This window comes from Bos mutus, chromosome 18 (genome assembly GCF_027580195.1).
Source record: "Bos mutus isolate GX-2022 chromosome 18, NWIPB_WYAK_1.1, whole genome shotgun sequence".
Taxonomy (NCBI): Eukaryota; Metazoa; Chordata; class Mammalia; order Artiodactyla; family Bovidae; genus Bos; species Bos mutus.
Genome location: NC_091634.1, coordinates 51,933,648 through 52,061,301, shown reverse-complemented (window position 1 = coordinate 52,061,301; position 127,654 = coordinate 51,933,648). Strand labels below are relative to the sequence as shown.

The 127,654-nt window shown below is 50.9% G+C and overlaps 2 protein-coding genes and 2 long non-coding RNA genes across 11 annotated transcripts; 1 reads left to right on the top strand and 3 right to left on the bottom strand.

The window, feature by feature from the left end:
• Positions 1-10,121: 10,121 nt before the first annotated feature.
• ATP2C2 (ATPase secretory pathway Ca2+ transporting 2) lies at positions 10,122-99,446 on the top strand. Of its 6 annotated transcripts, XM_070388622.1 has the most exons (29): positions 10,122-11,211; positions 11,957-12,104; positions 21,115-21,360; positions 44,715-44,825; positions 46,960-47,076; positions 50,666-50,755; positions 52,044-52,079; positions 52,198-52,259; positions 55,640-55,748; positions 66,089-66,238; positions 66,316-66,384; positions 67,121-67,196; positions 71,258-71,324; positions 80,858-80,982; positions 81,130-81,227; positions 81,832-81,933; positions 82,732-82,821; positions 84,908-85,009; positions 86,796-86,952; positions 89,159-89,329; positions 90,319-90,416; positions 90,510-90,560; positions 91,872-92,038; positions 92,457-92,525; positions 92,600-92,716; positions 93,824-93,971; positions 97,152-97,250; positions 97,339-97,480; positions 99,068-99,446. In XM_070388622.1, the coding sequence occupies exons 3-29, from the start codon at positions 21,334-21,336 to the stop codon at positions 99,184-99,186; spliced, it is 2,769 nt and encodes a 922-aa protein (XP_070244723.1). In that variant the 5' UTR covers positions 10,122-11,211; positions 11,957-12,104; positions 21,115-21,333; the 3' UTR covers positions 99,187-99,446. The 6 variants fall into 6 exon arrangements, with proteins under 6 accessions (XP_070244723.1, XP_070244721.1, XP_070244722.1 ...); XM_070388620.1 differs by having other exon boundaries at positions 10,122-12,104; XM_070388621.1 differs by lacking the exons at positions 10,122-11,211; positions 11,957-12,104 and adding an exon at positions 12,969-13,214.
• Positions 94,611-97,359, bottom strand: LOC138991847 (uncharacterized). Its single transcript, XR_011467740.1, has 3 exons — positions 97,132-97,359; positions 96,743-96,863; positions 94,611-95,192 (listed from the first exon to the last, which is right to left on the bottom strand). It is a non-coding gene; the product is annotated as an uncharacterized lncRNA (long non-coding RNA).
• Positions 97,656-101,393, bottom strand: LOC138991846 (uncharacterized). The gene is made up of 3 exons (XR_011467739.1): positions 100,204-101,393; positions 99,304-99,419; positions 97,656-98,488 (listed from the first exon to the last, which is right to left on the bottom strand). It is a non-coding gene; the product is annotated as an uncharacterized lncRNA (long non-coding RNA).
• A 3,156-nt stretch (positions 101,394-104,549) lies between these two features.
• On the bottom strand, positions 104,550-126,439 carry MEAK7 (MTOR associated protein, eak-7 homolog). Of its 3 annotated transcripts, none has more exons than XM_070388625.1 (8): positions 126,315-126,439; positions 116,895-117,076; positions 115,187-115,417; positions 114,690-114,834; positions 110,807-111,235; positions 107,860-107,978; positions 106,202-106,381; positions 104,550-105,718 (listed from the first exon to the last, which is right to left on the bottom strand). In XM_070388625.1, the coding sequence occupies exons 2-8, from the start codon at positions 117,051-117,053 to the stop codon at positions 105,605-105,607; spliced, it is 1,377 nt and encodes a 458-aa protein (XP_070244726.1). In that variant the 5' UTR covers positions 117,054-117,076; positions 126,315-126,439; the 3' UTR covers positions 104,550-105,604. The 3 variants fall into 3 exon arrangements, with proteins under 3 accessions (XP_070244726.1, XP_070244727.1, XP_070244728.1); XM_070388626.1 differs by having other exon boundaries at positions 116,901-117,076; XM_070388627.1 differs by lacking the exon at positions 107,860-107,978.
• Positions 126,440-127,654: the final 1,215 nt, after the last annotated feature.

The window sequence follows — 127,654 nt, the reverse complement described above, 5'->3', positions numbered from 1 at the left end:
TGAGCCCTGCTCAGTGGTGGGGTAAGGGCTGCTCCTTGGAGGAGGGGTTGTCAATTCCAGGGGCAGCCTGGAAAGGGACCCCCAGAGAATGCAAGCAGAGCCCTGGGGGGCATCTGTTACAGAATCCAGGTCTCAACCATGACTGCACAGAAGCGGACACATATCCAGAGGCTTTGGGGGAGTGATTCAGTTCACCCAGTAACACCCACCCCCACCTCAGTAAGACAGCTCATGGTGACTGGTGATCAATGGTCAGTCGTTTGGCAGGACTTGACCTTTTGAATTCCAAGAGGGGCTTGTGTGCAGACTCCTGAGTATCCGTATTTTATTTTATTGATTGATTTTTTCAGTTGGAGGATAATTGCTTTACAATGTGGTGGTGGTCTCTGCTGTACATCAACTAAAAACAACTAGGGATAAAACTACCACAGGACCCAGCCATCCCACTGCCACGCACCTCCCCTGAGGAAATCACGGTTCTAAAAGACGCATGCACTCCAAGGGCCACCGCAGCACTGTTACTCTGGTTTTAATATTTACTTATTTATTGGCCACGCTGGGTCTCAGCTGCATCAGGCAGGACCTTCCATCTTTGTTATGGCACATGGGCTCTTTAGTTGTGGCTTGCGAACTCTCACTTGCAGCTTGTGGGATCCAGTTCCCTGACCAGCAGTGGAACCCGGGCCCCTGCCTTGGGAGCGTGGAGTCTTAGCCATTGGACCACCAGGGAAGCCCCCCGTATTTTAAAAACAAGCATCTCTCCTCACCTCTATCCCTCCTCCCCTGACCTTCCCTCACCCAGGCCACACTCTTTCTCCAACTAAAAGCCATATGCTCTTGGAAAACACCTGAAGTCCAGTTTAAAGCGGAGATTGATGACTGATGGGCCTTTTTTTTTTTTTTTTTGGTCATTTCTGAGCATCAGTGTGTTCGTATTGCTCAAGAATTATTTTGATGGTTTCTTTGTTTCTGTGTGTGGAACATGAGGGAAAAGCAGTCAAGCGATTCACGTCAAAGTTGTGTGAAGTGTGCCTTTGTCACACTGGCTAGGGGAGGTTTGGACCTTCCTGTTGATGGAGAAGGAAGACGCCTTCATCCAAGAATGGCAAACCCTGCCAGAGACAGATCTGCTCTGCTTCTTGGAGACTGCAGTTTATGTCCATCCATTGCAAGCATGAGCCAAGTTGTGGGGTTTATAACATGTGGTTTCAGGCATCACAGCGTGGGTCACCCACGAAATCCCCAGCACCTCACCTGTCTGTGCTGGAGGGTCCATCTCGCTGGTCTGGACAGCCTATGGTTACCTGAAGCTCCTTTGGGGAGTGGGTAGGGATGAGCAGCCAGACCATCAGGGCTGAGGTCCAGCAGTCTAAGGGACTGTCCCCTTCTTCTCTGGCTATAAGTTGTGGGCACCAGCAGTTACAACCAGCAGAGACTCTAGTGTCAGAAATCTGAAAGGATCCACCTAAAATCATACAACCCGTGGTGCCAGAGTCAGGATTCCAAACTGGGCTGTCCTGCTCACAGCTCAGGCTCCAGAGACCCAGCAGCTCCATCCATGCATATTCCCTCCAGCCATGGAAGCCCAGAAGGGGACACTGCCGCTGTGCCAACCAGCAGAGGGGCCTGAGGACAGGGCTGAGCTCATCTCCCCTAGAGGACTGCCCGCGAGACGGGGTGGGGAGAGTAGAGGCTGGTCAGCCCGTCCTGATCCTGGGCAAGGTACTTCCCCTCTCTTGGAGCCTCAGTTTCTCCCTCTGTGAAATGGGTGGGATGAGATGGCTGCCTTTCAGAGTTGCCGGGGAGGATTATGAGAGAGGGTGTACAGAGAGTGGTCAGCAGCTATAGTGAGCATTCTTTGGTATTATTACCTTGACCCTAGACTCCCGTGTAGGCACATCGGCCCCCAGTTGAGCCCCTCTGGTGAAGCCCAGATGCTGAGACTTCAGTTTGTCTCGCTTCATCCATCAGTAAGTTTCGCTGGTTCATTGCCCTTAGGTTCTGGGTAATTAACTTCCTATTCACTCATCAGGTACTCATTCACTCATTCATACATTCCTTCTATCAAGAAATATTTACCAAGCGCGAACCACCTTTTCTTGGTAAATCCAAGATGCACCTTCCCCCTACCCCCACCTTTCCGTGTCCCCTGGAGCTGGGAAGTGTCCTGGTCGTGACCGCCAGGCGTCACAGCCTGCACGTGGGCACAGTGAAACGTGCGGGCTGGGTGTCAGCAGCTCAGTGGGAACTCTCAGGAAAAACCGAGGAACTGTCTTCTGGGAATTTCTGCATCATCAAAACCTCGGGGATTGAGAAGCCACGTTGGCAGGAAAACTCAGATGCTGGCAACGCTGAGTGGAAAAGTGGTTGAAAAGGGTTGGAGCCTAGCGAGATGACCTTCTAGGAAAAATCTTACCCCGTTTATTTCACGTATGTTTTCTTTTATGTATGCGTAAGACTGAGACATGATCAAAATCTATGTCCACATAAATCTGAAAGAAGCTTCTACCAAGTTTGCAACAGAAAGGTGAAAGTGTCATAGCAGCTTAGTTGGTGGTACTTTTTTTTCTTTTAATTACACATACACTTATGCTTGGATTATTATATGTGCTGCCTGTCTTGGTTTCAGTCTGAGATACGGAGGGGAACAGCCCAGAAACTGCCCCTACCTCCTGACTCAAGGTTCTGCCCCTCCATCACACAGCCCCAGGAATGGGCTTGCGAGCCCCCTGCCCTTCTCAGCTTTACCTTGCATTCCTGCCCTGGGTCCTCAGTCTGGAGGGAGATACACAGATGCATGGGTAATTGTAGTCTCTGGGGGACATACCCGGAGCCCAGCTATATTTCTTGGCTTTGAGCCCAGAGCATGGTCCCCTTTGGGAGCTGGCATCACCCTTCTGTGGACCTGATTGATTTGGATAGGTGATGGGGCTGCTCACCTGAGCTAAAGTGTGAACAGAGGTCCCGCCATCCAGGGCATGAGAGAGCTCCGGCCTAGGAGCTGGGTTCCAGAGGTGGCCCTGCTGGTCAAAGCTGTGTGTCCCTGGACACAGAGCTTAGCCTTTCTGAGCCTCAGTTTTTACTGTGATGGAGCAGGATGATGCCTGCCATACCTTCCATGGGATAAAAGAGATAAGAATTGTGAAAACTACTGGGAAACCTGGAAAGGCCTGTCCCCGGTCCTTGGGGCTAAGAGAGGGAGGGAGGAGGCACAGCACTGGAGCAGAGTTGAAGGAACCTCAGGGGCTGGAGGTCCAAGGTGCCGCTGGCAGTGACAAGACCCCGGCTCTGAGCAGCTGGGACAAAGAGGGCCGCCGGGAGGGATAGGAGAGGGGTGGCCTCTTTGGTGCTAGGCCAACGGGGCTCATGTCCCAGCCCTGCCACTCGCTAGTGTGCGATCTTGCACAAGTTAGTCACTGTGCCTCGGTTTCCCCATCTGCAAAAGGGGGTGATGATACTCCAGGCTATAATGAGGAGTAAAGGTGTTGAAATATGTGCGGGTGTCAGAACGGTGTCTGGCTCATAGCACGGGTTCTATAAGCGGTCACTGCTACTATTGTTATGGTTGTTATTGTCTCTTAAGGTAGAAGTGAGCAGTCACAGCTTGGGAGGACAGGACCACATCTGGGCTTCAGGGACAGTGGGAGCCAGAGATGGAGTCCCCCCATGGATGTCTGAGTGCTCTGGGCAGAGCCACTGTCTCCTTGGGATGAGACACTGGCCCCCTGCCGCCCTAGAGCTCCATCCTGCCTGTGCTCCCTGTGTATGGGACACCTCCCTGATGACACCCAGGGGAAGGCACCCCACTTCTGGGACCATCAGCTGAGGCTGTGGGAAGCAGGAAGGAAGAACCGGCAGCTTCCCAGTCAGCAGTGGCAGTGGGGGCGAGGGTGGGGGCAGATCCCAGGAAAACCTGCAGGTGGGGCTGGGCAGACGGTCTCCTGGATTCCACATCCATTCCACAGGGTGGGCAGCAAAGGTCCCCCAGTGCCTCGTGACATGCCCAGGGCCACACACAGCAGGCAGCAACAGGGGCTGGCCCATCCTTACGGGAACTGCCTCTGCTCGGCACTTGCCCTGTATTATGTCCTTGTTCTTAGGGCGACTGTAATGTGGTCAGCACCTTCTGAGCGCTGGCCGCATGCCGGGGCCCTCTGGAAACCCTCCAGAAACTAACCACTTGACTGTGCTCTCCCAACCCATGAGGAAGAGACTCTGGACACCCATTTTACAGATGACAGAAGCTGAGGCATGAGAAATAATCATTTAGCAAGGATCACAGAGCCAGTAAACCAATTCCAGTTCTGACTCCTCTGGAGGCACAAACTTTCTCTCTCTCTCTACTTTTTAATCAGGGAGAAAGTCTTTAATCTGCGTGGTTTATGAACACATCTAGCTGTTGAGTTTTGGATGAAATAGTTGATTATGACATTCTCATATCTGCAGCCATTCAGAGGAGCAGAGAGAGATTACGTAGCTACCTTTGGTCTCCCAGGAAGTGCACATTATAGGAGGACTTTCTGAGAAAGTGTAGAAAGGAAAGAACACAGCTTCTCTCTCTCTTTCTTTTTACATTAATTGGTGAAGTCATTGTATTTCATACTAAGGTCCCCTACCTGTTTTTTTTTAATATTTTTTAAAATTTTAATTTGAAATAATAGTAAACTCATAGGACATGCGAGGACAAATCCAGAGAGGCCACCTCCCATGTGGTCACCCCTTGCATAACCACAGCACAGTCCCACCACCAGGAAGCTGGCACCCTCCACAGAGCCTGGGGGTTTTCTCTGGCTCCACAGAGGAAGCTCAGGGGGTAGAGCTCTTCACCCGGGGTCACCCCGCTGGAACTGGCCATGTTCCCAGTCTCCAGGAAGTATGAGAGGCCAGCCCCACTCCCCCGAACCCCCAGTCTGGGGTTTTCTCTCTTGCCATACACAGAGGGGCTGGGGACCCTCCCACAACTGCAGAGGCGCCAGGGTTGGGGGTGTCCAGCCTCTGAGAGAGCTGCGGGGGCCCCAGGAAGCCAGCAAACAGCAGGCAAGTCAGCCTGGCCTCCTCCAAGGCACCTGAAAAACTGCTGGACCCCAGGGGCATGTGGCTGAGGACAGGGACTATAGGAGCCTCGCCCTCAGGGTCAGCTTTTCAGTAAGAATAAACAATGAAATGGTGTTGCTGTTTGTCCAGCTGGCTGACTTGGTCACAGGCCTCCCTGCGGCCAGTTTCCATCAGAGCTGCCAGGATCTTCCCAACCCCAGACCTTTTTTCTAGAACATCTCACAGAGATCAGCCAGGTAATGCAAAGGGAAAGCGGTGGGGGTGGAGTGGGGGTGGGGTTCTTGGGGACACAGTGCAGGACAGACTTACTCATGACCCCAGGCAAGGCCTCTGCATGCCTCCACCTGGGAATAGCTGAGCAGGCCCTTGTGTGAGACAGTGGTGGCACCCAGCTTCAGACAGATTTCTCCCTCTGGGTGTCTAGAGTCTGCTGCCTGAAATTCCACCATCAGGGTGTCATCCGTTGTTAACAGCTTGGTGCTCTGTGGAGTATGGATTCCCCTGCAAAGGTTGGAGGAGGAGACACAGGTGTGTGGATGATCACAGGCTCGGTGGAAAGGCTAGCATAACGCTTCTATAGGCTCTGAACGTTTGTGCAGGATGAGAAGTCAGGGAGGGCTTCCCCGAGGAGGTGATTCTGAGCTAAGTTCCTGAGCAGGAGTTTTCTGTAACTACCACACAGATTCCCATAAACCACAGAAATGTAGCCTCTCCCAGCTCTGGAGACCAGAGATCCATGTCAGGGTGTCAGCAGGCTTGGCCCCTCCAGAGGTGGCTCCATGTCCCTCTCCAGCTTCCAGGGGTGGCCAGTGGCCTGTGCCACTCCTCAGCTTCTAGATGGGTCACTGCCTTCTCTGCCTCCATCATCCCATGGCCTTCCCACTGTGTCTTTGTGTCCCAGATTTCACTCTCCCTTGGTTTGTAAGGACACGTGGTTGAACTTAGGACCTGCGCTAAACCCAAGGTCATCTCATCTCAAGATCCTTAACGGAAGTACATGAGCAAAGACTGTTTCCTACTAAGGTCACATACGCAGGTCATGGAGTCAGAATGCAGATACACTTTTAGGGGGACACAGTTCAGCCCACTTGGGGTCATGTCTGCTAACGTCGATTGGGAAGAAGAGGGAAGGCATTCAGGCAGAGGCACCGCTGAATTAGGCGTACTCTGGCACTGGGAAGATACAGGGTAGGTTGTTAAGCAGGTGCCAGCCAGTTTACACCCTGAGTTTCAACTTGAACATGAAAACAATGGGAAGCCACTGGAGGGTTTACGTGGGTTATGGTCTCATTTGCTTCTCCCATGTCTCTGAGAAGGGCTTCCCAGGTAGCTCAGTGTAAAAGAATCTGCCTGTCAACACAGGACACACAGGAGACACAGGTTCAACTACTGGGTTGGGAAGATGCCTTTGAAGAGGAAATGGCAACCCACTCCAGTATTCTTGCCTAAAAAACCCCATGGACAGAGGAGCCTGGCGAGCTATAGTCCTTTGGGTTCGCAAAGAGTTGAACACGCCTGAAGTGACTGTGCACACACGTGTCTCTGAGAAGCCAGTCTTATGAACCCCATTTACAGATGACAACACTGAGGCTCAGGCAGGTTAAGTCATTTGCGCAAGAGTAGACCATCAGGAAAATGGCAGAGGCAGGATTTGAACTCCAGCCTCATCTGACTTCAGAAGACAAATGTTGCAGGGATCTGTGTCCATGGGAGGCTACTCAGGAAGGAGGAAAGGAACAGAGTGGGATCAGGTGCCAGGCTCACCACCCCATCTGAGAAGAGTTCTCTAATGCTGGGCCTGGAGGTTGCCACGTTGATGCTCTGAGACCCGCCTCCTTCACCACAGCTGATTGGTGGAGAAACAGGTCACCTGACTCAAGCTGAGCCAATCAAATTCCTCCCCCCAAGAAGATGCTCTTGAATATACAACATAGTCTCAGGTAACTTCTTGAGTTTCTCAGTACTTCAGTTTCATCTCTGGAAGTTGGAAGGATGAAAGCAGTATCTTCTTCTATGGCTGCTGTGTGATTACGTGAAACCCAGGTGGTGAAGTCTTTTGCCCAAGACCTGGCACACAGAAAATGCTGGGCAAACTTCAGCCAGCCTTAGTGGTACAGACAGAGGGGTAGGACTTGTGCTTTGTGGAGGCCGTTTCCTATCCTGTCCATGAGGAAGAGGGACGGGAGGGAGACCCAGAGAGAGAGGAGGAGCAGGAAGAGGAGAGGGAAGGAGAGAGTGAAGCCAATACGTTCTTGACAGGTTTTTAGTTTGTGCCAACCGATATGAGACTTGGCCGCCCTCCCTGCATTGAGGTTCAAGGAAACAGCTCCAGGTTTCCCAGTCACTGGCCGCCCCAACTTTGCCCTGGGCTAGCACAAACGGGGTTTTATTTTTTGTAATCAAAGCCAAAACAATACAGAACACCAACCACAGCACTGCTTGACTGGAGATGGGTTGGCAAGCTGAAGGCCCCATGGAATCCACTGGAACCACCTCTGAACTGGAAACCAGGGATCTCCTGCGACCGACCTGGTGGCTCCATAAAGAACCCCCCTGCCCACGCCCTCCGCCACGGCAAGTCAGAGCTGTATTGTGGGGTCAATAGCAAGGCGTCCAAGCGGCCAACATGCCTGTGACTGCCCAGAAGCCTCACATCCTGAGAACACACCCATGGCCTCCCCACCCCACATTCCACACCCACGCTGCCTGCTCGCAGATGGACAGCTTCTGGAAAGTTTCACACTCATCCCAGGAACTTGTTGAACAGGTGTCTTGAGATGGGTGAGTCCCCTGCCCATTAGGTGCTGCCCTGGGCAAATCGGGCTGGAGAATGTGTGAGAGTACATTGGGGGAATTAAAGTCTCATGGGTCACGTGCCAAGGTGAATGCTAACAGCTCTTATCCATGATGTCCTCGATAACCCAGTTGGAAAGATGCCATCAGCTGCATTGACAGCAAAAAGAATTGAGGCTCAGATACTGCAAGTTTCTAGCTCAAGGTCAGTTGTAAGTGGGGAGCCAGAGCTTTTCCTCTACCTGAAATCAACAAGGCTTATGAATAACACTTTCACATATAAACAAGGTATAGAAAGTGGTAGAATGAACCTCTCTGGACTCATCAGCCATCAGCCAGCTACCGTTGCTTCATTTAGACCTTCAACCTTTTGCAGAGGTAGAGTCTGGAGTATTTTAAAGTGAATCCCAGAGATATACAATACCTATGAATCCCTCAGAATGCATCTCTAACAGATGAAGGGTTGTGTTGTTTTTTTTTTTAGCATAATCATAAGGTTATTATTGGGGCTTCCCAGATGGCTCTCTGGTAAAGAATCTGCCTGCCAATGCAGGAGATGCGAGTCTGATCCCTGGATTGGAAAGATCCCCTGGAGAAGGAAATGGCAACCCACTCTAGTATGCTTGCCTGAGAAATCCCATGGACAGAGGAGCCTGGTGGGCTACAGTCCATGGGATCACAAAGAGTGAGACATGACTGAGCAACTGCGAACATGCACACGCACACGTTATCACAGGATCACCTAGATGGGAAAGTTTGTCTTGGAACTACCACGCCATGTGCCCCAGGAGGGAGCCTGGCCCCTATTCTTCCACAGCAGGCAGGCAAGTTCACTAAAGCAGCTGATTCCAAAAGGGGATCCTCAGACCTGCAGCATCAGCATCCCTGGAGGAGAACTCATTAGAAATGCAGGTTCTCAGCCCTCCCCAGCCCTACTGAGTGAGGGACTCTGGGGTCGACCTGGTGGTCTGTGCTTTATCACACTCTCCTGTGACTCTGATGCTGGCCGGAGCTCCAGAACTACTGCTCCCAAGGCAGTGAGTCCCTTCTTGCATTGTTGACTCCTTATGCAGGTTCTGGCTCCTTCCCCAAAGGATGCTGAGGGATTGGTCTTAGTTGCGCTGTTTTCTGGCCAACTCAGGAGCCCAGCGGTCAGTGGGTGGGTCCTGGCTCTTCCTCCCACTCCCAAGGTGGCCCTGAGCCAAAGTCTCATCTTCTAGAAAATGCGTGATGACAGCGCCAGCCTCCTAGTCTAGCTGTGTGGTGAGACTAGTTAAGTGCCTAGGATGGTACCTGGTGCACAGCAGTGTTCTGGAAGGACTAGCTGTTCTTATCCAACAGAGGTGGCAGGGCTGGGGTAGGTGGCCAGACCTACACAGCATCACTCATAGATGCTTGGGAAGCCACCCAAAACAGGTCACCAGGAGCCTGCTTCCCCTGAGCAGACTGGGGCAGGGGCAGAGACTCCTGGAATCTCGGAAAGGAGATAGGGGGCTTCTGCACAGAGAAGGGAGTCCCCCTGAGGCGGGGAGGCTACATGGCACTGACGTGGCCAGAGACGGTAAGGAGGAGCTCATGGTTGCCCAGAGCGACGGGCTCTCTGGAGTCTCAGGGAGAAGATGGGAGGGGGCCTCTGAGCTGCAAGAGCAGCGGTGCCTTTGGGAGCCTCATGAAGGTTCCTCTCCCCTGGGGATTGGCGGGGAGACAGGAGGCAGGAACAGTCAAGGAGCTTGGGGGTTCCTGAAGCCTGGGGGGGCAGGGGCAGCTGTAGAGGGAGCAGGAGGTCAGGGTTTACTGGCCAGGTGTGGTTGTCCCTGCAGGCTCTGAAACTTCAGTTAATTGTTAATTTAGGGGCTTTCCTGGTGGCCCAGGGACTTCCAGGAAGTCCTAGTGGTAAAGAACCCACCTGCCAATGCAGGAGACATAAGAGAGGTGGATTCGATCCCTGTTTCAGGAAGATCCCCTAGAGAAGTGCACAGCAACCCACTCCAGTATTCTTGCCTGGAGAACCCCCATGGACAGAGGAGCCTGGCAGGCTACAGTCCACGGGGTCACAAAGAGTCGGACACGACTGAAGTGACAGCATACACGCACACTGGTGGTCCAGTGACTAAGACTCTGAGCTCCCAATGCAGAGGGCCTGGGTTCAATCCCTGGTCAGGGAACTAGATCCCACATGCTGCAACTCAAGATCCTGCACGCCACAGCAAAGACTGAAGATCTCATGTGCTGCAACTAAGACCAAGTACAGCCAAATAAATATAAACATTCATTTACAAAATAGTTCATTTAAATAGGACATGGGCTCTCAAACCCTTTGTTTAAAATGAAAACATCTAAGAGAGAGATAGGACATGTGTTTTAAAAACTAGTGGATCTCCTTCAGGGGATGATATAAACTGGGTTCTTAGTCTGAAAAGTGGTAAAGGGAAGGAGTCGGGCTGTCATTCTGCCTCCCTGCTCCACTGGTGACACACCATACGCAACAGAAAGCATCTCTTGAGGAAAGTATTCCAACTAATAGAGTCAGCTGCAGGAGACAGGACTGGAGCGTCACGTGCTGCAGTGCGATGGTGAGTGAGTGGATCTGGGCACTGAACGCCAGTGATACTGACAGCACAAAGAGAGACCACCGGCCGCGAAGGGGTCTGTGGTCCTGATGCAAGCCCACGAGACCAAGGGGATAGGGCCTGAGCCCAATCCAGCCCCTGGATCCCACTGCCAGTTTGCAGGAAATTCCCAGCACAGACGGCCATGCAGCAGCACTGGGTCTGGAGTGCACAGCCAGCAAAGTCCAGCCTGTAGGGACTGCTACAGGTCAGACAGCCTGGGTGTCTCAACAGATAAAATGTTAAGGGGTGCAGGGAAAAAGATGGGTGGAACAGTGGACTGAATAGCGGCCCCTCAAAGGTTGTTGTTGTTCAGTCACCTAATTGTATCCGACTCTTTACTACCCCATGGACTGCAGCATGCCAGGCTTCCCTGTCCTTCGCTATCTCCTGGAGTTTGCTCTAACTCATGTCCGTTGAGTCAACAATGCCATCCAACTGTCTCATCCTCTGTCATCCCCTTCTCCTCCTGCCTTCAATCTGTCACAGCATGAGGGTCTTTTCCAATAAGTCGGCTCTTCACATCAAGTGGCCAAAGTATTGGAGCTTCAGCTTCCGCATCAGTCCTTCCAATGTATGTTCAGAGTTGATTTCCTTTGGGATTGACTGGTTTGATCTTGCTTCCAGGGGACTCTTCAGAGTCTTCTCCAGCACCACAGTTCAAAAGCATCAGTTCTTCAGCACTCAACCTTCCTTATGGTCCAGCTCTCACATCTGTACATGACTACTGGAAAAACCATAGCTTTGACTACAGGTATCCACCTCCTAGTCCTGAGAACCTGTAAATATGTGAACCTGACCTGGCAAAAGGGCCTTTGCAGGTGTGACCGGGTTAAAGACCTGGGGATGGGAGATGATCCCGGATGGGCCAGGTGAGTCCAGTGTCATGACACAGTCCTTATAGGAAGCCGGGGGTTGACGACAGGGTGAAGCAGTGTGATAAAGACCCAGCCAGCACCGCAGTTTGTGAAGATGGAGGAAGGGGTCATGAGCAAGGAATGCCGTGGCTTCTAGAAGCTGGAAAAGATAAGGGAATGTCGTCTCCCCTGGTGCCTCCAGAAGGAATGCTGTCCTGCAGATTTTAGTCAATTTTAGCTCAGTGGGGCTGTTTCAGACATTTGACCTGTAAGAGAACCAAGCCGCTTAAGTTTGTGACTATCTATTACAGCAGCCCCAGGAAACAGATATGCTATGGGAAATGTGTCGGTTAAAGAAATATACAGGACACAGGAAGTGATGATGACCAAATGAGAATCAGTGCATCTCATATGAGGTGAATATGAGTCTCATATGAGACGAATCTCGAGTCAGGAGAGTCGGTCCATCTGTGGGGAGTGGGGGTTGTCACTGGAGGAGACACATGGCAGAGCCCAGGGAGGGTGGCAAGTTCTACTTCTTGTCCCAGCTGGTGGTTCCAAGGGATGCATCTGGTAAATCATTCATTAAGCGGTGCCTTTGTTTTATGTGGTTCTCTAAGACTTTGATTTCCATTCAACCAGGTAAAAATTCTAACAACTTCAAGAATGGTTTCCTGGGGTAGAATAGAATCTCATTCTCTGAAGCTGTTGAGGACAAAAGCATTTCCTCCTCCTGATCTTGCTGATGTTCTTTCCACCAGCAGCACAGTGATTGGCACAAAGAGGAAAGGTTTGTGGAGCTCATAACTTGTATTATGCAACAGAGCAAGACAGAGCAGACTTATCAATACATGGAATATGGAGAGGGGGTGAAAACGTTTGCCTGTGTACACCTCAAGCCTGGTGTAGCAGACGTGGCACCTGACCTCTATAGAAAGTTGCTTCCAGCGAACAGCTGACTCCCCATTGAGGGCTCACTCAGCCTCCATCAGGGTAGACCAGATGCCTCCCTCTATTGGTTCCTTCCCAGTCCTGCCTCATCCCCTTCTGCCAGTGTTTCCTGGGGGTCACCTCTCAGATAAACCACCTGTATTCAACTCTTTGGGTTTGGGAGAACCCAAAGCAAGACACTGAGAAAAACTCCAGCGAAGTGGGAGGTGGTGGTTACCCTAAAATACCCGCATATAGAGAACACCTGTGGTCTTTGCCCATCAATGTCTCCCATCACCACTGCTCTGCCCCCAGCTCCTCCCACTCAGCAACTCTCTGCTGGATGGATAGGTGGGTGAGCTGGGGGCAGCACCCCACTCCCACTGGGGAGGTTGAGAAGGATGGTCTCTCTGTATCCCCTTGCATGGTCTTGGCAGATCTTGTATCCTTCCACCAAATTCCCTTTTTTGCTTAAAATACCCAGTTTCTGCTGCTTGTAGCCAGGAGGTTGGTAACTGATACAGCTGGGTGAAGCTTAGCATTAACTGAGTGCTAACCAGAGCACCGAGGTTCCTGACAGCTAAGACCAAAAGTTCCATGCTGAGAAAGAAGTGGACAGTTCGTCGAGAAAGAAAAGCCTTTTTTTTTTCTTCTAAGTTATCATATCCCATGATGCTCACCAGACTCTGAAGAGTCAACAGAATTTTTTCTGAATTAAACACAGGAACCGTAGGATGCCCTCCGGCAGGTCTTGGCATGGGCTCTACCCACGATAACAGCCCCCGAGGACAGTACCCCTGCTAGTCCATCCAGTCCCCTGCTTTGTAGGGGTTCAGAGAGGACGCCTGTTCTCTGCCTCGAGCCTCTGTGAACCTACAGCGGTGCGACTGGTCCCCCCGGGACCTCTGCCCAACCTGCCTGAGCCCACCTGGCAGCCCCATGGACCCCAGCTGGGCTCACTCAGCACCAGGTAATTCTGACCTCCAGGACCACCCACGAGCTGTGCAGTGTCCCTCTTAGTGATGAGAGAGGGCAACAAACGTGGCCCGAGGTCCCAGTGCAGTGAAGCCCGCAGCCCACACTAAGGGCTTCCCATAGAGGGTGCGATGGGGGCCACCTCTGTGGGCATGACCCCCACCCGGCTAGCGGCACACTGCCTGCGATGATGCCCAAACCAGGAGCCGTGGGCATTGTGCAGCTGCCCCTGTCCAAACTGTCCATCTCCGTCCTCCTCCCCTGCCTGCTCCTCTGTTTCCCCAGCCCCGGCTCCACGTCACCTGCCTGGGAGTCTCCCCTGAGTCACCAGGTAGACTGACGCATGCCCCCTCACGTCCTCACTGGGTCCTGCATGACATTGTGACACATACCGTGTGGGCTTCTCCTTGGGACCCGGGGCTCATGGAGGGCAGGACCACGGCTAGCTCATCTCCCTCCCAACGTGCAGCCCGGTGCAGGCGCACAGTGGGTGCTCCGTGCTGGATTGCTGAACCGGTGACTGATCACATGGGTGAGGTTGGGTCTGCCTTCCTAAGTCGGCTGACAGTGTCTGACAAGGGACTTAAGGATCCCATTAGCCCTCCATAATCTCAGCCTGGCAGAAGGAGACAGTCTGAGCGGGCTCCTGAAGGGAGAGTGAGCCCCTTTTCAGAGGCTGGCAGCCTGATGGTCAGATGTGCAGGTGCTGGCATCACACTCGGTGGGTAGAACTTCTGGCCCACGCTCTTAGCTGTGTGGCTGCAGCCAAGTCACTCAACCACTCTGAGCCTCTGCTTGGGTCCCAGTCAGGTTCCCCAGAAGCAGAGCCTGAGACTAGACCTGGTTGGTTAAGGATGTCATTCCAGCAGAAGCAGGTAAGGGAATTGCAGAGGCAAGGTTTCAGGCCAAGTCCCAGGCTCAGCCCGGCCCCCGGCGGGGAGCTCTAGGGTTGTCCCTCCCCGGGGGAAGGAGCGGGCTTTCTGCCCGTGCTGGTCGGGGGGAACCTGGGGAAGCACATTTTCAGGCACCATGGTCTCGCACTGGCAGGTGCTGGAGGTCAGAGAGGGGAGCCCACAAACAGGAAAGGGGGTCCCAGGGCATATGGGTGGAGGATCCCATCATTCACGACAGCCCCTCTTTTGGGAGAAGGGTGCTGACCGCAAACCAGGCAGGTGTCTTGAGGATGAAGTGAGGGCAGAGCCTGGCACCATGGGAGCAATGCCGACACCCGGCCCGAGCAGCCTCTCAGATGTTTGTGTAATGAGTGAACCAGCTTGCCTACTGGTTAAACCAGGTCCCCTGTGGCTGCCCAGGCCGGTTATCAGAAGTCTCACTGTATCCCGGCTGGCTGCTAAAGATGACCCAAAGCAAGGGGGGGACAGTGACAGAAGTAGGATGCTATCTCTCTTACTTTTAAACTGTTTATTCTGAGATAATTATGGCTTGATAGGAAGCTATAAAAATTATAAAGGCCAGGGGCCCCCTTCACTCAGATTCTCCTAGTGTCACGTCTTCAGTTCAGTTCAGTCGCTCAGTTGTGTCCGACTCTTTGCGACCCCATGAACCACAGCACACCAGGCCTCCCTGTCCATCACCAACTCCCGGAGTCCACTCAGACTCACATCCATCGAGTCAGTGATGCCATCCAGCCATCTCATCCTCTGTCATCCCCTTCTCCTCCTGCCCACAATCCCTCCCAGCATCAGAACCTTTTTCAATGAGTCAACTCTTCACATGAGGTGGCCAAAGTACTGGAGTTTCAGCTTTAGCATCAGTTCTTCCAAAGAAATCCCAAGGCTGATCTCCTTCAGAATGGACTGGTTGGATCTCCTTGCAGTCCAAGGACTCTCAAGAGTCTTCTCCAACACCACAGTTCAAAAGCATCAATTCTTCGGCACTCAGCTTTCTTCACAGTCCAACTCTCACATCCATACATGACCACTGGAAAAACCATAGCCTTGACTAGACCCACCTTTGTTGGCAAAGTAATGTCTCTGCTTTTGAATATGCTATCTAGGTTGGTCATAACTTTTCTTCCAAGGAGTAAGCATCTTTTAATTTCATGGCTGCAATCACCATCTGCAGTGATTTTGGAGCCCAAAAATATAAAGTCTGACACTGTTTCCACTGTTTCCCCATCTATTTCCCATGAAGTGATGGGACCATATGCCATGATCTTCGTTTTCTGAATGTTGAGCTTTAAGCAACTTTTTCACTCTCCACTTTCACTTTCATCAAGAGGCGAAAGTTCCTCTTCACTTTCTGCCATAAGGGTGATGTCATCTGCATATCTGAGGTTATCGATATTTCTCCCGGCAATCTTGATTCCAGCTTGTGTTTCTTCCAGACCCGCGTTTCTCATGATGTACTCTGCATATAAGTTAAATAAGCAGGGTGACAATATACAGCCTTGACGTACTCCTTTTCCTATTTGGAACCAGTCTGTTGTTCCATGTCCAGTTCTCACTGTTGCTTCCTGACCTGCATACAGATTTCTCAAGAGGCAGGTCAGGTGGTCTGTTATTCCCATCTCTTTCAGAATTTTCCACAATTTATTGTGATCCACACAGTCAAAGGCTTTGGCATAGTCAATAAAGCAGAAATAGATGTTTTTCTGGAACTCTCTTGCTTTTTCGATGATCCAGCGGATGTTGGCAATTTGATCTCTGGTTCCTCTGCCTTTTCTAAAACCAGCTTGAACATCTGGAAGTTCATGGTCCACGTATTGTTGAAGCCTGGCTTAGAGAATTGCATAACCACAAAGCCGGGAAACTGACACGCCGCGGTGTGAGGGCGTGGTCTCCGCTGCGCCAGATCTTGGGTACACATTCGTGGAGGTACCAGCTCCAGAGGTGCTCCATCACTACATCGGTCTCCTTCTCGCTGCCTTTGTCATCACACTGTCCCTAACCCCCGCCAGCCACTAACCCACTCTCCATCTCTCTGACTTCATCTTGTCGAGAATGTTCTATAGGTGGAACCATACACTATGGGACCTTTTCAGATTTGTGTATATTCTTCCCAGATTATCCAAGACTGTGGGTGAGCTCCCCTCCCCACTTTCTTGCTCCCCCTCCCTCCTCTACCCCTAAGAACTCCAGGATGCCCTTTCAAAGGGGACATTCTCTTCCCTGACTAGAGAACAGTGGTTGACATCAGAAGCTCACGTCGGTGCGATACTGTCGTCTCCAGAGCTTCCCCAGATTCACCGGTTGTCCCACTAATGTCCTGTGTGTTGTTTTAGTCGCTCAGTCGTGTCCAACTCCTTGTGACCCCCATGGTCTGTAGCCCTCCAGGCTCTTCTGTCCATGGTTCTCCAGGCAAGAATACTGGAGCGGGTAGCCATTTCCTTCTCCAGGGGCTCTTCCAGACCCAGGAATCACACCCACGTCTCCAGCATTGGTAGGTGGATTCTTTACCGATGAGCTGCCGGGGAAGCCCTAATATCTTTTATAGCCAATGATAAAGACATTTCCCCAACTCTGAGATCTGATCCAGGATTTCATTTGCATTTGATTGTTATGAGTCTTTAGTCCCTCTGGAACTTTCCATGGCCTTTCCAGACATTTCTGAAGAGAGGAGCCAGTTACTCCCTGGATGCCCTCCAATGGGAAACTGCTTCCTCGTGATGGGACTTGGGTTCAGCACTCTGCCAGGAGTCCCCCAGAGTGAAGCTGTGCTCCCTCAGTGCATCGCATCCGAGGCGCACGGTGTCATGCATCCCAGCGGTGGTCCTGGCGATGCTGATCCCTTCATCAGTGTGGAGTTGGCCAGATTTCTCCAATCTAGAGAAATCCAATCTGTTTCCCTTTGTGATTCATAACTGTCTTGTGGAAACACACTTAAGACGGTGTACATATCTTGTTTCTCATTCAGCTTTCATCTGCTTCCTTTCTTAAAATGTTAACAGAGTGTTTTAACTGAAGTATAGTTGATTTACAATGTTGTGCCAATCTCTGCAGCGAAGCAACTCAGGGACACAGACTCTGTTTTTGTATCCTTTCCCGTTGTAGTTCATCATCATAGCATGTTGTGTAGAGTTCCCTGTGCTGTACATTAGGGCCTTGTTTTTTATCCATCCTGTGTGTAATCGTTTGCTTCTGTCTGTCTCTCAGTCACTCAGTTGTGTCTGACTCTGCAATCCCATGGACTGTAGCCCGCCAGGCCCCTCTGTCCATGGAGTTCTCCTGGCAAGAATACTGGAGTAGGAGCCATTCCCTTCTCCAGGGGGTCTTCCCAGCCCAGGGATCATGCCCGGGGCTCCTGCACTGCAGGCAGATTCTTCTCCATCTGAGCACCAGGGAAGCCCAATAGTTTGCAGCTCCAACCTCAGACTCCCAGTCCATCCCTCTCCCACCTCCTCCTCCTTGGCAACCACAAGTCTGCTCTCTATTTAACAGAATATTTTATTGAAGCAAAATTTACCTGCAGAAAAGTACACAAAATGGGAGTTCTGCTCCATGAGTCATTACAAAGTAGACTCTGAAGTCTAGGCCTGAGAGGGAAGGAGTTTTGGGTCCTGTGAGTAGCTGGGGGAGAACGCAGCTGGCAGAGGCACCTTTGAAGTTCAAAGACGGGGGATGCTGGACTGAACTCAGCTTGTTTGACAAACAGCCAGGAGTCTGAGAGGTGGTAGGGGAGGAGGCTCGGGTAGGGGAGGGGCCATTCAAACAGCCACTTGGCTGAGAACTAACCACACCCCTTCAGCACCACCTAAGCCGGGAGCCCTGGGGCTCTCTGAACTTTCAGAGGGAGTCACTGAGAATTTTGAACTCTCTATTACACTCAGTGGACATGAGTTTGAGTAAACTCCAGAAGCTGGTGGTGGACAGGAAGGCCTGGCGTGCTGCAGTCCAGGGGGTCGCAAAGAGTCGGACACGACTGAGTGGCTGAACTAAACTGATTACATTCAAAAGCCAACAGAAATTGTACATTTTCAAATTTCTGACTATGATATTCTGGAAAAGCAAAACTATAGAGACAGCAAAAAGATCAACCCTGGTTGCAGGGGGTCGGGGCGAGGGAGGAATGAATAGGGGGTTTTTAGGCAGTGAGACCCTTTGGATGACTCTGTAATGATAGCTCTATGACATCTACATTGGTCAAAACCCACAGAATACAGAACACCAAGAGTAAACCCTCATGTGAAGGGATACATGTATATGTACGGCTGAGCCCCTTCACTGCCCACCTGAAGCTATCGCAGCATTGTTAGTTGGCTGTATCCCAAAACAAAATAAAAAGTTTTTAAAAAAAGTAAATCCTCATGTAAATGATGGACTTATGTGGGGGTCTTCAGCCATACCACCGCCTTCTAGAAGGTTCTATATCTGCCCCCACCCAAGGTCATCCCATCCTCTTCTGAAGATCTTTCAGTAAACAAGTTTATTCAGGTGCCAGGCCTAAACAATTTGTTGGTAGCTATTTAAACTGTAATAAGTAGAAGGGTTCCCAGGCCTGTCCCAGCCAGTGGGGAAATGTCACCCCAAGATGGGCTGGTGATACCTACCAGGGGTGTAGGAGGAGGGAAGGGTGACATCTGTATGAGGCATTTACCTCTCGGTGTTTAGCAAGACCCAAGGCATATTCACTTGGCACCTGGCATCAGGTTCCACAGGGCTTGTCCCACCTGGTGCAGTTAAGCCCCTGGGAACCCCAGCAATGCCCACAGCTGTAGGAAGTTCTCAGCCAGTGTTTCCCCATCACTCAGCAAACAATGACAGTGGAAGGTGGCAGAAACAACATGAGGAGTGCCTGGGCGTGGGCGTGGGGAGGGTGGCCAGAGCTTGGGTGCAAATGGGAGAGTCATCCACATAAGCAGGTCTCACTCGATCCCGTCTCTCCTCCCTGCTTGGAATGCTGTCCGCCCACCCCTCCAGATATCCACAGGCGCCACTTCTCTGCACGTCACCTCTCCTGGCCGCTCAAGTGACAGGAGCCCCACTCACTCTCCAGTCCTCACTCCGTTTGCTTGTCTTCATCGCCTTGCTTGCTCGCTCTCCTAGTTTCCTGGGGCAGCCACAACCAATGACCACAAACCAGCAGAGATTCTCCCACAGTCTGGAAGCCAGTTGTTGGCAGGACCATGCTTCCTCTGAAGGCTCTGGTGGAGAGTGGGGACCCAGCCTTATCTCCTGTGGCTCCAGGTGGTCCTTGGCTTGTGGCCACATCCCTCCCATCTCTGCCTCGGTCTTCATGAGGTCTCTCCTCTGTGTCGTGTCTCTCCTCTTCTGTCTTTTATAAGGACACCAGTCCTCGGATTTAGGGCTCACCCAGTTAACCTGGCATGATCTCATCTTGAGATCCTTATCTTAATTATATCTTCAAAGATAATTTTCCTAAATCAGGTTACATTGCCCAGCTTCTAGGGATTGGGACATGGGTGAATACTTTTAGGGGGCCCTTTACTCAACCCACTACATCCACTGCCTGCAACTGCATGACAGTCTGGTTGGTTTGTAGCCTGTCACACCCTCTAGGAGATGAGATGCAAGAGAGCAGGGACAGAGGTCACATGTATCAGTGGTTGGTCTCCATGGTGCTTAAAAATATTTGCTTAATGAATGAAAGTGGCTTTCCTTCTCTAAATTCTAATTTCTCCATCCGTGACATGATTATATTACTGCTTGTGTGCTCAGCCATTAAAAAAACAAACAGAACTGAGGGTCTATGTAAAAAGCATCAACTTCAAACGAAGTTCTAAAACTAATATATGTATATATACACACACACATATATATATATATATGGTGGCCAAATGGTAAAGTGTCTGCCTGCAACACAGGAGACCTGGGTTCGATCCCTGGGTCAGGAAGATCCCCTGGAGAAGGAAATGGCAACCCACTCCAGTACTCATGTATCCCTTGTATTCTGTACCTCTTGTTAATAGGATGCCTTCAAATTCCAACCTTAGAATTTCCCAGTGAGGTTTATTACCAAATATATTTCAGGTGCCTTGGGATTGCATTGAGGTCACCCAACAGGGTGTGTTGTTGGGAGGTAATTTATGGGTCATGAAATGACAGCACTTTCACACCGAGAGTGAATGGGACTTGAAGAGTGTGAGGTTCATTGTTCAAGGTGCCCAGGGCCAATATTTCAAGAAAGGCTGGATGCTTTGGGCTGAGTTGTACCCTTGTCTCTCCAGGCTGGCCAGAGCATCAGGACCCATCACTCTCAGAGCTGCCAACCTCAGAAAGTCTCCCAGAAACTGTCTTGTCTGAATTCTTTTTCCTTTAATTTTCAGCTCTGCTTCTCCTACCACAGATTCTTTTATTATTTTTATTATTATTATTATTATTGGCCGTGCCACTCAGCCTGTGGGATCTTAGTTCCCAACCAGGGATCAAACCCAGGCCCTCAGTAGTGAAAGTGCCAAGTCCTAACCACTGGACTGCCAGGGAATTCCCTGTCTTGTCTGAATTAATTCCTTGAGAGTGGACTCTAGAATCCAATAGGCTGCAGGCAAAAATGGACAGGAAAGCAACTCAACTGGGAAATTTGAAACTCTCTCTTACCCTCCTTTGTCAGGTCAAGTGGTCAAAAATAAAGACATGAGCAATGGAGCCAGAAAGTCAGAGTGAATAAATACAGAACAAATTTACAAAGAAAAGTACAGCTTACCAAGACCCTTCCAAGGAATATATCAACTTGTCTAGTGAGACTGAAATATTTACAAAAATTGCATACACACCAGGCACAAAGTCCCAGTAAATTAAGAAAGGTTCATAGACCCGTGTACAGATACATTTTCTGATCACAAGGCAACAAAAAGAAAAGTTAAGCAAGCTTAAGCCTAACAGTGTCCATTCAGCCATTCCAGGCACAAAGCTGGTCTCTTAAACTACTTTCTCTGTAATCCATTCCATCTTTTTCTTTTTTTTTAATCCCCACAGGTCTGAATGTTGCACAATATCCACTGCCCAGAATCTGCTTCCTGAATGCCCTGGACATACTCGTGCCTGACCCACAAATTCTTGACAATCTGAGCTGGAGCTGAGGTGGAGCTTTCAAGGCAAAGATATTTGCCCAACACATCACCCCCTGCTCACAAATAATCTGTTTATCAAACTTTCGCCAAAGCACTCAGTTGGAGGTGCCAAACCCTGACTTAGATGGGTGGTGTCACTCCCATTTTGTGGGTGAGTAAGCTGAGGTGCAAAAAGGTGATAAGAATCGCCCAAGGTCACCCATCAGCTAGGAACAGGCCTGGGATTAAAATCTGACTCACACCAGAGTCTTGCGTTTCCCGTCACTTCCGGGCCTTTGCTGAAATTGATGGAAGTGGGCAGCGTTGTTTCTGCGAAGAGGGGAAGAGGCGGGAGAAACAAGAAGGGCTTCTAGAACCCACTGGGTTGAGTGGGGCCCACGTGGCCACCCTTGGGGAGCAGCTGGGATAAGTGGCAAACACATACACGTGTCCTGCCCTACAGTCCTTAAGTAACCCCACTCGACAGATAAGAAAACTGAGGCGCAGAATAGTGGCACAGCCTCCTCTGAAGCCCCCTCCCCACTAAGCAGTGGGTCTTGTTCTGGATTCCCGTGCTGTGTGAAGCCAAAACACTTACACATCTCAGTATATCCACTTGGAGGCTGGAACCCGTCTACACTGCACATTCACCCACAGGCTTTGGGAGCCATGTGAGCCCAGTGATGATGAGAGTGACTATGCCATCCCCATACCCCATACACTATGCCAAGCCCTGCCCTGAGCTCTTCCCATATAAGACGGCCCAGCAAATTTCCTCTCAATTTCACTATGAAGGAGGTGCCATCACGGTGGCCATTTTACAGATGAGTAAACTGAGCCTGTGAACATTTAAGAAACCTGCTCCAGGTCCCAAGATTAGCAAGCACAGGAGCCAGCTCTGCAAATGAGAATAAAGAGCTCATAGACCATGCAGCACCAGGTATAGCCCAAAGGCAGAGGCTCCTCAAACTGTCCAGCTCGTGGGGTTCCCTCCCAGGGCCCTTCCTGGGGGTAAGGTCTTAAGCTGTCTTCTCCTTCAATAACAAACTGGCAATCGCCTTCAGAGAGGCCACGTAGCCGCTCCCGAGCCTCCCAGCAGCTCTAGGAGCCTCAGCTCACATTAAACGTGCTCCCAGCATCTTAGCTGACCTCACGTGGCTCCCCAGGAGAATCATCTGGGTGCTCAGGAAAGTTCAGCTTCCCGGCCCGCTCAGTGACTCAGGGTAGGGAGGGGTCTGGTTTATCGCCCATCTCCACCCCATCTCCCCGGCTCCAGCTGCATCTCACGATTGGGCAAGTTTGGGAAACAGCCCAAGCTTTGAGGCCCCTCCGCAGCCCCCGGGCCTTCCCAGGCCGCCGCGGCCCCTCAAGGGCGGGAAAGTCCGGGAGGGGCGGGGCCAGGTGCTCCGAGGGCCTCCCTGTGCGCAGCTCCGCCCCGGGGGTGGGGCCTCACCTGCGGCAGGCAGGTAGGCGGCTACCTGGTAACCTGGGCCTGGCCCGGGAGGCTTGGGCGCGCGCAGCCAGCCCCGGCCACGCCAGGGACCGAGGGACGCAGGCACAGGCGGCCGCCGGCGGGACGGGAGGCTGGGCGAGGGGCCTGCACCCGCTCACTATGGTCGAAGGACGCTTCTCCAGGTTGCTGCAGAAGCTCGCCTTCTGGGGCTCGAGCCACAAGTACGAGCTGCTGGCGAAGGGCGAGTTGGAAACCTTGGTGAGTCCGGGCGCCCGGACGCGGGGCGTGCGACCTGACCCCCACCCCGTCCCACCCCACGACCCCGTCTGCGCACCGCAGGCTGCGCTCCCCCAGCTCGCCCGCCTCCCTCTGGTTCTAGAAAGAAGGTGTCTTCCTAACAACGCTCTGGGCCCAGCGTTCGTCTTTTAAGCTTTTTATCTCTCCCATGCCAACCCATTTTGCAGATGCGAGACTGAGGCCGAAACAGGGTAAATATGTCCGATAAGGGGCACAGGACTAGCAATGACCGAGCAGGGGACCTAACCTAGGTTTATCTGACTCCACAGAATTTAAATTCCCAGGTCTCCCCATCTAGACTGCTATCGGAATTTTTAAAGTTACTTAAATGGGGTCGGGGGGCATTGGTGACAAAGTGTTGCGCAAATGTTTGAGCATAAACAGTAGCAGTAATGGTGGAAATCAGAGTAAGAGTGGCCATGCTTTTCAGTTCTGCTTCCGGCATCTCCAGAGCCACTTTCGCAAAAACCACTCAGATTTGTGTGCTAGCTTTGCAGCCTCCAGAGGACCCTCTAGGATAAACCAACAGGATTCTAGGGCCAGGAGAGTTTTTCCAGTGGACAGGCTGACACTCCTGTCCCCAAAAGCCCATCCACGTGGAGGACCCAGAGAGGCAGCGGGGTCAAGGGGTCACCAACTTTCTCCTTAGCTTGTAAGCGGAACTCACCGCATACCAAGAGCAGAGAACGTGGTGTTTCTGCAGAAGCATCTCTGGGTCTCTGCACTTTTTAAAGTGTAAATGAGTCGTTCAAAAACAAAATTCCTGAAGCGGTCCTCTGCAGGTGCTCATGGCCTTTTGACGGCTGAAGGGAAACCTCAAAGTTAAATTGACTTTTTAATGAATGAGAGCTGTTGGAAAATCTTGACAACGGTCAAAACATTTTGGTTGTATGGGTCTTAAATATTTGTGTGTGTGTGTTTGAAATAGTGTTTTATAGATGAACACTAGCATGAGAATTCTGGTGCTAGGATGGCAGACCACAGGGTTGTGTCTGGCAGTTCTCAAATAATCTCTGTTTTTCATATGTGAGGTGTATGTTAACCATGGGTTGGATACAAAGTCCAATTATTTCGCTGAAATCCATTTCTCTCCCTCTGTGTACGCCGTGTAACTCATTCTGTTGAAGGAATTTGAGGTTAATTTGCCAGCCTGTTCTATGTTACTTTTTCTATTTTTCTTTTTCTTTTCATCTTTGACTTTTGCATCAAGCTGGGTATTTTTCAAGCACTCCTGATGTCGTTGGTTACAGCCAGATTCTATGGGATGCCTTGGTTTGCCAAGTACCTGGGGCTTCTCTGGTGGCTCCAATGATAAAGAATATGCCTGCAATGCAGGAGACCTGCGTTAGATCCCTGGGTCAGTAAGATCCCCTAGAGAAGGGAATGGCTACCCACTCCAGGATTCTTGCCTGGAGAATTCCATGGGCAGAGGGAAACTGGTGGGCTACAGTCAATGAGGTCGCAAAGAGTCAGACACGACTGAGCAATTAACACTAACACTTAGGTGTGCCAGCTATGGGGATAATGTATCCTGAATAGAGATGCTAGGGAGAATTTGATCTCTGAACCAAGGTGGGCTTCATGCCCCCAGAGCTTTTCAGAGGGTCCCTTAAAAGTGGGACGGGTCTTCAACCTGTCTGTAGGTATTCGGGGGTGGAGGGGCACTCACCTACCTGGCATGTTCTCAACAGCACCCTGAGGCACGTATGACGACTTGGCAGTGCGGGGGCAGTGAGATGGGAAACCCAGGCAGCCAGCTGCGCAGGCTGGCTGAGAAACCAAGTATTCTGTCTCTAAAGGCAGCTCAGCAAACCCAGGGAATTATAAAAAAGTAAATGAGGAGTGTGATGAGGGAGGCGGCCGGCCGGCCAGCCAGGTCACCTGTTTCCTGCCAGCTCAGCTCACAGTCTTTGCTCTTACACTTACGTCCTCCACTTTGAAAAAGAAGCAAATTTGCTTACCGTGATCATTTCCTCAATAGTTGTAACTCTCCTTCATGAGTACTTGTTGTAGGTGGTGTCCTGGGCAGGCTCTGAACCTCCCCTCCACTTTGCCGAGTCACCCCAGTTATAATACTAATTATTATTGAGACCTTGTTGTGTCTCTTCACCCCTAAGTTGTGTTAATTGTATGCACGTGATAGATGAGGCTTTGGAGGCTCTCAGATTGGCCAGGTGGTAAGGTTACAGCTGTGCCCAAAACAAAGTTCATGGCAGAGACTGACCGTCAACAGAGAAATCCACCAGTTTCCAGTAGGAAGGAGAATAAAAAAAAGTGGAGTGACTGGGCAGGGGACAGGTGGTTGAGACAGGGGTCAAGGGAGCAGGACCCAGAGTCAGGAGCATCCAAGGCTGAGTCAGCACAGCCCTTATGGCTCTGGAGATGGTTTATTCTTGCTGCATTTCCAATGAAAAGGAAAGCACCTGGGAGACCTGCTTTCGTTACTGGGAAAGATCTTTCTCTGCCCATCAGAACCTTGGCTAAGGAAAATGTTGGACCAGAAATTCCTGCTTCCTGGATGACTCGGTGCCAACTCAAAGTTATCTTTGACCCTCAGGGCCCCCATCTCTTAACTGAGACTGGCATGGCTCCATCCCACACTGCCTTCCTGGTTGGTGAACTGATTCATCTCCCTGGGGCTCTGCAGAGCGAAGACTAGGTCCCAGCCGACCCGTGTCTTGGTCATTCATTCAGCCCAGATTCACCGAGCACCTGCCCTGTGTCAGGCTGGTGCTGCACGCCAGGGATGGAGTGGAGGGAAGGATGCACACACTCCCTGCCCTCGTGGTGCCCTGTCCTGAGACGGGCCCCAAACCACAGACCACAGCTGACTGTTTAATGAGAAGGGATGTTTAACAGATTCATTGGAATGGCAACGACTAGGAGATGTGGGAAGGGCAGAGTTGATGGAGAGTTCTAGGCAGAAGGGAGTGAGGTGCAAGGCTTAGTGGGAGAGGATGAGGCTGCAGAAGCGGACCCCACAGAGGTTCTGGGCCTTGTGAAGAATTTGGGCTCCCTCCATAGAGTGACAGGGAATCATGGAAAGGTTTTAGGCTGGGGCAGGACAGTCATTCATTTATTTGCAAATGTGCCAGACATGACGCATGCAGTGAACAGAACAGACACAGTCACATTTGAGTTTTTAAGAAATCACACTTGGATTGCAGGAAGAGGAGTTCTGAGACTTACACACACACACAGAGACACCCACAGAGATCCTTGGTGTTTCTCAAAATTTAGCAATATATGTCATCTTAAAGAAACGTATTGGAAGCCCCCAGGGTTGTCTTTTAAGTATTTATTATTTATCTGGCTGGTCTCAGTTGTGGCATATGGGATCTTTAGTTGTGGCATGAGAACTCTTAGCTGTAGCATGTGGGATCTAGTCCCCTGACCAGGGATCGAACCCAGGCCTCTCACTTGGGGAGCACGGAGTCTTAGCCACTGGACCACCAGGGAAGCTCCCCCGTTGTCTTATGTTAGTCATGTCCAGCTATTTGTGACCCCCGTGGACTGTAGCCCACCAGGCTGCTCTGTCCATCAGAATTCCCAGGCAAGAATACTAGAGCGGGTTGCCATTTTCCTCCTCCTGGGCATCTTACCAACCCAGAGACTGAACCCATGTCTCCTGCACCAGCAGGCAGGTTCTTTACCTCTGAGTCCTGGGAAGCCCTTCATATACCAAAATGTGCCTTGAATAAGTATAAACCTAAAATTGGCAATAAACATAGTCACATGCTTATTATGAAAACTACGTTTATAATAAGATTATGAAGTACACATGGAGCAACTGTGTTTTGACGTGGCTGGTGACGTCGTATCAGAAGTCGACCAGTGATGTGGAATGCTTGTGTGCGTTGTCGACTGCTGTGTGACATGTTACTCCCAAACGTGGCAGCTGAAAAGGACTTTCTCTCCCAGTTTCTTTGAGTCTCAGGTCTAGGGGTGGTTTTCCTGGGTACTGCCGGCTCCAGGTCTCTCATGTGGTTGCTGTCCAGCTCTCCCCAGGGCTGTGGTCTCGTCTGAAGACTCTCAGGGAAGAAGGGGGGAGGGATTCCCGCCTGGGGCTGCTGGTGGGCCTCTGGCTCTGATTGCACGGGCATCTCCTCGCTTCTGGCATGTTCTGTTGACTGGAAGGAGTCTAGGTCGAGCTGGTTCTCAAAGGGGAGGGATAACACCAGGGTGTGAATAAAGGGAGACAGAGTGATAGAGGTATCTAGAGGCTGCCTGCCACACTGGTGGAAAGAAATCATCCCCTAAATGAGATCACTTGCTAAATAGAACCACACCTGGTATGAGGTTTGCTCCGCAGCTGTCTGTTTTTGTTGGTGTTTTTATTAGTCTTGAGTCCGGTCTTTTTTTTTTTTTTTTTTTCCTGGCTGTGTTAGGTCTTGGTTGCTCCATACAGGCTTTTCTCTAGTTGTGGCAAGTGGGGGCTCCTCTCTAGTTGTGGTGTGCAGGCTTCCTGCCACGGGGGCTCCTCCCGTTGCAGAGCACAGGCTCTAGGCACATGGGCCCGGAAGCTGTAGCCCATGTGCTTAGTTCTTCCGTGGCATGTGGGGTCTTCCTGGACCGGGGATCAAACCGATGTCCCCCGAGTTGCAAGGTGGATTCTTAACCACCAGGGAAGGCCTTGAGGTCCAATCTTCAGACTCTTTTTGAATTTTGATTTTGATAAAGCTTATGCTGGAAATGTTTAATTCCCCATATGTGTATAAAATGGCGTTCACACAGACCGAGACTGTGTCTGCTAGATCAGGACAACCTGCCCGTCACATAATCATCGTAGAACTGGCTGGGTCACTTGAAGATAAGGCCTTGTGGAAGGGTTGTTTCTTCACCGTGTGTGGACGAGCGTGCTCACTGCTCATCACCCGTGCCAGGTAGCCACGGGCAGAGACTGGGCTTGCAGACGGCCTCCCTGGCAGCACGGTTGCCCGCTTCGCAGGTCAGACTTCCTGAAGTTGATGCACTGACGTCACTGCATGCTGTGCGCTGGCTCCGTGCTCCCGCCAAGCTCTCTCCGGGCTTCCGAGAAGCCTGCATCCCTTCAGCGCGCCGTGGGATTGTTGTCCTGGATGCAGGTGTGACACCAGGGTCCTGTGACAGCTCTTTGTTATAAACCAGCCACCCAGAAGGTCTTTATGCTGTGTCATATTAGGCTAGTTATTAAAACATATTCAACGTCTGTAAGATCTTCGAAAACTTGCAGGCTTTTGAGAGCATGTCTGAAGATGCTGTGTTGGAAACCCTGCCCCAGACCTAGTGTCATGAGCCTTATTAAGGGTAAAAGACCCCGGATTCCTCGAGCTCCTGCGGGTGAGGTGGCTAGCAGGCTCACAGCTGGCCATCTTCTGCCGTGTCTCACATGGTCGTCCCTCCATGTCCTAATCTTTCCTTCCGACAAGGACACCAGACCCATCCTAATGACCTCATTTTAACTTAATCACCTCTTGGAAATCCCTGTCTCCAAACAGTCACAGCCTGAGGTGCTGGGATTAGGACATCAGCCTGTGGGTTTGAGGGGAAGACAATTCTGCCTGGAATATGAGTTCCTTGTAGAAAGTATCTGGGAGAGTGTTGGGGGAGGGGCTTCTGTGGGCCGTGGTGGGGGGATAGGTAACCTTCGTGGAGGTCTCAATCACTCTTTTTTTTTTTTTAATTAAACTTTTTGTTTTGTATTGGGGTACAGCCAGTTAACAGTGTTGTGATGTTACAGGTGAACAGCAAAGGAACTCCGCTATACATATGGGGCTTCCCTGGTGGCTCAGAGGCTAAAGCGTCTGCCTGCAATGCAGGAGACCTGGGTTTGATCCCTGGATCAGGAAGATCCCCTGGAGAAGGAAATGGCAACCCACTCCAGTACTCTTGCCTGGAAAATCCCATGGACAGAGAAGCCTGCCATACATATACATGTATCCATTTCCCCCCAAACTCCCCTCTCTCCCAGGCTGCCACATAACACTGAGCAGAGTTCCGTGTGCTATACAGTAGGTCCTTGTTGATTACCCATTTTGAATATAGCAGTGTGTATATGTCCATCCCAAACTCCCTCACTGTCCCTTCCCCCATACATCTCCCCTGGCAACTGTAAGTTCACCCTCAAAGTACAGACACTCTTAAAACCGTGTTTGTCAGCCCTACCTGTGTGCCCCAAAGCCCTGGAGATGACCTGTGTCCTTCCGGCTGGGCCGTCTTCACTGTGACCTTCTTGTGGGTGGGTAGCGGAGCCCAGCAGAGCATGTGTCTGACGCAACTTGAAACTCAAGTACTTACCAAGGAAGATGTGCTCCAAACTCATGATTCTGGAGTCCCTGGGGTGAGAGCAACTTGAAACCTCTGGAATGAAGTCAAGCCCTACCCATAATTATTCTTTATAGTTCAAACCATTGAACCCAGACTACCGTGCTAACTGGGCCTGGTAGGTTTACAGCTAACACCCAGGATCACCCCAGGTACATCTCAGAATCCTTTGGTCTGTGCCTCTCCAGTGAGACTGAGTCTGGTGGAACTTGTGGGTCGGGGGAAAGAGTATTGGCCTGAAAGACCGCACCTAACCAGGAGATCTTGGTTTAGGCAGGGGTCAGGGCCAGGAGCCCAGAGCCGGAACCCACCCTGGGTTCCATCCCCCTGGCTGTGTGAGTTTGGGCACATTCTTTGTCTCTGCACATCTGAATGTCTGTCTCTGAAAGCGGGTGTGTGCCCTTAGTGGTTTCGAGGTTCCTCGTGGCTCTTTGTGAAGATTAGATCAGGTGACGTGTGTAGGTGCTGACGCAAGTGTGCTTTCCCTAGGTGAATATAGTCATAAGACAAGAATAAACGAGAGGATGTGAGGAAAACTCGGCATGATGCCTAGCTCAAACAGCGGCGATGGTTTTTATTAGGAATCATCCCTGTCCCGTTGCTCTCTGAGCTCGGGTCGAGTGTGCAGCGAGATGCTCAGGAGCCAAACTGGCTACATAAATTGCAAGATGAAAATGTGGGGCCCCTTCTTGAAAAACGGTTTAAGAATTTCAGGTCGGTGCCAGCAGGGCATTGCAGGCAGCACAGCCGGCCTGGCGGGGCGTCCTTGTGTGAGGTCCGTGGTCGGAGATGCCAGACGTTCTTGCCATTTGCTTTCCTCCTTTTCAGGCTCCGCACAGCCTTCTTCTGCCCTTCACATACTTCTGTGGCTGCTTTAGAATAGCTCTTCCCCAAACGCGGTCTGGGGCCCAGGAACGTGAAGTCTGAGTTGCAACCGAGAACCACTCTTTCTCCATCCCTGTGACATCCATCCTCCTGAGGCCAGATCCTTTTAGTGAGTTAAACACTTGTACTACCCAGGGGAGCTTATAGTCTGGTGGGTAAGACAGAAATTATACTAGTGAGTATATAATTACAAGCTGAGATAAGCCCCATGAAGGAAAGCAGCACATGTAAGAAAGGAGTTAAACACAGCCTGTGTGTGCCTGTAGCCTGTGGGGATGCTGCTGCCATCAGGGTGCAATCTGGGGAGACTTCCTGGAGGAGGTGGCAGGGACTTGGAGAACTGAGATTTGAAGGCAAGCTACCCATTCTCATTTTATTTTTTTACATAAGCCACATTTCACATACGCCCTGGAGGATGGCCTCCCTCCTCTGACCTTGGGAATTCTGTAGGTTGCTAGTCTCATTCAGCGGCACTGCATCTCCAGTGTTAGAAATCCCCCCACTGGGCTGCCCCTTCCTCCCTTCCCTAAGTGCCAGCATATTGAAATTTGAGTGAGTTTTGCCTTCACTGACCATTGAATTAGGCTAATGTTAGTGTTCTACTGTCTTTTATGAACCAGGAACACTACATTATTTTTTCTTTATCCTCCCCCGCCGCCCCACTTCTTTGTCCTTTTTCCTTTTCCCTTTCGAAACTTGTCTTAGTTTTTTGGTTTGATGTTTTGTTTTTTTCCCTCATAAACCAGAGTAAGTTTGCAGAGTCTGAAATTCCTCCTTCACTCCCTCACTTCTTTTCTCTCCTCCTTGATGGGGAGGTGGAGGGATTACTTGCCCTTTGCAACTCATCGGTGTGCAGTAATCAGATCGCCGTTGGTTTGGGCACTCCCGGCCTCCTTTCTCTGCAGTTCTAGAGAAGCTGTGATTAGGAACACTGGCATCCGAGCACCAGCCACCTGAGGCAAAGTCCAGTTTCGCCACCTGCCAACGGAAGGTTCTAAGCCAGTTTCTTAATTCTCTCTTGCCTCTGGGTTTTCTTCTGTCCAGTGGGGTCAAGTGTACCTGCCTCAGAGCTCTGCTGTGGAGTGGAATGATTCCCTGTGTGTGAAGTATTCAGGCAGCATCTGATCACACCATAATTACCGTTGTTTATATACAACAACGTAAGTGTCTTTTTGTTTATTTTTTGTACATACATAGGGTCCTATTGCACACACAACAGGAAGCTCCTCCGCCCTTCACACTTCCCTACAGTGCATCCTGATCAAACACGTTCTTTTCTTATTTTTTTAAATTTTTGGCTGTGCTGGGTCTTCGTTGCTGCGCACAGGTTTTCTCTGGTTGCAGCGAGTGGGGCCTACTCTTCGTCGCGGTGCACAGACTTCTCATTGCGGTGTCTTCTCTTCTTGCAGAGCACGGGCTCTAGAGCACACGGGCTCAGTGGTTGCAGCTCTGGGCTTAATTGCTCCATGGTATGTGGAATCTTCCTGGACCAGGGATCGAACCTGTGTCCCCTACATCGGCAGGCAGATTCTCAGCCACTGAACCACCAGGGAAGTCCTCTTTTCCTGTTTCTTAAATTTTACTGAAGTACAGTTGATTTATAGTGTTGTGTGAGTTTCTTCTGTACAGCAAAGCAACTCCGTTATACATATATATATTCTCTTTCATCCCATTATGGTTTATTACAGAATATTGAATACAGTTCCCTGTGCTCTGCAGTAGGACCTTGTTCTTAATCCATTTTATATATCAATATAATAGATTGCCTCTGCTAATCCCAAACTCCCAGTCCATCCCTCCCCCAGCCTCTTCCCCCTTGACAACCACAAGTCTGCTCTCTATGTCTGTGAGTCTATTTTGTAGATAAGTTCGTTTGTGCCGTGTTTTAATTTCCACATGTAAGTGATATCATATGGTGATGGTCTTTCTCTAACTTCCTTCACTTAGTATGATCCTCTCTAGGCTCATCTGTGTTGCTGCAAATGGCATTACTTCCTTTTTATGGCTGAGTAGTATCCCACTGTATGCATGTACCACATCTTCTTTATCCATTCCTCTGTTGACGGACATTTAGGTTGCTTCCATGTCTTGGCTGTTGTGAATAGAAGCACATTCTTTCCTAGCGGCTGTGTAGGCATTTTAAGTTAACCCATATCCCCAGCTGATGGGCTTTTGGGTAGTTTCCCTCCTTTCATTTTCAGAACAACCTTCTGCTGAACACCTATGGATGCCGTATATTATTTTGAATCCTTACAGAAATCCCTGTAGGAATCTGAGCCTTGGAAAGTGAAGTAACTTGCCCAGGCCCACGCAACTCCCCAAGGAGTTCAGACCCAGGTCAGCCTGGATTCTGTGCATGAATTCTCCACTCCCACTGGCCAGGTTTCTCTTCTCTGAAGTTCCTGTTTTCCCTGTTGTAATCAATTAGTATTGGGCTGGACAAAAGGTGCCTTTGGATTTTTCAGGAAGAGCCTCTGGAAAACCCAAATGAACTTTTGGCCAACCTGGTATTTTATGACAAGTAGTGCTGAGGCTATGTCGATAGCCTGTTTCTCATTTTTGCTCAGTTTTAGCATCTGTTGGTGATTCTTGCCTGAACCCATTACTGTTTAAAAAATATTTATTTTTAATTGAAGGATAATCACTTTACAGTATTATGTTGGTTTCTCCATACATCAACATGAATCAGCCATAGGTATACATATGTCCCTTCCCTCCTGAACCTCCCTCCCACCTCCCACTCCATCCCACCCCTCTAGGTTGTCACAGAGCCCCAGTTTGAGTTCCCTGAGTGATACAGCAAATTCCCTCCGGCTGTTTTACCTGCGGTAGTGTGTATATTTCCATGTGTATATTTCCTATCTCCATTTGTCCCACCCACTCCTCCCCCTCCCGTCACATCTCCATTGCTGTCCTGCAAATAGGCCCATCAGTGCCGCCTTTCTAGATTCCAGGGGTAAGTGTTAATATATAATATTTATTTTTCTGACTTACTTCACTCTATATAATAGGCTCTAGGTTCATCCACCTCATCAGAACTGACTTAAAATGCATTCCTTTTTATGGCTGAGTGATATTCCATTGTATATATGTACCACAGCTTCTTTACCCATTCATCTGTCAATGGACATCTAGGTTACTTCCATGTCCTAGCTATTGTAAATAGTGCTGCAATGAACACAGAGATACATGTGTCTTTTTCAATTATGATTTCCTCAGGGTATATGCCCAGTAGTGGGATTGCTGGGTTATATGGTATTTTTATTCCCAGTTTTTTAAGGAATCTCCATACTGTCTTCCATAGTGGCTGTATCAATTTATGTTCCCACCAACAGTGCAGAAGCGTTCCCTTTTCTCTACACCCTCTCCAGCATTTATTGTTCATAGATTTTTGATGATGGCCATTTTGACCAGTGTGAAGTGATGTCTCGTTGTAGTTTTGATTTGCATTTCTCTAATAATGAGTAATGTTGAGCATGTTTTCATGTGTTTATTAGCCATCTGTGTGTCTTCTTTGGAGAAATGTCTGTTTAAGTCTTCTGCCCATTTTTTGATTGGTAAACTCATTACTTTTAGAATGTTTACTGAACAGCAATTTTCCAAGTTTATCATTCCTGCCTCATTTACTGCCTGGGTGCTTGGTATCAGAAAGAGCTGCCCTAACTCGCAGACCTAGAGAACAAAGCTACGGTTACCGGGGCACAAGGACAGGGGAAAGGGACAGTTAGGGAATTTGGGATGGACGTGTACACACTGCTGTATTAAAAATGGGTAGGGACTTCCCTGATGGTCCAGTGGCTAAGACTCCATGCTCCTAATGCAGGAGGCCCATGTTCCATCCCTGGTCTGGGAACTAGCTCCCAAATGCCGCAACTAAGACCCAACACAGCCAAATAAATAATTTGTTTTTTTTTAATGGATAACCAACAAGGACCTACTGAATAGCACATGGAACTCTGCTGGGTGTTATGTGGCAGCCTGGATGGGAGGGGAATTTGTGGGGAGAATGGATACATGTATATGTATGACTGAGTCCCTTCCCTGTTCACCTGAAACTATGGCAACATTGTTAATCAGTTATGCCCCAACACAGATAAAAAGTTTAAAAGGAAAAAAGAGCTGCCCCTTTCTCCTCTTTATCTAGTTGTTTGTGTATTCGTTCATACATCATTCATACATAATTCATGCACTCACAAATTCCTATTCTTTTAGGTGGGTTAAAATTTGTTACCCTCTTTTTTTTTTATCCTCATGCCCAGATTTGGCCATTAGAAGCCTTTTCTCATGGTGACTTTTCTGTCCTCTGGACATCTTTCCGTCATTCTCTGAGCATGTGCCTGCTCTCTGGCATAACAAGACATTCCAAGTTCATTGTGAACCTTCCCTGAGCCAGCCGTGGAGCCAGCCATTTCTTCTAGGAGTCTTGGCTCTTTTCGCCAGAAGGATACGTATTTATTTTTAAAATTTCTTTTGCTGCACCAGGTCTTAGTTGCGGCACATGGGCTCTGTAGCTGTGGCATGCGAGCTCTTAGTTGGGGCCTGTGGGGTCTAGTTCCCCGACCAGGGATCAAACACGGGCACCCTGCATTGGAGTGATGAGTCTTAGCCGCTGGACCACCAGGGAAGTCCCAGAAGAAGGGTATTTAGAAATCAAGATCTGGTGTGCTGTGTGCCCATGGTCCTGGGGTGTTACGGCCTCTGGGCCCTCTCAGGTGTGTGTACGTGTACACTGTTAGAGCCATATTCAGTTTTATACTTGTGTGTGCATTTATACATGTATATTTTATGTATTTGATCATAGCTTTCAATCCAGGGCTGGTTCCAGCTCTATGTATATTTGTAACTCCCTTCCCCGACAGCAAGAGTGCCAGCTCACATTATGTTTGGTATATATTTGCTTATTACCTAATCTCCCTGTGCGTAACCAGGCTCCTCACCTTGCCACCCACCTGTTGGTCCCCAGTCCCAGCGGCCTCCTCCTAACCCAACTCTCGTGTTGACTGCTCTGTGCCACCTGCTTCCCCCACAAGACCTGCACTCTGAGCACCTCACGTCATATTGGCAGTTCTTTGCTGTCTGGGTTCACACCACCATCATTCACACACAGAGAACACCAACTAGGTGTGATTTCAGGGCCTGGAAAACACCTCTCTGAAACCCATCTTGACCTGAGGCTGGACCTTAAGAACCTCTGCCTCAGCAATGCTCCATGTGTGGTATCGTTATTCCTATTGTACAGAAGAGAAAGCGGAGGCTCAGAGAAGTCAAAGGGCTTGTTGAGGGTTGCTCGGCTGGTAGCTGGGAACCTGGATCAGGGCCCAGATCAGTGAGACAGTGCCTGGTGATGCTCCTTCCACCAGTTTCTGCAGTTAGGGTACCCCCCGCAGCATTAAAAAGCAGTGGGCCGGCCCTTTGAGTTCATTTGCATCCCTCTTGCCTCCTGTTGCTCTGCGCTCTCAGCCCTGCCGCCGTCCTCGTGGGTCCCTCCCGTTGCAGCCTCTGCCCTCCCTTCCCAAGCTGACATTGGCCCAGTCTTTGATCCTGAGCATCCCAGCCTAGGAAGGCCCTCCCCTTCTGCTCCAGCTCTGCCCCAGGCTTAGTCAAGACTGGTTTTTCCTCCTTGGAATCAGAAGATCTTACTCAGGGTTCAAGATCCGACAGGACGCAAAAGGGGGCTCAACAGAAGTCTCTTGCTGCCTGTTTCACACCACCCAGTTTCGAGCTCCGAAGGCAACCAGCCCCTGGTCTCTGTGCCCTGATTATGCTAGCAAACCCATCCTCTTCTCCGCTTGGTTATAGACAGGCTAACCTATTGCTCATGATATGCTTTGTCCCCCCTTTTTTTTTCCCTTCTCAGTCTATTGCTAAAGGTACCACCACTTGGGAATACTGCTGGGCAGTGTCTGTTGCTCAGTCCCTCAGTCGCATCTGAATTTGTGACCCCGTGGACTGTAGCCCGCCGGGCTCCTCTGTCCGTGGAATTCTCCAGGCAAGAAGACTGGAGGGGATTGCCGTTTCCTACTCCAGGATCCTTCCCAACCTCAGGATCGAACCGGTGTCTCTTTTGTCTCCTGCATTGCAGGCGGATTCTTTACCACTAGCGCCACCTAGGAAGCGTGCCAAAATCTCTTGTATTCGTCTCCACCTCGCGGGTGAAGAAGGCGCCTCAGTGATAATGCCGTGTAAGAACTTGTATTTGCCCTTCACAGCTTTGTTGGTGATGACTTCGCCATTTGCCCAAAACTCAGCTCACCTTTCTTCCTCAGTCAGGTTTCACATGCGTTCAGTTTCTGCCTTCTCCTTCTCAAGTGCTTCTCTGTCTTCACTGTCCCTGTTGATCCTCTTTAGCTCCTGAACTTTCCAGGCCTCCTCTTCTCCTCATTTTCATCATCAGTACTGAATGGATCCAGGGCAGCCAGGGACTGCTTGTTCTCCGCCACGGTCAGTCAGTCAGTCAGTTCAGTCACTCAGGCGTGTCCGACTCTTTGCGACCCCATGAATCGCAGCACGCCAGGCCTCCCTGTCCATCACCAACTCCTGGAGTTCACTCAGACTCACGTCCATCGAGTCAGTGATGCCATCCAGCCATCTCATCCTCTGTCGTCCCCTTCTCCTCCTGCCCCCAATCCCTCCCAGCATCAGAGTCTTTTCCAATGAATCAACTCTTCGCATGAGGTGGCCAAAGTACTGGAGTTTCAGCATTAGCATCATTCCTTCCAAAGAAATCCCAGGGCTGATCTCCTTCAGAATGGACCGGTTGGACCGCCTTACAGTCCAAGGGACTCTCAAGAGTCTTCTCCAACACCACAGTTCAAAAGCATCAATTCTTCGGCGCTCAGCCTTCTTCACAGTCCAACTCTCACATCCATACATGATCACAGGAAAAACCATAGCCTTGACTAGACGAACCTTTGTTGGCAAAGTAATGTCTCTGCTTTTGAATATGCTATCTAGGTTGGTCAGAACTTTCCTTCCAAGGAGTAAGCGTCTTTTCATTTCATGGCTGCAGTCACCATCTGCAGTGATTTTGGAGCCCCAAAAAATAAAGTCTGACATTGTTTCCTCCACAGTACCCATCCTTATTAGTGGCATGGGGGTTGTTTCCAGTGCTTAGTTGATACAGGCACTGTGGCAGTGGCTGACTTTGAACAGAAATCATTCTGCAGTAAATGAGTCTGCAAAAGAAATGACTAGAACAGGTCCATTTTCAGCTTTTAGAAAATATTTATTTGTTTTAGGCTGTGGTGGGTCTTTGTTGCCACGTGGGCTCTTGTTGTGACAAGAAGGGTGTTTTTCTCTAGTTGTGACGAGCGGGGGCTCTTCTATAGTTGCGACGTGGGCTCTTCTCTCATTGTGACAATCAGGGGCTCTTCTCTCGTTGTGACAAGCGGGGGCTCTTCTCTCATTGTGACGAGCGAGGGCTCTTCTCTAGTTGCGACATGCAGGCTTCTCACTGCAGGGGCTTCTCTCTCTGTGGAGCACAGGCTCCAGGGCTTCGGTATTTGCAGCGTGTGGGCTCAGTAGTTGTGGCTCCCGGGCTCCAGAGCACAGGCTCTGTAGCTGTGGCACACAGGCTTAGTTGCTGCACGGCATGTGGGATCTCCCCGGATCAGGTATCGAACCTGGGTCTCCTGCACTGGCAGGCGGATTCTTTGCTACTGAGCCACCAGGGAATCTCGGTCTTTATGGAAATCACCTATTCTGGATGTTTCATAAAAACCAAGTCAAGTGATAACGTGGCCTTTTGTGTCTGTCTTCATCAGCATGAGGTTTTTGAGGTCTGTCTGTGTTGGAGAATGTTGTTTCCTAGGGTTAATGAGCAGAGCACCCCAGACTATGACGGCTTCAAGCAACAGAAATTTACTCTCTCACAGTTCCGGGGCCAGATGTCCAGGATCGCAGTATGGGCAGGGCCTGGCTCTAACGGCCGTAGTGGAGAACCTGTCCCGTACCTTTCTCTTAGCTTCCAGTGCTGCTGGCGAGGCAGTGGCCTGGGCTTCTAGTGGGATCACTCTGTGCGGGTCTGTCTCCATGTCCAGGACTCTCCTTACAAGGTCATCAGTCGTATCCAACTGGATCTGGCCCTGATGACCTCATTGTCAACTCGTTACCTCTGTAAAGACCCTGTTTCTAAATTCAGTCACATTTGAGGTTCAGGGGGTTAGGACTTCAAGATAACTTCTTTTTTCTTCCAGTTTTATCAAGATATAAATGGACGTACAGCGTTGTGTAAGTTTAAGGTGTACAGCATCATGATTTGACTTACATCATGAAATGATTATCACAGTAAGTTCAGCAAACATCCAACATCTCATATTTTTCCCTTGTGATGAGAACTTTTAGGATTCACCCTCTTAACAACTTTTGTATATAACATACAGCAGGGTTGATTATATTTATCAATTTGTACATCACACGCCTGGTACTAATTTATCTTATAACTAGAAATTTCTGTCTTTTGACTGCCTTCATCCAACTCACCGTCCCCACCTCTGGTAACCGTGAATCTGATCTCTTTTTCTATGAGATCAGATTTTGTTTGTTTCTGAAGTTTAATTGACCTACAACAATATGTTAGTTCCTGGTATACGTCATTTCGATATGATGATCATGTCAAACTGATCACCAGGATAAGCCTCGTTAGTCTGTCACCATACAAAGACATCACTGAATCAGTCTACATAGTCCTCACACTGTGTGTTTATACCGTGGCACGCTTATTGTGCAAATGGAAGTCTGCGCCTCTTCATCTCCTCCATCCATTTCTCTCCTCCCCACCCCTCCCCTCTCACAACCCCGTGTTTGTTCTCAGTGTCTATGGCTCTTTCTGTGTTGTTACGTCTGTTCACAGGTTTGCTTTTTAGAGCCCACATATAAGCGATATCATACGGTGTTTGTCTCTCTGTCTGACTTCACTGAGCATAACGCCCTCCCTGTCCATCCATGTTGTTGCAAATGGTGAGGTTTCATTCTTTTTTTTATGGTTGAGTAGTAGGAATATTGTGTGTGTGTGTGTGTGTGTGTGTGTGTACATATGTAGACACCACATCTGCCTCACCCACTCATGTATTAATAGGCACTTTGGTTGCTTCCATATCAAGATACCTTTTTTTGAAGACACAATTCAACATATAGTGTAGCATGCATCAGTACTTCATTCCTTCTTTAAAAATCTGTTTTTTATTTATGTATTTGGCTGTGCCAGGTCTTAGTTGCGACATATGGGCTCGTTAGTTGCGGCCTGTGGGGTTTTTAGTTGCTTGCCGCATGTGGGATCTAGTTCCCTGACCAGGGATCGAACCCAGGCACCCTGCATTGGGAGCGCAGTCTTAGCCACTGGACCACCAGGGAAGCCCCAGCACTTCATTCCTCTTTGAGGCTGAATGATGCTCCTTTGTGTGAGAGGGCACACCTTGTTACTGCATCATCTGCGGATGGACTCTGAGCTGTTCCGAATTGTGCTGCTATGAACAGCAAAGAGCTCGTCTTTATTCGCATCCCTTTTTTTCAGTTCTCTTGTTCACAGACCCGGAAGTATGTCCGTGGCTTTCACTTACAGAGCACAGTTGGAGGCTAGACAGCCTCCCACTTTGGGCTCAGACTCCGTCCCCACGGTCATGGTCATGGTCATGGTCACGGAACACAGCTGGGGTTAGGATCCTCCCGCTGGACCCTCCCCCTCCAGGCCGCCTTCCCAGCCCCTCCCCTTATCCACACAAGCCTCTTTCAGCCATCTGGCTGGCTCCCAGGGACACACAGAGTTCCCAAGAAAGGGTGGGAATTCTTGCTAGTCTTGGCCGCAAAGGCAGAGGGATTGGATGCCTTTGATCCTGTTTTGTTTTGTTCTTGTTCTGGATTTTGTGTGTATGTGGTAAAATGTGCAAAACATTTACCATCTTAACTGTTTCCAAGCACACGGTTCAGTGGCATTGAGTACATTCACGTGGTTGTCCAGTCATCACAGCCATCGTCTCCAGAACTTTTTCAGCTTCTCCAACCGAGTCTGTCCCCAGTAGACACTAACTCCTGGGAGTTCCCTGGCGGTCCAGTGGTTGGGACTCAGAGCTTTCACTGACGTGGCCTGGGTTCAGTCACTGGTTGGGAAACAAAGATCCTGCAAGCCAAGTGGCACAGCAAAAACAAAAACAATTACCCAGCTTCTGGTAAGCACCCTTCTACTTCCTGTCTCTATGAGTCTGTCTGTTCTGGGTACCGCACGTAAGTGGTGTCATTACAGTATTTGTCCTTTTGTAATTGGTGTGTTTCACTGAGCGTAACATCCTCAAGCTCCATTCCTGTTGTGGCAGGTGTCAGAATTCCTCCCTTTTTAAGGTTAAATGATATTCCATTGTTTGGGCTTGATCACATTTTGTTTACCCACTGATCTGTTGATGGACCCTTTAAAAAAAAATTGAAATATATAGAGAAATTATTTAAGCCTAGCATCAAAAGGCAGAGAAGGCAATGGCACCAGTACTCCAGTACTCTTGCCTGGAAAATCCCATGGACGGAGGAGCCTGGTAGGCTGCAGTCCATGGGGTCGCTACGAGTCGGACATGACTGAGCGATTTGACTTTCACTTTTCACTTTCATGCATTGGAGAAGGAAATGGCAACCCACTCCAGTGTTCTTGCCTGGAGAATCCCAGGGATGGGGGAGCCTGGTGGGCTGCCGTCTATGGGGTCGCACAGAGTTGGACACTACTGAAGTGACTTAGCAGCAGCAGCAGTAGCAGCAGCAGCATCAAAAGGAAATCAAAGATTTTAAAAAAATAGAACTCACAGGTTTCTTATCTGTACCTTCAGATTCAAAAAAAATTAATAAGTAAAAATTTAAAAATAAAACCACACAGATTCAAGCATTTATGTATCTTCTACAGCCACTTGTAGAAACTTCATTGAGAATGTCAGGAAACATCTCCCCGGCAAGACAAAGTCAGAGAGAGAGGCTGTGAAGTGTTGGGGTCACCACACCTCTTAAATCCCTCTGGGTCTTTAGGCTACTGATCTTCTATGGAATATTTACTGAATGCACCTGCCCCATGCAAAGTGCAACTACAGAGCTGGGTTGTTTTTATTTTGCTTTTTGTTTGTTTTGGCTGCGCTGGGTCTTTGTTGTTGCTCTCGGGCTTTCTCTACTTGCGGTGAGTGGGGACTCCTCTTCATGGCGGTGCGCGAGCTTCTAATCGCGGTGGCTTCTCTTGTCGTGGAGCACAGGCTTAGCAGTCATGACGCACAGGCTCAGTTGCCCCACAGCACACGGGGTCTTCCCAGAGTAGAGGTCGAACTCCCGTCCCCTGCATTGGCAAGTGGATGTTTAACCACTGGACCACCAGGGAAGTCCCCAGCGTTGGGTGTTTTTAAATCTTCAAAACAACCTGAGACAGATTATTATCCCTGGTTATAGGGCTGGTCAGTGACCGAGGAGGATTTGAACCCAGGTCTGTGCAATTCCAACCTCCATGCCCCTTCTGTTGCTCTGTGCATCTTCCCGCTCTTGAGTTACCTAAATGTGGCTAAACAACCCAAGTGACATCACCATCATTGTTATTCCAGCCATGTGCCAGAGGCCTGGTCCCTGGGGCAGGTATGGACCTGCATTTCCTAGGGGTTTATGGGAGGTCTGGACCATGTCACATCCTGTCTAGGCACACATATGTTTGATTCCAAAAAAAAAAGGCAGGATGAGGGTAGCTAGCCAGCATCACCCCTGTTTTGCAGATGAGCAAACTCTGATCAGTCAGGGAGATTGTCATCTGCCCGAGGAGATGTGCTGGCAAGCGGAGCTGGAGCATCTCCTGGGCAGCACTGATGGTGAGGGTAAGCAGAGCCTTGCGGCCGAGAGCGGGTGTCTAGTCATCCATCCTGTGGGGCTAAGTACATGTGCACAGGCACTGATGTCATGGGCTCCAGCTCATGAGTGTCCATGGAGCAGCCTCTGGGCACCAGGTGCTGGACCCGCCTTCTGGAGGGGCTGAGTTGTGAGCAGAGGGAGGCATTTAAGTGATAGTCACTTGCTGGTCATTATGCATGTGACCGTGGTGTAGGCGCCATCAAGGGGACGTCCAGGGTGCTGAGAGGGTAGAGCAGGTGGCTGTCTGGTCTGAGATGTCAGGACAAGACAGTCCTTGACCTCTGAAGTGAGACTTCTTGCCCTCAGCAGTATAGACCTTTCTGTTCCAAGTCATTCCTTGTAAGGTACTTGACCGCATACCTGGCCTCTACCCACTAGATGCCAGTACCACCCCTGCTTCAGTTATGAGGACTAAACACATCTCCAAGCACTAACAAAGTCCCCCAGGGGGAAAACTGCCCTTGGTCGAGATCCCTTGATTTTATGTTTGGTTTGGCAGCCGGGAAAATGTGCCATCTTCAGCAGGGGCACTGGAGTAGCACACTCCTGGGGGTCACGGGACTCCTCCAGTGGGCAGGGGATTTTTAGCTAGGTATACTGCTGCCCCTCCCAGACCAGGAACACAGGGAGGGTGGGTGCGAGGTGGGGGTCTGCTGCAGCCATTTTGGAGACAGTAGGGTTCTGTCCTGAGAGCAACTGGAATCTATCCAAATGTTTCCAACATGGGATATGTGTATGTTTGTGAGAGAGAGAAAGAGAGAGACAGAAAGACAGAGAGGAGAAGGTGGAGGAGAGGGCTGGATTTATACATTCAGGGTTGCTTGAGCTGCTGCCTAAAAAGTGAATTGGGTGTGGTTGGTCGTGGCCAGACAGAAATGGTAAGCTAGGGAACAGCCAGGCAGGAAGTTCCTGTAACCCCAGGACTGCCTCCATCTGTGGTGTGAGCAAGAATTAAGCCCTCGATTTGGTACACTTGAACCAGGTCTTGAGAGCAGACAAAACATCCTGTCTCGGGCTGTGATGTACATTTCTCCAGGAGGTGGATCTCGCACAGTGAAGATGGTGAGGTCGACTTATGGAGAGAGTCGGGGGAGTGGTACGTGTAATAATCCTTGGTTGCTTCCTGGTCGTTGGCACAGTGAGAAGCAACCCCAGGAAGTGGGTGTGGTCAGCAGCCCATTTCTGAGCAAATGGGGCCTTTGGGACATGAGGGGCAGGGAGCAGTTTGGCATGAAGTAAAAGGGGGACTTGCTGTCTCTATTTCAGATGAAGGAAGAGGCTGTTAGGCAGAGCCTCTCCCCTTCCTCCTTCCCTGTGCCAACTACCTGGTGAAAAGGAAAAGATGATTATCTAGTCCTGGGTGTCAGAATACTAGGAATAAGTTTGCAAAAATACTCACCATTCTCCTATCTGAGGTTACCATGTCCTCCCGTGCCCTTCAGGTCTTTCACGTGGCTTCTTCCCAGACCTGCTGGGCACCCAGACCTCAACTGGGTTTCCCCCTTTTCTTCAGTTCAGTTCAGTCGCTCAGTCGTGTCCGACTCTTTGCAACCCCATGAACCACAGCACGCCAGGCCTCCCTGTCCATCACCATCTCCCGGAGTTCACTCAAACTCATGTGCATCGAGTCTCGGTGATGCCATCCAGCCATCTCATCCTCTGTCGTCCCCTTCTCCTCCTGCCCCCAATCCCTCCCAGCATCAAGGTCTTTTCCAATGAGTCAACTCTTCACATGAGGTGGCCAAAGTACTGGAGTTTCAGCCTCAGCATCAGTCCTTCCAATGAACACTCAGAACTAATCTCCTTTAGGGTGGACTGGTTGGATCTCCTTGCAGTCCAAGGGACTCTCAAGAGTCTTCTCCAACACCACACTTCAAAAGCATCAATTCTTCGGCGCTCAGCCTTCTTCACAATCCAACTCTCACATCCATACATGACCACTGGAAAAACCATAGCCTTGACTAGATGGACCTTTGTTGGCAAACTAATGTCTCTGCTTTTGAATATGCTATCTAGGTTGGTCATAACTTTCCTTCCAAGGAGTAAGCATCTTTTAATTTCATGGCTGCGATCACCATCTGCAGTGATTTTGGAGCCCCAAAAGATAAAGTCTTAGGTTATTGCAAATGTCTCCCAAAACAGGCCATGATACCACCAGTCACCATCAGGAACCATTCTCTGTGGTTCAGTGCCTTCTTAACTGAGAATCCCAGAAGTTCAAGGTCCAGGGTTCTAAATCTGTAAATTGTTGCCCTGCTCTGTCAGCTTTGTGATTTTCCATTCAGTAAAATAAATTTGTTTGAAAACAGATGTGTCAATAACAGCCAACAGTTGGAAACAATCCATCAGCAGTAAAACAGAAAAATAAATTGTGCCATGCTTATTTGGTGGAATACTGTGCAGCCATGAAAAATTAGCGAACCATCACCACACACACCATCATGCATGAATCTAACTAATAACCTTGAGTCAAAGAACCCAAACACAAAAGCATATATATTGCATGTTACCATTTGCACAGAGTTCAAACCCCAGCAAAATACATCTCCTGGGGGCTGTTTATGTTAATGTGTGTTTCTCAATTTGGAGGCTGGTTATATGGGTCAGTGTGTAAAAATCTGAACTATACACTTCAGATCTGCACCCTTTCTCTTTGTATGTTATATTTTAAAAAGACATATCCATATAAGACCAGTGCACCTAAGAGCAATCCTACTTCTTTTTTTTCCTCACAGATTGATGGACAAAATGACTTGAAAGCTATCGAGAAAGAGAAGACAGTGGTGGCTCTGGAACCCAAGGAAGCAAGCAAATGCCACAGAGAGGACCTAGCCAAAGCATTTTACGTAAGAACTGAGTTTGTCTCTGAGGCCTGGGGCTGTGGGGTTTTCAGATTAAGAGGAAAGCGGCTCAAGGTCCTGAAAATGGCTTCACAGTCCTGAGCTATGACACATTGTTATCATCACTGTTAGAAAATACTCCTGCTGTTGAATGGTTCTGCTTCCCCACCAGGAAGGGCGCCCACACTGATGGCCATGAGCCCTGGAAGCCCTTCCTGGTGGCCACGGTCCTCCCAGTGTTCTGTGCCTGTCTTTCTCTCTCTCTTTTCTCTTCAGTTTTAGTTAGAAGATAGTTACTTGACAATGCTGTGTTGGTTTCTGCCATATAACACCCTGAATCAGCTATAAGTATAAATATCTCCCCTCCCTCTTGAGGAGAGACAGAGAGTGTCTCAGGGGACCCCCAAGTTTCCATAGCAGCTCAGTCAGAGTTGAATCCGGGTGTTTTGACATTCAAGCTTAAACTCTTCACCACCTGCCATTCCCACCTCTCATGTTTTATAATTCATGGTGTTGCCAGTGACCGAAACCAGCTTCTCGCCAGTTTCTTCTGGTGCATTTGGGTTCCTGGCCAGGGCAAGACAAAAGCCAAACTGAAGACCACTTCCGTTCCATGAGGGTCCCCTGTGAGGCTGAAGGAGTTAGCTTGCTTTATGATTTCGGTTATCTTGACTTAGCTGAGCAAACATGGGGGTGTGTGTGTGTGTGTTGACTCATAACCCACCACACTTTGGGAAAGCCAATAGAAGTCCACGAACGAAAGCTCACATACCACAGTTTCCAAGAAGCTGGAGGTCACTGTTTCAGGCCAGCCTTTCCTTGAGAATACTCAGAAGCCCATCTAAATTCAAGTCCCACTTGTTAGCATTTGGAGAGGGGAAGGAAATATGTTTTCCTTGCCAAGACATTTCCCCCTACCTAGGAAAAAAGCGTGATTTTCTTGCTCTATTCAAAAGAATCTAGAAATCAGTCCAGCCTTCCCATCACCTCAACCATCTGGTGGAACTTTTTTGCTTTGTTTCTGTACTATTTATTTATTTTTGGCTGCACTGGGTCTTCATTGCAACACACAGGCTTAGCTGCCCGCAGCGTGTGGAATCTTAGCTTCCCGACCAAAGATCAAACTAGTGTCCTCTGCATTGGTAGGCGGATTCTCAACCACTGGACCGGGGAAGTCCCTCGTAGAGCTTTCTTATCCACTTTTTAAAGACAGTGAAGCTTTTGTTGCCACCAGGACAACAAAGTTTCCTTACATGGTTATTGACTCTTAAATTCACTATATTTAATGTCAGTTTGTATAAACAGCTTGAAATTGTATCTGGCACAAGGCATGCATGATGGAATCATGTAGCTTTTTTTGTTCTAAGGGCAGGCCTTTTTTCTTTGTTTCAAGGCAAAATACACAACCTAAAAATTACCATCTAACTACTTTTAAGTGTACAGTTCCAAAGTGTTAAGTACCTTCACGTTGTCGTACAACCCATTTCCACAGCTCTTTCCCTCTTGCAAAGCTGAAACTTCCATGTTGGTGGTGAATAATATTCCTGTGTGTGTGTATGTCTGTGTGTCTGTACCACACTTTCCTTATCCATTCACCCATTGATGGACACTCGGGTCACGTCCACCTTTGGCTGTTGTGAATAATGCTGCTACAAACATGGATAGACAGATACCTCACTGAGACTGGTTTCCAATTCTCTTGATACGTACCAGTATCAAGAAAGTAGTGGAACCAGTAGTGGAATTGCCAGATTGTATGGTGGTTCTATTTTTAATTTTTGGAGGTACTTCCACATGGCAGCTGCACCATTTGACCGTCCCAGACTCATCTTCCTTAAGATGAAAATGTAAGTGTTCCTGCATCTCCAGGTGTCCATGCTATAATCGCAGACCCTGAAATGTAGACCCAAGGCTGTCTTCTCTGTAGTATCTGTAGGGCGGAAGTGCGGGTTCATTGAAAAAGAATGAGATTGTAGGTCTCCTACTGTCTCTGCCCATTTGCTTGGGGTTTCTGAGCTGGTCCCCTCTCCTCTGTGGGCAGCCCATTTTCCTTAATCATCGTGGAAGTGGCTGGCTTCTAGAGTGGGAATCCTGTGACGTGGGCTCCTTGATCTTTACCTGCCCGTCCTTCTCCCTCCAGGTAGATTTACAGAATGGGCTGTCAGAGTTCTCAGTGACGCAGCGCAGGCTGGTCCATGGCTGGAATGAGTTTGTTGCTGATAACACGGAACCTGTGTGGAAGAAATATCTCGATCAGGTGGGATGATGGCCATCATTCTGTGCATTAACCAGTGTAACCCTGGGGGTGAGGAAGGGAGCCGCCGTTCATTGTGTAACTGTGGATTGAGGGTGTCCGTCGACGAGTCTCAGCACATAGAACAGCTATACTACAAGGTCAAAGAAGGCTTGCCCCTTTCAGGCTGCTCCTAGCTGAGAGATGGACTCACTAACTACCATGGCGGCCACAGTCACGAATAATAGTCTTTCCATTCATAGAGGTAACCATGTGCCAGGCACCATGCTGAGTAAATAAGTAAACATCAACTTACTCTTCCTCTAGATCCCTGCTTTGAGATGTGGTGGTTTAGTCGCTAAGTCATATCCAACTCTTGCGACCCCATGGACTGTAGCCCACCAGGCTCCTCTGTCCATGGGATTTTCCAGGCAAGAATACTGGAGCAGGCTCCCATTTCCTCTTCCAGGGCATCTTCCCAACCCAGGGACCAAACCCAGGTCTCCTGCATTATAGGCAGATTCTTTACCTACTGAGGACAGTGCAATACAGAGAAGCTGAAACATTCCCAGGTTGTGTAGGGCTGCCAGATTTAGCCAATAAATTTACAGATGTCTGTTACATTTGAAATTCAGATAGATAAGCAAAGGAGAGTTTTTTAGTGTATGTTCCAAATGTCGCATGGGACCTACTTGTACTTAAATTTTTTAAAAGTTCCTTGTTTCTCTGAAGTTCACATTTAACTGAGTGTCCTGTAGTCTACCTGGCAGCCAGGGTCCAGAGTCCTGCAGTGTTAAGTGTTGCTGCTGGGAAGTGAAGCCAGGCAGCTGGCTCCAGAGCCCCTGGCCCTCTTAGCCTTTGCCACTGGTGCTGAATACATGTTGTATCAGTCAAATGCCTGGAAGCCACGGGAAAGAAGGGGAAAAAAATTGAAATAGATCCTGCTGCAAGTTCCAGTATAGAAATCAACACCCCCTCCCACCCAGGACCAGCTCAGAAAGCTCCAGTTAACAGGCAGAATTTCCCAGATACCTGAAGCCACGGTTACCTCAGTTTCCCCTCCCTGGCTTTTACACCCTCTCCCATTCCTGACACCTCCCTCTCAGTCAAGCTCAGGAATACCCCAGGCTTCTGCTGCCCTCCCATGGCTCATGTTTAAGGCTTCCTTGATTGGTCAGATCAGGGACCAATCACAGCCCTCCTTGTAGCATCCTCACTCTCCTTTCTCCTCTGGTCCCCACCCTGCTCATTGGTTAGTTCTTAGTGCCCTAGAGATGTCATTCATTGACACATTCTGGCACCAGAAGAGGCTTCTAGGTATGCAGGTGACTCTGGCCAACCCAGAAATTTCCTGGAATGCCAGTGTTGGGAAGAGACAGCAGAGGCTCCTGGAAGTTGAAGTTCAGGGAAGGAGGCTGACACATGGGCTGTGGGGGACCTTCTCCCTTCTGAAGCCCGGCCTTGGTCACTTCTGCCCCGGCTGCCCCTTCCACTAGGCCCTGCTCACCTAGCCTCTGCCGGCTAACACCTCACACCCAGGGCTGTCATCCAGCCTCCAGCCAGGACCTTTCCAGGAATGAAATCTCTTCAGTTTGTAAGAGCAGGAAACATGCTTATTCATCTTAACCTCATCGGTTCAAGGATCCATCTCAGGGTATCCCTGTGGGATTGGAAGGCAGCTTCTGATGGCCGTGTTTTCTAGCCCTCGACAAGCACAGGAAGTCCATGTGCCCTCACTTATTAATTCTTTGTGTTCATTGAGCACTTGCTCCATGCCAGATGCTGTGGTTCTCCTGTCTGTCTCCTCCAGTGACAGGGATCTCACCACTTAACAAGGCAGTCCTGCTTCTCTGTCTCAAGATTCACCACTAGGAATTCTACCTTAGCATGGCCCCAAATCCCTGCCCCAGAGTCACGAAGCAGAGGTAGATTAGAGTCAGACTGCTGGGTTTAATCCTACTTTCCAGCCTTGCGACTTTGAGTCTGCAACCAATCTGCCTTGAGCCTCAATTGTCCCCATCTAGGAAATGGGACTAGTAAGTCCCTCCTGTTCTGAATTTTACTTAAGAGGAAGCCGAGCCTGTATTACATGCTTAATAAAGGTTGCCCCCAGCCCCAGTGTCTGCCAGCTATCCTTGGTTCGAGCATAACTGTTAAGAGCACAGGTTTTGGAGTTGCCTGATCTAAATGAATCCTCGGCAGTTCAGTTTCTTTCAGAAACCTGGGTTGGTCATTTATCATTAAGCAGGACTACTTAACAGTACCTGTGTCATGGGGTTGTGAAAGTGAAAGTCACTCAGTCGGTTCCAACTCTTTGCAACCCCATGGTCTATACAGTCTGTGGAATTCTCCAGGCCAGAATACTGGAGTGGGTAGCCTCTCCCTTCTCCAGGAGATCTTCCCAACCCAGGGATCGAACCCAGGTCTCCCGCATTGCGGGCAGATTCTTTACCAGCTGAGCCACAAGTGTCATGGGGTTGGGAGGAGCCTATAAAATGATGCAGTAAAGTGCTGAGCACAGGGCGTGGCTTGGAAGAGGTGCTCGGAAAACGCTGGTTTGGGGGCGGTTACTGTTTATTGTAATGAACGTCTCTGGTGACCATCCCTTCCCCACATAGTAAGGTTTCAGCAGACCGCTTTCTGCCTGTCCTGCTTTACATGTGGGCTTAAAAGGGCCCCATCAGAACTGGGAGGGTCTCATTATCTATAGCCAGGGCGGTACTACTGGCCCGTGGTGGGGTCTCCACACTGGGCCTGATACCTGTGTGCGGTGTCTCATGGTGACTCACCTATGTGAGATGGAGCAAGGCAGATGTTTGGCATGGTCTCCAGGAGGGGCGGAGGGAGGCTGGTGATGTCTGTGCTGGTCTGGAGGGCTGCTTGGGTCCAGCCACCAGGGAGGGGGCGAGGTTCTGGGCTTGGGATTAGAGTTCAAGGTGAGGCCAGTGCCTGGTCCCAGCTGTTCAGAGTAGCCCCAGCCAGGACTGAGGACCTCGGAGCTAACCCTGAACCCGTGGCTGGAGGGGTCCCTTGTGCAGACACATGCCTGCACCCTTGGGGAAGTTTCCCATCAATCTTTATTAGGGCTGGGCTGGGACACGGGGGTCATCACACTTTCAGAAAGCTGGCTTGCCTGGGGGCCCCAGTGCTCCAGTCTGAGACCCTTTAGTGGGAGTCAACCCCCAAAGACCTACTAGAGAGCTTCCCACAAAATCCTGAAACCTGCATCAGAGTTTCTGAGATGGACCTGTTGTGAATGGAGCAAACAGGATGCTGGCCCTGAGGGGCAGGTTTTGACCCGGAGCAGCGAGGAGACGTGACAAGGCAAGACCAAGAACTGGAAGGCAGGGCCAGGGCTGGTGTCTTGGTGACAGGGACACAGTCAAGATGACCCCAGGATGCCAGTGTTGGGTGGACCGCAGTGGTGGGTCTTCAGGCGGAGGAGAACCATTGGGTGGTGACAGTCCTCCCCTCCTGGCCCTCAGGTCACTGCAGGGCCGGCCTGGAAGCCAGGCTCTGGGTGCAGAGCTGACGCTGCTCCACTAGAGCAGGCCTGGTCTCTGATGTCCATGAGCCTAGACAAGATCCCACTGCCCTGTTTTTCCTTTTTCAGTTCAAGAATCCCCTGATCCTGCTGCTCCTGGCCTCTGCCTTGGTGAGCGTCCTCACAAAGAAGTATGAGGATGCCATCAGCATCGCCGTGGTGAGTGCACCCCATGGGAGTCGGGGGACAGTGCCCCCCCATCCCAGACCTGGCTGCCGAGGTCCTGCTGAGTCTCAGTTTACCTTTGTTATGCAAGGAGAAAAAAAACTAGGCTGTAAGAAGAAGAAAAAAAGTAGAAAACACAGCATAAAGAAAGGACAAGAAGTGTCCATGTTCTTCTACCTCACGAAGAGCTGACTCACTGGAAAAGACCCTGATTCTGGGAAAGACTGAGGGCAGGAGGAGCAGGGGCAGCTGCTAGCCTGTGAGGCTGTTTGAATTCAAGTTAAATAAAATGAAGAATTCGATTTCTCGGGTGAAGTCAGCACCACAGTTTGAAAGCATCAATTTGTCAGTGCTCAGCCTTCTTTATGCTCCCCAACTCTCACATCCGTACATGATTACTGGAAAAACCATAGCTGTATCTGGTTCCAAAATGTTTTCGTTGCCCTGAAAGGAACCCCGTGCTCATTCAACAGTCATCCCCCACCCCCACCAGCCCCTGGAAAGCACTGTCTGCTGTCTGTCTGTCCAGATTTGCCTGTCCTGGGTCGTTCTTATAAACAGAACCCTGCGCTGTGTGACCTTTTACACGTGGCTCTTATATGTGACCTTTTGGTTAATGACTTTCTTTCCGCTTCCTTCAATCTGTCAAGTGCTGTCTTTTGAAAAACAAAAAGAGATTCCTTCCGTGCGGTGGAATTCAGGGTTGCTGTTCAAAAGCCTGAGGCTAGATCCACATCTTCTGATGTGAAATCATGTTTATTAGCAGCTTTGTTGTTATTTGTTCAGTCACTAATTTGTGCCTGGCTCTTTGTGATCTGTGGACGGCAGCACGCCAGGCTCTTCTGTCCTTCACTGTCTCCTGGAATTTGCTCAGATTCATGCCCATTGAGTCAGGGATGCTATCTAACCATCTCATCCTCTGTCAGCCCCTTCTCCTGCCCTCAATCTTTTCCAACATCAGGGTCTTTTCCAATGAGCTGGCTCTTTGTGTCAGGTGGCCAGTTATTAAATGCTGGTGAGATACAAATGATCGTATCTATAGTGTATCATCCTGTGTTACAAGCGTATCTATGCCAAAAACTCTAAGAAGATAATCCCCAAATGTGAACCTGTGGAGGCAGAATTGAGAGTGCTTTTCCGGCTCCTCTGTTTTCTAAATCTCTGCACAGTGCTCTAGTTTGCAAGGAAAAAGGAAATACATTTTGGAAGACAGAGTCCTCCCCTGGATCACTTACCTGCTCATTGGCAATGGGTGTTAACGTGCGCTCCTTTTGCCCCCTAGGCTGTGCTGATCGTGGTCACCGTCGCCTTCATCCAGGTGTGTATATGTGCCCTGAGTTCCCGGGCGGGGTCACCCGGGCTGATGAGAGCTCTGTGGGGAGCCCCCCACACCCCTGACCCCACTTAAACACACTGTTTCATGTGCTTCCGGCCAGGAGTACAGATCAGAGAAATCTCTGGAAGAGCTGACAAAGCTGGTTCCCCCCGAATGCAACTGGTAAGTCGGAGACCTCCGGCCCACCTAACCCCAGGACTTTGTGGTTCATCAGAGGAGTCAGTGGGCTGGCAAGTTTGGCAAAACTTTAGCCACATTTATGTCCTCTGTTGTGTGATATGGGAGAACTGTGGCTCACCAGGGTTAGCAAACCTGACCTCTGCCCCACCAGCGGATTGCTGTGCATTCTTAGGCATGCCATTCGGTCTCTCTGGGCCTCCACTCTGTCACTGGGGTCTAATCTGAGTGCCCAGCCTGGGGGCCATGGATGACAGGGCTTTGGGAAGAGGGTGGCCCACGAAACCTGTGATGAAGTGTGCAAAATTGTGTGCATTTTTCCTAGAAGGCATTTGACATTTTTCCTGAGGCTCAGAAGCTGAGGGGGAGGGCTTTAATAATAAGCTGAGGCCTCAGAACTCTAATCGAAGCGGGTGGACAGCTCAGTGATGAACCCTGGCCATTTGCTCAGCTGCCCGCCAGCCTCTTTCCTACCCGAACATTCCTGCTTTGCCTTTTGTTATCACATCACCCTCCCAAAAGATGTTTAAAAAGGAAAGACAAGAATGTCTCCCCTTACCTCCTGGGCCTGTCTGCTTAGCTCAGTGCTGTGCAAAGGGACTTTCTGGAAGATTCCATCATACGCGCTGCCCGGGACAGCGTCACTAATCACATATGGCTGTTGAGGACTTCACCCAAGGGACTGAATTCTTCATTTTATTTAAGTTGAACTCAAGCAGCCTCACAGGCTAGTGGCTCACAGATGGCTCAGCTTAGAGGGTTTGCAGGGGCCACTGCCCTTGGTAAAGGAAATGGCAGAAGCAGAAGTGAGAATGTTGCAGGCCTGCTGTTGTGTGTGTTTCAATTTAATTTTTTAGTATATCAGCAATCCCCAACCAGTTATTCTCCTTGTAAACATGAAACCACTTTGGAAAAGGCCCAGGTCTTCTCCCTCACCCTTCCTGGCATCAGCTGAGGTTGTCTTAAGTCCTATGTCTTTCCCAAATACACACTGCCACTCATAAGAAAGTCACTGCAGATATCTTGTGATCCAAGGTACTTTGGAAGGATCTCAACAGATAGTAACTCTCTTTTATCCCAAGGATAAGCTGGGAGAAAGAACCTTAACATATATTTGCATACAGATGGCATAATTGAGCATAGAGCTGGAGGATAGAAAGATCTAGTGCGAGGTCCCTCCTCTCAAGGAGTCAGCAAGTGAAAAGTGTGTGTGTGTGTGTGTGTGTGAGAGAGAGAGAGAGATACAAGGCAGAGAATAATGAGTAACAAAGTAGAGACCAAAAGAGCATGCTGTGAAAGCATGAGAGGCATGAGTCAATTCTAGAAGATTCTTTTGGGGGGCAGTAAAAATGTCTGGGCTTAATAATGGGATGAACAAGGTGTCAGAAATCCAGACGTGTGATGTATGACGTAATCCTATAAGAAGACAGAAGCATCCATGATTTATGGGGTTTGATGAGCTGATCTTAAGTTTAAATATCAAGTCTTGGCCTTTCAGGCGAATAGTATGCATTATTGATGTCCCTGGGAGTTGCTTCTGAAAGACAATTTTATTTTCAAGAGCCGCAGAGGCAGGCAACCTGGGAGAGTTGAAAGAGCAGTGAAGGGACACAGCCTGCCTCCCCAAGCCCCCGAGCCCCATGTCAGGAGAGGCATCTGCCCTGCAGACCTTTCCTGCTTACCTCCATCTTTTGTGCATTCATTAAATATTTATAAAGCACCCACTGTGTGCATGGCGATGTCCCAGGTGAGAGATAGGAAAGCCCTGGCCTTTGGACCTCTCACACTCCTAACAGGTGAGGCAGATAATGAAGTGAAGGAATGAAATGATTTTGGAATGAGGCAGGTGCATTAAAGCCAAAAAGACTGAAAGCCAAAGCCACACAAAAATGAGAGAGAACCTCATGGAGATGCAGTGACTGGTGGAGGTGTGGGAACAATCTTGAATATCTGGCTGGCAGGTTACTCTGCTCTGACATTTAAGGTGGAGCTGACCTTTAAGTTGAGGCCTGATAAATGGCAGGGGCCAGCCATGGGAAGAGTCGAGAGAAGAGCAGACGTCTATCTGATAGGTGCTCTTGGCTATAAACCCCAGAAAATTCAGCTGCACAAACCACAAGGAAATGGTGTTGTCTTATGGCAAGGGATCTGAGGTGAGGGGCCAGTGGGGCTAGTTAATTCAAGATGGGATCAAGGACCTGGTCCTTTTATTTCTTTACTCTGCCATCCTCAGCTTGCTGGCTTCGTTCTTATTCTGGATTCCCTCATGGCCCCAGGATGGCTGCCACAGCTCTAGACATCACAACCAGACATGATAAAGATGAAAAAGTCCAACAGAAGAGGCCATGTGTGTCTGTAAAGAATGAGAAAACCTTTCTCTTGAGCCCCTGCCAAATACCACTCCTGTCTCTTAGGCCAGTGTTGTAGACCACGCCTGTGTCTACATCAGTCACGGGCAGGGGATGGGGTCACCCTGATCGTCTCAGCCTGTCAGGACCCACCCCCGGAGCACTCTGCTGCGGGGAGAAAGGCAGGTACCTGGATAACTGCATTCTGTTAACAAGGAAGAGGGGAGTGTCTGCTCCACCATTCAAGATCCACAAAGACCTTGAGACTGGAAAGAGCTGGGTGTATTCAAGGGGGTGCGTGGCAGGAGGTAGGGTGTCTGGGTCTAACTCCCAGGTTCTTGGAGAGGGTTTGGAGCAGGAGGAAGTTGTGATCTGATTTTGTGCTTTAAGAACTCTCTGGCTGCTACAGGAAGGAGGCCCAGGGAGGGGCACAGGTCCCACCGGGGGGCTTCTGCCATGTTGGGTAAGGAGCAGCATGTCGTGGGTTCCAGTGGGAGCCTGTACACAGAAGCATGCCTATGTCTAACAGCAAACAGCCATGAAGTGCGGTCCCAGGCCTGGGGGTGGGTTGCTCCCTGGTTTCTCGGGCACTTAAGGTGCTCCTCCTGGCTTTAACAAGGTTCTGCTGTCCCTGAGGTCAGAGCTGGGCTCTGTACACCAGAGCGCTGTGTTCTCCGAGGACAGAAGCACTGCCAGCTGCCAGCTTTGTTAAGGAACCACTTCTCTAGACCTGCAGAGGCTTCTGGAGGCCGTGTGGCCCCGCCTTGTTTCCAAGCAGGGTGAACAGTAGTCACCTCACTTTTCAAATGAAGCCCAAGTTCTCCCAGGAGATAAGCTCTTTCCCAAGAGTCTTTTAGGACATGTGAATTTAAAAAATAATAAAACCATCAAAGCACAAGCATTTGTCCACATCGGAAAGAGAAAATGTATTTCTGTAACCTTTGCTCAAGTTTATCAAAGTGCCTAAAATTGAGATGTCAACATGGATGCATTTGCTTTTTCCTGTTTAAAATGCAGCATAAGAGAAGGAAAGCTCCAGCACCTGCTAGCTCGAGACCTGGTACCTGGAGACATCGTGTCTCTCTCCATTGGAGACCGCGTCCCTGCTGACATCCGTCTCACAGAGGTGAGGGGCCCAGACCCCGGTCCAGGGGCCGTGCAGACACTTGGCTTCTCAGAGGCAGGCATTCTCTCCTTCTTGCACACACATATACACAGACATAGGCATGTATGCACACAAGCAGAAAGTTAGCAAGCACAATTTTAAGCACAAAGCTCCTCCGATGGCATTTCATAAATTATGTATTCTTATGCAAGTATAAGCCTAACACGTTTTGGTTATATGATTTTCTAGCTTGTAGCCTACTGCAGTAGAGAGGAATTTTATAGCTGAGGAATGGTTTTATAGCTGAGGAATGAGGGATAAGTTGCTTCTAGAAACAACCATACTGATGGCAGACAGAAGCACTGTCAGACTGCTTAATCTCAAGGATAACAACTAGTCTAGCCGTAGAAAGTAGCACAAGCCTTTGTTAAGAGTGCAGTTTGGGACGTCGGGTGTGGGGCTCCATCCCCAACCTTTGCGGGTCTCAGGGTGTCACAACCTCACAGAACATTCCCTGAGGCTGTCGAAGATGATCCTGAATCCTCAAGAAAAGGAAGAAAAAAAAAAAAGAAAAGGTGAAGTCAGGTTCAGAGAGATCCGTTGATGGGAGTAACCTATTTTATGATCCCTGCCAAGAAGGTTTAAGGATTGTTCAAAGCTTTTAGTGATAAAGGATTAAGCCCTGGTTATCAGCCTGATTTATTTATTTAAGGAGGACATGTTCTCTGGGTCAATAGCAGGCTGTTGAAAGGGTGGCCTGGAGAGAGGTGGGGAGTGGAGGGAGACAAAAGAGACTGGGAGCCAACCTCCGGGGTGTTCTCTGGGTCAATAGCAAGCTGTTGGAAGGGTGGCCTGGAGAGAGGTAGGGAGTGGAGGGAGACAAAAGAGACTGGGAGCCAACCTCCGGGACCTGCGTTTACAGCACCCTGAGCCTGGCTTTGAAGGTGAGGCGGGGGCCAGAGGGCACCCAGGCTTTCCAGCTCCTCTGCCCCTGTTTTCAGATCCCCAGGCAGGGCACAGCAAGTGTACCCCACACCAGGGTGAATTCCTCTCCGTCTGCTTCTCCCTACACGAGCATCCAGCCTTCGAGTCCAGGGCATGTGGTTCCCAGTAGAGGAGCCGCTATCCAGTGGCCAAGCCCCACCTGCAGAGAAAGCTGGGGAAACCAGTCTGACACTGTCCATGCCTCCCTAGGGATGGGCTCTGCCCTGCAACGTGGAGGAGTCCCCAGGTACAGGGGCGGGCTGTCCACATACTGGGCAGCTGATAGACAGGACGCATGTATACTATGGACGCTACAGGGAGGCAGAGCGGTGAAGTGATTAGTGCCCTGGGGCTGGCCATTAGCCAAGTCCTATCCTTCAGAAGCTGTGTGACCTTGAGCAAGTAGCTTAACCTCTCTGTGCCTCAGCTTCCTCATCTGTCAGAGGGGTTAATGTTCATTCCCAACTCGAGGGGTTCTGATGATGCCGAACTGAGCTAAGACCATCAGCCTGCTTGCACAGCGCCCCGAGGTGGGGACAGAGTCCCGAATATCAGCCATTGGTTTAACTGTTTATCATTACCAAGCTTGACAACAGTTCCTTGAAAGAATTTTTTAAACCCCAAATAACTCCCCTCCTACTTCAACTGGTTTTCTTCCTGCCCTGCTTCTATCAGATTAAATGGTATCTGGTCGTTGCCAGCACAAGGACTTTTTCAAGGCTACCGGCCGCCAACACTCTGCAGATTTTCTCTCTGGTCCTTTTGCAGATCAGTAGCTTTGTTTACTCATAGTAGAGTTTTTTTTAAAATAATTTTATTTATTTGGCTGTGCTGGGTCTTCCTTGCTGCGTGTGGGCTTTCTCTGGTTGTGGCGAGCAGGGATTGCTCTCCAGTTTCGGTGCAAAGGGCTTCTCATTGCAGCGGCTTCTCTTGTTGCGGAAGCTCTCTTGAGCTCTAGAGCGTCCGGACTTCAGGAATTGCCGCACGTGGGCTCAGGAGTTGCAGCTCCCGGGCTCGAGAGCACAGGCTCAGTAGTTGCGGCTCAGGGGCTTCGTTGCTCCGAGGCATCAAAGCAGCCCCCTGCATTGTCCAAGGGTCAACCGTGTGTAACAATCAGATCGGCGCTAGCCACTGTGTGAAAACCGCCTTGCTTCATCTGCAGTGACCTTAAGAGGACAGTGCTCTCCTTTTACAGTGAGGACACAGAAGCCTGGAGGGCTGAGCCCACACAGTCAGTGGGGCAGAGGGGACTTGAACCTGGGCCATCTGGCTCCGGAGCCCAGACTCCAGGCCCTGTGTCGATGCAAACAATCGCTAGTAAGAACGGAGCACGTGGGCCAAACCGAGGACTGTAGCCCGGGAGACAGGCTCGCCATAGCCCAGACAGACTGCTCCTGAGAAGCACGGTTTTCAGTGCTGTTTGTACCCTGTCACAACAAAGAAAAAGAAATTCCATCAGACATGGCAGGGGTACATTCCTTCAAGGTCACCAAAAGGACAGATTAGGACATACGCAGTGAGAGGCATGACCTTGACATCTGGGAAGAGAGCCTTATCTCGGAAGGAGTCCTGGCTTAGAGGCGTTCACCCCTATCTTCGGGGTGAGCGCTCTTTGCCTCTGGGTAATGTGTCCTTTTCTTTGATGATGAAAGCAGGTGTCCCGTGTACGGTGCACACAGGCTGTGCTGCTGATCATAAAATCCACGCCAAGTCATAAACACCAGACTGGCTTCCCCAGCCTCCACCACCTCTTTCCCGACAGCCAGCTCTCCGGACTTTCTTCCTGGCTCTCTGGCTCTCCCTCCAGGTTTCCTCAGTGTATCGAGTGTCTAGAGCTGCTGAACAAAGTATTACATACTTAGGGGCGTAAACTACACAAGTGTATTATCTTGCAGTCTGGAGGTCAGACTCAAACTCAGTTTCACTGGGTGGAAATCAAGGCGTTGGCAGGACTGTATTCCCCATTCCCAAGCTTCAGGGGAAAATTGGTTCCCTTGCATTTTTTAGCTTCCAGGGTCGCCCACATTTCTTGCCTCGTACCCCTGAATCACTCCAACCACTGCTTCTGTCTTTGTATTTCCTTCTCTCAGACACCGCTCTGATTCCCCTCTCATAAGGACCCTTTTTAAAATCAGTTGATCTCTTTTTTCTTTTTTTAATTAATTTATTTGGCTGCCCCAGGTCTTCGTTGTGGCATGAGGAATCTTTTAGCTGTGCCATGTGGGATCTAGTTCACTAACCAGGGATCGGCCCTGGGGCCCCTGCATTGGGATCGTGGAGCCCTGACCTCTGGACCAGCAGGGAAGTCCCTGTAATGACATTTAGGGGCCCCCAGGATCATCCAAGCTAATCTCCCCATGGCAAACCCATCCGTTTAATCACACCCGCACAGTCTCTTTTGCTGCTAAGACAACACTTTCACAAATCCCAAGGATTAGGACTTGGGTGTCTTCAGGGATTGGATGGTAGGGGGCTACTATTCAACCCAGCACCCTCAAAGCCCTCCTCTAAGCCTCTCCTCCTTCCCTGCTTGCCTGAGGGCACCCCTCCCAAATCCCCGTCAGTCAGTCAACAGATATTTCCTGGGTACTGCTGTGAGCCAGGACCTGTGCTGTGCTGAGGAGGCAGTGAGAACAGACGAGACCTCTGCTTTTATAGCCTGGAGTGATAGGCGACATCCACCACAGGGAAGCTTGTGGGAAAAGCCCAGGGGATTCTGGACTTCCCAAACAGGACAGACTTGACTGGCCCACTGCAGTCACAGAGGGCTTCCTGGAAGCAGTGCCTTTTGAGCCGTTCTGGAATGGGGATCAGCTGTTCTAGGCAGAGGAGACCCAAGCTGGGTGCTCAGCCCTGACTTGGAAGCCAGATGCACTGCACCTTTCAGCTGCCCGCAGCGCATCTTCACACAGGAGGGCCGTTCCTGCCATCTGGAACCTACTTCCCACCAGCAGGACTTAGCTGTTCTCATTCCTGAGGCCTCAGCCCCAACCCGTCCCCTCCCCACCGGCCTCCCTGATCCCTCTCCTGAGGCGTCACCTCCCCTCCCTCCCCCCACCCTGGATTCCTGCTGTTCATTCCAGTGTCACTTTGCTTTCCTGTTTATTGCTCAGTTCAGTTCAGTCGCTCAGTCGTGTCCGACTCTTTGCGACCCCATGGACTGCAGCACACCAGGCCTCCGTGTCCATCGCCAACTCCCAGAGTACACTCAAACTCATGTCCATTGAGTCAGTGATGCCCTCCAACCATCTCATCCTCTGTCATCCCCTTCTCCTGCCTTCAATCTTTCCCAGCATCAGGGTCTTTTCAAATGAGTCAGCTCTTCGCATCAGGTGGCCAAACTTTTGGACTTTCAGCTTCAACATCAGTCCTTCCAATGAACATTCAGGACTGATTTCCTTCAGGATGGACTGATTGGATCTCCTTGCAGTCCAAGGGACTCTCAAGAATCTTCTCCAACACCATAGTTCAAAAGCATCAATTCTTCAGCACTCAGCTTTCTTTATAGTCCAAATCTCACATCCATACATGACTACTGGAAAAACCATAGCCTTGACTAGACAGACTTTTTGTTGGCAAAGGTCCCTTCACAAAGGCAGGGAGTTTGTCTGTCTTGGTCACTACTGGATTCCCAGGGCCCAGAAGAAGGCCTGGCCTTTGGCAGGAGACAGATGGACAGATAGCCACCTCCATTCCAGCATATCCAAACCCACACCCACCTCCCTGCCTGCATCCTCACCCCTTCCCAGTCCCCTAACACCCATTGTTCCTGTTTTTCTGGCCAGCTGTCTTCAAGGGAGGCATCTTTGTCTCATCTCTCTCTCCTTTCCTCTTTTTAAGAAAAAAACAGGCTCTATTTCTTAAAGTCTTTTCCTTTTTTTGACCATGCCATGCAGCTTATGGGATCTTAGTTCCCCGACCATCACCATGACCCATCCCTGCTGATACTGACCTTGATCAGCTGGCTGAAGTCTGTTTTCTTACATTTTAATGTATCACCAATTAATAGGGTGCAGATGACACTACCCTTATGGCAGAAAGCGAAGAAGAACTGAAGAGCATCTTGATGAAAGTGAAAGAGGAGAGTGAAAAAGTTGGCTTAAAACTCAGCATTCAGAAAACTAAGATCATGGCATCTGGTCTCATTGCTTTATGGCAAATAGATGGGGAAACAGTGAGAGACTTCATTTTTTGGGTCTCCAAGATCACTGAAGATGATGACTGCAGCCATGAAATTAAAAGACCCTTACTCCTTGGAAGGGAAGTTATGACCAACCTAGACAGCATATTAAAAAGCAGAGACATGAATTTGCCAACAAAGGTCCATCTAGTCAAAGCTATGGTTTTTCCAGTAGTCATGTATGGATGTGAGAGTTGGACTATAAAGAAAGCTGAGTACTGAAGAATTGATGCTTTTGAACTGTGGTGCTGGAGAAGACTCTTGAAAGTCCCTTGGATTGCAAGGAGATCCAACCAGTCAATCCTGAAGGAAATCAGCCCTGAATATTCATTGGAGGGACTGATGCTGAAGCTCAAACTCCAATACTTGGGCCATCTGATACAAAGAACTGACTCATTTGAAAAGACCCTGATGCTGGGAAAGATTGAAGGCAGGAGGAGAAGGGGACAACAGAGGATGAGATGGTTGGATGACATCACTGACTCAATGGACATGAGTTTGAGTAAACTCCGGGAGTTGGTGATGGACAGGGAAGCCTGGCATGCTGCAGTCCATGGGGTAGCAAAGAGTCGGATACAACTGAACAACTGAACTGAACTAATTAGTAGGGGTTCTTTCTGTGAAAGATCCTCATGTTTGGGCAACCACTGCTGTCACTCCAGCTGGAAAGTGCCCCCATTTTATCAATCCAACAGGCCCACAGAGGGTCCTCCTCTGAGGCTCTGTGTTCATGGGGCTCATCCTGCCATAGGAGGAAGCTGCAGTGACCCCACACCATGTGGATCAAGATTAAACTCTACCCTCTGACTGTTCACAGTCTAGCCTGCCCATCGCCCCGCCCCAGACCCTATGAGAGAATGGATGCCTGTGCTAAGAGAATGCAGCAGAATCCATCTCTGACATGACCTAGGCTGTGGGGCCTCGGGCAAGTTTCCAAAGCTCTCAGAGCCTCAGTTTTCTCATCTATAGAGTGGGGATCAGAGCAGCATCTTTTCCATGGCATAGTCGTGAATGTTTCATGAGAAAAATACACTCAGCAACTGTGTGTTAGCATACTATCAATGATAGTAATTATTCTCTTAGTTTCTCTTGCACTCTAATTTAGCATCATCCCATTTAGCACTGAATCACCCTCCATTTGTTTCAAGAATTTGATTTCCAAAGTTCTTGAAAAAAGAACCTGAATTAAAAGTCTTGTTGACTCGGCCAGTTGAAAAACTGGGTGGGCAGGTTATATTCTAATTGGTCTTTCTTTAAACAGCAAAAACCAAACTTAAAATAAGCAAATTATGTGAGCCTCAGTGTGTTTGAAGGGGTTAGTGTTGGGACAAGAGGAGATGTAGTGACCTTCTAGCCCAGTGTCTCCCAACACTTGGCCCACAGGGTGGTCCACACACTGCAGCCCCCATGTGGAGAGTGTCAGCACCCCTTTGCATAGTAAAGCCCCTGGGAAGTCCTTCAGTAAAGAGGACCATTCACTGGGTTTACCCCCATATTCCTCAAACTGGTTTTCACCATGGAACCCACTTTCCACAGAGCAGCAATTAACTTCCTGTGAAGGAGGGTTCCCCAAGACACAAGTGGGAAAATGATGTTCTAACTCGTGACTCATCCATCTTATACCTGGAAAAACTAAAGCTCCCAAATCACAAATATGTGGATGTGATTTTTGTTAACATAAGAAGTCTCTAATCGTCGTGGGTCCATTAGGGAAGCAGAATGGAAGCACAGGGGGCTCTTGGACCTGCAGTCAGCCTTCACATAGTCTGGTACAAGTGTAAAGACTAGAATTAAAAACAGAAAAGAGCGACTTCCCCGGCAGTCCAGCGGTTAAGACTCTGCCTTCCAATGCAGGGAATGCAGGTTCAGTCCCGGGACAGAGAACAGAGATCCCACATGCTGCCGGGTATGGCCAAAGACTAAAAAACAGAACAAAACACCCAGGACAAATTAACCTGCAGCTTAGCTCCACTTGCTGCCAGTTTGCTCCGTCTTCTTGCTGTCTGGCGCTCCCATCCATGTGTACTCCCCACTGAGAGCCTTACTGTGCCTCACTTGGCCTGTATTTCTTGGATTGTAGGCTTCCCCTCCTGATGGAACTGGCCTGTCTTCTAATGTCTAATATCGTTTTGCACATTTCCCCATGTGGGTCCTTCTCTGCTCCAGACTTTTCATGGCTCCTCATTCTTTACAAGGTTACATCCCAATCTCTTAACCGATGCCAGACACAACGAGGTTCCAGCCACACCTCCCACACGTCCTCTGCTCCAGTCACGCTGGCCCCACACGCGTCCCCATGTGGACCAAACCTTCTGTCTCTCTGCTCGTGCCCTCTCGTGGTGATGGCTTCCCTGGTGGCTCAGCTGGTAAAGAATCCACGTGCAATGCGGGAGACCTGGGTTCAATCCCTGGGTTGGGAAGATCTCCTGGAGAAGGGAAAGGCTACCCACTCCAGTATTCTGGCCTGGAGAATACAGTCCACGCGGTCGCAAAGAGTCGGACACAACTGAGCGACTTTCACTGTCTCATGTTGATGGAGTTGAGGCCCCGTGAGAGCAGGGCCAACTCTTCCCCCTCCAGCAAACCCCTGCACTGGCTTCAGCACCTGGGATAGTGCCCACCTCTGTCCACGCCTGAGAACCCTTCCCCAGAGAGGATGGCCCGGGCCCACTGCTTGGCGTGCTGGGCTCCTTCTGTCCTTGCAGTCTGTGGCTGGGCTGCTGGGGGAGAGGGGTCTCTATTTACCTCCCCATCTCTTCCGTTGCTTTGATCAAACTCATTATCACCAAGTCCACCCACCAGCAATTCTCTAACTCGCCTTCTTTTCCCTCCTGAAAGACCGGCCTGATTCTCTTACCAGTGTTTGCTCATCCCTCAAGGCCTGTTTCATGTCCTAGACCCTCCAAGAAACTCTGCAGCTCATCCTCCCCCACCACCACTCCACACTCCTGTTTCCTGAACCTTCTGAGGCAGAATAGATCCGATTAGGGTGTCAGGTTGTTCTAACTATGCCTCTCAAACTCAGGCAATGGCAGGATTCTCTTTCACTGCTGACTTACCATCTTATTACAGTGTAACTTCAATGGAACAAACATAAAGTTAGATACAAAATCTATGTGCTTCAAATTAAGTAAGTTACAACTTATTCTAACTATTATCATGTCCAGTTAGACCACATTTACTAGAAACAGAATCTCTGTTTGCCATGGTTACTGTTGTTCAGTTGCTAAGTCGTGTCTGACTCTTTGCAGTCCCACGGACTCAGCATGCCAGGTAGGGTGACAATATACAGCCTTGACATACTCCTTCCCCAATTTTGAACCACGGAGGTGTGGTAGTTTCTGCTGCCTGGGACCTGTGGGGTCAACATCTGGTGGTTCTGGATGACTCATTTCCGCATTTCTTCTTTCATTGTGGGTTAGGAGCTGCCCGTGAGCTCATATGACTGCTCCGATGTCCTGGAGATAAAGCATGAAGATCAGTTAGTAGTTGTGTTTGTGGTGGTAGGTTGAGGTAGGTACATGGGCTTGAAGAGGCAGGGGTTTATTCCCATTTCACGTGATGAGAGCCTGGAAGTGGAGCCAACGGGGTGGCTTCCCCATGGAAGAAAGGCCCTGGGTTTCTCCAGCCCTCCTTTCTGCCCTCTTGGGCTGTGGCATCCTGTTAGTGCCTGTAAAATGGCTTGTGGAGCTCCAGCCATGAGCACAATGACCCAAGCAGAGAAAGAGAAAGGTGAAGGGGGCCAGGAGGAGCTGTCAGCTCAGCCGCCTTCAAAGATCTTCACAAAGACCATTGTCCAGAGGGTGGAGACACTGTGAGCTGCCAGGGAAGCTGGGAAACAGGGCTAAGGGGGTGGGATGGGGGCCATCATCAGGCCCAATGCCACGGGGTTCTGTTAGGAACTTGGAGGGTTAGATGGATATTACTTGGCAAGTGGTGGCTCCTGTCATCCTTGCGGACTGGGGTTCCCTGGAAGTGTGCACATTTTTATAGATTGGTATTGAATGGTAAAACTTGGGAGTGTAGAGAACTCACAGACTTCTGTTTGAGAAAGGCCGATCTAACTGTTCTTTTGGGAGTTTGCAGGAAGATAACTTCTTTTAGTTGCTCTTTTTTTGCTTCAGTGAGAAGTCCCTTAGGGGTAGAGTATACCCTAGATACCTTGCACGTCCTTGGTGGTACCTGGCATGGTTCTGGCCATGGAAGACTCACCTCCTGAGTGATACCTGCTGGGCCTGTGGTCACTTCTGCAAGACCTTGATAGTTAAGAATGCGGTCTCTGAAGCCACCGTTTGGTTCAAACCTCTGCTCTGCCGCTAATGAGCTGATTAGAGCAGATTTCTTAATCAGCCCATGCCTCAGTTTCCCCAAATGGAAAGTGGATAAGGGACTTCCCTCGTGGTCCAGTGGCTAAGACTCTGTGCTCCCAATGCAGGGTTCGATCCCTGGTCAGGGAACTAGATGCCACATGCCACAGCTAGAAGTTCACGTGCTGTGGCTAAAAGGTCCTCCCCACCACAAAGAAGATCGAAAATCCCCCATGCGGCAACTAAGCCGGGTGCGGCCTAATTAATTAACTAATTAATTAAATATTTTTTTAAATATTATAAAGTGGATAAAATAATAGTGTCTTTCATGGAGGGTGTGAGGATTAAGCAATAAGCCTTGTGAAGTGCTCTGTGCTGGACCTGGTGCATAGTAGGTGTTCTGGAAATGTTACCCTGGAAACATCAGGAAGTATGTGTATCTGTGACTGCATGTGTGTTTCAGGTGTTGACATGACCTTAGGCTATCATCAAGTAACCCGGCTCAGTGCTACTCAAATCACACGGATTGTGTGGGAACCCCAGGGTGGGCAGGATGTGGGAGTTAGGGGAAAGATAGGATGATCCGAAAGGGATATTCTAATTTAACCATTGCCTACGTTTTTTTAAAAAGTTTTATTAAAATTGAAAAGGGTGTTAAAACAGGATTTGAGATTGCTATGTTTTCTGAAAGGGGTCCCATATGCAAAGCTTTTCTGATTCCTGGAGGCACCAGAGGCCGTGTTGTGGTATTTGTTTCCTGATTTCAGCGCGCTCTTGTTTGCTGTCTGTTGACCAGTGACGTTAAGGTGTCAGACACTATCCTGGGCTTTGAAAACCAGCTCACAGGTTGGGGGGCTGGTGCTACACCTTGTCTCTTTGCTTCCCCCCAGGTCACAGACCTTCTGGTGGACGAGTCCAGTTTCACGGGAGAAGCCGAGCCAAGCAGTAAGACAGATACCCCACTGACAGGCGAGGGTGACCTCACGACCCTGAGCAACATCGTCTTCATGGGGACCCTGGTGCAGTGCGGGAAGGGCCAGGTGAGCCCTGGGGCCTTGGCGTCCCTCACCTGTGGGCCTTCAGCCTCAGACCTCACACCCCTCTCTCCTGGATGCAGGGCGTCGTGATCGGAACAGGAGAAAAGTCCCAGTTCGGAGAGGTGTTCAAGATGATGCAGGCTGAAGAGGTAAGGGACTGGGGGCTTTGGGTTTCTTTCTTTTTTAGATTATTTGTTTATTCATGGCTGCACTGGGTGTTCATTGCTGTGTGTAGGCTTTCTCTAGTTGCGGCGAGCAGCAGCTACTCTCGTGGTGCTCAGGCTTCTCATTGCGGTTGGTGTTGTGGAGCACGGGCTCTAGGACCCCCGTTGCCTCGCTGCATGTGGGATCCTCCTGGATCAGGGATCGAACCCGTGTCCCCCATATTGGCAGGCGGATTCTCAACCATTGGACCAGCAGGGAAGCCCTGGGTTTCTTGTAAGGTGGGGTTTGAGATGATTCTCAGCTGGTGACACCTGCCCCACCTACTCCTTAGGAACAAGGATGATATGGTTAATGTGAGTACACTTTTAAAAACTTTTTACTTTGAAATGCTCATTAGGATTTTTGTCAAGATATGACTTACGGTGATACGCACAGATCTGAAATGTAGCAGTCTGTGGATTTCTATATATGTGTCCCTGTATAATCATCACTCAGCTTAAGATATAAAAAAATCCAAGCAGGGTCTTCCCTGGCGGTCCAGTGGTTGGGATTCTGTGCTTCTACTGCAGAGGGCATGCGTTCCATCCCTGGTCAGGGAACTAAGATTCCACAAGCTCACAGTGCAGCCAAAAAAAAAAAAAAAAGAGAGAGAGAGAGAATAGAAGCAGGAGGGACACTCCCAGATCTCATCTAACAAACTCATTGTTCTCATCCTTTTAGACGCCTAAAACTCCTCTACAGAAAAGCATGGACAAGCTGGGGAAGCAACTGACACTCTTCTCATTCGGCATAATTGGTGGGTGAAGCAGTTTCTGCATGGGGTCCTGGCAGGGGTGGAAGAGGGGGTGGGGGGTGTGGAAGGGAGCCATCCTGTGCACCCATAGCTGTCTCTCAAATACCTTACTACTCACCTGGGTGAGGACTGGGGTTTGGGATCAGAGGTTCTTGGTCAGCAGCAAGAGGTTTCTGTATCAATCGGACAAGCTAGCAGCAGTAACAGGTAGCTCCTACATTTTAATGGCTTAACATGATCATAACTTATTTCTCGCTTACACTGCAGTCCGTGGGCACATTCCTGGTGAAATGGCTTTCCCGGGTAGCTCACTTCCAAACACTGACTTGCAGTCCCAGGCTCCTGCTGTATTGTTGTTCTGCCTTCCTCCAGTTCCTGGGAGGAGTGGGCCATAATTCTGTTAAACCAGCAGATGGGGAAAGAAAGAACATAAGAGACTTGTGGGGAGTGGGGGTGGGAGGGGGAGCATTTTTTAAAGGCAGGGACCAGGAAGTGAAGTCATCACTTTTGCCCATTCTTGATTGGCCAGAATGAAGTCACATGGCCTACCTAACTGCAAAGGAGACTGGGAAATGTAGTCTGGTGGTGCACCGGCAGGTTTCTATGCTGTGCCTGGGCTTGTTCCTCCTGACCTTTGGCAGCATACCAAACAGTATCCCCATGGTGCTGTAGCCCAAAATTCAGGTCTTATTCCTGAATTATACCCTGTCCCTGCACCTGTCCCTTCCTGCTGCCTCCAGCTCTGGCTTTGAGTCTGTGTCCTTCGTTCTCAGCTTCCAGGGTCAACCAGTGCCTGGGCCATTATAGATTCTCAATAAATGTTGGTTTAGTGAATAAAGGAACAAAGCAGCCAACCACTGCCCATAGCACAAGCAGTGATGAGAGGAGCTCTAGTGAGTCTGGTTAAAACTGCAAAGAGGAGAAAGTTCTTGGGAGAAGAGGCAGCTGTCCCTCCTAGCAGCAGTTTTGTTGTGCTTCTGGTCATCCGGATGCATTGGTTCATTTAACGAGTATCTTATGACACACTTGACCCTGCGATAGGTTCTGGGGCCACTGAGATGAGTAAGACACAGCTTCTTCCCTTTGGAGGACTCCAGAGAAGTAGGAGAGAGACACGTGAACAAATATGAAATGTGAAGGTAGCTGTTAATTTTGCATGGGAGAGTTGAGAAGGCTTCAAAGAGGAGGTGACGTCAAGTTGGGTCTTGTAGGATGGGTAGGAGTTTGCCAAGTGAAAAAAAAGAGAAGATTGGGAATTTCAGACCAAGGAAAACATATATCCAAAGGCATGAAAAAAAAAACAAACAACAAAGGCATGGAAGGTATCTCCCATTCCTTTACAACTTTAGGAGGTTGTAAAATTAGCAAAGTGTTAAGAGGATATGATCTGAATTCGGATCTCTCAATTCTATCGTGCTAGAGATAGACCTGCCTGCCCTTTCCTCCCTGGCCACCCCTTCCCCATTCTCTAGTTTCTAGGCTCCTTTCCAAATGTCAATTTTGGATGTTGTACTCAGAGTTTGCTCAGTCAGTAGGTTTCCTGTTTTCGAATAGCTCTGTGTCCTCTTCCCTCCTTTCCGCCCTAGTTTTCCCTGGAGCAGTTTCATGGGAAGTGGGTTTTATCACAGCCAGGGAGGGCTCTGTGCTTGTGAGAGGATTTGGAGGCCGTGCTCAGGCATGGTGGAGGAGGACTGTGATAGATTAGTGATGTCTGTCATGGAGAGAGAGTGGCTCTATGCCATCATTCACCTGCCCTCCTTGGGGTTACACTGATCAGGCATCTGGGACAGGGTGGATGGATGCCCACATGCCCCTGGCTACCCAGAGGGCCCTTTTACTCTCTAGAGCAGGGGATGGAAACTCTGACTCCCAGGCCAAATCGGGTTCACCACCTGTTTTGTGTGGCTCACAAGCCAAGACTTTTACAAAAATCAGAAGAAGACTATCTTCTGACATTAACCTTATATGAAAATCAAATTTCAGTGTTCACAAATAACTTTTATTGGCACACAGCCAAACCCATTCATATATTATCTATGGCCATTTGCACACTGCAATAGCCAAGTTGAGCTGCAACAGACCATAAGGCTCATAAAGCAAGTACTGTTTTCTGCCCAACCTGTTGGAGGAAAAGCTGTCTGCCACCTGCTCTAGACCCTGGGGTTGCCAGAAGGAGAACGGGCTGTAGCAATAGCCCCCAGAGAAAATACCAAGTAGGTGTGCTTCAAGACAGATTGTCAAATAGATGCTCGTAGCAGGCCTTTCCACAGGATGAAATCTATCAAAGGTCAGAGGTGCTGCAGGGTCACTGCCTCGTATAAGCCGTTATTCCTCACGTTAACTTAGAACTTAAATTGGCATGTCTGTGGCCAGGCCCGTGATAACCGCTCAGATGTTTTCTCTTTTTAGTAAATATTTCAAGAACTGCTCTGGCAGAGTGGGAGTTGTGAACCCTTAGAAAGGCCTAGGGATGCTGGGAAAGAGTGGTGTGCTGGTAAAGGCTTAACAGCCGGTTTCAGGGGAAAGTGGTGTTTGTCACCTCTGTGGTCTCAATACTCACAGTGTCCTATTTCTAGACACCGATGGAAAATTACTGAACCTGAATTTGGGAAGAAATAAGCACATTTGGCTTTTGTGAGGCCCCCACCCTCCTACTGTGGCAGGACCCAGGATGGGGGCAGGTCCTGTGGGTTGGCTCTGCCCCTATTTTTAGTAAAACTTCCCCCTAATCTTTCTAGGTTCATTTGGGTTCCTGCTAAGATTTTGACTACTGAGTTCTGTTGCTAGTCAAAGTATGAAAAAAAAAAAATGAAACCCCAATAAATCAGATCTTATGACCTCTCTACCCCCAACACACACATACCCAAACACATGCAGACACACACACGCCACTACTGCCCAGCAGAAAGCTCACCCTGGCTCTGCTTTCCCTACAAGACACAGCTGATGCTCTTCGGCAAGTCCCCCAGGATGTGTCAACAGGCAACCCCTCTCACCTCCTACTTCCCCCTCGCCTGTCTTGTAACTGTGGCCACAGCAGTTCATGACTTGGTGTTACTGTGGGCCAGGAGCCATGCTGAGATCTCCAAGGGCATTGTTACATCTTAAATCCTAAAACAAGTCATTGAGGAAGATGTAGTCATTTCCTCCACTTTACAGATGAGCAAACCGAGGCCGTGCCTGGTGGACCCTGAACTTTGCCCCGTTGTCAGAACATCTCGGGCCTTTCATGGGCCCCAGCATGAGTCATGCACTTCTTTACCTGAAGGCTCCATCTCTGACTGTCCACATACCCCGTGTCTAACACAGTGTCTGGTGGTTAAATACTGGGCCAACAATTGATGAAAGAGAAAAATGGGATAAGGAATGTCTTTAATCACAAAAATGCAGAATAAAATCAGCTAAGAGAGACCAGCTCCTGAACCCATCAGGGGAGCGGCTGTCGTTGGTCATGTCAGAAACCTTGGGGCAAGTCCTGTAAACATACAGCCTGTGGGAAACTTCTGGAATAGCTCAGAAATGTTGCAAACAGCCCCAAATAAACCGGGTGGCTGTTTCTTTCTTTTACTTGAACTGACTTGATCCTTTCCTGAAAAAGGAAAACCATCCTCTTTTGTAAGCAGGAGAGTTCCTTCCTTAAAAATGGGAGCGGTGACAAGTGTTTGAAGTTATTCATAACTGCTCTGTGTCTGTATTTCCGTAAACACTAAGGAAATGAGTTTGGAATGCCTTCAGACGTTGAAGAACATACTTGTGTGTGTGTGGATGGGTGTGTGCGTGTGTTCATAAACATTCTGTTGCTGTTCATTCTGCGTGTTGTTCATAAACATTCAGTCACTAAGTCACATATGACTCTTTGCAACCCCTTGGGCTACAGCACACCAGGCTTCCCTGTCCACTATCTCCCAGAGTTTGCTCAAATTCATGTCCACTGAGTCAGTGATGCCATCCAACCATCCCATCCTCTGCCGCCCTCTTCTCCTTGAGCCTGTATATATACGTGTGTGTGTGCGTGTGTGTGTGTGTGTGTGTGTACTTATGTGTGTGTTTCCATCTCCTCCCAGGCCTGATCATGTTCACTGGCTGGCTGCAAGGGAAACACCTGCTCAGCATGTTCACCATCGGGGTCAGGTAAGGGTGCTGGGCCATTGCCCTTCATTTGTGCAGCAAGAGAAGGTGGGAGTTTGGGGGCAGGAACGGTGTGGGGCAGATGCAGCCTCTCCACTCCAAGCCCCAGTCCCCCGCAACGCATTGTCTGGTGGTGGGGGTGTCCAACGAACGTCAGAAAAAGGAATGACAGCTCCTCGTCCTTGTCCCCCGAGCCATGGATTTATGTCTTACTGGCTAAGTACGGACTCCAGAGCCAACCTTCAATCCTTCCCAGCATCAGGGTCTTTTCAAAGGAGTCAGTTCTGTGGAAGGATTGAAGGCGGGAGGAGGAGGGGACGACCGAGGATGAGATGGCTGGATGGCATCACTGACTCGATGGACATGAGTCTGAGTGAACTCCGAGAGTTGGTGATGGACTGGGAGGCCTGGTGTGCTGCGATTCATGGGGTCACAAAGAGTCGGACACGACTGAGCGACTGAACTGAACTGAACTGAGAAGCAGCCTGCCCAGTTTAGTTTCTGCCTTTGCCATTTGCTGGCTTCCTTGGAGGCTCAGACAGTATAGAATCTGCCTACAAAGCAGTAGACCCAGGTTTGATCCCTAGTTGGGGAGATCCCCAAGAAGGGAATGGCTACCCACTCCAGTATTCTTGCCTGGGAAATCCCACGCACAGAGGAGCCTGGTGGGCTACAGTCCATGGGGTCACAATGAGTCAGACATGACTGAGCGACCAACACTTTGCCACTTGCTAGCGGGGCCACCCCAGGCAAGCATCTTCACTTTCTGGTTCTCTGTGTCCTCCTCTGTAAATGAGGGTGACGTCAACCCTCCTAAGGGTGCGTGAGGATGCCCTGGTACCCCTTGCAGGTGCCTGCAGCCAAACTGAGCACAAGGTGGGTGCGTGTTCTAATTAGCATCTGGAACTCGGCCCTTGGTTTATGGAGACGGCTGCAGGAGAGGACAGAAGACAGGGCTGACGGCAGGGAGCAGAACCAGGGTCTGGGCTTTAAGCCTGGGGAACCTGCCTTCCCTGGCCTGGCGATGCTCATAAACAACTCTCCCAGCCCAGGTCCTGCTGGAGGAGCAGAGGCAGGCAGGGGGAGTTGCCACAGCTTTTCCATGGCTGCTTGGGGACACAGGCTTGTCCCAGCAGAGGGGCAACTGGTGATCTGGGATGTGAAGGAGCCACTTCAGGCCCGTGTTGGTTTCCCCGGGGTGGGACCCCCACCTTGTGTTGTCTATAAGATGGTTCAGGTGATACGTTGTTGTTCAGTTGCTCAGTTGTGTCTGACTCTTTGCAACCCCATGGGCGGTAGCACACCAGGCTTCCCTGTCCTTCACTATCCTGGAGTTTGCTCAAACTCATGTCCACTGAGTCGGTGATACCATCCAACCATCTCATCCTCTGTCTCCCCTTCTCCTCCTGCCCTCAGTCTCTCCCAGCATCGGGGTCTTTTCCAGTGAGTCAGCTCGTCACATCAGGTAGCCTAAGTATTAGAGCTTCCGCATCAGTCCTTCCAATGAATATTCAGGGTTGATTTCCTTTAGGATTGACTGGTTTGATCTCCAAAGTACTCTCAAGAGTCTTCTCCAACATCACAGTTCAAAAGTATCAAGTCTTCAGCACGCAAGCTTCTTTATGGTCCACCTGTCACATCAGTACATGGCTACTGGAAAAAAACATAGCTTTGATTATACAGACCTTTGTCGGCAAAGTGATGTCTCTACTTTTTAATATGCTATCTAGGCTTGTCATAGCTTTTCTTCCAAGGAGCAAGCATCTTTTAATTTCATGGCTGCAGTCACTGTCTGCAGTGATTTTGGAGCCCAAGAAAGTAAAATTTGTCACTGTTTCCATTTTTTCCCTCATCTATTTGCCATGAAGTAATGGGACTGGATGCCCTGATCTTCATTTTTTGAATGTTGAATTTTAAGCCAACTTTTTCACTCTCCTCTTTCACCTTCATCAAGAGGCTCTTTAGTTCCTCTTGGCTTTCTGCCATTAGGGTGGTGTCATTTGCATATCTGAGGTTATTGGTATTTCTCCTGGCGGTCTTGATTCCAGCTTGTGTTTCATCCAGCCTGGCATTTCGCATGATATACTCTGCACGTAGGTTAAATAAGCAGAGTGACAATATACGGCCTTGACGTACTCCTTTTCCAATTTTGAACCAACTCGTTCCATATCTGATTGTACCTGTTGATTCTTGACCTGCATACACGTTTCTCAGGAGGCAGGTAAGGTGGGTCTGGTATTCCCATCTCCTTAAGAATTTTCCACTGTTGTGATCCACACAGTCAAAGACTTTGGCATAGTCAATGAAGCAGAAGTAGATGTTTTCCTAGAATTCCTTTGCTTTCTCTATGATCCAGAGGATATTGGCAATTTGATCTCTGGTTCCTCTGCCTTTTCTAAATCCAGCTTATACATCTGGAAGTTCTTGGTTCATGTACTGCTGAAGCCTAGCTTGAAGGATTTTGAGAATTACCTTGCTAGCATGTGAAATGAGTGCAGTTGTGCAGAAGTTTGAACATTCTTTGGCATTCCCCTTTGGGATTGGAATGAAATCCAATACATATACCTTTTCCAGTCCTGTGGCCACTGCTGAGTTTTCCAAATTTGCTGGCATATTGAATGCATCAATTTAACAGCATTATCTTTTAGGGTTTGAAATAGTTCAGCTGAAATTCCATCACCTCCACTAACTTTGTTCAGAGTGATGCTTCCTAAGACCCACTTGACTTCCCACTCCAGGATGTCTGGCTCTAGGTGAGTGACCACACCATCGTGGTTATCTGAGTCATTAAGACCTTTTTTGTACAGTTCTGTGTATTCTTGCCACCTCTTCTTAATATCTTCTGCTTCTGTTAGGTCCATACCATTTCTGTCCTTTATCGAGCCCATCTTTGCATGAAATGTTCCCTTGGTATCTCTGATTTCCTTGAAGAGATCTCTAGTCTTTCCCATTCTGTTGTTTTCCTCTATTTCTTTGCATTGCTCGCTAAGGAAGGCTTTCTTATCTCTCCTTGCTATTCTTTGGAACTCTGCATTCAGATGGATATATCTTTCCTTTTCTCCTTTGCCTTTCACTTCTCTTCTTTTCTCAACTATTTGTAGGGCCTTATCAGACAACCATTTTGCCTTCTTGCGTTTCTTTTTCTTGGGGATGGTTTTGATCCACCTCCCATATAATGTTACCAACCTCCATCCATAGTTCTTCAGGTATTACATCTACCAGATCTAATCCCTTGAATCTCTTTGACCCCAACAGTTATGGGGTTCTCTTCCACTGTATAATCATAAGGGTTCTGATTTAGGTCATACCTGAATGGCCTAGTGGTTTTCCCTGCTTTCTTCAAATTAGGTGAATTTAGCAATGAGAAGTTCATGATCTGAGCCACAGTCAGCTCCTGGTCTTGTTTTTGCGGATTGCATAGAGCTTCTCCATCTTCAGCAAAGAATATAATCAATCTGATTTCAGTATTGACCATCTGGTCATGTCCCTGTGTAGAGTCGTCTTTTGTGTTGTTGGAAGAGGGTGTTTGCTGTGATCAGTGCATTTTCTTGGCAAAACTCTGTTAGCCTTTGCTCTGCTTCATTATGTACTCCAAGGCCAAACTTGCTTGTTATTCCAGGTATCTCTTGACTTTCTGCTTGTGCATTCCAATCCCCTATGATGAAAAGGACATTTTTTTTTTTTTGGTGTTAGTTCTAGAAGGTCTTGTAGGTCTTTGTATAACCATGCAATTCCAATTCTTTAGCACTAGTTTTTGGGGCATAGACTTGCATTACTGTGATGTTGAATGGTTTGCTTTGGAAATGAACCAAAGTCTTTCTGTCATTTTTGAGATTGCCACCCATGTACTGCATTTTGGACTCCTTCGTTGACTATGAGGGCTACTCTATGTCTACTAAGGGATTCTTGCCCACAGTAGTAGATGTAATGGTCATCTGAATTAATTTGCCCATTCTTGTCCATTCGGTCACTGATTCTTAAAATGTTGATGTTCACTCTTGCCATCTCCTGTTTGACCACTTCCAAAGGTGATATGTGGGAAATTATTTTAATATTTATTAAATATTTAATGTTGGTGAGCAAAAATTTATACTTAGTACATCAAACCCATGATGTAAACAAACTTAGATGCCCATCAATTAATGGACAGATAAGCAACATGCAGTGTATTATTATTCAGCCACAAAAAAGAGTGAAGCACTGCATTTGATACAGGGTGGTTGCCATAGAAACATGCGGCTAAGAGGAAGGCGAATGTATGGTGTGTGCTGTCGTGTCTGACTCTTTGTGACCCCCATGGACTGTAGCCTGCCAGGCTCTTCTGTCCTTGGGATTTCTCATGCTAGAATACTGGAGTGGGTTGCCATTTCCTCCTCCAGGGGATCTTCCCAACCCAGGGATGGAACACCCGTCTCCTCACTGGCAGGCAGATACGTTAGTACTGATCCACCTGGGAAGCCCAAAGAGGAGGGAACCAGACACAAATGGCCGCATAATATGACTTTGTTTTTATGAAGTGAAGTAAAAGTCGAATACTGGAGTGGGTAGACTTTCCCTTCTCCAGGGGATCTTCCTGACCCAGGAATCGAACTGGGGTCTCCTGCACTGCAGGCAGATTCTTTACCAACTGAGCTACCAGGGAAGCCCAAGAATAATGGAGTGAATAGCCTATCCCTTCTCCAGCAGATCTTCCTGACCCAAGAATTGAACCGGGGTCTCCTGCATTGCAAGTGGATTCTTTACCAACTGAACTATCAGGGAAGCCATTTGTTTTTATGAAATGCCCCAAAGAGGCAAATTCATACAGACAGAAAAAGTGCCTGCCAGGAGATGAGCTCAGGAAATAAGGAGGGACCACAGCAGTTACGGGGATTCTTTAGAGGGTGATTAAGAGGTTCGATATGACTGAGTGACTTCACTTTCACTTTTCACTTTCATGCATTGGAGAAGGCAATGGCAACCCACTCCAGTGTTCTTGTCTGGAGAATCCCAGGGATGGAGGAGCCTGGTGGGCTGCTGTCTCTGGGGTCGCACAGAGTCGGACACAACTGAAGCGACTTAGCAGCAGCAGCAGCAGCAGCAGCAGCAAGAGGTTCTAAAAGTGATTATGGTGATGGTTATACAACTCTGAATATACTAAAAACCATTGGATTGTATACTTTAGAAGGGCGAGTTTTATGATATGTGAATTACATCTTAACAAAGAAAACAGAAAGCAGGTAATTAAGAAAGCTGTTATTACAAGGATCCTTGGAGCCTTTCTAATGTATACAAAAAAAGGAAACTGTTTGCAAACAGCTGAATTGGAACTGCCATTATAGTAAGTGACAGTGGGGCACTCCCAGGGGATGGGGCATCCCGTGTGAAGTGTGGAGGCCGTGGGGGGCTGGCCAGTGTAGGCAAGAGAGCCTTGCACTGGGGGGTGGAATGCACACGTCTCTGGTACTTAGTCAAGTCCATCCGTGTATAAATGAATGGATGCCATTACCTGGCAGTTAGCAGTAGGACGAGATTCAGGTATGGGTCTTTTAACATTCCAAATGCCTCTTTTTAAATCATGGGGCACTGTGTGTATTGAGAGGCAGGCGGGCAAAGTCCACCTGTGGGCAGGTATGTGTCCTATTACAGAAGTATTCAATGACTATTTTTATTTTTTGAGGGTTTTTTTTTTTTTTTTAAAGTACTTATTTATTTGGCTGCACTGGGGCTGGGTTGCAGCATGTGGGATCTAGGTCCCTGACCGGGGATAGAACCCTGTTCCCTTGCACTGGGAGCATGGAGTCTTGCTCTGGACCACCAGGGAATCCCCCAAGGTGTTCTTTTGAATAGACAAAGTCATGATCTCAAGTTGAATAGAGTGGCCTGACTTTGTCTCCTGAGCTATGTGTGCCCTGAATGGAATAAAGGAAAACAGAACCCAGAGCTTTCGATGGCCGTTTTTCCTTGGGTCGGTATCTGAATGTTGATACACTAGGTGAGTCGGTTCTAGAATCTTCAGGAAAGTGAAGGTGGTGCAGCCAGGGTCGAGGAGGGGTGGGGCTCTGGAGGGACACGTGGCCCTGTGCATCATGGACCACTCTGCCGGGCAGGCTGGTCTCCTGATGGGGAAGCTGGAGCTTAGGCCAGCACACTTGCCACAGTTACAGGATTCTGGGAGCGGAGGAGACAGACTGCCAACGCCATGCATTCTGCTCCAAAACCAGGGTCCCGGTCAGTGCTCCGGCCACCACCCGGGCAGGACAGGGACTCTCCCCCTGCTGCCTGTGGTCCTGGCAGTTGGCTTGTTTACTTGCCCCCTACGTGTTTGCTGAGCAGCTGCTTACTGTGTACTTGCCTTGTCCACTGCTGTTGGAGCTGGACCTTGGAGTCTGCAGGCTGGAGGGGAAAGTAAACGTGAACAATTTAAGTGAATGTTAGCAAATAGTCACAACTTCTGATCAGTACTGCACAGGAGATGACAGCTGAGGGAGGGATTAAATGGGGAGATTGGAAGGGGTGACCCAGAAAAGGCAGCTGGAGGTTTCTCTGAGGAGTTGAAGCTGGAGAGATGCGGACCTGCTAGGGGTGGGGAGGGCGGGCGTTCAGACAGGGGACTGGCCGCAGGGGACTGGCAGGGCAGAGGCGTGGAGGAGGCAGCAAGCCTGGCCCATCCACGGAACCCAGAAGGAGGTGCAGCTGGCTGGGGGATAAGACCGGACGGGGTCGGGGGCTGGGGTCCCTTAGGGGCTGATCACATGGAACCTCACGGGCCCCGTTTCCTCCAGAGCCCAATCACATCCTCAGAACCCTTCTCCACGCACCGTGCGGCCATCTCTGCTCTCCTTTGGAGCAGAGAGGCGGTGGGAGGCGTGAACTGCAGCGTGTTCCGAGGCTCGGGAGGAAGGAGCAGGGGCGTGGCCGTGGACAGTGGAGTTGGAGGCGAGGGCAGGGCTTCCCGAAGAGGAGGACGCTGTAGAGCTGGGGGCCTTGGACTTGAGCGTAACTAACCTCACCACATGAGGGTCCCTGGGAGAGCTTGTCCCAAACAGATTGCAGGGACTGTGACTCAGGCTAGAGGGTGGCGGGGATGGGAGACCCTGAATTCCTAACAGGCTCCCTGGGGATACGGATGCTGTCGGTTCAGGAAGCATCAGTCTTCAGAGAAGCATCAGAGAAGTGAGGCTGTGGCTCCAGCCACCCCAGCTGGGACTCCAGCAAGAGGTGGGGCCAGGGAGGAAGGCTGGGTGCTGGAAAGGGGGCTCAGATGACTAGGTCTTTCAAAGGCTGGGTTAGGGACAGAGGGCGAGCCTCAGCTGTGAGGGGCTCCCAGAATAAGCAGAGCCTTCAGACCATGATGAATGAGAACCTCCTCCACGTGAGGATGCATCCCGACCCATGTCATCAACCATGGAGAGTTCCAAGAGCCAAAAAGACTGTTAAATAGTTCCAGGTCTGTAAGAGAATAGGCTCCTATGTCCACCCCAACCCCACCTCCCCAGGGTGATTTTTTTTTAATATTTATTTATTTATTTAGCTGTACCAGGTCTTAATTCTCTGACCAGGGATCGAACCCAGGACTCCAGCATTGGGAGTGTGGCATCTTAGCCACTGCACCACTAGGGAAGTCCCTCCCCAAGGTTATTTCTGATTTCTGGTCTTAACAGTAAACTCGAAAGAAAACCAAGTCTTTTGGTTTCACTTGTGGCTTGGGAACAACGAGGCTCTTCAGCTTTGCTTTGTTTTCCGCACTCCTTTCTTTCGTAGGCTGTGCCGGGTCTCCTAGCCGCAGCGTGTGGACTCCTAGTTGTAGCTTGTGGGATTCAGTTCTCCCATCAGGGATCAAGCCCGGGGCCCCTGCACTGGGAGCCCGGAGTCTCAGCCACAGGACCACATGGGGAGGGGACTGGCTGGGCAGAGGTATGGAGGAGGGAGCAAGGGAAGTCCCAAGACTCTTCAGTTTTTAGCAGAAGTGAAATCACTCAGAACCTCTCAATCATAAGTTAGAAATGGCAAGATAGCCAGCGTGCAAGAGATTCTCCAAAACAAATAACCCAAGAATCATCCTTTTAAAAGCTTTTTCCTGCTTCCCTCTGCTGCAGGGGACCTTCAGGATGAGCCAAGGTCCACTTGCTTTTCCTGGTCTAGCCTAATCTTTATTAGTTTGCCAGTTAATTTTTTTATTATGACAAAAGCACCCAGACACACACAATGTCCTTCCCATGCCATGTAGGAGGGAAGGGCTGGCAATAACCCTTCGCAAATGTTTGCTTAGCTGGTCTTGTCAGCCCATGCCATAAAACCAAGGAACCTTCTTGCTGTCACCATAGAAACCAGAACAGTCTCTTGACCAAACTCTGTCACCTTGGTTTATGTAACTTTCCCCTGAATGCGTCTTTGTCTCCGGGTAAAAGATCGCCGTTCATACCATATTTCCTCACTTCTAAGATGTACACTCTTTTTCACTTTTTACCTTCTCTGCAGTCAGACTGCTTCTCACAAGTGAGGTGATAAGAAAGCACTGTGTCGGTTAATAGGCAGTATTTTTCCTTTCTTTAGTGACGCACAAGATAATGGTGCCCTCTCTAATCAACAGCACCTCAGGTTTGATGAAATACTGTAGCCGTGCGTGGCTTGGCTGGATGGACATCGTCAGCCGGGCTTTCTGGTTATGGACCACCTGTGTAGAGCGCTCAGTATGTGTGAGGCCAGGGTGTGTCTGGGCTCTTGCACTTGCCATGAATTCACTCATTCCTGTGTGTTCAGCAAATATTTACTGACTACCTGCAGGCCTCTGCTGTGCAAAGGGTGAGCCCTTTGGGTGTGGTGTGGTGACGCTCACTGCACAGCTCTGCAGTCTGCCCCCACTCCAGAGCCTCCCCCATCGGTCTGCGGTCACTGGCAAGACACAACACTTGCTACAAGAAGGGGATTCTGTGCTTCCAATGCAGATTCCCAAGGGAGGAGCTCATTGGTTCAGCTTGAGTCACATGTTCTCCTCTAATCCAATCAACTGTGGAGGGTGGGGCCACGTGGTACAGAAAGAGTGGGGAGGGGGTCCTAAGGAAGTGAACAGACACCAAAACAACCTGCTAAGCCAGGCAAAGGCACCGCTGTGTTACATCATCTCCCCCAGTTTTCATGTCCTTGTCTGGTTTCTCACAGAAACTGTCTAAACCATTAGATAACCCAGGGACTTTCTGAACCCAAAAAGTCCACTTATTGTGTGATCCTGGAAATTTCTCTCAAGGGTCCAAGACTTTCATAATAGCAACAATTTAAATGCAAAAGTACTTAAACAGGCAAAATGTTGGACAGACTAATTCACACTAAAGTGTGGATGTCTGATAGGAGAACAGGGTTTTGCAGGGGGAAAGCTCAGAGCAGTGGACACTGAAGAAGGAGGCAGGTGGATCATGGGATTGGGAGCAGAGAATAGAACAGAGAGGTGGAGAACCCACAGGTGAGCGTCACCGGGCAAACACGTGATCAACATCAGCTGGACTTCACATCACATTAAGTGCGTGTTAAAGGTGACCCGTCTGGCCTTTTCCATCCAGCCTGGCTGTGGCCGCCATCCCCGAGGGCCTGCCCATCGTCGTCACAGTTACGCTGGTCCTGGGAGTGCTGCGCATGGCCCGGAAGCGAGTCATTGTGAAGAAGCTGCCGATCGTGGAGACCTTAGGTAAGGAGCTCCCGCTGGTTGAGTTCTTACAAACTGGACTGAACGGGCTTCTTGGTGCCATGATAATTCAACCTGGGTGTTTCGTAAGGCTGAGAGTTGATGGTGACGACTTCTCTCTCCCATCAACTCTGACGTCTTCCTGTCCAGGCTGCTGCAACGTCATCTGTTCCGATAAGACGGGGACTCTGACTGCCAACGAAATGACCGTCACCCAACTCGTAACATCTGATGGGCTCCACGCCGAGGTGAGTCCATGTGAATTCATAAGGTTCGAGACCAAGGAGTGCCCTGCCAGACCTTTATCTTCTCAGAGAAAGCACACAAAGTCTTCCAGAAAACAATAAGGAAGACATAAATGTGGGTTATTGGACAGTTTCCTTGCCATTAATACAAATAGCAAGAGCATGACTGATAGAAGGCAGCCACCCCCGGCTGGCATGATGCTATACCTGGTGGTTTGCACACTGTCCGCGGTTCCTTTTGCACGCCAACCACTGAGTGACTGCGACTCAGATTGTATGGGCTTCAAAGGCTAAAACATTTGCTGTCTGGCTCTATAACAAGCTTGTCCACCCCCATTCTAGAACATAAGCAGTCTTATATGCTACTATTTGGTCTTCACAGCCATAGTTTTTACTGACTGCAAGATGCCCTGTTGCAATACTGAAGTGCACTGGGTGTCTGATGAATACTTAGTTCTGCAGGGGACACGGTCATGCTTGAAGCCTTGCTCATGGTGGGACCCTGTCCTCAAGGGTGGACCCTCCCCCCAGAAAAAAGATACGTGCCAGCCAGGGGAGCGACTCTTTGCCTCCCAGGGACACCCCTATCTGCGGCTTTGCCCTGCAGGTCAGCGGAGTTGGCTACAACGGCAATGGGACTGTCTGCCTTTTACCCTCCAAGGAAGTCATTAAGCAGTTTTCCAACGTCTCGGTGGGGAAGTTAGTGGAGGTAAGCATCAAGAGTGCCGCCGTGGAGATAAACACTCGCCTTGAACAGAGCTGATGGGTTCTGTCTGCAGATAGAGACGGCAGTTGGACCGACTGGTTCTTGGTGACAACCGGGCCACACCCCAGGGGTCAGGTTATGGAAACGGCCCAGATAGAGATGGAGAGGTGGGAGGTCAGGGAAGAACTGGGAGCCCCTGCTCCCGCTGCTTGCTCCCTCCCCGCACACCCCTGCATTCACCCGTGTTCCTTTCTTAGCTGTTTCTACTTTTTCAGTTATTATTTTAAATTGAGCAATAGATCACCTGCCACAGAATTCGCCACTGCGGAGAGTACAGCTCAGTGGGTCACAGTGTGTTCGCGAGGTGGTCACCACAGTCTGATCCCAAGACCCTTCGTCACCCTGATTAGAAGGCTGTGTCCCCGTCAGCGGGGCCTCATACGCGTGACCCCCAGTCTGCCTGCCTTCCCACTCTCAGTCCTTAGGATGGCTTTGTGACAGCTAGCATTCTGCTGAGTCAGTAAATTATTGGGTTGGCTGAAAAGTACATTCAAATGTGATGGAAAAACCTGAACGAACTTTCTGGTCAACCCGGTGTTACCATGTGGCTTTTGCACAGTGGGGACTCTGGCACATTTTGAAGAGTAAATTCGTCCTTCCCTCCCACCCCAGCCCAGCCCCGAAAACTGGTCAAGCCTTCAGGGCTGGACCTTTTCACATGCCTGAGCGCGCCTGGGACCCCGACGGGTGCAGCTCCAAATACTAACAAATGACCTTCAGAAACCCCTCCCTGCTTTGCAGGCAGGCTGTGTTGCCAACAATGCCATCATCAGAAAAAACACCGTGATGGGGCAGCCGACAGAGGGCGCCTTGGTGGCCTTGGCAATGAAGGTAGGAGGTCTGTGCTGTCCGCGTGGGCAGTTCTTTCACTGGGAGCCGGATTAGTAGCGGGATTCAAAGTCCTGTCTGAGTGAGGCAGGTCCTCACGTGGCCGGGTCCTCTTCCTTAAAGGACACCAGTCATACCGGAATCAGCTCCCCCAATGACCTCATCTTAACATTGTCACACCTGCAAAGACCTTATTTCCACATCAGACCCCATCACAGGCCCTGGGGAGTTAGACCTTCAATGTGTCTTTAGGGATACACGTAACCCATGACACACTCTTCATTCAGTCGCTCAGTCACGTCCAACTCTTTGCAACCCCATGGACTGCAGCATGCCAGGCCTCCCTGTCCATCACCAACTCCCAGAGTTTACTCAAACTCCTGTCCATTGAGTCGGTGATGCCATCCAACCATCTCATCCTCTTTTGTCCCCTTCTCCTCCCACCTTCAATCTTCCCCAGCATCAGGGTCTTTTCAAATGTCAGTTCTTTGCATCAGGTGGCCAAAATATTGGAGTTTCAGCTTCAGCATCAGTCCCTCCAATGAACACCCAGGACTGACCTCCTTTAGGATTGACTGGTTGGATCTCCTTGCAGTCCAAGGGACTCTCAAGAGTCTTCTCCAACACCACAGTCCAAAAGCATCAAATCTTCGGCGCTCAGCTTTCTTTATAGTCCAACTCTCACATCCATACGTGACTACTGGAAAAACCATAGCTTTGACTAGATTGACCTTTGTTGGCAAAGTAACGTGTCTGCTTTTTAATATGCTGTCTAGGTTGGTCATAACTTTTCTTCCAAGGAGCAAGCGTCTTTTAATTTCATGGCTGCAGTCTCCATCTGCAGTGATTTTATAGCCCCCCCAAATAAAGTCTCTGACTGTTTCCATTGTTTCCCCATCTATTTGCCACCAAGTGATAGGACCAGATGCCATGATCTTAGTTTCCTGAATGTTGAGCTAAGCCAACTTTTTCACTTTGCTCTTTCACTTTCATCAAGAGGCTCTTTAACTCTTCTTCCCTTTCTGCCATAAGGGTGGTGTTATCTGCATATCTGAGGTTATTGATATCTCTCCCAGGAATATTGATCCCAGCTTATGTTTCATCCAGCCCAGCATTTCTCATGATGTGCTCTGCATATAAGTTAAATAAGCACCCTCTTAGGAGGCTTTTAAGGTGTTTTTCCCCTAATCACTCCCTCCATGAGATTTTTTTTTTAAGATTTTTTTTTAAAAATATGGGCCATTTTTAAAGTCTTCATTGAATTTGTTACAACATTGCTTTTGGTTTTATGTTTTGGTTTTTTGGCCTCGAGGTACGTGAGTTCTTAGCTCCCCAATCAGGGATGGAACCCACACCCCTTTCTTTGAAAGGTGAAGGCCTAACCACTGAGCCACCAGGGAGGTTCCCACCACCCTTCCCTGGTGGCTCAGACAGTAAAGAATCTGCCTGCAATGCGGGAGACCTGGATTTGATCCCTGGGTCAGGAAGGTTCCCTGGAGGAAGCATGGCAACCCACTCTAGTATTCTTGCCTGGAGAATCCCATGGACAGAGGAGCCTGGCGGGCTACAGTCCATGGGGTCACAAAGAGTCGGACATGATTGAGCAACTAACACAGGCAGGAGTACAGGTATTTAATGTCACAGATGTACTACATGTCTGTTCCTATACTGTATGCGTTTTTTTGTGTGTGCTTTATACATAAAAGGACTAGATTTTTTCACCCCTTAAGGACCCATTTTCACCCCGTGAGTGGGCAGTGGGATGCATTAGGGTTGGTTTACATCTGGGGAAGTAGAGGCTCAGACCTGTCCAGGAACTGACCTGAAAGCATCAGAGATCAATTGAACGTCACTGGCAGGGACCCGAGGGCTGGCCGCCCGCACACACTCCCAGGGGCTCCTTCTGCCAGCTCTTCAAGTCTGAAACATTCCTCCTGGCAGAAACCCCATGGCCTTTCTCCGTGACCTAAACGCTTGGATTTCTCATCTGCCCGAGGTGGTTTGAATAATGAATAATTTAAATGGACAGAGCTTTGCATAGAGATTGGTTTAGGATGACTCACTGAAAACATCCCATTTATTATCCCAGATGGACTTAGGCGATATTAAAGATTCATACATCCGAAAGAAAGAGATCCCGTTCAGTTCGGAGCAGAAGTGGATGGCAGTTCAGTGCAGCTCCAAGAATGAGGTGAGGTTGTCTCTCTGCCCCCTTCCAGCCCCCACCCCAGCAAAGCAAAATGCAGAGGTCAGGAGATGAGTTTCAAGTTCCCAGCTGCTTCTATGACATCCGAAGATGTGAAAATACAGTTGATGGCGATGAAAGCTCTGAGTATCTTGGGGCCACTTTCGAGATTGTCTTCTGAATCTCTGGTCCTCAAAGTGGGGTCCCAGACCAGCAGCAGCATCTCCTTGGAATTTGTTTGAAATGCAGATTCTCAGGCTGTACCCCAGACTCAGCATCAGATGTTCCAGGGGTGGAGTCCAGTCGTCTGTGTTTGCTGGGGGTTCTGATGCAAGTTCAGGTATGAGACTCAGCGGCCTGCAGTACAGTGACTGAGTAATTCCTACCAGAGTGACTACAGGCTCCTACTGATGACGCTGAGCCCGTTGCTAACTTGGGCTCCTTTTGTCACATTGCTGCATGCTGGGTTCTTTACACGTATGAGCTCATGTAACTGTTGCAATGGGGGAACGATCCGGGACGCACCCCTCGTGCCCACCATAGACGGATGACCTCACGTGTGTGTGCACATGTATGTTCTAAGCCACCAAGGGGAATATGTACCAAGCTCTTACCAGCTATCCCTGGGTGAGACAGCCCACCCTATCTTCCCCCTCCCCTTTTTTTACATTTTCTGTAGCTTTTCAGATCTTCTACTGAAAAACAAAAACAAAAACAAAAAAAAAAACAAAAAACCTTTTCTTTCTCTTTAAAAAGATTTTTATTGCCTTCCACCTTTTGCTCCAAACTTTCTGCTCTTGCTGGAACCTGCCATGTCTTGTCTATGCTGAGATTTTCCATCTCATTCACGGTGGCAAGCAGCTCGGCCAGCTTATCCCAGGTCTTTGCCGTGAGTGGACGAGTATAATACAGATTCCCGGTACTTAAGAGGCGTTCTGGACTTTTTTCAATGTTGTAATACCTTCAAATCTTATTTTCCCCCTAAGGCAATGATAATATATTTTCATTGAAAAAAAAAAAGATAGAAATGTGACTTAAAAAGTGGACCCTTCTGACAATCCTGCCCCTTTTCTCTTTCTGCCCACCGCCCATCCCCACTATGCCCCTCAGCAGTCAGAGATCGAGCCTTCCAGAGTCTGCAGGTGCAGGTAGCAACATGTGGGGTGGTAGTTTCTAAAGAAGGTCCTGCTGTGTATAGTGTGTTATCTGTTCTTTTCCCTTAAATGATGTCTGGGACAGCTTTCCGTGTCAGTGCATACAAGTGCCTTCACTGTCTACCATGAGCAAGTGGGCGCTGTGCTAGGGCTGGGGTCATACTGACAAGGCACCTGCCACCTGGAGCTTACGGTCTAGGGGAGACAGAGCCTAACAGATACACCAGAAAAGGGTCAGCTGCTCGTTTGGGTTCATCCTCATAAGCCAAGTTCATGGTGCCTCCCTCGCTCGGAAGTCTCCCTGAACTGGACACCTAGGAGTCAGTCACACATGTAAAAGCTGGGATATGACCAGTTCATGAAACATGTGGATGCTCTGAGCAACAACTGACCAGGGGCCCTGATGCAGGGGGCGGGTGTCCGGGTCACAGATCAGCCCTCTCTGGGCTGCGTGTGGTTCCATCACATGGACTTCCTGTAACTTCTCTTCCCGGTGGGGTCATTTATCCCAGACCATCATCATTAACTGAAACAGATCAATGACCCCACTGTGAACACCTCCGTGTGGACAAGGTGATGGTCACCAGGAGCTGAAGCAGGCAGTGACTGCCAATGTTTTTCCCTCTGTATTTTCCAAGGAGCGGGAAGATATGTACTTCATGAAGGGGGCCTTTGAGGAGGTGATTCGTTACTGCGCCATGTACAACCATGGGGGCATCCCCCTGCCGCTGACGCCCCAGCAGCGAGCCTTCTGCCAGCAGGAGGAGAAGAAGATGGGATCCCTGGGCCTGCGAGGTCAGTGGCTGTGTTCCCAGCCCTATGCTGAGTCCGCACAGGATGCTGACTTCTCAAGGGTCATAACGCATGGTCCCTGGTCAACACGATAATGATCAGAGGGGCGTCAGGTAGAGCGCTGATGGGGGAAAAGCCAGGGTGGACCCTCCTGGGCAGATGAAACATAGGACGCCCTCCACATCCTAGCTGCCAGATGACACCCGTTAACCCAGATGTACCTCGTATGTGCGAGGAGAGGTCCTGAGTTTTCTAAGACATGTGAACAGGCCGCCCCAGAAACGTTGATTTTCCTAATTGGTCATCTTGCTCAAGGCCTGCTTTCAGGAAAAGCCACGGTTCTTGTAAATGAACAGACATTTCATTTCTTGGCCATTTCCAGCTTGCTGCACCAGAGCCGACACCTTCCCTGATGGGCTGAACATTAAGTCAGACTCCCTGCTGTCATGTGCCAGCCTGTCTGTTATCAGAGAAAGTGTCTAAAAACACTCTGGAACATGTGTACTCCCTCAGGGGAAACTGAGCAGCGTTGGCTTGCTATATTGGTTTCAATTGCCTTAGTTTTTCTTTTCAGGGGGCAGGAATTATAAATTGCTAGTAGCTCACTGACAAGTGTTGAAGGTGAGGATGTGGCAGATCTCTGGGACAGAGGTTAGCAGGGCAGGTAGGAAGGGAGGCATGGCACCCAAATCACTGACACACACCCCCAGCATCTTCGGCACACACCCCCTGCATCTCTGGTACACGCTCCCAGCATCACCGGTACACGCCCCCAGCATCACCGGTACACATCCCCAGCATCACCGGCACACACCCCCTGCATCTCTGGCACACGCCCCCAGCATCACTGGTACACATCCACAGCATCCGTCTCCAGCATCACTGGTACACACCCCCTGCATCCCTGGCATACACTCCCTGCATCACTGGTACCTGTCCCCAGCATCACTGGTACACACCCCCTGCATCCCCGGCACACGCCCCCTGCATCTCCAGCACACACCCCCTGCATCTCCGGCACACGCTCCCAGCATCCCCGGCACACGCCCCCAGCATCACTGGTACACACCCCCTGCATCCCCAGCACATGCCCCCAGCGTCACTGGTACATGTTCCCAGCATCACTGGTACACGCCCCCTGCATCTCTGGCACATGCCCCCAGCATCACTGGTACACGTTCCCAGCATTACCGGTACACGCCCCCTGCATCTCCGGCACACTCCCCCAGCATCATTGGCGCATACCCCCTGCATCTCTGGCACACGCTCCCTACATCACTGGTACACATCCCCAGCATCACTGGTACACGTCCCCTGCATCTCCAGCACACACCCCTGCATCTCCGGCACACTCCCCCAGCATCACCGGCACACACCCCCTGCATTTCTGGCACATGCCCCCCAGCATCACTAGTACATGTTCCCAGCATCACTGGTACATGTTCCCAGCATCACTGGTACACGCCCCCTGCATCTCTGGCACATGCCCCCAGCATCACTGGTACACGTTCCCAGCATTACCGGTACACACCCCCTGCATCCCCGGTACACGCCCCCTGCATCACTGGTACATGTCCCCAGCATCACTGGTACACGCCCCCTGCATCACTGGTACACGTCCCCAGCATCACTGGTACGCACCCCCTGCATCTCCAGCACAGTTTGATGACTGAGGGGTCACAGCTGAAACTTCTTGGCCACAGCCTCCCTCCAGTATCAGTAAGGTGACACAGTAAGGTCAGTTCTCACAGCACCCTCCTCAGAACATCGTCCCGAGCTGGGCCTGGCTTCTGTGCTGCTGAAACATGGTCCTCTCACCTGTGTTCCTCCCGCACACTTTTCGTGACTTGGTAGCTGCCACCCCAAGTCTGCTGGCAGTGACCGAGAAGGGCAGAGCAATTATAGACAGCAGGCTGTCGAAACATCCCGTGTGCCAGCCCGCAGACGTTCTCCTGGCCGCTTCCCTTGGGTGGGACACCGCTGCCGGTGGACAGGGTCCCGTTTCTCATGGGACGTGTTGTCACTGGCCCTGCTCCCCATCTTGGGTGAGCTGTCAAAAGCTGCTGCCCTGCATGGGCCTGAGGACCACTGAGAATACCTTCCCTTCCCACTGTGGTCCAGGCACTTAGGGCCCAGCCCCTCGCGGATGGGGTGGGGGCCGGGCCGACTGGGGACGAAAGTTTTCCAAACCTTCCTGCTCTGTCCACAGTGCTGGCCCTGGCCTCCGGGCCCGAGCTGGGGAAGCTGACGTTTCTGGGTCTCATCGGAATCATCGACCCTCCCAGGGCTGGCGTGAAGGAAGCAGTCCAGGTTCTCTCGGAGTCGGGCTTGTCCGTGAAGATGATAACGGGGGATGCTCTGGAGACGGCCTTGGCGATAGGTACCCGGGGAGGGCTGGAGGGCACGGGCCACCACCAGCGCTTATTCCTCGAGGGACCTGGTCAGCAGAGCTCACGCCTGCCTTCCACGTGCTAGGGAGAGATTTCTGAGGCTCAAGGACCCACATCCCACCGCCCGAGTGGGTGTTTGTCTCTCAAACGTCAGCAGGTTCTCCCAAAGAGGGAAGGACGTCAAGCGCACTGAGAAGCTTCTGTGTGCTCGGGCTGTCCGTCCACCCACGATCACACCTCATCTCCACAGGCCCAGTCTGCCTTGTGCCACTAGCCATGTGCCCTGAGCAAACCAGTGAGCCACTCTGACCCTCAGGCTCTTCCTCGGCAGAGGACCAGCTCCCCCCTCCTCCTCCTACTGCGTTTATTACTGTTGGGAGGGGTGTCGCACCTTGGTCTTCTTCCCCCTCTTGTCTTGAGGCAGCCTGGCACTGGGGGAAGATCTCAGACTCTGGAATCAGACAGAAAGAACCATGGCAGGTCCAGTCTTAGCACTTACCTGCCCTGTGACCTTGGGAAAACCACCTCCCTCTCAGTTGCCTCATCTCTAAAGTGGGGGTCATAAGGCCTTTGTTGCCAGTTTGTTCTGTGGATGGAATTAAGGTCACATACCGTAGCAGGTGGGGCCAGGGGTAAAGAGTCAGCCTGCAGTGCGGGAGACGCAAGAGACGCAGATTCAGTCCCTGGGTCAGGAAGACCGCCTGGAGAAGGGAGTGGCAACCCGCTCCAGTATTCCTGCCTGGAGAATCCCATGCACAGAGGAGCCTGGCGGGCTGCAGTCCACAGGGCCGCAGAGTCAGACACGACTGAGGGCACGCACAGCATAGCAGCATAGCTCTCCAACTGGAGCAGTGGTGGTTTTGTTCTTGTTTCTCCCAGTGGCCAAGGAAGGGCCAGATGTCAGGCAGGCGCAGTGAGGGGTGAGGGCAGGGACCACAGGCTCAGGCCCTCAGAAGGGACCATCCCCTTCCCGTCCCAGGAAGGAACGTCGGTCTGTGCAATGGGAAGCTGAGCGCCATGTCCGGGGAAGAGGTGGAAAGCGCCGAGCAGGGAGAGCTGGCCGAGCACATCGGGAAGGTGGGGTCCCCCTCCGGGGCTCGCCGGCGGGGGCAGGGCGGGGCTGCCCGGTCCTCAGCACTGATGCTCCGTCCTCTCCGGCTCCGGCTCCAGGTGTCCGTCTTCTACAGGACCAGCCCAAAGCACAAACTCAAAATCATCAAGGTCAGTCATGCGCCTCTTCTGGTCCCTCGGGGCACAGCTCGAGGTGGGTAGGGGGCGGGTGGCGGCTCTGCTCACGGGTGGCCCAGTGGGGGCCCCAGGGCAGCTGCCCCGGCCTCTGGGGAGAGGAGAACTGGGGAGGCCCTGTGCTGCGTCCACCAAAGGCAGGGAGTGGGAACTGGGTGGTGGAAAGGGAGGAATGCAGAGGCCAGCCTTGGTTAGTCGGGTGCTTCTTGGTGTATTAATTTGGTGTATTAACTCCAGGCCTTAGTTTCCTCATCTGTAAACTGGGGAGAATGTGAGCAATACCAGCTAATTCACAAGGCAGGAGAGAAGAGGGTGAAATGAAGCCAGCCCGTGAAGCCTTTACAGCTGCCTGGCCCACAGCAGTGCCCAGGAAGAGCTGGTGTGACGGTGCTTCAAAAACAAGAGGGCTGGAGTGAGAGGCTCCTGCAGACATGTGCTTTTCCTGCACACGGATGCTTTGAAAGTTGCTCTTTAACGCTTGTGTTTTTCTCTTCTGTGTTACTTGGTGGTTTTTTAGTTCTACAGAATGAGTCTCTGTGCCAGTCATTCTTCAAAGAAAATATTAATACCTATTGGGCACGACATGGATTCACATGGGGACAAACTGATTATTCTTTGTTAATGGTTGTCAACTGAAAAAAATCAAGCACACCGTGGGAGTTTTGAGTTTTACTTGAGGCAGAATGAGGACGATAGCCCAGAGACAGCACCTCAGGTAGCGCTGAGGAACCGCCCCAGAGCGGGGAGGACAGATGGAGGGACTCTGTGACACCAGACATGCAACTCTGGTGCCGTGCTGACGGCACACGTTATAGCGGAGGCTTGGTGCTAGTCACGAGGAGCTGACGTCTCTGTTGATGACTTTTTAGTGCTTTTCTGGATATGAAAGGATGTAAGAATCGAGGCTTGTAACATCCGCCCCTGAAAATAGCCTGTTCTGTGGGTTTCTCCCTCCCTCCTCATCTACACCCTGAGCTGCTTTTGGGGTGTGTGGAAGGTCAGCGGCTGCAGTGGCTGGTTACTTCATCCTTGTAGAAGCAGGTGGCCAGTTTTTGTTGTCATGGTGACGGATGACACAGGCACTGTCCCCTCTGTGGTCTTAGTTTAGGGCTCACCACAGCCCTGAAAAGGAGGGGCTGTGATCCCACTTTGCAGATGGAAAAGCTGAGGCCGAGAGGGTCATGGCTCGCCTGATGTGGAGGGAGATGAGGGGCGATGGCAGAGAAGGGTCTGGAAGGCAGGTGCTCAGGCTGCAGCCCCCCTCTCCCCGGGCTCCTCTTTCTGAAGGCTCTGCAGGAGACAGGGGCGATTGTGGCCATGACCGGGGACGGAGTGAACGACGCGGTCGCCCTGAAGTCGGCGGACATCGGCATCGCCATGGGGCAGACGGGGACGGACGTCAGCAAGGAGGCCGCCAACATGATCCTGGTGGACGACGAGTTCTCGGCCATCATGTAAGCCGGCCTTCGGGTGGTTCCTTAGTCACAGAAACACCTGGGGTGGCGGCCCCCTGCTCTGCTGCGGTGGGTGTACACGGCGTCCCCAGGCCCACCCCACGGAAAGCAGGGTCAGGGGCCCGTTCTCTTGGGTGAATCGCCGAGGGGCAGGAGGCACTTTGGGAGTCCTGGGTGAGGGCTGGGGTCCCAGGCCTTGGATGAGAGAATGATCTGTGTGCAATCTTCAGACAGAAGGGTGATCGTGGCTCGGGGACCCGTCCCCAGGGGCTGGTGACACCTATTGGGACATCCCCCTCCTCTACCACTCCCGAGAATGCCAGCAAGGAGACCATCGCTTCCTTTAGCAACCAACAGAGCTGGCTGACCCTTCCCACCCTGCCGTCTTTGTCAGTAAACGCTTTCTCCTCTCTCGCAGGAACGCAGTGGAGGAAGGCAAGGGGATCTTTCATAACATCAAGAACTTTGTCCGCTTTCAGCTGAGCACGTAAGTCCAGGCCGGCGCCCCCTAGTGGCCGGGTCTGGGAGCAGCTGGTGACCTGCCGTGTGTGTGCCCTGCAGGAGCATCTCGGCCTTGAGCCTCATCACGCTGTCCACCGTGTGCAACCTGCCCAACCCCCTCAACGCCATGCAGATCCTGTGGATCAACATCATCATGGACGGGCCGCCGGCGCAGAGGTGAGGCAGTGGGCTGGCAGGGACACACGACAAGGGGTACACACCGAGCACGGGAGGAGGCATCTGGTGGGCTGGCCAGGCAGTGGCAAACTCTCTGCCTCAAAGGCTCTCCCTGGGCTACCTGCATTCTGGTCACTGCCTCCAAGAAGTCCTCCCTGATTACCCTGGCAGCAGCCTCCTCCCTCCCAGCCACTTTACCCTGCTTTATTTTTGCCTAGAGGGGAAACTATTTCATTGTTTATCTGATCATAATCCATCTCCCCTGTAGGATGTCAGCTTTGTGGGGGAAGGCTTTGTTCCCTGCAGGGTCCTCGGCTCTGCAGTGGTGCTCGGCACACAGCAGGCACTTAGGGAATTAGTGGCTGGATGAGTGAGAAGAGGATGTGAGGCCAGCAGAGTGACACAGGAGGCAGGATGGGCTCTGGAGGTGGGGAGGCCTGTGTGAGCATGCGAGGGGCTTCCCTGTGTCTGAGCACAGGGTAGGTGGGGCCACTGAAGTGTTACTATTACTGATCTAATCATCGCCAGTGACAGCTTCATTCCCCCCATGGCCAGAGGCTTCCCTCTTCTCCATGCTCTTCCTGGGAACGGGGTGCGAGCACAGATGGACCCCAGCGTGTCTGCCTAGGAGGGGTCTCCCCCAGCGTGCTACCTCCTTGGTGTCCCCACACCGCCCTGCTGGCTGATCCTATTTCAGAGTTGGCTGAAGGCAGGCTGAAGGCAGATCCCATTTCTCCAGGCCAACTGGGACGAGGCCAGGCCCCAGATGGGGAGGCCCATCACCTCCAGGCCCAGGTGATGGGGTGGCCAGGCGCTGTTCAGGATCCTTAGGTTGGCCGAGGGCGGGCTTTTCTATGGCCCCGCAGGTGGAGGACCTGCAGGGCTGTCCACGGGGTCCAGGCCGTGAGGGGTACCCAGGAAGGAACCGAGGGGAGCTGGGTGATGAGGGAGGGGGCAGAGGACCAAGACGACCTGGAGGCGCTGCACACGCCCGTCCAGGCCTTCGACGTGGACCCTGGCGCGTCACTTCACCATGACCTTGTGCATTCGACTTCTGCACGTCTCTTCAGTGGTTTATTTCAAAGCGTCCGGTTTTGTCCCGAGCAGCCTGGGTGTGGAGCCGGTGGACAAGGACACACTCCGGCAGCCGCCGAGGAACGTCAAGGACCAGATCCTGAGCCGAGCCCTTGTCCTGCGGATCCTCCTCTCGGCCACCACCATCATCAGCGGGACCCTCTTCATCTTCTGGAAGGAGGTGAGGGCGTCCTCGCGGGCTCAGTTAGGCACGGCGGTCAGGCCCCGCCCCCGGGGCTCAGGCTTCATGGGGTGTGGGCGGAGGTGGCAGAGAAAGAAGGGGACCCGGTGCCTCTCCGGCTTGCTGTTACCCCTGGGAAACAACCTCAGCTCTGAGAGAGACTCCTGTTTTAGTCCCAGGAGGTGGCTATTTGGGAGACCTTACCTTTTTTAAAAACTTTTATCTTGGAGTACAGCTGATTCACCAGTTGTGTTAGCCTCAGGTGTACAGCAAAGTGGTTCAGTCATACATACATTCATTCCTCCTTTTTCAGATTTTTTTTTTTACCTTATAGTTTATTATAGGATATTGAGTAGAGTTCCCGTGCTGTATACAGTAAGTCCTTATATATAAATTCATCCTAAAGTCCCAATTTATCCCTCCACATTTCCCCTTTGGTAACCATTAAGTTTGTTTTTGAAGTCTGCAAGTCTGTTTCATTAATGAGTTCATTTGAATAATTTTTTTTTAGATTCCACACCCAGCAATATCATATTTGTCTTTCTCTGTCCGACTTAGGATGGTCATCTCTAGGTCCATCCATGTTGCTGTCAATGGCATTATTTCATTCTTTATGGCTGAGTAATAGTCCATTATATATAACATATATGCACATACACACCACACCTTCTTTATCCATTCCTCTGCTGATACGAACATCAGGGTACATGTATCTTTTCAAATTGTGATTTTCTCCAGATATATGCCCAGGAATGGGACTGCTGGATCTTAAGGTAATTCTATTTTTAGTTTTTTAAGGAACTTCCATACTGTTCTGCATAGTGGCTGCACTAATTTACATTCCCATCCACAGTGTAAGAGGGCTGCCCTCCTCCATACCTTCTCCAGTGTGTACAGACTTCTTGATGATGGGCATTCTGACTGGTGGGAGGTAGTATCTGATTGTAGTTTTGATTTACATTTCTCTAATAATTAGCAATGTTGAGCATATTTTCATGTGCCTCTTGGCCATCTATCTGTACGTTGTCTTTGGGAAAATGTCTATTTGGTTCTTCTATCCATTTTTTTATTGGGTTTTTTGTATATTTTGGAGACTGATCTGTTATTGGTTGCTTCAGTTGAAAATATTTTCTCCCATTCTGAGGGTTGTCTTTTCATCTGCTGATGACTTCCTTTGCTGTGCAAAATTGTTTTCTTTCTTGAAATACAGAATTTTAGAAACTAAAGTAGAAAAAAAAAAATCCTGTCAAGAAATACCAGGTGGAAAATGCGGGCTTTCAATAAAATGAAATTTTAGGGCAACAAAAGTCTAAAAGGCCACGAAAGAGAAATAGCCCTGCTGTGATTTGAACAATGGCTACTTATATTTTTTGGCACTGTCACGCGGAATCTGGATCTTTCCCTGCATTCCACACAGAGCGTGCACAACACAACAGCTTTATCATAAAATGCCTGCTTGTTACACACATTTTAGGTCAAGCTACCGCCAGAAACAAATCAATAGCAATACATCAGGGACCGAGCAATCTCAGTGGTGGGTGACGTTGCAGAATTCTGCCAAATGAAGGAACATACTAGGCTGCGAGCAAAGCAAATGGGGGAGTTAAGAAAGGAAATATTTTAAATGTTAGTAATTAATTCAGACATTGTACTATCTCCAAAGAGATTAGTGCACTGGCAAAGGGTTCCGAGCACAGTGGAGGGCTGTGGGCAGCACGCACCAAGAACACCCAGCCTTGGTGGGGAGCGGTGGTCTTCCCAGTCACTCCCTTTTGCCAGAGGTCCAGAAAGAACTGGCAGCACCATCACCCTGCCTGCTGAGCCTCCACTCTAAGCGGCAAACTGTAAGGCAAGAGAGGAGTCCCCAAGGGGAGCAGAGATCACTGTAAGCTTCTAAGACAGGAAGATGGGCCATGAGTCCCATTCAAATCCCAGAGATGGGGCCAAGTCCCCAGAAGTAGCTGTGGAGACTTGAAAACTGGACACTCCTCATTGCATAGAAATATCAAGGACAACTGGAAAAGTCCTCAGAGAAATGTTCCGTGAGAATCCAGCTCTTGGAAGCAGCACTAAAACATCCACTTTACCGGTGTCAGACAGACATGTAGTGGGACGCTGCAGCGTAGCTCAGGGAGCTCAGCTCTGTGATGACCTAGACAGGTAGGATGGTGGTGCAGGAGGGAGGCAGCATGTGCCTACTCATGGCCGATTCACGGCGCTGTACGGCAGAAATCAACACTGTTCAGCAATTACCCTCCAATTAAAAACACATGGGAAAAACTTCAAGCTCTTTGACTCAGGGTCTCAGGGCTGGAAAGCAACCCTCTATTCATCCAGGCAACGACGCCTCTTGCATCTCAGCAGGAATGAGGTGGGTCAAGGACACTAAACTGGCTTTACGAAGCAACAGACTTACCTTTTGGACCGAGGTCTGCTGGGCCTGAGGGTCAGCCAGCCCTGGGAGGCCTGGGCCAGCAGCTGCCAAAGCTTCCAGGTGCGGGCCCTTCCTTCCGGGACGTCAAACTCACAAAAGCCCCTGCTGTGTTACATTTCGCACTCTGAAGCAAGTTTACTGAGGCCCCACGTGTTTATTTCCGTTGTTACTTCCATTGAGGAGCATCAGAGAAAGTGTTGCTGTGGTTTATGTCAAGTGTTTTTCCTGTTCTCCTCTCGGATTTTTACAGTATCCAGTCTTACATTTACATCTTTAATCCATTTTGAGTTGATCTCTGTGTGTGGTGTTAGAGAATGTTCTGATTTCACTCTCTTACCTATAGCCATCCAGTCTGAAGAGACTGTCTTTTCTCCTCTGTAGGCAGGGGGGTCTTTCCATGGGTCACCTTTCTGTGGCCCCGCAGGTTCAGGCACCCCTGTGCTGAGAGCGCCAGTGACCTAGGTAGAGAATCGGGCAGGCGTGTGAGGCAGGCACCCTGGGTGCAGGAGAGGGGCTGGCCGGGACGCTGGATCACCCCCACTTCTCAGCTTTTCTCGAGCGTGCCCCCATCCCACCCCAAGAGGTGCAGATTGCCTCCTTCCTGCATCCTGAGCTCAGGAAGGTGGAGAGGCCCCACCTTTGTCCAGCCCAGGCGCTCAGCCAGGCGCAGGTTCTAACACAGTGGTCCCGAGAGAGGGGTCCCCCGTCTCCCTCACACCTCCTCACCCCGCGCACTCGTGTTCCAGATGCCCGAGGACAGGGCAAGCACCCCGCGCACCACAACCATGGCCTTCACCTGCTTCGTGTTCTTCGACCTCTTCAACGCCTTGACCTGCCGCTCCCAGGTGAGCCCCCGGCAGGACGGGATCGCAGCCTCCCGGACCCAGTGCTCCAGCGGCTCTCGTGCGCTGACTATGCCCTTCTCCCCCACAGACCAAGCTGATCTTCGAGATCGGCTTCCTCCGGAACCGCACGTTCCTCTACTCTGTGCTCGGCTCCATCCTGGGACAGCTGGCTGTCATTTACACGCCGCCCCTGCAGAGGGTCTTCCAGACAGAGAGCCTAGGGGCGCTGGGTGAGTCTGAGGGCTCATGGGGGCTGTCCTCACTGCCTGCCCGGGGCGTGAAGTCCCCTCGAGGGGCCATCCTGTCCCCAGGGGACTGGGCTCATGCCTGAACTTGAGCACCGGGCAGGATGGGGGGGACGCCACGCAGGTGTGGAGAAGGCGCGAGACTCAGGGGCTGGAGCCCCTGCTGGGAGTCAGGGGAGGGCAGAGGGGTCACAACACCCTGGCCACACCCCTCCCCATCCCGGGACAGGAGGCCCCGGGGCAGCCGGATGGACCACGGTCTATGCTGGCTCAGCCTCTGACATGCTGCCTGGGCCTAGGAGTGTGTCAGCCTGCTGGGGGCTGTAATGGGGCCTGTGTGACAGGGACCCTGCTTACCTGGAGATCGGACTGTGCCGGCCGGCAGTTCCTGCTGAGAAGGCCACACGTAGAGACTGCGGCCCTCCAGGTCCCAAGCACACCTGCCCCGGGCGGAGCCCCGGGCGTGCTCCCCTGCGTCCTCCCCAGGCTTCTGGCAGCCCCACCATCTTTCCGTGAAAGCTGTGCAGGGTGACTGGGCCTCCTGTGCCTGAAACACTGACGGGCGGGAACAGAGAGGGAGGAAGAGGCCTGGGGAGCGGCAGTGAGCAGAGCCTGTGCGGGGAGGGCTCCGGGGTGACCACCGGCCCAGCCTTCCACTGGGGACCTCAGATCCCAGCGGGCAAGGGGGCTGGTGAGACTGCCGGCCCTGCCCAGGATCTGAGGACCATAAAACCATTGGTTGTGTCTGAGGTGGTGGAGACAAGGATGCTAAATACTTGGGGACTCTCAGCTTTTTCTTCCCCGAAATCTAAAAAGCAGGGTCACTGGGAGTGCAGACAAAAGAAAAAAACAATGTTTTTACAGCTGTTTCCATCCACTGGGAATTCCATCAGCTTACCTCGTCTAAAGAAGTGCGAGGTCTGTGCCAGGCACCACGGCTGTCACGAATCCTCGACAACAGGGAGCCACGCAGAGGCTCGGGGGCCAGGCCACCTGGATGAGTCGGGGTGGGGCTGGACTGGGAGCCACGGCCTGGGACGTCTGCCCCAGGAGGGCTCTCTTCACAGCCGAAGTTGGCAGGCCTGCTGCCCGGCTCTGTTGTTTAGTCGCTCAGTCGTGCCCAACTCTTTGCAACCCATGGACTGTAGCCCTCCAGGCTCCTCTGTCCATGGGATTTTTCCAGGCAGGAATATGGGAGTGGGTTGCCATTTCCTTTTCCAGGGGATCTTCCCGGCCCACATCTCCTGCACTGCAGGCAGATTCTTTACCGCTGAGCCACCAGGGAAGCCCAGATCAGAGCCGCCTGCACAGACCAGTAGGTCCTGGTGGAGCTGGCTCTGCAGTGTTCTGCATCCCAGGTTGGAGAGATCTCTGCCCCCTCGGTGGGCATGGACAGTCTGGCCCTCAGCTCCTGGGTCCTGGCCCCTCACCTCTGTCTGCAACTGCCCAAAACTAGAGGACAGAGCTCCATGGCCATGCCGGGCATTGTGCCAGTGCTGGGCATCGAGGGGCTAGGGACCAGAGGGTATGCCGTGCACTCTCTGACCTTTTTCTCTTTTTGTCTGTTGGTAGATTTATTGCTTTTAACCGGATTGGCCTCGTCTGTGTTCATCTTGTCAGAGCTCTTCAAGCTATGTGAAAAGTTCTGCTGCAGAGCCCAGAAAGCCCAGACCCCCCAGGAAGATGTATAGTGGACCCTGACCCGTGGGAAGGTCCCTAAATCTCTATTTTTATGTGACTGTGGCCCTCCGCCTGCCCCGTCCCTTCCGAGACGTGCCTGAGGACACGCCAGTGTCGGGTCCGCTCACCTGGCTGTTCCTGGGGAGCCGGTGGGGCGTGCAGGCCCAGCCCTGAGTCCTCGGTCCCTGTGTGCATCCGCCGCTCCGTGCTGCCGGGCCCTGGGACGATCCATGAGGAGCCAGCACTATTTATTAAATGATGGTGATTTTTATGAACCGCGTCTGGCTCTGTATTTGTGCCATAGCTTGGTACCGCGCAGCCCCTGGTAGGAGGGGACAAGGGGTGGGGGGTGGGGACGGAGGAGCAGGGGCAGGGTCTGGGCTTCTGGTCACTCTGCCCGTCTCCTCACCCACAAAATGGAGGCTCTGGCTGTCTTTAAGGGTGATGCCAGGGGCCCGATGATCATTCTGTTGGCTTTAATCTGCGCTTACCTACAAGTGGCCAAGTGGGGAACTCACAGCCTCGTGTTCGTGACCCCGGAGCACATGGCGAGAGCCGGTCACGGCCTGAGCGGCCTCAGCAAAGAGGGCCTGGGCTTCTGAAGCTGAGCAGGGCATGGCCTCTCCCCCCAGAACCAGGACTTCCCACAGCCTGAGCCCCAAGACTGGTTTTGTTGGTGGTGGGTTTTCTTTTTTTGGCCACACTGTGCGGCATACGGGATCTTAGTTCCCTCAGAGCGATGGAACCCATGCCCCCTGCAGTGGAAGTGTGGAGTCCCAACCACTGGAACGCCAGGCGAGGCCCCAAGACTGCTCTCAACACACGTCCACCCCTGCAGCTGAAAGATGGCAGGGAGATCTGTGGCCAGGCAGAACCGACCACGGGGAACCAGAAACGGAACTCCACCTGCCATGCAACGCGGCCACAGCTGTAACCTCCCCCTCCCTCAGGGTTTTCCAGAGAAATCAAACCACAGGAGAGCAGAGAAAGAGAGAAGGACATTTGTGTTAAGTAATTAATTAGCTCACCTGGTTGTTGGGGCTGGTGAGACCGACGTCTCCAGGGCAGGCCAGAGGCTTGGGCAGCAGTTGGCACTGCCCTGTCCCTGACCACTGGTCTGGGGACTAGGCTTCCACTCTCTCACTGCCGCAACCTGACCTCTATCGCTGGCTGGGAACCAGAACCCTGCTTCAAGCCACTGCAGGCTGAGGTCACCTGAGATCACTTCAGGTCAAGAAAGAGAAGGGTGTATCATTATTAATAAAATTCAGAAAGAATTCTCTAATACCAAGAGAAAAAAAGAAAGGGCTAGAAATCAGAAAGGAAGGGAAATTATCCTTATTTCCAGGTATGCCGTCCTACTAGGTGCGATCAGCACAGTGTGCACTTTAAACTGAACAGTCTTGTATGTCAGTTATATCTCAGGAAAGCTGGAGGGAAAAAAGAGAAGTCACACAGCCAAGACATAATAGAAAGATGCTTTACAGTGCTGGGGGAAAATGTCAAAATATCTTTAAAAAAAAAGCAAAAACAATCCTTTGAAAATTAAGGCAAAATATTTTTTTCAGACAAAAAAAAAAAAAAAAGATCCTAATAGCTGCAGGCCTGCAGAGAATTCATGGATAAACAGAAGCAATGACCAGCAGTGGTTCTCAATGTATGGTTCCCCACACCAGCCATGGCAGCATCACTTGGGAATTTATTAGCGATGTCAACTCTCAGATCCCTACCCAGAACTACTAAACTCTGGGGGTGAATTATATTCCCTCTTTTTATTATAAAAGTGTTTAAATGTAAATGAAAGTTTTTTCAAAAGAAAGAAGACTAGGAGTATGAACCCTAGATTTCACTCTGATTAACCCTATGGCCAGAGGAGTCCATGGGGTCACAGAGTCGGACACAACTGAGCGACTAACACACAACACACACACACACACACACCCCCCTTAATTAGTTGTGTGATCCTGGCCAAGTCACTTCATTACAGTACCTTAACTCTTGGTGACTTAGAAATTATAACTGATAAAATGATAACAATAAAATTTATTGTGTTTGTGTCTAACTGTATGCCTAGAATTCTATCAAGTGGTACAAAGGAACAAGGGACAGTTCTCCAGGCAGCAGGGTTGGGGTGTGGGGGCAGGAGGAAAGGCAGTATGGTTTCTGGAGATATATAATATTTCCTATTATAGAGAAGATATATCCCCGACGGCTCGGCAGGTGAAGGATCCGCCTGCAGTGCAGGAGACTCGAATTTCATCCCTGGGTCGGGAAGATCCCCTGGAGAAGGAAAGGGCAACCCACTCCAGTATTCTTGCCTGGGAGAATTCCACGGACAGAGGAGCCTTGCAGGCTACAGTCCAATTGGTCACACGAGAGTCGGGCTCAACTGAGCGACTAAGCGCACACGCAGAGAAGAAAACTGTCACTTCATTCCATCGTGAAGAAGTAACGCGTTAAGATCTTGGTATATTTTTATATACCTTCCAGACATTTTCCTATCTACATAAACATGTCTTTTTAAGAAAAAATAAAATTTTGACTATTCTGTTAAAAAAAAAAAGGTAGCGGGGACTGTAGGTGATTCTGACGTGGGCTCAAGGTCGAGAACCACTGGATAAAAGAATGCAGCAAGGTAACTGGGTACAAAACTAGGTTGAGAGCCTCCCAGTGTTCAGTCATCGGTGACAAATGTGACAAATGTACAGCAAACCTGGGTGTTCCTGTTCTTCGGGAGGAAGCAGCAGCATCAGCTGGTGTCGGTTCTGCCTACGTGCATCAGCATTTAGTGCCATTGTGAAAATACCATCATGATGGTAGCATTCGGGCTGCGTCTCCTGGCATGTGGACCTTACTGCCCCGACCAGGGTCACACCTATGTTCCTTCAGGGGAACCATGGAGTTTTAACCACTGGATGGCCAGGAAAGTCCCCTATCAAACATTTCAGATGTAGTCAAAGTGCTACCAAAGATCAGACAGAATCAAGCATTTGAAAGGAAAAAAAAAAGGTAGTAACAGAAATAGCTTTTACATCTTTTTATCATAAAACTGAATCACTTTGCTGTATGTCTAAAACTAACAACACTCTAAATCAATTATAGTTCAATATAAAGGAAAAAAAAATGTTAAAGAGAATAAAAAATTTTAAAAAAGGAAATACATTTTGGATGGAGCAAAGATTTAGGAGGAGGACTAGAAAGCACAACAGTAGTAGAAGAAAACGGTTTTTGAGCAGCAGGTACACATAAACTAAATTTTAATAGTTGGTGAAAACACGGCCATGGGCACTCCAGGTCTCAAAAGTATAAACTGAGCTTGAAAGAAAAGTATAAACTGAGCTTGAAAGAGGTGTGTTGTTTGTTAATATCTAGATAAAAAAGCATGTACCTTTTGATCCAGTAACGTGGCTTTGAAAGGTGCATCCTCCAGACAAAAAAAAAGAAAGGTGCATCCTCCAGACAGAACCACAGAAAGACGAGCATCAACTATGTTCCCTCCAGTGGCGAACAGTTACAGACAGACCATTCCCAAGCCGGGGGTGGTTGAGCGCCACAAAGAATGGGGCATCCATCTCACGGGACGTCACACAGGTGGGGAGAACAAAGGGGGAGATACAGAGGCATTTCTACCCCAAAAAAGGTGAGGGACAGACCAGGGTGTGTAACACTTTACCTCTAGGGAAGAAAAGGCTAGAGGGGCACAGGGGTTAGACTTAGCATTCAGGTCACACTCTTGCATTTTGACCTCTTTTGCCATGTATGCATGAGCTAATCTTTTAATCAAAAAGTACAGTGGGTCCATCAACAGATGAATGGATAAAGAAGATGTGATGTGTGTGTGTCATGGAATACACTCAGCCCTTAAAAACCCATGAGGTTCTGCCATTTGCAGCAACACGGATGGACCTGGAGGGCAGTGTGAAGTCAGACAAAGATGGATACGGTCTGGAATCGCTTATACGTGAAATCTAAGAAACAAACTACCGAATCAAACAAAAAAGCCGCAGGCTCACAAATACAGAGAACAAACTAGGGGTTACCAGTGGAGAGGGGCAATACAGGGGGTGGGGAAAAATTACGGGGTTACAAAATCACGTGTGAGACTTTTTGAAAAGTGTAAAGCACTAGAGAATTTAAGCCCTGGAGGAGGAAACGGCAACCCACTCCAGTGTTCTTGCCTGGAGGATCCCTGGGACGGCGGAGCCTGGTGGGCTGCCATCTATGGGGTCCCACAGAGTCGGACACGACTGAGCGACTTCACTTTCACTTTTCACTTTCGTGCATTGGAGGAGGAAACGGCAACCCACTCCAGTGTTCTTGCCTGGAGGATCCCAGGGACGGCGGAGCCTGGCGGGCTACCGTCTATGGGATCGCACAGAGTCGGAAACGCCTGAAGCGATTTAGCAGCAGCAGAGAATTTAAAGCATCCTTCCTTCAATAGAAAGAAAAAATTTTCCGAAAAATAACTGGTGGGAAAAAAGTTAACAACAGCCATGCTTTGAAAAGTTGTTTAAAAAGTTGTTTAAAAGCCATGTGTTAAAAACTTAACACAGAGCACTTTTCAGCCCTTCCTTCCAACACCTTCAGGGACCCTGATCTGTCTCCTGATAAGGGAGGGAGACTGCCTCCCTTAGAACCCGAGCTTTTATCCCCCTTTTATCAAAGAACAAATTCCTCATGTGTTAAAACTAGCACTGCGGGTTTCCCAGGCCCAGGAGGGGCGTGGTTCCTCCGGTCACCGGTCAGTGCGCTCAGGCCCTCAGCTCATGTGGTCCCACGGCTGCCCCACGCCCACGTGCCCTCCACAAGGGCACATCGCCCGGGTTACCAAGTGCCTGGGCCGGGCACCTGCTCCTGTCCTATAGCTGAGCTGTCCTGGGAAACCATCAGGCCCCTGGGCATGAACTGCACTCTTGTGAGAAGAGGCACAAAGCAGGAAAATACAGGCCCGGACACCTCCAGCCTCTCTGACAGCCACAGACAGTAAATGGTATTGAATGGACCTTTTAATATTAGCGAGGTATTATTCCACTGCATTTTTATAAAAGATCTGTAACAGACTGAAGACTCAGGGCCTAATTCTTCAGATTATGGTGAGGATATCTGAGGATCCTAACATCCTGTGTCTGCTTCCCATCAGTCACGAAGCCACAGAATGCACCTGAGAAGCTGTTAAAACTGGCCGTTTTATAAGGAAAGTCAATCAGGACGGAGCATGCGTGTCACTGTCGCGAGCATGCGTTTCCTTGTGAAGGCCTGTTTGCAAGGCCTTCTGCTTGGGGCTCAGCAGCAGGTCTCATGAGCCTCCTGTAGAAAACGCAAAGCCCACAAGTGCACACAGCTCACTTCACTGTGGCTTATAATCGGGGCTGACTCGAGAATAAGGCAGCATTTATTGTCAGATCTGCAGGACAGCATGGAGCAGGGGAAGACAGAGGCAGGTGTCTTAGGGCCGAGCCTGCAACACCCCTGAGCTCGAGTCTCAGTGGGTCAGGTTCTATGAGCCACCCCCGAGGGACGGGGCTGGACTGGACGGGGCCCAGCCCACCCACATCTCCGCTAGCATGGCAAGGTCATTGTTTACGGCAAGTCCACAAGGCCGAGGTACACACCATCCCCTGGGGGGCAGCATGGGGTGATGCTGGAAGGCCAGGAGCCAGGCCGGTCCTGTCGAGTTGCTCGCCCCCAGCTCCTGCGACAGGCCACACGTGTATCAGCATGACTCTCGGCCCTGAGTGTGCCCACATTTACATCAGAAGCAGGACCGCCACTCTGCTGCTCTGCTCACCTCCTGGTTTCCCATGCGCTCCGAGCACAGACCCACCTAAAACAGCTGAGAAAGGCCGACATCCAACCTTACTGAAGACCCAGGTCACTGTCACCTTCAAAATCTCCTGCTATTTCCCCCATTAGTACTCTGCTAACGCTTTTTTTTTTTTTTAGAAATATAGAAATTCCGTATCAGAGGAAGCTACTCCCCAAAGCACAGGAATTCCCAGCTGAGCACCTCTGCCCTTGACAAGAAGAAACAGAGCCTCAAGGCTCTTAACTGGGGGGCCTGAGCAGAGGCCCAGTGACCCCCAGCGAGTGGAAACTTCCCCCTTCACCACTGCAAGAACTCCAGTCCCCAAAGATGGCAGTTCCAGCCAGTCTCAACATCTCAGCGTCCTCTTTGGATTTCATCCCTAGGGACGAGCCAAGTCTAAGGATCAGGTTGCTAGCTGTATGCTCAGGATTCCAGAGGGAGACACCCCCACCGACGGACATATGGCAACAGAGGAACTATACTCTGTGCGGACTGGGCACCGCCGGGACCGCCGGGACATGACCCGCACACTCTGGACCAAAGTCAGGCCTCCACGGGACACGGGAGGGTCGGCAGGCTGCGTTCCAGCTCCAGGGTGGCCCGCGCCAGCCGTCATCACGTCATCACGGCTCATCGGGGACCTCCCGGAGCCCTTCGCTGTGGCGGCCCCGCCCACTGGCTTCCAGCAGGGCCCGAGCCTCAGGGTCAATGTCCAGAATGCTCCTGGTTTTCCTGACCTTGGGAAGAAGGAAGGAGGGGTGTGTTCAGCGACCAGAACCAGCCGGTGACGTCCCACCGCTGGCACGTTTCTCAGAGCAGATGCGGGGCCCTATTGATGCCACAAGGGAAATGCAGGAGGCAGGGGCTATGGCCCCGCCCCCACTGTGTCCCCCCAACCCTGGGAGGCCATCGCTGGGAGGTGACGCGGTGCAAGGAGGCCAACAACTCATTGTTAAACCTTGGACTCGGAAGGGACCCCAGACCCTCCTCAGCCTGCAAAGGAGCCCCCATCCATCTGGGACCCCACCTCCCTGGGGTGGTTCTTTTAGAAGACCCCCCACGGATCCCAAAAGGACTCTCCGCCCAGCTGTGCACCCACAGGCATTCCTCTGGCCAGCGATGGCTGCTGGAAACAAGTCTGGGAAAAACCATCTCCACGTGGGGTGTGAAAGGTGTGCAAGGGATCAAACTGAGAGAGGGGAGAAGCGCCCCAGACTCACCGACTCTGCCTTTGGGGCCTCTCCCACCGCCCACACCTCCATCTTCTGGAACTGGAAGTCCTCCTGGGCCGACAGCTGAGGGCTGCCGTACGTGGTGCACGTGGGCTTGGCCTTGCTGTGTCCTTTCCCGAAATCGACGTCGATCCACAGCCCAAAGTAACCGTGCTGTCCTCCCATGCCCTGCGGGGGGAGGCGCATCAGACCCCGAGGCCCACCCCAGCCCTCAGGCCACAAGGGCATGCGGAAGCGAATGCAACTTTCTTCTTTTTTTTTTAAACTGTGAAATAATAGGTATTGGTACAACTGAAGGATCCCACTGCAGGTGCCTAGAACACTCATCCAGGTGTCCTGAGTCCCACCCAGCGGCTCTTTCTCACAGGGCTGCACTGGCAGGAAACACAAGTCAGGACCTCCCTGGTGGTCCAGAGGCTGACTCTGCACTCTCAGTGCGGGGCTGGGGCTGGGTTCCATCCGTGGTCAGGGAGCTAGATCCCACACACCACAGCTCAGTTCGCCCCCACAACTGAAGACCCAGCGCAGCCAAACAAATAAAATATCTTAAAAGGAAATGCAAGGGGCAACAGAGGACAAAAGAATGCAGACGACCAGACCCAGAGGCTGCAGTCCATAACACGAGGGGAGAGCTCCACCCAGCGCTCGCGGCTGGGAAACCCGTGGCCAGGCCCCAGGCCCCAGGCCCCTGTGCTGGAGCAGGCATGCAGGGGCAAAGGAGGACGCTATCCGGCTCTAGGCGAGAGACTGGTGGGAACAGAACCGCTGTTCAACCTCTCTGGTCCCCTTCTCTGGGTGCCACCTCCACCCCCGCCTCTACCCCGGGGCCCTCGGGCACGGAGTTAACACTGAGCAAGGGACCAGGGCAGTCTCCAGCCGCACTCAGGGGCCGCCTCTCCCCGCCAGCCGACTACTGACCCCCTGAGGCCAAGACCCTCGCCCCTGTCGACACTAAAGTGCCCTTTCAGAAGGCGTCTTGGGCCATAGGGGGGCCTGAGGGAGCCCCAGAGAGAACCGGGGAGGAGCTCGGGGCCCGTTCCACACCGATGAGGTGGACCCACCTTCCCCGCCCCTCAGTGCTACAAAGTCAGGACTGGAAATTTCCCAAAGAGATGCTTTTCACTAAGCAGCGGGGAAGAGAAGGAGGCTGGGGCTGCCGGGAGACACCTCTTGCACCCAAGATAAGCATCTGTGCGGGTGCCCATCCCAGCTCCTCGCCCAGCCCTGTCCCCACGTCCCCCACCGTCACCTGTGGGCTTCAGCACTGCCCACTTCTTCCTGCGGCTGAGTCCAGCTTGACGGGTCCAGAGAGCCTAGCCCCGCCCCTGGCACGAGTTCCAGGGCGGCGTCGCCAGCCACAAAGGCCACAGACCAACCACCTGATGACCAGGAAACGGGCGGAACCCGTCGTTCGCACACAAAGCGCAGAAACACCCCAACAGAGGCCCTGTTTTTTTCCAAGGGAGAAGGTCGGTCCTGGCTGTCGCTCCCGGTGTCACCACCCCGAGATCCGGGCAGGATGGACTGGACACCACACGCTGCCCGATGAGTAGGCGCGTGCCCCGGGGCACGTCGGGGCCGGGGCTGTCGCCCAGGGGTGGATGGCACTGCGGGGGCCGCGCCCCGCCCCCCGCCCCCATCCTCACCAGGCCATTGGGGATGGTCTGCTGCCCTTGATTCAGGTACATGTAGTGGTCGTTGTAGCCCGTGCAGGTGTACACGGCCATGCGGGGGGAGACGGAGAACAGGAAGCACCTGTCGTCCCCTGAAAGTGAGCAGAGCACAAAGAAGCCGGATCACCCACCGCAGCCGGGCACGGGGAAGAGCAGGAACGCAAACAGGCCCGCTCAGAGGGCCGAGCTGGAGGAGCTTATCGGGGTCCTTGGTGTGCAGGGGTTGGGGAGGTCCCACATGTAGGGGCAGAGCCCTCAGACCAGCAGGCGGATCCCAGACCCACGGCTGCCCGGGGCCCATAGGATGAGCTGCGGCTGGGAGGCGAGGGTGACCTCCAGAAAGGAATGTGGTGTCTGCCTGCTGGTGACACCGCCCTGCCTCCGAGTCAGAAAGAGCAGCCTTGTCTCCGCGTGGCCACAAAGGGCAGGCGGTCACTGCGGGCCCCGACTGGGCACCCGCACAGCCTCAAGTGTGCCATTCAGAGAACAGAGGATGCCTGCAGGTGCAGCTTGCTGGGGAGGGGGGCGCACCCAGGGAGAGGTGACCCTCCACTTTCACCTGGGCACAGGCGTGGACATGCTGCACTCAGCGAGGTGCAATCAGAGCTCCAGAAACGTGGAGCTCTCCACCTCAGACTCCTTTCCCACCCCCATGCACTCACTGCGGGGTGGTGACGGAGGGCACACACCCCCACCCCGGGGAGCTCCCAGCTAGGTGGGAACCAGGGATGTGCCCCACAGCCGTGGGATCTTCGCCAGAAGCACTGCCCCACCCCGGTGACAGTGTGAGGGCACCTCACAAAGGACCCAGCTCAGGCACTGGGGAAGGAAGCTCCAGGAAGCAAGCAGGGAGCCCGAATGCGGAGGGCGGACACGAGGCAGGCATTGAGCCCCAGGAGGCCTTAGGAGGATGGCCCTGGGTGGCAGGCGGGCCTGCACAGGCAGAGTCAGGACCCGCGATGCTCAAGCCTCCCCTCCAGATGGACCCCAGGGGCCTCCACAGGGACTCAGCTCCTCTGAAACCAGGAAGGACAGCCTGAGATGGAGACGGCCGGGTGAGGGCCCCTCCGTGGAGGAGGGACCCCCGCATGGCAGGCATGAGGGAACAGCGGGACCCCCCAGCTGTAGAGCAAGGTTTGTGGGCGCTGGAGTAGGGGATGAAGTGAGGTGAGCCTGGGGAGGCCATCGGGACCGGGAGACACAGGGCTGCCCTCCAGGCTAAAGACTCAGGCTTGAGTCCATGTGCCCCAGAAGGATGGGTCTCGCCTCAAGTAACGGCCTGGTCCCACCCGCAGCCCCGGGACCATCACTTCCCCTGCTGGTCCCAAGGCTGCCTTTCAGCCAGTGTTCACTGGCTCCTGGTGCTAAGTAAGGTGCCGGGGCCACAGAGCAAGGACCCCATGCTAGTCCATTCTGGGATCCACACCCAGAGGGAAGGGCCACCTGGGGAAGACGACCCTCCACTCCAGGGTGCAGGGCAAGCACCGAGGAGTCACAGGACCTGCAAAGGCGGCAGTCCCACAGGGGCCTCCTCGCCCGACTGCCACCACCACACCACCCCCATCACCCTACGGTTTACAGGCTGCCCTCCCCATGGTTCTGGGAACCCCAGCAGAAAGGGTAAAGCACCCCGCCCAGGATGGAGCCGGACTCCGCCCAGCGCTGCAGGCCTTTGGCTGCCCCTCGGCCAGCAGAAGTGGAAACAGAGTGACGCTGTGGGTGTCTCTTCAAGGCACAAATACTTGAGGTGACTGGGGGACCAACAGACGAGAAAGGCCCAGGTCCTGAAAGGCATTTGCGAGGCTGGGCTGCCCCCTGCTGGAATCCTGGCCTCACGCTTCACGACAGAAAGAGCTCACGTCTGAAAACCTGGTAACTGCTTTTTCCCACAATTCTTCAAGCAGACGAATGAATGCTGCTCTCGTAAATGAAAGCTGGAGACACAGCAGAGCTGACCTTTGGGTTAATACGAGAGGAGCTGGAAGACGTGCAAGTTTCGTCTAGATAGTAATGACTCTCGGGGCTGTTCTTCCACGCCCTCGAGCAGAGCTTCCAATCACAGAGACCCAGCTATTCACCCCCAGGGACCCCTCCCCGTGATGCTGTGACAAGGTGGGCAAGCAGCTCTCTGTCCTAAACCGTGTGTACAGACAGCGGAGCCAGAGTTGGGCTCCTGTGGTCCTCCTGCAAGTCTGGGGCATGGGTGGGTGTCGGCAGAGGGTGCTGATATGGCCGGCTCCCCAGTAAAAAAAAAAAAAAAAGGAAAACCCTAACACACCCCTGCTGGACAGCACTGCACCATTTAATGATGCTGAGCTGCTGTTTCCTCACCTGAAATCCAGGGGTGAGGACACCTGTCCGGCTTACCTGACCCAGCTGCTGCTGCTGGTGCTGCTAAGTCGCTTCAGTCAGTCGTGTCCGACTCTGTGCGACCCCATAGACGGTAGCCCACCAGGCTCCCCCGTCCCTGGGATTCTCCAGGCAAGAACACTGGAGTGGCACGGATTCTCCAGGCAAGAACACTGGAGTGGGTTGCCATTTCCTTCTCCAATGCATGAAAGTGAGAAGTGAAAGTGAAGTCGCTCAGTCGTGTCCGACTCTAGCAACCCCATGGACTGCAGCCCACCAGGTTCCTCCTTCCATGGGATTTTCCAGGCAAGAGTACTGGAGTGGGGTGCCATTGCTTTCTCCGACCTGACACAGCAGCCAGAGTCTATATAGAAATCCGTTAAGTTAAACCTCCATAAACACCGTGCTTCCCCATCCTCCCAAACACGTCTAGAAAAAAACGCTTGGGAGAGGAGATGGAAGAAACAGCGCATGCGCTCTGGCGGGCTCAGAGGTCTCCACGTGGTGGCCGACGGACCAGAACTTGCCAGCACTGCGCTACCAACGTGGGGCTCAGGCAGCCCAGTCTCACCTTGAAACTGAGGCTTGACTTCCCAGGAGCAGGAGGCGAAGCCTCCGAACACGTGGCCGTCGCTGTCCTCGAGCAGCACCAGGCAGGGCCCCCCGTGTGCGATGCGCCCGCAGAGCTGCGCAAAGCTGTTCCCGTGGAGCTCGGTCGCGAAGAGCAGGCGCCAGCTGAGCCGCCGCTCCTGGGGCAGGTGCGAGTTGACGTAGATGACGGACAGGACGTCCAGGACGCTGGCGAACTCCCGCTGCGGGTCCACCTGGCGCTCGGGGACCAGGGTGGCCAGCTTGAGGGACGAGCGCAGGAGGAGGAAGCCCTGGTGGATGACCAGGCTCAGAAACGTGGCCACGTGGTGAGCCCGGAACACCCAGTCCTCGAGCACGGCCTGGTCACAGTCGCGGTCCAACCACTGAGGCCCCAGAAGCTTCCCGCCACCTAGTGGAGGAGAAAACAGTGCTGGGGGGTGGGGGGGCCATGACATCGCCTCCCGTCTGCTTTCCTGAACCTGCTCTGTCCAATAGGGGAGCCACGCCTGCGCTTCGTCCGCATCGAGATGCGTGGTGAGTGTAAAATGCACGCCCCGTTTCAAAGACTTGGTGTGAAACAAAAAAAGAGTGTAAAATAACTCGTTGTTGTTGTTGTTGTTTTTTTTAACATAGCCAAGGTTAAAGTATATTTTGGAAATTTTCTTAAAATTAATCTCACTTGTTTCTTTTTGCTATTTTCACGTGGTTACTAGAATATTTAAAATTTCACATGTGGTTTGCTTTGCAGTTCACATCCTACCCCTGTTGGACGGTGCTCATCTAAACAACTCAACATCAATGCTCTTATCTTTTCTCTGCATTCCCAGCTGCATTTCAGAGGCCCAGAAGACAGTTACACCCTCCCCCTGGGGCCCTGAAACTCCCCACACCCGTTCCTGAGAGGGCTGGCTACACCAAAGCCACTAGTTTAACAAAGCCATTTGGGAAGGATTCAGACGTCCACTGTCCTCCAGCTATGTCAGGGTGGTGGTGGGGTAGTCGCTAAGCCATGCCTGACTCTTTGCGACCCCTTGGACTGTAGCCCACCAGGCTCCTCTGTCCATGGGATTTCCCAGGCAAGAATACTGGAGTGGGTTGCCATTCCCTTCTCCAGGGAATCTTCCTGACCCAGGAATCGAACCCTGGTCACCTTCATTGGCAGGCGGATTCTTTACTGACTGAGCCACCAGGGAAGCCTTACATCAGGGTAGTGGTTAGTAACTTCCTGGGCACCCCTCAATTTATCTGGGGAGAACGGGTTTCATTAACTACAAATTATGCTTCATTGTTCTAACCAACACCCATGCTTCTGATTTCCGTCTCTTACCTACTAAGAACAGAGGTGGCATGGCAGTGGCACCAGAAGACAAACTATTGGGAATTCATCCATATATGACGGCCTCATATATTCACAGTAGATTGTGTTATTATTCTTTCCAAGTTCCAAATATCTCGTTTAATTTTTCACACTGTGTTTAGAAATCCAGCTTTATAATAAATCAGTAACGCTTTTATAAAATAAGTCAACTTTGTTTTATACGTCAACAAAGCTACAAGATTCACCTCAAGATATTTTAAAATTCCAAGTAGATTGAAATATATACTGTTTCTCCGCCAACAATAGCAGAACACATTCTTCTCCAGCAGGTCTGGAATATTCTTCAGAACAGACCATATGTTAGGTCATAAAGCATGCCTTGATAAACTGAGAAGAACTGAAGTCATGTAATGTATGTTCTTCAATCACACATAATAAAATTACAACTCAGAAGGCAATTTGGGAAATTCACAAATATATAGAAATTAAAGAGTATACCTCTAAACAACCAATAGGCCAGAGAATAAATCATGAAGGAAGTCAGAAAACACTGAGCTGGATGAAAACAAGAACACAACATAGAAAACTGATGAGATTCAGCTAAAGCAGAGCTTAGAGGGAGACGCACGGCCATAAATGCCTATATGAAAAAGAAGAGAGACCTCAAACCAATAACCTAACCTCCTACCTTGAGAAACTGGACGAAGAAAACCAAACTAGACATCGGAATCAAGATGCCAGAGTAACAAGACATCAACTCACCTCTTCCCACAAAGACATCAAGAACACACCTACAAGACTTCCCTGGTGGTCCAGTGGTTAGCAATCCGCCTGCCAAGGCAGTAGACATGGGTTTGATCCCTAGTCTGGGAAGATCCTACATGACCCAAAGCAACCAAGCCCATGTACCACAAGCCCTGAGCCCATGTGCTCTAGGGCCCGCGTGACACAGCTACTGAGCTCGCGTGCCACAACTACTGAAGTCCGTGTGCCTGGAGCCCACACTCTGCAACAAGAGACGCCGCACAATGAGAAGCCCACGCGCCACAACGAGAGAGCGGCCCCACTCACAATCAGAGAAAGCCTGCACGCTGCAATGAGACCCAGTGCAGCCAAATCAAGTAAGTGAGAAAAGAATACATCTACAGGCCGTGGTCCAAAAAATCTACAAAATATAAATGCTGGAGAGGGTGTGGAGAAAAGGGAACCCTCCTACTCTGTTGGTAAGAACGTAAACTGGTACAGCCACTGTAGAGAACAGTATGGAGGTTCCTCAGAAAACTAAAAACAGAGCTACCACATAATCCAGTAATCCCACGCCTGGGCACACACCCAGACAAAACTATAATTCAAAAAGATCCATGCACCCCAAGGCTCATAGCAGCACAACAGCCAAGACACGGAGACAACCTGAGTGCCCACTGGCAGAGGAGTGGATAAAGAAGATGTGGTGCATACATACGACAGAATATTGCTCAGCAATAAAAAAGAACAAAGTAAGGCCATTTGCAGTAACATGGATGGACCCAGAGATGATCATACTGAGTGAAGGAAGTCAGAAAGAGAAAGACAAAGAATGATATTACTTATAGGTGGAATCTGAAAAACGACACAGGCCAATACATCTGTGAAACAAAAACAGACGCACACACACAGCAAACAGATGTGTGGCTGCCGATGGGGAGGACGGATTGGGGGGTTGGGGCTGCGCGTGTATGCTGCATGCACGCTTGGTCATGTTCGACTCTTTGCAACCCCATGGACTGTAGCCCACCAGGCTCCTCTGTCCATGGGATTTCCCAGGCAAGAGTACTGGAGCAGGTTGCCATTTCCAATTCCAGGGGATCTTCCTGACCCAGGGATCAAGCCGCGTCTCTTGTGTCTCCTGCATTGGCAGGTGGGCTCTTCATTACTGCGCCATCTGGGAAGCCCGAGGTCAGGATTAGCAGATGCAAACTATCATATACAGCACGGAATAAACAACAATGTCCCACTGTAGAGCGCGGGGAACTATATTCAATATCCTGTTACAAATTATAATGGAAAAGAATATATTTAATCTAAATGAGTCACTTTGCTGTACAGCAGAAATCAACACAACATAACACAATCCACGATACTTCAATTAAAAAAAAAAAGGAAAAACAAAACTAAATCTAAAGGAATCTAAAAGAAGCAGAAGAAAGGAAATAAAAGACTTGAAGATAAATGAAATAGAGGTTAGACAACAGAGAAAGTCCACAAAACCAAAAGCTGCCTCTTTGAACATAGCAAGAAGTGAACACACCTTTAGCTAGACTGACCCAGAAAAAAAAGAGAAGGCTCAGATGACTAACATCAGAAATGGAGGTGGAGACGTCACTACGGACCTGGCAGAAATTAGGATTATGAGGAAATACTATAAACAACTGTATGCCAAGGAAGAGATAATCGCAACGGTCCTTCGAGTTTGGAAGACGCACACTTGCTGACTTTAAACTTGAATACAAGATGGCGTGGAACCACGCTCCAACGCCAAGGTCTAGGGACTAGGGCGGGCACTTGCCTTGAAGCCTCATCTCGGAGCACAGCTGGGCAGCCAGCACCTGCACCCTGGATGGGGAGCCTGGGGGTGGCTTCTGACTCCAGCCTCGCAGCTGCCGTCTGTAGCTTAGCACGTGCACCACAGAGCCAACCAAGTCCTCTGTAAACTTGGAAGATCACAATTTCACCGTTAATCGCACCACCCTTGTACCTCGGACCTACATCAGATCAACACAGAGAAGGGCGTCTTGTCTCACTGAGGCCAACGTGGCGGACCCCAGAGTGGGAAGAACCACGTGACGTGGTAGTTATTCAGTTTTCCAATGATGCCCTCGGCTGGTCTAGTTGGCTGACGCCTCTTTGTCCGGGAGTTCTGACCTCAACCGGTTACGTGGTCCAGGGCCCCCCAGGGGGGACTTCTGCACAAGGCCTCCACCAGCTGCTGCATCATCCTGAGCCCCCCACCAAAGGACACCAACACTGCCTGGGGTGGCTGCGAAGTACCTGGTGGCCCCTCACCTTGTGGACATCTCTTGCTTTCACGGGACCTCCTGAGGCAGAAATCATGTTCAGGATCACGAGACTCTTCTCCTCGGCAGTTCCTTTCAACAGGTGGGACATGGACGCTGTGAACTGCTCCTGGGAGACGCGCTCGCTGGGCCCCTTCGCCTTCCCGCTGCCATCCACCCTCCGCATGCCCTCGAACAGTCTGGTGACCATCTCTGGGGGAAGAGCGTCCCCCACATGGTCCTGTGGGGACAAGCGGGTGAAAAACCCAGACAGAGTGCAAGTCAGACACAGTAGGATGACGGGAAAACAGCTAAGGGACCAAGACCGACTGCTGCCACCAGCAGAGAACCTTCCCAGACCCCTGGTGCACCATCTCTGCCCACTAAGGGTGTCCTACCACCCCAGGACCCACATACCTAACGTGTCCCGGCCCGTGGCTCATCTTGGCCATCTAACTCTTCCGTCATCTGTTCCCATCCTGCCCTCCAGACTTCCCAGTCTCCCCAGACTGGCCATGTCCTTCCTGCCTCTGGCCATTGGCTGCTTTTCACTTTGCTAACATCTTCTCCATTCTAGTTCCAGCAGCTGTCATTTGCATATCTGAATTTATTTCCACATGGAACATACGGCCTGTGTAGTGCTACATTGGTCTCCTCTAGATTAGGGACTTCCAGATATATTAACTATCTCTCCAAGTTCTTTGTGCTCAATATGCATTGGAAAGTGGGGGAGGGATAAACTGGGAGATTGGGACTGACATATAAACTCTACTATATATAAAACAGGGTTTCCCTGGTGGCTCAGACGGTAAAGAATCCACCTGCAATGCAGGAGACCTGTGTTCTATCCCTGGGTTGGGAAGATCCCCTGGAGAGGGGAAGGGCTACCCACTCCAGTATTCTTGCCTGGAGAATTCCATGGACAGAGGAGCCTGGTGGGCTACAGTCCATGGGGTCGCAATGAGTCGGACACAACTGAGCGACTAACACACACACACACACACATATAAAATAGGTAACTAACAAGGAGCTGCTGTATAGCACAGGGAATTCTACCCAGTCCTCTGTAATGACTTATATGGGAAAAGAATCTAAAAGGGAGTGGGTGCACATATTTGTATAACTGACTCATTTTGTTGTTCACCTCAAACTCACACAAGATTGTAAAGTCACCAGATGGCCCAAAGATGTCTGTGATGTTGCCGCACCCTGAGCACCCGAACACACGCGGTTAAGAGCCCCATGGAGCGGAGCAAAAAGATGGGGAAGTGGGCAGTCACTCCTCGTCAGGTGCACCCTGACCCTGAAACTTCATTATTTTGTTGGGGAAACAACAAAATTCCTAGGACGTCAAACACTTAACAAATCCGGAAGGCCAAGGTGGACTTGAGACTTGGCAGTTATCAGACCCACAAATACAGCTTGGGCAGCCCCTCACCCACTGCAAGGAGAAATCAGGGGATGGTGGTGCAAGAGACGGGAAGCAGTCAGCAACCTCTGGTCAACCTCAAGTGGGAAAAGTCCCTGCACAGTGTGAGATGAAGGCAGAGTGGAGCAGCTGCCACACCGACCACGGAGCCCACAAGGCTGAAAGTAGGTCCGATCTGTTTCTTCTCGGAAAACACATCTCTCTGTGTTCCCACACCTGCCTTCAGGAGCTGAGGGTCAGCAGCAGCCTGACTCCTGCTCCAAATTAAACATGAACTCCCAGCTGTTACCCTTGCCTTCAGTGCCTGCAGAGAGAAGGATCTGGGCGAGGCACTGGAGCCAAGCTTCTCCGACGACAGAGCATCGAACAGCCTGTTGACCTCGGCCTGCTCCGCGGGGAGAAACCGTGAGGAGCACTCCTGTCCTGGGCAACTCTTGTTGTTCCCCATCTGTCCCTGTGGCCGGTGGGACTCTGCAGGAGAGAAGTTCACACCCGTTAGAGACAGAAATCAAATATGTATAGGTGGCTCAGTCGGTAAAGAATCCGCCTGCAGTGCAGGAGACCCAGGTTTGATCTCTGAGTCAGGAAGGTCCCCTGGAGAAGGAAATGGCAACCCACTCCAGTATCCTTGCCTGGCGAATCCTATGGACAGAAGGAGCCTGGTGGGCTACAGTCCATGGGGTCGCAAGAGACGGACACGACTTAGCGACTAAACCACATATATATTTTAACTATTTTGCTGTTTTATCTTATTTTATTGCCGCATGCCATGTGGGATCTTAGTTCCCTCACAAGGGATTGAACCCATGCCCCCTGCGTTGAAAGTGTGGCATCTTAACCACTGGACCACCAGGGAAGCCCCAAATATGTCCATCATAGAAAATAAATGTCAATAATTATATGGTCAAAGTAAGCAACATTGATTTACTTGCAAAACGCAGCAAAAATGCAGACCTATGTAGCGTTTCAATGTGGTAAAAATTATTATTATTTTTTTAGTTGCTCAGTCATGTCCGACTCTTTGTGACCCCATGGACTGTAGCTCACCAGGCTCCTCTGTACATGGGGATTCTTCAGGCAAGAATACCGGAGTGGGATGCCACTTCCTTCTCTAGGGGACAAATTAGTTGACACAAATAAAATGCGAAAACTCAATCAGATTCCTCTGCCTTCTCAAAGCCTGCTCATAACCGCCAACCGTCTGGATTTCTTTGTTCCAAAATAGTTTCTAAGCTAGTGTAACTAAAAGGTAGAAAAATCAGGATTTTAATCTAAATATTCATTTTTTTAAAAACCTGAGTTGAAAAAATAATCCATAAGGGTGGATGATTACACATATTTAAATAAAATCAACACCTTGCAAATATCACCTACAGAGCAGAAGTGCCGTGGGACACGTTCTTCCTTTGCGATCCTGGCTTCTCCTGGTGGCTGGGCAGCCTTAGGCAAGTGACCGAAACTCTCTGTGCCCCAGGTTCCTCGTTCGTAAAGTGGGAATAGTCACAGCCCAACCTCAGATGGATGGCATCATGGTACACGCTGACCAAAGCTGTGAGAACCCAGCCCAGGCCTCATCTCTGGGAGGGATACTAAAAGAGGCTGGCAGCCAAAGGCAGGTGGCCCAGGGGCTGCATTTGGGTCCCAGACCTCATCACAGAAAGGGGTCCAGCGCAATCCGATGCGCGATTCAGACAGAAAAGCACAATCGAGATGAAACAACCACACAGGAGGCAGAGGGCCACAACCTCCTAACTCCTGTCTTTAGACTTCATCTGGGACCCACCAGGTCAAACTGCTGGGGAGAGGGGCACCCCCACAAAGCAACAGCCCATAGGTTCCCCCCAGGTCACATGGAGGGGGCAGGCTGTCCACAATCCAGGTGGAGCGTGGATCACAGACCTCAAGAGGAAGTGGGGTGCATGTGGGGCCTTTCTTCTTACTGAAGTGAGATTCACATAACAACATAAAATGACCCATTTCAAAGTGAGCGACTCAGTGGCATTTGGTACATGCACAGTGTGGTGAGACCACCACCTCCCTCTAGACCCAGAACATTTCCATGACCCGAAAAGAAACTCCACAGCCATTAGGGGCCACACCCCATTCCAGGCTCCCCAGGCCCTAGCAACCACTAACACGCTGTCCCTGTGGAGCTGCCTGTTCTGGACACCTCGTGTGAATGAAATCATCCAACACGTGGTCTTTGGGGCTTGGCTTTCTTCACTCAGTATAACATTTTAAGGGTTCATCCATATTGTAGCATGAATAGGACTCATTCCTTCTGACGGGTGAGTAATATTCCAGTTATGAAGATACTGTGTTTGGCTTATCCATCCAGCTGTTGATGGACATTTGAGCTATTTTCTATCTTGAGGGTGCTGTGAACATATGTATACATGTACTTGTTCAAGTCCCTATTTTCAAACTGGAAGGGGGATGGATATACCTAGGAATGGAATTGTGGGGTCGTATAACCTAATGTTTATTTGTTGAAGAACTACCAAACTGTTTTCCGTTTTATATTCCCAGCAGCAAAGCGTGAGGGTTCCCATTTCTCCACATGCTCTCCAACATTCTTCCCTATTTTCAATCCCACCATCGTGGGGCAGGGGAGGGTATCTGCCCTTCAGAGGAGGTTTCCAGCACAGGGCTCCTAGGAGGGCTCCAACACACTTGGCTGCTGGAAACAGGGGCTTACACAATGCAGTTTGGGGCTGTCATTCACAGGCCATTTGATCTACATGCTTCCACTTCTCAGCTTTCTCAGCAGCTTAAGAGCTGAAAAGGAAAGCCTCCGGCCCCCGGCTCAGGTTCCAGTCTGCAAGAGGCTTCCTTATCTCTGAGATACAGGGGGCGGCACCAGCTGGTGCCTGGTCTCCCTCGGGGGGCACAGCCCAAGCGGCCTTGCCAAGGCAGACCCGTCCTCTTTGTCAACTCTTCTAAGAGCCCAAGAAACCACCTGATCGCGTAGGACGTGCTGAGGAGATGAGCCATCTGCACTGTTCTGACCGGGAAGGGGGCTGTGGGTTATTTTGGGACCCAGCACAGTGACCTGATCTGCCTGTGGTTTTGCTTCTGCTTGTTGCCACCCCCGCTTTGCTTACATTACTGGTAAATCCACAACAGCTTTAGTCAAAAATATTTTCAGATTCATACCCTCCGCAAGCAGGGCAATTCAAGATTTCTCTCAAGATCTCTGTTAATTTATCAAATCACCGAAAACTTATCCCTCAACCTTCCCTGCATCCCTATCTTGTTATCCTGCTGAAATCCTGAAAATGCAAGTGTATAAAAATACACTCTAAGAATTCCAGTTTGTTCTCAGGGTCTTCATACCAAAGGTCATCACACCTTTTTACTTCCTCTAGAAAACCTGAAGGTTTGTGACAAGAGAAGGCCCATGACTCACATGTTAGGACAGATGACTGCCTTCTGAACAGGTGTTTTTAAGATGTGAGCACAGCTCCACCTCAGAGCTGGACCCTCCAGGCTAGCTGACAGCTGTGCCCACCCCGGTGGGCTCCCAAGGCCGACCTGTCAGATGCGTGTGGTCCACTAGGAACATCAGATGCCAGTCCCCGTGAGCAGTTCCCTTGGGCCCCCCGTCTGGCTCGGAGGGCCCTCCTGCCCACCTCTGCACACCTCACCATCTACTCAGCCTCGGGTTCCAAGACTACCCAGCGTTCCTGACTTTCAGAGAACTGACTGCTGCCCTGAGGGACACAGACCCCTCCTTGCTCACTCTGTTTGGACCCCACCTCCACCTCCCACCCACCCCCAGGGTCATGCCTGACTCATCCACCCGTAGAATCTGAAAATCATAAAGGAGACTCTGCCCCAAGGCCACCTGGCGGCTGGCGCCCAAGCCAGCCTGGCACATGTGGACACGCGGACACGCTGGTCCAAGGCCTGTCGTTCCTCGCCTGCCCCTCAGGTGGACAGCCCATTCCCCACCACCTCATGAGATCCTGGGTGCAAACTCCAGGAGGCTGGCCTGGCCCGGGTCCCCCACATTTGGCCCCCACGAGACACACCCTGAGGCCCCAGGCACTCAGGGGCCCCTTGGATCAGTGCCCTCAGTTCACCACCGGTGACCGGCCCCTCCCCGCCTCTGCACCCCACAGCCCATGGCGCCTGGGTCCCCAGGGAGAGCTGATGGGACGGGGGATCCAGCTGACACCACCTCCAGCCCTTTCAATGATGATGCCTCTAAATGCCGCACCTCAGATTCCCCACATCCTGGGAGAGCGGCCTCCTGTCTCTGGACCAAGGAATCACTCTCTCGGGGGCTACCAGCCTCTTTAAGGGGATGGCTGGGGCTGAAAGCCCACTGCCCCGTAAACGCCTCTCCTCAGACGTCCCCAGGTATTCCACGGCTGAGGACCCAGTGCAGCCGGGGGCTGTCCCCCCAGGTCACGGGCCCGCTGCCTCCAGGATGCTGGCTTTCCTTACACCGGCACGGGCATCTAAGTCCTTCCACAGATGACAGTGTCGCCTGGGCTAGGCCCCATCAGAGGGCAAGCAGACAGAAGCCTCAGACAGGGCCTGCAGGAGTGTCCCGTGGAGCAAACGCTGTGGAGATCAGTGGGGAGGGGGTGAGCAGAACACAGGGGGGCGGCGAGGATGTGTCCTGAAGGACACATTCCGGCTGGGTTTCCAGCACCCGGGGGGGCTCACCCAGGAAGCAGACCCAGTGCACAAAGGTGCAGGGCAAACCCAGGGTTGTCCAGGCGAGGTCTGGTGTGGGGAGGGCGCCTGAGGCGGCTGCAGAGCAAGGCAGGCGCTCCTCTGCCTCTACCCAGCCCCCTCCTCTGATCCACCAGAAACAGGCTCCTCCACTGCTGTCTGGAGACAGCAGCCTGGCCTCCAGGGGGTCTGAACACCCGCGGGAAAGGACGGAGGCTGGGCGAGGCGCCTGCAGGGAAGACCGGGGCGGGGGTTGGGGGAGGCGGGAACGCAAGGAGACGTGCAGCCCATGGCATAGGAGCTCAGGGCCGCGCCTGGAGGACATGCCAGGAAAGGCCCAGAAGCGGGGCAGCCGGCAACACTGGATTTCCTTCCAGGAGGAGGGAGAACGGGGTGTGGCAGCCTGCAGCCGGAGCCACAGGCCTGGCTGGAGCCACAGGCCTGGAGTCAAGAAGAGCTGGGACAAGGGCAGCCTCTGGGGCCACGCTCCCTCAGCCCACCAGTCTGGGTGTCCACAGGGCACCGGTGAGAGGACGCATCTCAAGACAGCTCTAGGAGGCTTCCCTGGTGGCTCGGTGGTGAGGAATCTGCCTGCCAATGCAGGAGACACGAGTTTGATCCCTGATCTGGGAAGACCCCACGTGCCGCGGAGCAACTAAGCCTGTGCACCTCAACTACTGAGCCCAAGCTCTAGAGCCAGGGAGCTGCAACTACCGAAGCCGGCGTGCTCTAGAGCCCATGCTCCACAACGAAAGAAGCCACTGAGATGAGAAACCCGAGCACCAGAACTAGAGAACAACTCCCGCTCGCCACAACTAGAGAAAAACCCACCCAGCAACTAAGACCCAGCACAGCTAAAAATAAATAAATAAAAGTAATAATAATAATAAAAACCGGCTGAATGGTTGAATAAGTGAATGCAATTTAAAAAGAAAAGACAGCTCTAAGGAGGCCCCGCCTCCTGCTAAAAAGGCCCCCGAAAGGCAGGATGAAGTAACGGCAGTGGTACAGCGTTCCCAAGTTCATCCTGCCTGGACGCCATCACCTGAATCAGGCCTGAAGCCTCTTCAATTAACTTTGGGAAGGAACTGAAACCTTCGATGTGTCCTTACTTCTCCCCAAATGCACATTTCTGAACTTTCAGTCCCTGAAATGGTTTTCTCACAGGACAGTCCTCGGTGAACCTTGATCCGTGCAACAGACTTTTTTTTCCTGGCAGTCAGTCAGTTCAGTCACTCAGTCATGTCCGCCTCTTTGTGACCCCATGAATCACAGCACACCAGGCCTCCCCGTCCATCACCAACTCCCGGAGTTCTCTCAGACTCACGTCCATCGAGTCAGTGATGCCATCCAGCCATCTCATCCTCTGTCGTCCCCTTCTCCTCCTGCCCCCAATCCTTCCCAGCATCAGGGTCTTTTCCAATGAGTCAACTTTTCGCATGAGGTGGCCAAAGTACTGGAGTTTCAGCTTCAGCATCATTCCTTCCAAAGAAATCCCAGGGCTGATCTCCTTCAGAATGGACTGGTTGGATCTCCTTGCAGTCCAAGAGACTCTCAAGAGTCTTCTCCAACACCACAGTTCAAAAGCACCAATTCTTCGGCGCTCAGCTTTCTTCACAGTTCAACTCTCACATCCATACATGACCACTGGAAAAACCATAGCCATGACTAGACGGACCTTTGTTGGCAAAGTAATGTCTCTGCTTTTGAATATGCTATCTAGGTTGGTCATAACTTTCCTTCCAAGGAGTAAGCGTCTTTTAATTTCATGGCTGCAGTCACCATCTGCAGTGATTTTGGAGCCCAGAAAAATAAAGTCTGACACTGTTTCCACTGTTTCCCCATCTATTTCCCATGAAGTGATGGGACTGGATGCCATGATCTTTGTTTTCTGAATGTTGAGCTTTAAGCCAACTTTTTCCCTCTCCACTTTCACTTTCATCAAGAGGCTTTTTAGTTCCTCTTCACTTTCTGTCATAAGCGTGGTGTCATCTGCATATCTGAGGTTATTGATATTTCTCCTGGCAATCTTGATTCCAGCTTGTGTTTCTTCCAGTCCAGCGTTTTTCATGATGTACTCTGCATATAAGTTAAATAAGCGGGGTGATAATATACAGCCTTGACGTACTCCTTTTTCTATTTGGAACCAGTCTGTTGTTCCATGTCCAGTTCTAACTGTTGCTTCTTGACCTGCATACAGATTTCTCAAGAGGCAGGTCAGGTGGTCTGGTATTCCCATCTCTTGAAGAATTTTCCAGTTTATTGTGATCCACACAGTCAAAGGCTTTGGCATAGTCAATAAAGCAGAAATAGATGTTTTTCTGGAACTCTCTTGCTTTTTCTATGATCCAGCGGATATTGGCAATTTGATCACTAGCTGTCCATAAAACCACCCAGCGCTGGCCTGAGTCTCCTGCAGGTTTACATATATCATGTTCTCTGTCAAGGGGACACACCCAGATGTTCCTTGAAGGTTGCTAACCCCAGTGGTTCTCAACTGGGGGTGGTTTGCCAGGGGACAGCTGGCAATGATGTCTGCTTGTCAAGGCCAGGGAGGTTGTGGTTCTAGCCACTGCTGCCACCTAGTGGTTAGAAACCAGTGGTCCTACTAAATACCCTACAATGCACAGGACAGTCCCCACAACAAAGAGTACCCCGCCCCCAATGTCAGGAGGGCTGGGGATGAGAAACTGGTGGAGCTGAGGGGCAGAGCAGGTCGGCACTGGAGTGCACTGACCTCCACAGCGCTTGCCTCTCTGGACAGGGGATGCAAAGATTTATAGATCTGAGTTCAAGTTCTGACATTGGTTGGTGTGACTGTGGGCAAGTTACTAAGCCATTTCCAGCCCTCATAAAACAGGGAAAGTGCCTCCAGTCCTGTAATGAGGGGAAGGGGAGAAGATTAAATGAGGTAACATAGGGCATTTAACTCAGCGGTCTGGAGGCCAGAGGAGACACATGAGCTCAAAGCAACAAGATCTGAGACCTTGAACTCAGATCTATGCATCTGCCTTGCAACAAGAAGAACGGCCCAGCTTGGAAGAAACAAACCCCTCAGTGCTGGGGAGGGAGCCAGGAGCTGTTTTTCCTGCAGAATGGACCATAGTAAACTGGCTGGCATCCAAGGATGGCTCAGACTCTTTTCAGGGCCTTTCCGAAGGTTCCCGTCCTCAGGAGACACCCTGGACTCCCCACCTCCTCCAAGGGAGCATGGTCCTGGAAGCAGTCACCTGGCCCTCAGTACGCCTTTTCTGGGAAGACTCCAACCACCTCATCTGCATCAAGCTTTGTTTACATCCCAGAACCAGCAGCCCTTCTGGGAGGGGTCAGCTTGAGCCTGGGCCAGCCGCCCGCTGCGCAGAGTCCCTGCTGGCTAGAAGGTGACCTGTCCCGCTCCTGAGCCATGCTAGCCTCCCTCCCTCCAGGGAGCCCCGGTGACTGATCTGCAGGGGGGCACTTTGTCCTCCTCTCCTCTCTGCCCTGAATTTAGCCATCAGCTCCACTCTCCTGGGACAAAGCGAGTAGGTTGTGTCCAACCCAGCATACATTCCAGCACACAACCCCCCTGCCTCGCCTCTTCCTGAAGATGCTCCACAGTTCTTCCCGAGTCTACACAGCTTTCTCGCTCTCCCTCCTGACAGCTGGCCTCCATCCTAGGGACCTTCCGGCAAGTATCGGCCTGGAACCCTCTGACCTCAACGACGTGAAAAGTAGGAGAGGATTTCATGCATTGGAGAAGGAAATGCCAACCCACTCCAGTGTTCTTGCCTGGAGAATCCCAGGGATGGGGGAGCTTGGTGGGCTGCTGTCTCTGGAGTCGCACAGAGTTGGACATGACTGAAGCGACTTAGCAGTAGTAGCAGCAGCAACATCTTTTGGGAGCAACTGATACTATGGTCCAGTGACACAGTTGATAAGGAATGTACAATTTCAGTATCTAAAGTCAGCACAGAATAATGAAGGCAGCGTAATTAAGACAGCTGAAAGAGGAACCAATACACCCTAGCAGATACTCAAAAGATGGGCAATGATTTAATGGGATTTCTGTGTTATATACCACCCTACAAAACTACTCTGAGATGTCACAAATATAGTGAAGTGCTCATTATATAAAAGGATGGAAAGCCAGGGAATATTTTTCACTTAGACAACACAATGTAAGTTACAACAAAATCAAGATCGTTTATCCTGGAAAATGTTCCCAGGGTTTTCTGCTGCAGCTAAATGGAACTACAGCTAGGCCTGCTGAGGCCTGGATGCTCCCACCACACCAAAGCCATAGCCTCTTTCCAAAGGGACCAAACACATCATTGCCCACAGACAAAGAGCAGGCCTATATTCTGATCAGGAGAGCAGCTCTGCTGCAAGACTGTTCACTTGCAGGAAACTAGTATCCTTTGCTCCTGGATTACACCTTGGGTATAAAATCTGGGGTGAACTCTTGGATGGATGTAAATCCTTTTCTTCTCTAAAGAAAAGCCAGGGACTTCCCTGGTGGCACAGTGGATAAAGAATCTGCTGCCAATGGAGGGAACACAGGTTCAGTCCCAGGTTCAGAAGATTCTACAGGCTGTGGAGCAACTAGGTCCGTGCGCCACAGCTACCGAAGCCCATGCGCCCAGGACGTGTGCTCCACAATGAAGAGTAGCCCCTACTCAACGTAACTAGAGAAGCCCCTGCACAGTAACGAACACCCAACATCACCAAAATAAATACATAAATAAAATAAAAATACAAAAAAAAAAAAAAAAAAAAAAAGTAGGAGAGGAGTAATTCTGTGCTCCAACTGACCTAGCGGGGAGATCCTCCCTCGCAGCTGTCCCCCTATCACTCCCCACTCCACCCCAAGGCAGAAGCATCGGCTGCCAGGAAGGGTCAGGGCCCAGGTCCCCCCCCCCGGCACTAACTGCTCCCGGGACGAAGGTCATCATCCCCATCACTTCGCTGGTCAGGCTGCTCCCTCTGGGCCCCCAGGCCGGTGACCTTCCCCTACCCCCAGCCTCAAGTCCACCGCTCCGCTCACCGAGGTCCTGGCCCTCCTCCTCAGAGTCCACCGAATCTGCCTTTCCGGTTGCAGTCCAGATTTTCCTCTGGAGCGGCCCAACCCCGTTGCCAGGCGACGGCGCTGACAGACAGCTCTCTGTCCCAGTCGCAGGAGTGAAAGTCTAGGGGGCGGAGCGTAATAAAAATTCAGCCAATGGATATGCACAGGAGTGGTGAGGGCGGGGCCATAGGCGGGGCCAGATGCAGGAAGAAAGGAGGTGGGACTCCCGAGGTGCCGCGCCGGGGGAGGAGCTGGGAAGCGAGCTGGAAGCGGACTCGGGAAGAGAGTGGCTGAGGGCTGAGGGGAGGAGCCAGGAGGGAGCACGTGAGGATGGCGGGGTTTTCTGGGTTGAAGCGAAGAAACCCGCGGCTGTGGGAGCAGCGGGGGTGTGGCTGGGATGAGGGCGGAGCTGGGAGAGACGAGAGCGGGCCCCAGGGAGACCCAATGAGAGGCAGGTCACCCAGCAATGGGACCCTCCACCCACTGTGGCACCCCTCCGGTCCCCTCAACTAACCTGGGCGCAGCCTCCCATCCCTGAGCCTGGGCTCCCGCTTCCCCGTCCCCTCCACTTCTGCTCCCCCACAGCCCGGACCCTACCCCTTCCTGGGAACCCTCACTTCGGCCTGCGTTCTCTACCAGTCCTTTCCAGGAGCATTTTCATGTGCTTCAGTTCAGTTCAGTCGCTCAGTCGTGTCCGCCTCTTTGCAACCCCATGAATCACAGCACACCAGGCCTCCCCGTCCATCACCAACTCCCGGAGTTCTCTCAGACTCACGTCCATCGAGTCAGTGATGCCATCCAGCCATCTCATCCTCTGTCGTCCCCTTCTCCTCCTGCCCCCAATCCTTCCCAGCATCAGGGTCTTTTCCAATGAGTTAACTCTTCGCATGAGGTGGCCAAAGTACTGGAGTTTCAGCTTCAGCATCATTCCTTCCAAAGAAATCCCAGGGCTGATCTCCTTCAGAATGGACTGGTTGGATCTCCCTGCAGTCCAAGGGACTCTCAAGAGTCTTCTCCAACACCACAGTTCAAAAGCATCAATTCTTCGGTGACCAGCTTTCTTCACAGTTCAACTCTCACATCCATACATGACCAATGGAAAAACCATAGCCTTGACTAGACGGACCTTTGTTGGCAAAGTAATGTCTCTGCTTTTCAATATACTATCTAGGTTGGTCATAACTTTCCTTCCAAGGAGTAAGTGTCTCTTAATTTCATGGCTGCAATCACCATCTGCAGTGATTTTGGAGCCCAAAAAAATAAAGTCTGACACTGTTTCCACTGTCTCCCCATGTATTTCCCATGAAGTGATGGGACCA

What these genes read in the sequence shown, in the direction of transcription:
- MEAK7 (XM_070388625.1), bottom strand. Translation starts at nt 117,053, where the DNA reads ATGGGGAACAACAAGAGTTGCCCAGGACAGGAGTGCTCCTCACGGTTT. An exon ending in AAGCAAGAGATGTCCACAAG is followed by an intron (nt 114,835 to 115,186) that starts GTGAGGGGCCAC and finishes TGATCTTCCAAG; the next exon opens with TTTACAGAGGACTTGGTTGG. An exon ending in AGGCCCCAAAGGCAGAGTCG is followed by an intron (nt 105,719 to 106,201) that starts GTGAGTCTGGGG and finishes CTTCTTCCCAAG; the next exon opens with GTCAGGAAAACCAGGAGCAT.
- ATP2C2 (XM_070388619.1), top strand. Translation starts at nt 22,801, where the DNA reads ATGGTCGAAGGACGCTTCTCCAGGTTGCTGCAGAAGCTCGCCTTCTGG. An exon ending in GTTCCCCCCGAATGCAACTG is followed by an intron (nt 52,260 to 55,639) that starts GTAAGTCGGAGA and finishes TTTAAAATGCAG; the next exon opens with CATAAGAGAAGGAAAGCTCC. An exon ending in GGAGACGGCCTTGGCGATAG is followed by an intron (nt 89,330 to 90,318) that starts GTACCCGGGGAG and finishes TTCCCGTCCCAG; the next exon opens with GAAGGAACGTCGGTCTGTGC.